This window comes from Dermacentor variabilis, chromosome 7, assembly GCF_050947875.1.
Source record: "Dermacentor variabilis isolate Ectoservices chromosome 7, ASM5094787v1, whole genome shotgun sequence".
Lineage (NCBI taxonomy): Eukaryota > Metazoa > Arthropoda > Arachnida > Ixodida > Ixodidae > Dermacentor > Dermacentor variabilis.
In genome coordinates this window covers 74,311,802-74,420,737 of record NC_134574.1, presented here as the reverse complement: position 1 = coordinate 74,420,737, position 108,936 = coordinate 74,311,802, and the positions used below count along the sequence as shown (strand labels likewise).

General features: G+C 47.1%; 3 protein-coding genes across 3 annotated transcripts; 2 read left to right on the top strand and 1 right to left on the bottom strand.

The window, feature by feature from the left end:
• Positions 1-7,012: 7,012 nt before the first annotated feature.
• Positions 7,013-48,876, bottom strand: CCT4 (chaperonin containing TCP1 subunit 4). The gene is made up of 9 exons (XM_075698621.1): positions 48,666-48,876; positions 44,957-45,009; positions 41,930-42,019; positions 40,826-40,934; positions 31,523-31,787; positions 18,460-18,595; positions 15,816-16,291; positions 12,577-12,811; positions 7,013-7,296 (listed from the first exon to the last, which is right to left on the bottom strand). The coding sequence occupies exons 1-9, from the start codon at positions 48,778-48,780 to the stop codon at positions 7,165-7,167; spliced, it is 1,611 nt and encodes a 536-aa protein (XP_075554736.1). The 5' UTR covers positions 48,781-48,876; the 3' UTR covers positions 7,013-7,164.
• Positions 48,877-49,059: 183 nt separating this feature from the next.
• On the top strand, positions 49,060-69,734 carry LOC142588698 (denticleless protein homolog). The gene is made up of 9 exons (XM_075700516.1): positions 49,060-49,261; positions 49,657-49,745; positions 50,328-50,367; positions 52,554-52,652; positions 59,034-59,216; positions 60,847-60,912; positions 67,976-68,055; positions 69,197-69,273; positions 69,587-69,734. Exons 1-9 carry the CDS (start codon positions 49,207-49,209, stop codon positions 69,732-69,734), a joined length of 837 nt encoding a protein of 278 aa, XP_075556631.1. The 5' UTR covers positions 49,060-49,206.
• A 2,742-nt stretch (positions 69,735-72,476) lies between these two features.
• LOC142587536 (uncharacterized) lies at positions 72,477-107,902 on the top strand. The gene is made up of 7 exons (XM_075698620.1): positions 72,477-72,579; positions 81,685-81,797; positions 87,773-87,862; positions 93,826-93,928; positions 100,229-100,404; positions 103,764-104,132; positions 106,480-107,902. Exons 1-7 carry the CDS (start codon positions 72,483-72,485, stop codon positions 106,546-106,548), a joined length of 1,017 nt encoding a protein of 338 aa, XP_075554735.1. The 5' UTR covers positions 72,477-72,482; the 3' UTR covers positions 106,549-107,902.
• Positions 107,903-108,936: the final 1,034 nt, after the last annotated feature.

The window sequence follows — 108,936 nt, the reverse complement described above, 5'->3', positions numbered from 1 at the left end:
TTTAAAAGAGTGGATGACATTTGCAGTGGGAGCAAATAGATTCCAAGGAAGCCCTCTTTCCCTTTTTTGTACTTTCTTATTATGTTCCTGTAGTCTCATGTTTAGGCACATTCCAGTTTGTCCCAGGCACGTAACGCTGCTCGCAGAAAAGAGGTACGCTATACACTACTCCTCGTGAGCATTCGACGAAACCCTTTCTGTGCGCAATGTTGCATGATTTTGATTGTCTGCTGACAGGGCTGGTTCTGGCACATAGCTTGCAGGACGCGGAAAAAACGACCGAGACTCCAGTCCATTGACCTATTTTCTGAAGTTTATGCGAGATAGCGTGAATGTATAGGATGACCGCTAGATTCCTGCGAACAGTATCACGTGGGCCGGGAGGGGTATCACAAGATAGCAACTTTTTGTGCAGCGCCTCTGAAACGGAAACAATACGGGAGCTGGGATAGCCAACAGCTTTCAAACGAACTTGTTTCAACGAACATATATACATACAGACACCAGTTGGAATCAAGGCATCAAGGCAGAAAGCTGGGCTAGCTGGTGTGTCATCATTAATCAAAAGACTAGCGCAAATAACAGGGACACAGACAGACAAGACGACAGGACGAGCGTTGGAAGTTTGCGCTTGTCCCTGTCGCCTTTTTAGTGTCCCATGCCCACTCTTGCGCTAGTCACTTCAGCATGGAATAGTAAATAGCCCGGTCACACACCCTGCTCTAGTGTCGAGTCATGCAAGTTCTTTTATTTTTTCTGTAAAGCAGAATAAACACAGGTCTGCTCAAATTCCAGTGGCTTGTTGTTTCTCGGACACGAATTTGTATGCATGCTGTGTACATGTCGTGTGCAGAACCAAAGTGCAACATGACAACACTGACATGGAAAATAAGCCGTGTAGAAGACAATGAAACTAGGAGGAAACGTGCAAACACAGCAGTTCGGTGTGGTGTATGTCCTGTGTGCTGTGATTTCTGCCCTGTTTCCAGCTATATCTTAAATGTTGCGAGTTATCCACGTCGTAAGGTACGACTTGGTTGGTTCATCGCCCAAAATAAATTATTCCAATGAACAAAACAATTTGGCTGGAGATATACACCAGCATTACAATTTACAAGATATGGAAATTTTGCAGACAGCATATTGCACCTGTCAGTACCAAGCAACATAAAGTTGAGCAAGTTCATATGGATTCATGGTATGGAAATGCAAGCATAGAAAACATGGACACAAGAAGAATAAAAAGAATCGCGTTTCCGTTTTTCGTTTCGTTCTTTTTGTCCCTTTCATGTGCGTATACCTTTCCTTACCATGGTCTGTCTGCTTATCAAGTCCCCGTTTTTTCACTACCAAAGTACGGGCATGAACTGTAATCACAAGTACGGGGCTCAATTTACAGCGTTTCCGTTTTCTGGAACTCACTGTTTTTTTTATTTGCAAAATACGGGCAATTCCGTGATCACCACTACGGACATCACCGTTTTCCATTAAACGGAAATTATATTTACGGGCTGTCCGTGTAACAGAAACCCCGTTTTTCATTTACGGAAAAGTGTGCCGCAGCGTTTCACTATCAACTTTGACCGTAAACTGAAGATATTTTTTTTTTTTTACAGTGTAGCCTATACACGGATGTTCTAGCATTTATGGCCTCAAACCCTCAAGCTAGCGTGTGGGGACGTTGCCGCCCAGGTATCAATTTATAAGTCATCCCTTTGGAGGATTCTAAATGACGGCCTATCATCCGTACCACCTTAACCACTGCAGCACCAATGCTTAGAAGATAGCGGCCTGTAGAATCTTCTAGATTTCTCCTATTGGGTCCTCAAGAAAGCCGATGAGTCACTAGACTTTTTGATCAACATCATGTGCACACATGGAGCCAATTTTTGCAGAAAGGCCTAGGTAAATTTGCCTAATGCACACTATTGGAGGGACTACAATCTACACTGGGTAAAGCGCAATTCAGCACCGGTGTCAGTGGTCACTCAATGTGTAGTTCGAAATTTACGGCGGTGCTATCATCGGTCCCATCTTCTTTGATCACACACCGACTGGACAGTGTTACATGGACGAAATCCATATAACGTTAAAGCCATGACGTTACGTGGACGTCTTCTACTTGTGTGGTATCTGCAAAATGGAGCACCAGCACAAAGCAGCAGCCGAACACGAAACTGGCTGGATGCGTCTTTTCATGCGCACTATACTGGAAGGCACGGGCCTGTAAATTGGCTGGCTAGATCACCTGACCCCTTTCGGTTAAATTTATTTCTTTGGGGTTATCTGAAAGATCGTGCTTACATGATCGAGATGGACGTCAGATTAGCTCAAGACAAAGATAACTGATGTCTGCCATAGAATTCGAGCGTCAGTCATCAAGAGAGCCACTGAAGATGTCATAAATAGGACTCAGTACTGCATATATATCTGCAGAAGGAGACCTATCCGAACACGTCCTCTAGGCAGCAGCTGGTGTTTAGCGGTGCTTATGAATTCGTAGATAATAAGGGCACACTGAAATGTGTGTGCGTGTGTATGTGTGTGTGTGTGTGTGTGTGTGTGTGTGTGTGTGTGTGTGTGTGTGTGTGTGTGTGTGTGTGTGTGTGTGTGTGTGTGTGTGTGTGTGCGCGTGTGTGTGTGTGTGCGTGTGTGCGCATGCGCGCGCGCGCGCGCGCAGGCCTCCCGATTGCCAGTTAGTTTCATTTAGAAGTGGTTATTTACTTTCTTGAGCGCATTGGTTTTGTCTTTTCTCTACACGTGGGTCTCTTACCGGTTTGTTTATTTCGCTTTTATTCTATGCCACCAACCTGTTTGCAGCACGTATACACTTTCATGAAAAATAAAACCGTCACTTTAATTTGGCTAATCCGAAGCAAGTTTCTGGCGCGAAATATAGCTGCGCGCGCACTCTGTCGATGCGGTGCGAGCAAAGCCGGGATTTTGAAACGTGCTATGCCCATTACATTGCTTTTCGCGTTTCGTGCATGGTCAGAGCGGCGCTTCGGCCGCGTTATCAAGGAGCGTTTGCTATCAATGTGGTCAGTCCGCCTTGATAGATGGATAATAAAAGTGTGACGTAGAGAGGAGGGAATAGCTGCAAAGCCGCGAAACCTGCTGTTGGTGCTCTTTCTATACCATTATCAAGGTGATGCGCGCCGGGTTTGCGACAGACAGTGGAGTTGCTTTCAATCAGCTTATCTAAGGCCGCTGCTTTATGATGCGGGTGGGAGCGCAGTCAGTTCGTATTTTTCGCATTTCGTGAGGTTTGTTTGCCAGTCACAAAAAAATTGCACGCAATTAATACGTCGCTGAAAACACAGCAGTTAGATGTCATTTGAGGGTGCCTACACATGCCTCATTGATAATTAGGACAGTACTTCCCGAATTAGATAATTAATTGCAATTGTATAATTAACTTTCAGGAACGAAATAGTTACTGGCGGCTACTCCACTGTACTGGAATACTATTTAATTATGGGGTTTTACGTGCCAAAACCACTTTCCGATTATGAGGCACGCCGTTGTGGAGGACTCCGAAAATTTCGACCACCTGGGGTTCCTTAACGTGCACCTAAATCGAAGTACACGGGTGTTTTCGCATTTCGCCCCCCTCAAAATGCGGCCGCCGTGGCCGGGATTCGATCCCGCGACTTCGTGCTCAGCAGCCTAACACCATAGCCACTGAGCAACCACGGCGGGTTGTACTGGAAACAATATGCACAAGGTTTTCTTCGATTAACGCAACTGCTCTTTTTTTTTTAAAAAAAAGTCTTGGTGCATAGTGGTTCGGACATCCTGTAAAATTCACTCAGTAACCCAAATGCGGCCAAGTTGGATTCACTCGAAATCAGAATTAACAGCACTCATGCGCAGGAGCGCTTATACTAGGACTCACAGAAAAATAAATGGCTGTGCCGTTAATCGTAATCTGGTAGCAGTGCATCGCCTTGCGATTAAATGCAAGAGCCGCACACTTCGCAGGTGCCAATTGTAGACCTCGCTGCTGCAAATACTTCGCAGTGACCGACACTGTATGTTGCAGTCTTGCACGAAGTTGTGGCTGCGAAACACCAGGAGCCCATATGCAGGTATCATCAACATATAGACTCGTGGTTGCAATCTCTGGCACTCTATTGGTGAGTCCAATAAGGGTTATATTGAACAGCGTAGGGCTGAGTACGCCTCCTTGAGGAACGCCATGGCCAATTTGATTACGACTGGTCTCCCCGTCTGTCGTCGTCATAAATATGGTCCGGCCTGTAAGGTAGTTCATTAACCAGTGAAACATCCTACCTCCAATTCCAAGCTCCTCAAGTGCGTCAAGAATGACACCATGCAACACATTGTCATACGCGCCTTTGACGTCCAAAAACAGTGCTCCTGACAAGCATCGACGCTTCTTATCCTGTTCGACGATTGACGCCAAGTCAATCACGCTGTCAATGGAGGGATCTTCCTTTGCGAAAACCCGTCATGTTTGGGTAAAGGTTGCACTTTTCAAGAAACCACTCTAACCTCGTCGGCACCATTCTCTCCATGATCTTGCCCAGGCAGCTTGCCAGGGTAATAGGTCTGTATATATATATATATATATATATATATATATATATATATATATATATATATATATATATATATATATATATATATATATATATAGGCAGATATCGCATGAGGCGTCTTGCCAAGCTTCAGAAGCGCTACGACTGGTTTTCCATTTCTCTGGTGCAGTGCCCGAGCTCCACGGTGCATTGAAGTGGGAGAGAACAGTGCGTGCGTCTTCACCCAGAGAACGCTGATCTTCGAGATGGAGCCAGTGCAGCATCTAGTTCTTGCATTGTGAACATGACGCCAAGACGGTCGTATGTGGCTGGTGGGGCTTCCACACTTCTTTTGCATCAGACGAGTGCTGTGGCCGATGTGAATATTCTTACCCAGTCAGCTTTCCACCTTCTACCACGTCCGTGAGGCTCGGTGACCAGGAAACATATGAACAAATATTTATAAAGACCAATACAAAGCGCCGCATGCCTTGAATAAGCAAGATGCGCGCAAATCTTTTATTGAGAACGCTTTGTTGAATTAAGCACACAGTTCAGACACACTAAGTCCTGAGGGCCCATTTACAATTTAACATATATTCTGTTCAGTGGCTTCGAATAAACTCTTGTAGACACCATTCTTGTCGGCGACTGTACTAGAATAGTTCACAAGCACTAATTTGATAAATTTGGGTTCTGCAGGTAGAATAAACGTCTACGCTCCATTTAATAATCAGGTGCAACGCTGTGGAGGCTAGAGACACTTCTTGCAGTGGCTGCATTCGCACTTAGACATAGCTCAGTGTTTCTCAATTCGATTTTTGTGAAAATTATTTGTATAAGCTCAGTTCTGAATGAAAAAAGAATGTACCCTTACAAAGTAAACAAACGATGTACTCATACGGCGGCTAACAAGTTGCCTTAAATCAATTTGCTTTTTGTTGTTTCTTTCATTGCAGCCCGTTGCGGGAGCCTCATGTGCATGCTCGCACGAGAAAACGCCTCCTGGCGCGCAGCGCAGCACCTCATGTATGAAACGGAGATGTTACATCTTGCCAACACCGGCTGCCATAAATTATTGGTACCTACCAATAAAGATTTGCACTCAATGTTCGATGAATTAAAGAAAAGCTAGTGCAAGCTGCTACAGGCTATGTTTAACTAAAATCAACCCTCAGGGAATAGCATTTACCGTGTGCTAGCTACCTATACAAAATGACTGAACTAGGGCACGTGTGCTGCGGTTCGCATTCAACACCAAGTGATAGACGAAGAAATTAAAGCCAGGTCAAGCAAAGTCCAGTCATAAATGACCAAGATCAGTTTGTCATTATATGCTTTGCTCGAAGTTACATGCATATACGTGAACAAGATCACGCACTAAACCCGTTCCCAGACACAATGTCTGGGAACCGGCCTCGCCTCTTTAGTATTTTTTTTACTTAACTGCTTGCTGGAAGATGCATGTAGAAAGCATCACGCAATCACGGTCGCTCGACCTTAAGCTCATGTAGGCAATCGCAGCACCAGAGGTTTAAAATACGTTCATTGTGATACATGACAAAAGACAACAAAAGCAATGCAGGCCAATGCTCCACTGCGATCCCAGTGGAGGCAACGAAGATACGGGCACACGCGGCTTTAGCTAGTCTACGTCAGTGTCGCCATCCCTCGGTGGAAACGACCAACAGAGAGAAGGAAAAGCGACGACCGTCCGCAACAACCAGCACATCAAAATTGGATTTAATAGATTTTTCTGCGCATTAGTTGGCTACTGGCCCAGATAGTAGTGGCTGCGATACTGATTTTTCTAGCTTGTGCTACCTATGCACTATATTTATCATTTTCAGTTACAAACTTGCAAGTATTTTAAAATCCTCGAATGAGTCCACCCTAAAGTTTTGTGATCATTTGAGAAAAAAACTATCGGCCTAGATTCCAATAAGTACGATATTGTCTTAATCAGTGGTCATCATGACGAAAGGTATACACACATTTACATATGGAAGGACGCTTAAGCTTTACCTTTGAGTGGAATGCAAAATCAGTCAAAGATACCCAACTGTTTTGATGCTTCCTCGCAAATGCAGCTTATGCAACTGTAAGGTTTTCCTGGAAACGCTGGTGGCAGGCGCTATGCATGAAGGCGAGCTTCGTTTTTTTTTATTTTTTTTTTATGGTGTTTCAAGGAACCGAGCAGGCCACACCACTCCTGCTTTTAGACAGACCTCAAACTGCAGCCGGAAAATGGGTGTGTGTTTGAGTTTTCCTGTAGCAGAACCACGTTTTCTCGTGTATTAAAATTACAATCCGACGCTATCATGTCTGTAGGTTTTGTGTAAGTCGTACTTAGCAAATTTTTCCACGCATTCTACAGTCCGAAATTTAATTAGTAGTTAACTAATGTCTGTGTGCCACACAGAGGGCAATAAACGAGTGGCTTCATAGGCACACAAAACACGCAGGAAAATAGTTCAGAAAGCACTTTTATTTAGCGAAGCCCGGCCCTTGTTGATGGGCTCGCCACAAAATGTCTTGCTTTCTTTTTGGCTTCGGGTGAAAGACGAAGAGGCAGAGCCCAGCTGCTGCCTGGCCGATGTGTTGATGGTGTTTTCGCAAGTCAGCGCACGGTCTGGACAATGTCGTCTATCTTGAGGATGCTGCGCACGGTCTCGGCCGCCAGAGTGATGGCGCTCACAGATACCAGTAGGGGCTGCACCACATTCTCCTCCAGGATGTTGGTCACAGAGCCCTGCATATTAGTAAATTTGTGAACACAGCAGTCTGCAATGCAGGTTCCAACTGCGACCTCGTTTATATGGCACCAAATTTGAGGCTAGGGCAGTACGCTATGCAGCCAGCGCACACACATCAGAAAGCTTGCATCACAGATCACCGTGGAGACTCATAGGGGTCCTAAGGCGAAATGGCAAAAGTCATCACATACATGTGCTTGGCTGGCATTGCGGCTGCCCTTGACAAATGCCAACGTAGCAACGAGGCGTTTGTGCAAGGTCTTCTCTTAATTACTAGAAAGATATCTGGTGCCAACGTTGCAGCAGAAAAGTACGGCAGCGATCGAAACTTTATACCACGGCCTTAAACATGTTGTAGCTTGCTATGCATTCTTGAACCCAGCCTCACAACTTCCAATGATTGTAAATGCTGCCATGCGACTACATTTTATAGCCGCTTGCTGCTGGTGCAAAGTACCAGCCATGTTAATGACAGAAAACAATAAAGAACTACCACTGAAACAAATTACATTTTGCACGAGGAGCCGCAGTATTGCCACTACGGCAGTCTAACCAGGATCTGAACTATACACAGTGCATTTGACTTTCTTGTAAAGGTTTATGATCATAGTGACTTCCTTGTATATTTACCTTCTATAACCTAATCATTTCACATTTGTAATATGAAAATTGGCATTTTAAACTACTTTGCATTTAACTACACTTGAACCTCATTGCACAAGCGTGCCTACGCACATTGCAGTGCTGTGACATTGCTCACATTGGCATGTGACCTCGAGAATTATTCAAGGCAACATCTATTTGTGTAATCTGTGTCTTCAGTAGATGAACTAAAGTTTAGAGAAATAAAAGCTAGACAAACCGAATGTCTCCACGTTTTTGCTTTACTTCGCACTACAGCAAGAAAGACGTACTTCCGTTTCGTCTGCTTGTTCCCATGTTGTGCAGTCGCACACGCAGACAACGAAACTTTCATTTTCTAGAGCGCTATAGCGCACGATCATGCTCTGTGATCCGCTTGTGTCTGCCTTGGCATTCGTGTTAGCACTGACTTATACCGCTAGTCAGATGTTCTCGCGCACAGTGTGCAAAAGCATGCGCTGCGCAAAATGTGACAATCACAACAGCTTGCATGTGACACAGTCAGCAGAAGTGCGTTGCCCAGCAAAAAAGCGAGGGAAAAAAAAATGAAGACGGGGCCCGTGACGTATGTATCAAGCGATCCTCGAGCTTCGGTGTGGGAGAACACAGGGAAGGAATTTCGCTTGCAGACGCTAGGTGGGTCAAGTAGAGAGAGTGCGTCTTGGTAGTGGCGTTCGCCTCCCGATATCATGGGTTCGCGGCACTGAAGTATTTCTATCTCCGCTATTAATGAATTAATTTGAAAAATTCTTGCGGCAGAACACTTCCTAGAGGACATGTAACAACTTCCAGCATATAATCTCAATTTGCTATGCGACCTAGTGAGGTGGCCTTTAAAAAACAAAACTATGGGCATTTCAAGGGATATTCATATAATTCGTTATACCTATTATTTAATTAGAATGTGGATCGAGTGTACTACCTCACATTTTCTCCTAACACAATTAACAAAAAAATTTTCTACAACCCACCTTACGTGAAATGTCAGCTCAAACCGAGCCTGTGGTATAGCTGCAATAGCATTTAAGGGAAGACGCGGGTCTTAAAATGAAAACAAAAAAAAAAAAAAAATCACAAGTCGATTTTCGGAAAAGTGCGTTTTCGCTACGTTTATACATTCAACAATCCCTCCGCGAAATCTAGAACCTAAATTTAATCGGAAAATAATAAAAAAACACTTATACGGGCCAGGGTGGCCGCGGAATTAGCAAAAAATTGCCAAAAATGTTTGAAAATCGCGCCATCGTCATTTGCGAACGCATTGGCTGGCGGATGCCATATTGAGCTTGTTTGGAAGAAGCTGCTTTCTTTGTGCGTATTTTGCGCCGGTTCAAAATGGCGTAGGTGAGGAGGAACCGACGCTATCGCGTCATTTCTGAAGGATGCACCCATGCCGCTGACTGGCCAAAGCACGCACGCTCCCCGCGTGCCTCGTTCCTATTGGTCTGGCGCTGTTTGAGTGCCGATTCCCGCTTGCCCGACAGGCTGGTCGCTCTTGTGCGCGCTGCGTGTTTGTCTCTGTGGTTTTATCGCGCCGCTGTTCAGCCGCTCGCTTCTGGATAACATTCGATAAAGTGTCTTTTTCGCTGCCCGAATTGCTGGAGGAGATAGTCGTCTGAAGACTACTACGCGTCAAGCATTCGGCAAGGCGCGAAGGCGCCCGTGGAATGTGCGACAGAAGACGGATAAGCCTGTCATGCACCCGGAGTTGCCGGCTGCTGGTCTGCCTGAAGATGCTGCCGGATCGAGTTCCGAGCTGCAACCCGGTATGTCTAGCATCTACACTTCGTCCACCCACGCCTCGCGTGTTGGCGCAGACCGTGTAGGTACCGTTTTCTTTACGACCGAAGAAAGAAGCAAGCGCGCAGCGATCGCCGATAAGGCGAAAACGCGCCTGGCGTCGCAGTCTGCAACGGAGCGAAAGTTTGAGCTGCTGGGTGTTGACACGAAAGAGGACGTCAGCAGCAGCGGAACGGAACTTGTGATCGTGGATTTATCCGTGGTACAAGACTTTTTTGGACTTATGCCGTGTCTCGTGTGCAGCAAGAAAATGCTGATGCTTTCAAAGGACCCCGCCAAAGAGGGGTCCTTCGCCAAGCTTGTGCTGGAGTGCTCCATGTGTGACATGCGCAAAATGATTGTCGGAGGATGAAAAGGATCGTTGGAGGCTTCACATGTCCAACAAGGACCACACAAACAGAAATGCTTTGACAAACAAGCTTGCAAAGAGGCACAAGCCAGCAACAGACTCTGCCTGCAGACCTGGGCTTTTATAGGTATAGGTGTCAATTGTGCTGAATGCACAATTGTGAGAGTGTGCAAGAGACATAATTTTTTTTTTTAATTTGAATTCTGGGATTTTACGTTCCAAAACCATGATATGATTCTGGATCAATTTTGACCACTTGGGAAGCGCTACAACAGACGCACATGAACTTTCTTGCATTACGGCCCCATTGAAATGTGGCGACCACCAGTGGGATTTGACACGTTTTTTGTTGTAGCCATAAACTTTGTGAAAAGGACATTTTATTGTGGCCATGAACTCTATGCAACTTTATTTGCATAGGGATGCCATTTGTGTGCCTTCTGTTCAATAAGGAACTAAAATAGGAACGTGAAGCTCGTGGTGCTAGCTTTCTGGCACTGCTTTCAATGACTATGCCTGATGTTGCAACAAATATCTCAGTGATATTTTTTGCACAATGGCCATATATATGTAATGAACTTGTTGCTGAAAGACAGGGCTACATGGTGATGCGATTTACATTGCCATATTGTTAGACCATTCAAAGTTACAGTGAACTGAAAGCTCAAAGTCGTTTTTCTCAGCTTCATTTTTTTTTTTTTTTTTGATACCGCACACTGCCTTACGGGGATCTTCATATGTTCTTTCTAAGTACCAGCAAAATGTTTGATATCAATATATTTGTGTCGAATGGATCTAGCCGGTGATGCTATTTATTTTATTTCTAAAGTTGCCAGCTAAATTTTAATTGCCACTAAATACAAACGAAAATTAGAATATTGAAATTATGTTTACATCTGTCTTTTTTGCATTATAAGTGCACTGAAAACAATAAAAATAGCATCACCGGCTAGAGCTGCTCTCAGGCGTTCTGGCCGTATACTTCGTTTTTGCTTTTGACAAAGTTAAGTTTTTGAAAAGTGCTGTAAGAAATTGATTGAATTTCTGTATTAAAAACTTTGCATGATTTGTTCTGATGAAGATATACAAAATCTAATTAGGTACAGTCGCCGACCAATTTTCCAGACTCCAAAAACTGGACTCCAAAAATTCGGACATGCCCGATTATTCGGTCACCTTCACGGCACCGCCATACCCCGCCATAGACCATAATGTATAACAACTGCTGAAAGTTCAGACACGTTGCAACCTCTCGTCTGATTTTTCGGACACTCCTTGAGCCAACTCGATCGAGAGCACCATGGACCGACTATGACCGGCGCATAGTTCGACTTGCTGAACGCCATTTTTGTTTTGAACAGAGCCTCCTTGCTGCTCCCCGAAGTGGCGCTGCTGGAAATCCTCGCTCATCATCATCGTTTCTGCCTGGTTCGATAGAGTGGCTCTACAGCAGTTCGTTTCAGCTTGGTAAGCCATGTCAAGACAATCCAGCAGCTGATTTGTTTCTTCGCGCACGACGCTGCGAGCAGGCTCCGTTTTTCGTTTGTGCGACTGGTGTCGGCACGGTGGTGTTTGCTTTGTGTGCTGTGTCGAGGTTTCGGTGATCCAACGTGGCGTACGGAAACATCGCGTCAAGTGTCTAATGGCGCCGACAGTGCCCGCGCAGACTTCGCTGGGGAATGCCGGCAAGCGGGTGCCGGGAGGCCAAAGATTTGTTGCCTTCCGATGTGCTCCCTACTGACGCGGAAAATGTTCTGCCGAGACCTGCGCAGTGGTTGCATTGCGATTCCGGACACCGTCTCATTTGACAGTTTCACAGGTGCTGACACTGCAGTACTGACATGCGCAGAACTAGACAACGGCGAGATCATTCGTCAGGTTTCTGCTGCACCGCCGGACGATGACTCCGAGTCGGAAGATGACGCACAATGTGCTACGCTGTCGTCGCATGCGGAGCGTGCACAAACATTGACTGTGGTTTCAGCCACCTATAGTGACCGTACGACCCTCTCCAAGATTCAGGCTTATCTGACTGCGCGTAAACGGAACAGCGTGCAACGGCGCATTCAAGATTTCTTCAAGCCTACTGCCGAGCCCGAATAAGCGCGTGGAAATAAAGGATTTCATTTTTTTTCTTAATCTGCTTTTTCGGGCACCTGTTTATTCGGACATTTTCGCAGTCCCCGTGAGGTCCGAATAAACGGTCGGCGACTGTATTTGCAATCAGCAGAACACACTGAACAATACTGTTAAATATCATCCAGTTCACACTAAAATTACCAAAACTGGTTTTGCAACCCATGTCTCCCCTTAAGCAACACTTGGTATTTCCCATTCAACTGGCTAAAGGCTATAAGCAGCATACTTTGCAGGAGCAGCTGCACAGTGAAACTTTAATGAGACAATGGTCCATTACACCTCCACACTAGCCTGTGTGAAGACAGTACAAACACAGCAACCCGAAAGAACTTTTCTCGAGACATACCTTGCGCACGTTGATGCCAGCATCACGTTCTCCCTGTGCGTGCCTGTTGCGGAGCTCTGTGACGGTGGCGATCGGGTGCAGGCCGGCATTCTCGGCCAGCGTGTAGGGCACCACCTCCAGGGCCTCGGCAAAGGCCCGCACGCAGTGGGCCTCCAGGCCCCGCAGGGTGCGCGCCCGCTCGCCGAGCCGCAGTGACATTTCCATCTCAGGTGCTCCACCGCCCGCTATCAGGGCCCTGCACAAGTGAAACAGATGGCGCCACATGAGCTCCGACTACTACGCAGTTTGAAAATGGATGGTGTCTAAAACGTGGCGGCTGTAACGCGTTTCCAGCTCCCAGGGGCGGGACTGCCCGAAGTCATTTTGCAGCATGTTTGGAGCAAACTAAATTTCACGTTGGAAATATTTTGAGCAGATGAAATAACATTTTGAAGCAATTCACAGCGGGCCAATCTGAATTTTGGCGAAATAATGGAATATGGCGGTGCGCACTTCGAAACCACAATGAAACACAGAATAAGCCGACACAAAGTGTGCTTTGTAGCTGTAGCATACTAGAAAATGGAAGAGTAGGTCTAGCAGCAGCATGGTGCATGCTTTCCTGCAAAGCCGAAAACATCGGTGGCACGACGACCGAACTGCACCGACGCTCATGATTACAGCTGAAAGTAATCTCAAATTATGCGGTCTAATTGACGCAGTAACACAATTTCGGGGTCACTGTATGTCACCACAGACCCAGAGAGCTGCAATAACTGGTGGTATAACGTAAAACTATCCCAATCTATTTTTATTGTGGTAGCAATTATAGGGACACTCCAGTGCATTTCTGCCATCGCCATCATTCTGCAGAACGCCCAGTGTCGATAACATCATTGCCGCATGATGTATGTGCAAGTAAAAGCTTGTGAAGGTGAGCCAACAATGGCAGCTCTATCTCACATGCGCAAGGCACTGGAGGGAAGGGCTTCTACTTCAGCGGCTGCTGGGTATGGCACGGCTGCACAGGCGCCATCTTAAGGGAGGACGCGGCCCTCGAAAACCGAAAAATCGAGAAAAACTAGATTTGTGAAAAACAATATTTTCGGGTTGTATGTCTCATAAACAACCCGTTCTGTAATTATCAGCGCCTAATTCAAGCGCAAAGTAACAAAAAAACACTACTGTTGAGGCCACCGCGGCCCACAAAACACACGCAAATGCTGAAATGAAGCCAAAGTTCGAGTGCGCCATTCCCGGCTCGTGCGGCTTGCCGGTGCCATCTCGGTGTCATTTTGACCATGAATTCTTTGTCTCGGGTATGCCACCTTGCAAAATGGCATCGTCAGCGTGGTTGTGGCGCTATTGGCGGTTTCCTGCGATGTGATGCGGAGCACTGATTGGCCGGAGCAGCCAGTTCAAATACCGTGGGCTAAAGCGTGCCTGCCACTAGCTGCTGCTCCCTTCGATGCCGTGCCCGCCGCACTCGCGTCATTGTTGCCCCTTGCTCCGTCCGCCTCAGCAGAGCCTACCTGCTTGCGAGCTGCTCATTGCCTTGCAATATTTTAAAATTATTTTCTCAGCTTTTTTTTTTTTTTCACTAGTTCTTTGCTGCCCGTGATGCTGGCAACGAAGCCCAAGACGGTGCAGATGTTCGGGGCGCGGAAGCGCGATATGCGACTTGTACGAGCATCGAACTTCCTATCTTCCGCAGCGAGTGCCGACTGCATATACGCTTTCAGCAGTGGAACTGTGCTGTCGGCTGTCATCAGTCGAAAATCCCGACACGTTGAGCGTGCCTGGAGCCGAAAGAGCTAATTAGAAGCTCCGTAGGAGCTTTTTAGTAAAAAACAAGTGTTCAACATTAAGGCCCGTTTTCTCGAAATGGATTCTTTCACTAGTAGCGGTGCTGGGGAGGGCAATATCTCAAGAACCACTCTTCAGATTTGTGTGCCGTTTGTTCTTTTTTTTTGTTCCTGAATGACTTTGCCAGAGGGTAACAAGCTTCTTTTTTTGAAAGCTGGTGCAATTAAATTATAATATGCAATTAATATTTGATGAATGTGGTCATTACGGGCTACATCAAATTTAAAGTTCTGTTAAAATTTCTTGGAGAGGAAATTAAAGAAAGGGGCTTTGCAGCCCCCAGGATATCGATCAAGGGATCATCACAGTGAATTTCAGCTTCCTACAATGTCCTGGCATTTCTCCAGGCTCTTCCTCAGGCATATGCATGAACCACCTAGTTAGACTTCAATAACTCTGGAACTAATAAACACATCATGAAACCTTGCAGTTCCTCATAGTTCGGTGGTGTGAACGTACCCTGCAAGTTTCATCCGGATATCTTTAAAAATAAAGACGTTCGGTCTACAGGGTAGCCTCCGCGGCGATTAGAGCTATCCTTACCTATTTTTGAACAAAACTTAAAAGTTGGCATGCTTGTTTAGTTTATCCTTCCGATTATAAAAATCCAACTATTTTTCTGATTCGAGTAAATATGGTATGTCTGCAAAAAGCCCTCTGCTCAAAAGTGCCTCGCACCCTCGCCACACATCAGAACCTTGACAATGCAATTCATCGAAGCCCTCAGAGGTGTCCTAAGGCATTAGTGGAATGGTTTCATCACTTGCGTGGCAAAATGGTGGCGACATGCACCAGCGAGACTATAATTACAGTGTAACTCTGCTGGAGGCAAGCTCTATTAAATTGTATCCTTCCAACGTGCTAAACTTTTCAGGCACCTCTGCAGTCAGTTTGTCACAAACACAGCGCAAGACAACTCGGACTAACATGAAGTAGTTCCCCCTGCGTACAGTGGATGACACGCAGTCTGGCCAACAACTTTGTTCTGAAACTGCTTCAATCCTTGGGCATATCTAAACGCTGAACTGTGGGTGTCCACTGATGACTGCATCACCAGTGAGTGACAAAAATAAGTCTATTAGTTTTGGCACAACAGACTAGCAAAAAATGTACAGAGAACACGCAATTAGCATTAAAGACAATGAACTGCTACCGCAGCAATAAAATAGACGAAGTACACTTAACTGTAAAAAAAAAAGTAAGTAAAGGTGAGCCAGCCATTGCTGGCTTAATTTTACTTTTCTGCAACTGGGTGCACACAGAGTTGCACATTCTCTGTTCCTTCGTACTTCTCGACCTACCTCGCTACCAATTAGGCCATCCACTCTACACAGTTGCCCCCCGCATGAACGCAATATCCTGCCTGTAGGTCAGGAGAGCACCGGACAACTTACCTGCGCTTCACGAGGCAGCGCACCACGCAGAGGGCGTCATGCAGCGACCGCTCTGCCTCCTCGAGCACCAGCTTGTTGGAACCGCGCACCAGGATGCTGACGGTGCGACCCGGGTTGGCCACGCCCGTCACGCGCACAAATTTGGCGCTGCCCGTGGTCACCTCCTCGACGAGCTCGGCCGAGCCCAGCGCCTCTGCGGTAAAGTGGTCAAGCGAGGCGATGGGGCGGCAGCCCAGGCTGCGGCACACGAACTCGATGTCCTCCCGCTCAATGTCCTTGACAACGAGGATCTTTGTCTTTGCGAGGAAGTGTAGCGCCAGGTCGCTCAGGGCATCGCGGAGGATGGACTTCTGCACCAGGAGGACATTGCAGCCGGCCTTCTTGATCTGCTTGATGATGTTGAGGATATAGGTGCGCTCCTCCCGCAGCACCCGGTCCATGGCTGCATAGTCGCTCACTATCACCTGGTGGTCCATCTGCAATGCAAAGTCGCAAGTGGCACCAGAGGGCATGAAGTGCCGTCCCTTAGACGAAAATGCGACCCTGATTCTGGTGGTCACAAACTATGGCGTTGCACTTCTGAGCAGTGCAACGGCGAAGCCATTAAGCTACCACAGAAGACGCTAACTCTCAACTATGGTTCACTCTTCTAATGCCATATTTGCTGACTACACACACACACACACACACACACACACACACACACACACACACACACACACACACACACACACACACACTAGTATGCAATCTATACAACTGTAACTTTTGAAATTGAAATTTTCGCAGGTGTGGGCTATGCATGACTGCGTCCTGATGTTGGAGGTAGCGGTAAACAAGGCCAGACTGTTTCTGCAAACTTTTCCTGCACTCACTGACACAGCAAAATCAGTTTTGCAATGACAGTTGCTGCAGCACATGAGCAATATTTTCAGCTCATATTGGCAGCTCGTGATATGCAAGTGAGTACTGATCGTGGTACAGTGATACCTCGATACAACAGACTTCAATAAAATGAAATTCTCAATACGAAGAAGAACACCATGTATTTAGAACCTCGGTATAACAAGTGCATTTGTATGCGGTTTGAATATAACGAAATTTCGCTTTTGCCACAAAGGAATGCCAAGACAAACGGAAACTTTCGTGGACGCAGATAAACGACCCAAGCTTTGACTTCGATTTAGTTGCCGGAACGTTAAGGGGGGACGTGGGTTGTGGAGATTATTTCCTGCATCTTACGGCCAAATCTGAAGAAAATACACAAGCTTACTTAGTTTTTCGAGCTGATTTCAAATATGCAATAATTCTCCTTGTAGGTTCATTAGTTCAGGAGATTGACAGTGCTGCCACTCTATTGCTTCCGGAGACAATGGAAAAAAAAACTGCTCAGCAGAAAGTGAATATTATTGCATAGCTAGATACGATAATTTGCAATAACTGCAATGCTGCAAAAAGTTTTCAAATGAAATTTTAATTAGCCATTCTGCAGGAGATCAAAATTCTTTCCTTGACCTAAGACTACCACACCGAAAGAAAATTCATAAAATGGAAATATACATACGCACAAATTTGAAATTCTGCTCTCAGCACTTTGTAATATGTAGATTAGGCTTTGTGCTAAAGAAAGAATTAGTGCTCTAGCTGTTCTAGATCATGAGATATCACTTCGACAGTCAAGTGAAGTGACCCAAAAACATGTTTTGAGAAAAGTGAGAAAACGTGCAAAACCCTGCTTTACAGAAATGCAACTTTCTCTCATTAAGAAAAACAATGATTTACTCCCAACACACTAAAGGTGCAATGAATAGAAGTCAGTTTTGCCCGAAAGCAAAATCATTGATCGCAATAGCAAATTAGTGTACAGCTATATGAAAAGTAAATATTGCAGTTTTATTGAGCGTAAAAACTTTTAAACATTCCCTTACTAACTAAATTAACAAGTATGGCGCCACGCGCGCCCAAGCAAATATGAACACTTCTTGTGCAATGACCGCGGAAACACCTTATCAGTGGTGGCAGGAGCGAGCGAATTGAGCTTTGTGCAGCCTCTCGCTTTAACGCGACGAAAATGCAGCGCGGTGCGCCTAGATACCTACACTCTCGTCTCGGTAGCAGATCGCTCAAAATAGGGATGGCGTGGCCGCGCCACACGCAGCAGCTAACGGAGTAGAATGGCTCTTCTGTTTGCACCAGTCCTGCACACAAGTTTCGGAAACTCCGAATGCCCATGATGCGGCCCCATTTCAGTCCGTCTCCTCACACGTGATCATTTCCTTTTAATTGCAGCACTGCGTGTCTTTGCAGTCAGTGCTTCCATGCTGACAGAGCAAATGCAGAAAACGGGAAGACTGACGGCGTACTAACCCAAGCAAATGTACTACAGCACATGGAGGAGGCTACGGCAGCTAGGCTCGAAGCGTGTACGAGGCGGCCATCTTGAAATGCCAATGGCGATGTAGCAACGCAGATTTAGGGTCACTCGATTATAACGCGCGTGTGGCCCCGTTTTATCCGAAAAGAAGTGTGCGTTAGATTCAATAAATACGATACTCTCCGCAGCCAGACACAAAGGCGAGCAAGTTCTAATTTTCCTTCATGTGGAGTGGTGTTAGGGCGTTGTAAAGCCACCCGGTGAACTCACATCAGTTTTCGGGGGAGAGATGCAGAACTGGATGAGGCCAATCTTGGCCTTCTCCACACGGTGAGGGCCCCCACTGCCAGCCAACTTCTGAGTGAAGACCAGACCATCAACCAGCTCCATGTCCTCCACCGTGCCACTGGAAAACAGCAACACAAGACCAAGCAGGTTTTACAGCATGTATTGATGCGACGTTTAATGCCCACATTCGCTGGCTCTGGAAGGCTTTCCATCGTAGCTGCAAACTGGACCAAAGGCTGTGAGCCAAACATCTTCAAGGTTTCAGGAAAAAAGGCATGGCATAATAAAAACATTTACGTGCCATCCACAGTAGGAAAAAAAAGAAAAAAAAAGGGGGAGGGGGGCACACAAGCTGTCCTTCGCTTGTTTCATTTCACTGTTATGCACCATGTCGCGGGCAGCACCACTTGCTCACCATACAACCACCAGCAGTGCGTGCTGCTAATATTTTTATGTTAGTTCATACTGGACACTCTTGAAAATGCTAAATAACAAAGTTCGGCAAAAGCAAGAACTGAATAAAGTAATGTGCTTGAAATGCCAGCAGCTGACAGCACGTACGTCTTGCCTGTTGTCAGTGCTTTTTGGTGCAACAAGTCAAACTTGCTACATCTGAACCCATTTATAATGAACTCAATAGTTGCGCAAAAAGTGGTTGTTACATCAGTGGATTGTTATGTATGGATTCACCCTTAAGGATGCTCAAGAATTAACCGCACCGAACCTGGTGTCAGCAGTTACACTTTGGCAGCACTTTGCCCTGAAAACCCAATTTTCAGGGACATTTTCGTTCCCATACCCACCGCAAATTTCCACTACAAATGTGCGTGTAAAGAACGAAATGTGGCGTCGTATGGCTCTTTCAAAATGGCGCCCATTTCCCATCACCTGTCATTTTGAAAGTGCTAGCACAGGCACCATCTTTTATTCGACAGCTTGTGATATATTTTACTACCAGCGGGGCACGACTATATTCTGCGCGAGAGTGAAGCGTTCCAGTGTGCCAGAAGCATAAACTCCGGTAACTACTATGGCATGCCGCCCCTCCACGAAGGTATGGGACATCAAGATTCCGGCATTACGACTGCACGTCGGCCACACACGAACCATAAAATTACGTTATCTATCCCGCTTGGAGCGAAACAAATGCCATGTTCGAAATGAAAAACGTCACTGCGAACCATTATTGGCAATCGGCAACGCGTAAACGAAGCACCGCCAAACCGTGATCTGATAAGGGCGTAGTAACCGCTGACGCCCTGCAGTATTACGTGGCTGCAGCACGCGGTGCAGCGTTCTCGCTGACTCTAGCAGCGTCAACAGGAATGCTCGAGCAACCATTGTAACGCACATGATGCTGCACTGACAACTGCACAGAAACGACAGTGACGCCACCACGGCAACCAATATCGCACCAGTGCATGGCCCGCGCCATGCTGTTTATGCTGTATGCCTCCTAGCTGGATGCGTGCCTCGAAAGTGTGCAACCTTCTCCGTGGCTTCCGTGGGAGTGGTTGCGCACTTTCGAAATCGAAGCTTACTGAACCCACACGCATTGGTTCGCTCGCTCATCTCGAAAGCCGTATCATCGTTTCCAGTTGGACTGGGGCGGGGTGCGCGCTGCCGTGCGCTCAGTTTGGTCGCGCTTGCGTACTTCAGTACGTCGCATACCCTTTCTTTACCGTGACAGGTTTGAAGCATCGTCAGTAACCGCACGGCACTTTTGAAAAAAAAAGTCCATACTGTGTGTAAGGAGTTTCAATAGGCAAGGTCAAATAACCGTAAATGCAATGAAATGTAGTTGTTATAACCGACAGATCATTATATTTAGGGTCGGTATAAGAGGGTTTGACTGTATCCCACAATGGAAAAAGCTAGGATCATCTGCTGAGAGTCTCAGCTTTAGTTATTTGGCAAATGAGATTACCCTCGCAATAAAAAATAAGGGGGGGGGGGGGGTTGCAACATGCAAACGGTGAACTGTCTATTTGAATTCAGATATGTTCATCTTCCACTCCTGTGGCACATCAGCAAGGCTCCCTGAGATATAGCAATACGGTACCTTCAGACATTGCTTGTTGCTAGAAGTCAACTTGACTCTTCATCTGCTTGCATCTAGCTTGTGAATGCATGCCCAATTTAGCACTGCTTGGTACAATCGTGCCATGGCAGGTGAACATGATGAAAACTCTCCACAGGCCAATACGTGACAAGTGCTTTCGTGGGCAAAACGTCATGTGAAGCAAAGTCCACATTCCATGGCAGGGTGCACTGTTTGAGTTTGAGTAGTTGACACAGCAGGCATAAGGCGACAGCCCTCAGCCCCACTGCCCTAAACGGAGCCTACAAAAATAAAGTTCTCTCTCTCCCACAAGGCAGGCCTGAGACTGAGAAATTGTGCCGTTGAAATTATTTTTCTTAGTGACCAATGCCTTTTCCAGGCACACGCAATGTCAGAACACTTACTATCAATTGTTGTCCTGCCAGGTGTCATGGGAACAAATTTTTTCCATGTACAGACCCTCCCATAAACCACTGGCTAAGAATAGCTCTCCAAAACCCATCTGTCCACACATCAGAATGTTTGCAAAGAAAGATCACCGTGGAGACTCAGAAGTGTCCTAAGGCGTGTGGGCAATTCATCATGTGTGTGGCAGACAGCAGCAACAGGACAGCAAAACACAGCTAAACATCTTATCCTGCATGATTGCCAGGACACCTCCACAGGTAGAAACTTTAATGCAACAATAAAGAAAAAAATTATTTGAGCTGCATTCGTAAGCTGGCCTTTGACAATACTAAAACAGCCTGTCTTACCACAAGAAGACCAGCTTGGTAAGGGGAAAGAAAAAATGGTTGCAATATAAGGCACCATCTTGAAGTTCCTGCAATAACATGCCGCAAGGTCTTGCACTGCGCCGGCTTGAGCATAGTTAATTTCTTATGCGCTCAGACAGACTTCCCTGTTTTCTAAAAGAGGCAAAGGCTAAAGAAATGTCAAAAAAGCTTACTGAGACACGACGATGTACCGGCCCTGGGGTTTCACGGCAAAATTCTAAAATTGGAACTCTGACCTTCATTTTCTCTTCTAATAATGAATGCATCAATGCGAAACAAACAAGAATAAAGTTCAACAAGAACACTTTATTAATATAAACTGATTCAGCGCGTCTTCTTTAGTGCCACTTTAAAACTTATTGCTGCCACTCGACCTCAATTGCCATTGTTGCAAAGTCAACGTCACATGCAACATCTGAGCAAGTGTAATATGCATGGCAGCATGTCAGGTAGACATTACTACACTGAAACGGGGGTTGAAAGAAAATCTATTAAGCTTTTCACACTGACATCATTGCAAGCAGCAACAACACTTCTTTGTCCCCCCTCCCCCCCCAAAAATAAATTTTGCATTTCATACACTAGTGGCTTTGGGTCACAAAAATGTGAACGCAACTCTTCTCAGCTTAGCCCCATTAAAACCTTGCTACAACAAAGCTCAAGAGGGAGCCGTAATAATTTGATCGAATTATTACTTCCCTATAACACTCACGGCCAACATTATCTGCCCCTCTTAATCTGACGTCAATGCAACACCCCAGTGTGGACTTTGTTGCAACACCCCAGTGTGTAACGATTGTTGCAAGAAATGAAAGTGTTTGGCACTCTGCTGGCATGCTCAAGAAATGTCTGCAAGCTGAGAGACCACGAGGAATGCAAGTCCTGAAAACAAAGCCCTAACTTGGCTCGGCATATGCAGCAGCTGCAGTTAATGCTGCAAAGCACGTACCGTATTTACACGACTGTAGGTCGACTCGAATGTAAGTCGACCCCCCCATATCGCTTGACCAAAAAAAAAAAAAAAAAAAAAATACCCGAGGGCGCATTCGATAAAGAAAATTTATTAGTAGCTGACATGGTCACTGGACTACTCGTCTTCACTAGTGCTGCCATCGTCATCGTTGCTGCGGTTCCACAGCGCGTCATGGTCCAGCGAAATTTCAAATTTGGCAAACGACCGGACCAGGACATCTTGCAGAACAGCAGCCCACGCCAAATGCACCCAACCACACGCAGCCGTCAGGGAGGCTCTTTTGACAGGTCCGGTTGGCGTAATTTCACAGTCTTCTGCCGCCAGCCACTCGTACTCACGGCGGAGCAGAACCTTAAAATTAAGGCGAAGGTCCGGGCTGTTTCATGACCACGTCACACTGGCAGGGACCGATCACATATTTCAGCGACGCTGCCGCAAGCTTAGCCTACAGCTCCGGAAAGCGTCCAGACTTCGGCACGTGGGAAATTTCTCACTTGCCGCCACAGGGTGAAAATTTCGCTTCGCTGCAGTCGCCACTCTCGCACCACCCGTTTAGAAACATCGAAATTGCGGCCCGCAGCGCAGTGATTTGTTTCTTCGGCGTAAAGGATGGCAGCCCTCTTGAACGCTGCTGTGAACGAGTGCCGAAAGATTAGTGGGCCTGCAGCACTCATGACGACTGGGGAAGCATAGAAGTAGCACGTAGCCGGCAGTCAACTGGAGCGCGTCAAAAAGTTGGTCAAACCAGTGCCTTTAAACAGAGAAAGAGAAATCCGCGAACGGTGTCTACTCTTCCATGAACTACCGATACTCCCCGCAAGCGCTGCCTTTCTAAGGGTGCCGCCGCAAATGGGAGCAGCGGCGCTTCCATCAACTATCGACACCCCCCATGAGTATTGCATGCACTGTAAGACTCTCAAAAATGTTGAAAAACCCTTCCGAAAACCAAACAAACACGCGGGATAGCGAAAAGATACGGGTATCACCACAGAGCAAACATAAAATTGTAACTACGTTGTAGCTCCCGTTGGTATCGCTTTTTTTTGGCGGGGCCATGTTTTGGTTTCGATTGTAAGTCGACCCCCCAACTTCAGACTTTCAAATTTTAAAAAAGGGGTCGACTTACAATCGTGTAAATACGGTGCCTTCAGTTCGTTTGTTAGATCGTTTACGAGGCCAGATGGGCACGCAGCAGACATTTGCACGGAGAGGCCAAGTGGATGGGCATTGCCTTGGTGGATTGGCTGGTTGGACCTAGACTCTAGATTCCCTATGGATGCATTCTTATTGGGGATGGACTCCTTGTGCAATTGCTCATACCGTTTGTAAACCAATGTGCATTACCAGTGAGAGGTTAGCTTTTCTGCAATGCTTGGTTGTTTGGTGGCTGAGCTTACCTTACACGCTAATTTCCACTATGACATGCGCATGCAAAGCAACACGAGAGAGCATGCCTGCGCAGTTGAGACAGAAATGAATGCAGTGAAATGTGCCTGCTCTTGCAATGGCGGCAATACATATCCAATTTGTTTTGAATATTAGAGCAACTTCGGATGCTCGTTCTCAAGTAGGATATTCGCGCACCCATAATGCTTTTATAGAGACCTTTCCATTAAAGACAGGCTAAAAAGAGCTGCTCAAGGCCATCAGTCCACACATCAGAATGTTTGCAAAGAAAGATCACCGTGGAGACTCACAAGTGTCCTAAGGCGTTTGGGCAATTCATCACGTGTGTGGCAGACAGCCGTAACAGGACAGAAAAACACAGACAAAGGCTTTTCATTCATACAGAACCACGAGTACTCAACTCTGAATACAGAATAATGATACGAGATGCATTTACCAAGTTTCTTTAATATGTTGTAACATCACACTTATGTAAGCCTTTAAAGCACAAGCCTGTTTATTTGACCCTTGTTTAATTTGGAGAATTAAGTGATTCTCATTGTCTTGTCTCATCAGCTTGTGCACCATTTACAGTACAACTGCTTGCACCATTTGTCGTCAAGCAGTCAACCGACGAGCACGAATAGCACTGCAGAATGATAAAGTATCGGGGCAAAAGATGTGCTAGTACCTAACCAACAGGAATTGGCGATGTATTGTTCGCACAACCGCTGTTGGGTAAAAGAGGTGAACGAACACAGCCCATTTTCATGCTCTTGTGTTAAAGGGACACTAAAGGCAAATATTAAGTCAAGCTAAAGTGATTGATTAGTGCTGGAGAATCTCTAAGGCGACAACATTAACGCGAGAAATTGAGGTAAATGCAGGCCATGGTTAGAGACTCCCCTGGGACATTCATGTACTTGCCCGATGACGAAAGCATTCCTCAGTTAAATTGTGTCACTAGTACTCAAACACTTGTTGCAAAAAACATAATTGTATTCTACTACAAGACGAAATAAAATACTTGTCCAGTTCGATTTCATCGTTAGACAGAAGAACTCATTGAAATTACCCTTGACAATGACGTGGGCAGAATAAAGGTTTCTTTTTCGCTCGACTCTGCGCCACCCATGCTTTCGCGTTTCAATAGTTTCTTTTATCACATAGTGCTGTGCTGGTATTGCTGGCACGCGAAACTCGCATAAAATGCATGTAGCAGAGAACTCGACTTCCCTGTGACATCACGGGATGCTCGAACGGTCTACGCCACTTGACCAATAAGCAGCTGCAGCGGCGAATCCACCGCTCAGTTATGGTGGCTAGAACCACCATAGCTGTCTTGGCTAGGTACTGCCGTCTGTCGTTTTACTCAACAACGGCAGCATAGGGTGATGATGGTGTATGAAATGTCGCCACTCCCTCGGTTGGGCGGCGGGAGATTTGAATTCGGAAAAAGGTATTCGAACCCTTCAGATGCAATTTTCTCGTAAACTAAGTCTTTTCTTGGCACTAAACAAGCGTTTCGAGGTTTCTGTAATGGTATTTAAACAGTACACATCGACTTAGTATCAGCCTTTCGTGTCCCTTTAAGGGTGCCATGCATGCAGGACTCCTGTAGCCCAGTGCATACGGCAAGCTCTTTTACAGCTGAACCCACTTATAACAATATTCAAATGCCACTAAAATCCCATTTTTATAACTATTAATTGTTATAACTGGGTTCCATGAAAAAAAAAAATCAAAACTGGGGATGGCAGAACTGTTGTTAGAAAACTATATAGGAGGGTACGCCAGCACCCTTCCAGCCCACCATCCTCCATCCAGCTGCCGACTGTGCTGATTCGTTTAACTGTTTAACTCAGCTTCCTGCACACTCTGATTGCATGTAACAAGGTGCGGCTGTCGGCATTAAAGAATGGCACCGTTACAACTGCAAAACGGGGTCACGGTCGGCAAGTGACAGGCGAACTCTGCCGAGGAACCACTTTGGTGCCCTCAAAAGGGGACTTAAAAAAAGATGCGGGAAGGTTGCCATGGCAGCCTCTCAGCTTGAGAAATAAAGAAGAAACACTGGGGCAAGATCGCCACAAGCATCTCGCCACGTAATTCTGACTGGCTTGCACAAGAAAACCCCATGTTCGTCAGCTTTGCTTGCTTTACGCGAAGCTTGCTAACATGCTTCTCCAAGGCATCCAGGCGCTCCACATAGTGCAGCAAAAAGTACTTCACGAAAATGAAGCCTCGGAGGGGGGGGGGGGGGGGGCTGAATAAATCAACACGGCCTCCTGCGAGATCAACGTTGAGGCAGTCTGCCCTACCATGTCAACGCTGCCCGTCCCTGCTACCGTCGCTATCTGATGTAAGCACCTTCACAATGATCGCCTTATAGGTTAGAAGCACATTGTTTCCTTATCTATAGAAGCGCTTCTCATTGTTATAACCGATATATTGCTAAAACCGGTATCGTTATAAACGAGTTCGACCGTATGTTGTTTTTCCTTGCAGTACGAGACATTTGAGTGACTCACTGTCAGTGAGATAACGCAACCATGAATATAATTCAGGATAAGAAGGTGGGAGAGGGCACATTTTATTACATTGTTTATAACTGTGACTGAGGATGTGCTATGAACCCGTGTTCGTATGGTTAGGATAGTACTCTTTAGCATAACGAAAAGTGTCGAGGCATTGTGGTAGCAGCCACCGCAGATTGCCCATCGCCTGTGGAATCTGCACTAGATTCACGGAATGGGATGTCAACTTAGGCCTAATACAAGCAGTTTCGTTCGTATCGTCTCCAATCTGCATTACGTCAGTGCAGTTTCGACTTGTGTTTGATCTTAGGTCAGAGTTCATGTTGCCTTTAGCGACCAGATGCGGAGCGGTGAAACATCAAACTCTCAAGTTATTGTGCTTATTAGGTATTCCACTATAAGATTTGCCTGTCACGTCTCCTTCAGTAAATATACTACCAGTCCTGGGTCTTGGTCAAGCGCAGATCGCGCTAACGATTTACTCATCGCCTAAAATATCACGAAAGGGACGCACTCAGGAAGATCCACAGGGCGAGACCACATATTTTTCCCCTCCCAGAAAAAGACCCGTCCATTAGAAACTGGTTCAGGCTAGTTGTCCCAAGGCTATCTGTCCACACATCAGAATGTTTGCAAAGAAAGGTCACCGTGGAGACTCAGAAGTGTCCTAAGGCGTTGGGCAAATATTCATCACATGCGTGGCAAAGAAATCCTAACGGGACAGTAACGCAATAAAAGGCTTTTACACATTCTGCCAGGATGGCTGACTGCTATGATGGCTAGCATTGAAGAGGAAGCTTAACACTTTCATGCCCGCAGGAAAACCAGCAGTTTTTGGGTAGTCTAGTGAATACTTTCTTCCCTATTACAGAGCATGCTTGATACTAAAATTCATAGTATCAAATTGAAGAGGAAAAAATTCTCTTTCTAATAGTATTATTCGCAAGCATGTTTAATACCAAAATTTCTAATAAATATCTAAACAATGATTTCGTAGAAAAAAGAAAGTTACATAAAAACGTCATCGATCGATGCTTTGTGCAATTTTTATTTTGATTTCCAAATTACACTTACAATGCAAAGAACCTGTGCAATATTCTAGCAAATATAAAAAAAAAAATTTCCCGAGATACGTAGAAAACGTACTGCAATGCCAAGATTGATTCACGGCTGTCCTGTGCGAAACTCACCGTGCTGCGCGACCGCCTGTAAATTATCTTGCTTGAAGGTTCTTAATACCCTGCAGATAAGAACTGTGACCTTTGGAACATGCAGGATATCTTTATATCGGACTTACCAATGCCATGTCTACCACAAGAGAGTGGAATTCTGTACACTCACATTTTTACAAGTAGCACAGGCATCTTTGTGCTTGATGGAACAGTCTGGCTTACGCATTGATTCTCTTAAGGCAGCTCAAATTGCACAAACGCAAAAGCTTAGTAGGTGCCCTAACAAGCACTTTGATGCCTGAATGTTGCCCTACCTTTCTTAGATCTTGCGAAATTTTATGCGGGTAGGGAATCATTGTTACCTTATCTGTGTATCTTCCCTTTTTCTTTCTCAAGTCTTTCGCTATGTTTTTGCCATTCATGCATCATTCGGCCTTCCTGAATTGCTTCAGAGATATGAGGAGGCAGAAGCACTTTGCGGCATGCCAATCTCACGGGACACAACTGGAATTTATGTATTACTGGGATAGATGTGTGTGGGCATTCCATATGATCTGGTATATTCATCATTGCATATTACAGGACCGCACAAATTCTACAAAGCTATCTGTCCACACATCAGAATGTTGGCAAAGAAAGATCACCGCGGAGACTCAGATGTGTCCTAAGGCGTGTGGGCAACAATTCATCACATGTGCGACAGACAGCTGCAGCACAACAGCTAAATGCAGTCATCCTATCCAGACTATGGCTTGCCAGCAGGCAGAAAGTTTGAAACCTATACACTACAGTACGAGGTAAACTGCCAGTGTTTCAGAGTCAATCTGACATGTCAAATCTGCGCAACTGTGAATCACATGAACTATCAAATGTTAGGTATAGATACAGTAGAACCTAATTGATACGACCCCGTTACAAACTATTTCCAGGCACAAACATTCGTGATTGATAACACAGAAATTCGCCTACGATTATGATACTCCATGATCCGAAATTTGAGTGCAGCCTTCTAGGCGTTTTGATTTTGTGGCGTGGGCGCGTTTCACAGAGGCCGCCGCAGACCAACCTACAGTCATGCACTGCTTTGTTTTCAATTATAGTACCAGCAGACACGCTCATCACGCACCTTACCAATGAAGTCTTTGGCGAATGAACTCTGGTGCCACCTCTCAGTCGCCGCAGACAGCCCTCCACTGATACAGCGCTGTTTCCTCGGTCACTACACTTCCTTCCGCTTTCCTCCTCCCACTCTCATCATTATAACTGTCCATCCTCCGCGTTCGCTCGATTATGCCGATGGAAATGCCACTGAACATCTCAGTACAGTGAAACCTCGTTAAACCGCAGTTGGCGGGAGCTCAGAAAAAGTACGTACTAAACATTAGTAAAGTCAAGCCCACTTTTAACAGCCCCACCTAAGACGAACGCTCGCTTATCACGAACAAGTCCGGCGTGACCGTCAAAATATACATTAGGGCTATGGCGCTCGGTCTCAGCTAGAACGCCCGTGAGCCTAGCCGATGGGCTACAGCGAACGCATTGGTGTCGTGGACCACTTTCCACGTGGTAAGAGCCGCCGACCCTGTGCTGTGCACAGGGCCGGCAGCTCCTCCGTGTGTTTTGCCGGACACACGGAGGAGCAGCAATGTGGCGAGGGGATCGCCGCGAAAACGAAAAAGAAAAAACAAATGCTGGCCCAGCACGCATGAGCCACATGAACACGCAAGTCGAAGGGAAGCCCAAAAGTGACAGTTCATTCGCCACGGGACCCCACTCGCCATCGTCGACGTCAGGGCAGTGACAAAGTTTTTCACCAATTGACAATGTAGCATGTGATTACGTTCTTTCGTACCCCCTCTTCTGTACCCCCTCCCCTTAACGCCACGCCGCCGCGCCTCACATGACTGCGTGACTGTCTTTTTCTTGCTTGTGGTTGTGCTAGCGTGGTGCGCGCCGTTTCCTACTGCTGTGCTCCCGTGCCTATTCGAGATGGCAGATTCGCCAGTGTCTACTTCGACAGTGAAGCAAAAAGCTTTGGACTTGGCCACAGAACTTCATTTTGAAAGACCTTTCCCAAGTGCGGGCATCAAGCGACGCCTAAGCATCAGACAATGACAGCGATCCATCGGAGCCAGTACCTGTAAGAGCGACCACAGCAGTGAGCCTAATGAGACACTTAGAAATCTTGTTTAAGGCCTTGGGTGACGAACACATTGCAGCTTTGAACAAGCTTTAAACCGCCGTCATTGGATGTGCTCTGAAGAGGCAGACAACGATCACAGATTTTTTTTTCTCAAATTTTTGTTTTGAATGATGTCAACTTTTATGCCCACATATCACGAACTTCTGGATAAATGTACGAATTCCGTGTGACGATCAGGTTTGTTATAAGCAGGCTCGACTGTACTGCTTAACCGAAATACCACGAGATCTCACACTTACCTGTCAAAAACAAAACTCAGAAAGAGTGTGATGAAAGGAGAAAAAGACGTGCAGTATTCACTTCGCGCTATAAAAAAGTGTTATTTTTGTTTGATGCCGCGGCGGCCTAGCAGCGATGACAGTGGCCTCAAACTTACTGAAACTGTGAGCCAGCCTTTTAGCCAGCCCTCTCTGCTCGGCAAACACCCACGTGGCAGATTCCTCATTGGCATAACGTATTCTCCGTGCACGCGCGCGGTAACGCTGCAGAAGTCGCGGGGGTGCCTTTTTCATTGAGGAGTGGTGTTCTCGTCACGATGATTTCAAATGCCACACACCGTAGTCAACAGCAGATCCCTGTCGTGTGCCAGTGCCGACTGCTTCGTGTCACGTTTGAAAGCACGAATGATGTCTAATTTTTCTTCTATGATGAGCACCCGGCGTCTTTTTTATTCAAGCTTCAGCCTGACGCGAGTCCTTGGCTGCACGACGCCACAACGCACTCTCATAGAATAAAGAACGCTCTCTGGCATGGTGCTGAAATGATGTTGATATGGCTTCACGCGCAAACGCGCAGGGCGCTTGGAGGCCGTTGTTCCAATCTGAGGCTTGTTGTTCTGCGGGGCCACCCAATGGAGACGACGCACCGCCATGTTTGCGCGACGAAAAGTGGAAACACTACGTGTTAACCGATATGTGCGCAATAAGCTGGTACGGTTTATGCGGATACAAAACACAGTATGTTAAATGACCGCTGAGCCGGGGATTTGACTTTACTACTACGAAACTACTGTTTAAGCGGGTACGATTTAATGAGGTTTTACTGTACTTTGAACTAATATTCTGTAATATGGGGATTCTTAAACTTCCCCGTTTTCTTTACGGGTGCTAGAAGAGTAGGTTAGCAGACAAGGCGCAGAAGGCAGATGCTACGGCTTATGGGTTAGGAAAACCAGAGACTGCACCGGAGAAAAAAAAAGCACCGGGAATAGATTTTTTTATTTCCTGTTGCGGAGGCGATCATGCATCAGGTTTTGCGAGCGCATGCTCCACCCAGACAAGTGTTGCCTAGCAACAAGGGCGTGTCTCTTTCTTCTTTTGCTCTTGCTTCTGCGGCTGTGCCAGCTACGAACGCAGAGAAATGTAACCTCCGTGCTCGCGGGGATGCTACACGATCGTGCACGGTGTCATTTGCACAAGCTTGCACTTTGGAATAGTTAGGCGTCTGCCTCAAGTGAGGCAGCTGCAGTGTCCACGGCAAAGAACAAAAAGTGAGAGAAATGAGAAAAAAAAAAGCTTTACACTGTGTAGGGAACAAAGCGCTTCTTTTTGTCGGTGATTTGCTCGGTGTCAGCTTCTTTTGAGCACGCACACCACTCTACATACGTTTCTGCGGTGGTAGCCGGTGGCAGAGGCTATGAAAGATACCAACAGCGCAGGCTGAGAGCCAACAGCAACGTTTTGGTGGATAGCTCATGCAGTGACTACTGATGGGTTGATTGGCGATAATGGTTAATTTTGGGAGTTCCACTACAACGTCCTTCCAATATAACAAACAATTTGCTGCAGTCCCATGAAGTTGGTTATATCGAGATTTCACAGTATCCAGCTGTGGCACCAGAAGGGTGACCCAAGAAGAAACCAAGATCCAAGCCTTGTGCAGAAGAGCCCTTATCTACCGGCCCGACAGGACACCCAGAAATAAAGACGGAACTGACCCAAGCATGCGGGTGACCTTGATGTCCCGCAGGTCCACGTTCGTGTCCTTCGCCGGGTTCACCACCTTAAGCACCGCATCCACAGCTATGGGCGCCAGCTGCGAAGCGTGCTGCGACACAACCTTGGAGTTGAGAGCCGTGGTGGCACTCTTGAGCAGCGACTCCCGGTCTGCCAGGTCCAGGGGGTGCGCCATACCCGTGAGAACTTCTACAGCCATGACCGCTGCGGACTGGAACGAGTCCGAGATGGTCGTGGGGTGGATGCCTATAAGAAGGGTGGGGTGGGGTACAATCCACTGAGTCACCGTTCTCAGCTTATTTCTCTCCATCCACTGCAGGCATCTCTTAGCGAGTTCCAATTATCCCAATCCTACCTACACCACTCCATCCCAAGATCACTATTGTTAGAATCTCGACTCATACTAATCCCCTCTGCTGCTGGAAATACTTTGATACTCCCCAACGCACTGCATGCATTATGGTTACTATATATAAATAAGAACAGTGGCTACCAATCATTGGCCTAGAATCTTTCGTGGTCTTTGAGAATGATTCCGTTTTAGATGATGGCGAAGCATAGGTTGGCACAATACACCTACACTCACTCACCAATAGCCTTCTTGGATGCTATGTACTCACTCACCCCCCTATTGGTGCCAAGTCACCCTGCCCGGCACTCATTAGTGTTCCGAGTCACTTCGATTTGCACTCACTGATACTTACTTGCATATATTATTGTGACAGTGCCTATTCCCATTGATAGCATGTTATGAATGGTTACCAATTCAAATCATGGCGCTGTCCGAGCGCGCTTCTGGACAGCTAGCACCTTTTAATGTGTAGTTTCATAGCACTCGTAGTTTCGAAAATGGCGTCAACGTCGCGCGCCACTGCTCCATGGAAACTGTTAATTTCGATGGATTTTCATGTGTCTGGGCTAGAATTTCTGGGTGACAGTCACAGCCCAGACTCTGAAAAACTACTTTAATTTGTCTGACTTTAGCATGAACAGCAAAAGTGGATCAAACCGCCCCGGAACGTCCACAGGCATCTGCCGGTGAGTTTCGCTTGGTTCTCAGACCGTTTCATTGCTGCCGTGCAATTTTTCTGAGGTCATCTGGCACATTACAAAGGTACAGTAAAACCTCTCCAAACCGTAAATGCTTAAACAGTAGTTTTGTTTTAAAAGTAACAGTCAAATCCCCGACTTGGCGGCTATTCAACATAATGCGTTTTGCATCCGTATAAACCATACCAGCTATTGCGTATGTATCGGTTAACACGTAGTGTTTCCACATTTTGTCGCGAAACCACGGCAGTACGTTGGCCCAGAACACCAACGAGCCTCAGAGATCGGAACGGCCACCAAGTACAAACGCAGAGGGCGCTTGGATGGGTGAAGCCACAGCATTTCGGCACCGAGCCAGTGTCGGAGAGCGTTGCAGCCCGTGTTACGGCATCGTGCAAGCTGGGACATAAACCGGGTGCTCAGCATAGAAGAAAAATTGAACATCGTTCGTGCTGTCGAACATGACACGAGGAACTTTATGCTGGCATGCAAGAGGGATCTACCGCTGACTATGGTGTGTTGCATATGGAATGCGAAGGAGAAGTTGCTTGTCAGTGTTGCTGTCACAGCGAAAATACGTCGGCTACGAGGTTCAACTTTTTACCATCATTCTCTCTGTTATTGCCGAAGTGTGCAGAGTGGCCGAGTAGAAAGCGGAGATTTCTGCACGAAGACGGTCAAGAGTGGACATAGGATCACGCTCCAGAGTGCCACATGGCAGTTTACTAAGGCTAATGTTTTCCTGTGTAGCTAAAGAAATTTTGTACATAGAGAGCTTATACAGTAAAACCTCGTTAATCTGGCTTCCGTTAATTAGGAAATTTAGACGTCAGACCGTCTGGTCCCGTCAAACATGTACATAACCTTATGGCACGAAACTCCCGTTAATTCGGACATATTTGGTCGTACTTCGGTTAATTCGGACAGTTCGCGAAGCTCAGAGGCACGTGAGGCGTATAGGATCAGGAGGCACTAGGATGTGTTCAAGTCGCACCGCCAGCAATGGCGACTCCGATTAGCGTGCGCCGATCTCAAGGCTATGCTTGCATGTGCTGGGAGTGCTGAAAGGCTGGAAATACGTCAAGGCCACCATGTTTATTTTATTGCTACATAATAGACAAACCTACGTTTCAAAAAACATGGCAGCAATGACGTACTTCTGACTTCGCAGTCCCTTTTGGCGCTTGGCACTACCTCTGCATCGCTATGATTATTGGCACGGTAGTTATCGGTCTATGCAAGCAACCCTAATCTATACATACATGTTTTTTCTTTGTATTGCTGCCCACCATTCCCGATGTTTTTTGCTTGTGCAGTTTTTGTGGTTGCGGAGTTGTGCAGTTTTTCTTTTTGTTGCCGTTCTTATCATGTATCGGTTTGCATCAGGTGCGTGTGCGAGGACAGTGTAATTTTTTTGGTTAAATTTTGTTTTTGCTTTTCTTTTTTCCGTTTATACTTTTTTTCTTGACATCGTGTGTGTACCCGTTACTTTGTTGCCGTGCCTAGCCGCGCCACCATGTGCTCTAGTGCCCCACCGAAGCGGGCGAAGTATGAGGCGAACGATTTGGCAGCGAAAGTAGAAATATTGAAAGACGTGAAGGCAGGGGTGCCTCGACAGGTCATAATGAATAAATTCAACGTGAAGAGAAGCACCTCAGCACATACGTGAAAAATGAAGTAGAGATTCTTCAGGCGTATGACACGCCCCGTAGCTCGCAGGACCTTTCTATAAAGTTACTCCATCCATCCATCCATGACAGTGACAAGTTCACTGACAACAGGAAGAGACTGCAAACGGCAGCGCACCCGAAACTTGAAGCGTTGTGAAGCTAGATTGCCGATTCGCGCGACGCACAGGTGCCTTTGAGTGGCCCCCTTACCTGTGCGCAGGCCGAAAAGTGCTCGCTGAAGCTCAGCATCGAAGACTTCAAGGCATCGAAAGGCTGGATCGACCAATTAAAGAAAAGACATGGCCTGGTCTTCCGAAGCGTGTGCGGCGAGAAAGGGGCTGTGAATGAAGGCGTTGTTGAAGATTGGACGGCCGGATTACCCGCATGCCTAGCCGATTATGATGCCTGCAACATTTTTAACGCAGCTCCTCTTCCACAAAGCCCTGCCGGATAAAACCATCACATTTAAGGGGGGACGCGGGGATCAGATCGCGAAAATCGCAAAAAGATCGATTTTTGGCAACGGCGCGTTTCGATATCTGCAATGCCTAATCTACATTGTATCAAAATGGTTTGACTGAAAACGCACTAAAAGTGCCCCAAAAAATTTATCAGTGCGTAGGGCGAGAAAACAGCTTTAAATCGCATAAAATAACCGCAGTTCGTGGAGCCCTAACTCGTCTTTCCCGCCACCGAACGCCGCCATCTTGGTATCGTTCGAAAGCTCGAAGTTTCACCATTCCGTTTCTGAATTCTTCAGTCGTCGACATCTTGTAACAAACACAAACACAAAAGAAGTGCGGGTCTGCTAGAGGCGGTCACACGGGCCCTGAGATGAAAGCGGGCCTCCGATTGGTTGCCATACCAAAAGGCGTCTCGCCATTGGTTGCTGCTCCAGCAGCAGGCAAGATGGCAACCACAGTGGACCGCAGTTGTCTGCTTTAAAAACCACGCCGGCATCTTTCTTCGCTTGACACTCGCAGAATTCGAATTTATGAAAGTTCCCAGGTGTGATGGATCGTCGCTCATTCAAAAAGAACTTTTAAATGAAGCGTGCCTTCGAAAACGGAAGCGCAAGCCTCCTACGGCGAGAAAAAGACGGCGGCCAGTGAGAGAAGCGGAGAACCCAACTGAACACGCGGATAATGTGTCACGTTATCTTTCACGGTGCGATTCCAGCAGCGAAGCCGACAATCGCCCTGTGACATCGGCACTGATAACCAAGCCACCGGAAGACGTGCCAACGGAAGCTCTCGCACCTGTGCGTACGGCCGTGCGAGTCGGCAATCGAGATCGAATTGTTGGAGGTGACGCGGGTCGAAGGTCACCATCGCCAGCAGAGACGGTGTACGTTTCCGATGCATAGTGCGACAGGGACACGCAGCCTGCGAGTGAGCCCCAACCGTCGACGAGCTACATACTGCATGGTGACTCAAGGCTCACCAGACGAATCGTTGCACGATTCAGACGCGCCTCGAGCCACGTTTTGTGTCAGCGGTGACTGCAGAAGCACAGGCATGCAGCGTTCGCGACTCCCTTAGCGCAGTGTCCGCAATTGAGCGGAAGTTCAGTTTGGTGGACCAGCAAGGCCAAGAACAAATTTCGGCCCCTTGGGACTGAGTTCATTATTATGCCTGTTTCCGCAATGAACTCTGATCGCTAAAACTCTGTGCCCACAATGCCAACAGCATTCTGTGGGTGTACACTGCGATACCAGGCTCAGTCTGGCAGTGAAAATGGTGGTCACGCACTACTCCAGACAGCTCAAGAAAAGGATAAAGAGTGCCTGAAGAAGGCATCCAAAGACCACCAAACAAAGAGGCAAAGGTGTAAGATGCCTGATAGCAATGATTCAAAATATTACAGCCCTGGTACTTTTTAATAAATTTGAAGTGCTTTTAAAACCTTGCAGCCAGTTCTCTCAATTGCATTTTTTTTTGTCAATCACCTCGCTCGTGGAAAGCGTAGCACAACAATGGACGCGCGAATGTGATGGCTGGACCGATTTTGGTCCAGTTTGTTTTGCTGTGATCCACAAGCTGTGCTGTACGTAAAGACAGTCTTGGAATGTTTCTTTATCTTTCCATTATTTAATTATTTCACAATTACTACATGGCTCCATGCAGTGAAGCACAGTCACGTGCATGTTATGTTGAGCAAAAAATTATTAGCCCACTAAAAAAAAATTGAACACTGTCTTGATGTAGATTAGACATTTGGGCAAATATCCAAAGTATTCCCAGCTCCCTATCGTGTTTCGTTACTGTACCAGGCTTTCCACAAGCAAGGAATTTGTAAATTCTTATAAAACAAAAACTAATGAAGATATCCTAATGAAATTTTAGATTTGTCTCTTGATTGCAATGTGCAGTGTGTGTGCCAAATTTCAGCACTTTCTGTCAAGAAACAAAAAAGTTAATTCTGATCCCCTCCTCCTCCCTTAAGACGGACCCTTGCGTTGGCAGTAAACGAAGCAAGGACAGAATAAGTTTTGCTAGCTGCCAACATGACTGGCACGGAGCGGCTACCGCTATTGGTAATCGGCAAAGCAGAAAAGCAGAGATGCTTCAAAAGCATAAAGAAACTTCCCGTAGACTATCGCTTCAATCGAAAGGCGTGGATGACCTCGCGATATTTCAGGCCTGGCTGCGTGAACTCAACCGCCGCTTTTGTGCAAAATCGTAAGATAGCTGCAGTGCGCACAATAAAGTGTTGAGGCTGACAAACATACAGCTATGTTTTTTTTTTTGCCGCCTAACACAACGGCTTCCCGCCAGGCTCTGGATCAGGGAATTATTCAGTATGTGAAAGGCCGATACAGAAAACAAGTGCTTGAGCGCATGTTGCCCTGTATGGAGGCAAACAAAAAATGTGATGTAACTCTGCTCAGTGCCGTGCACATGGTGGTGCGCTTGTGTGGAGCAACACGCCGCCCGCAGTACTTGCAAACTGTTTCCCACACAGCGGCTTTGTCCGTAACGGTGATGCTTTGCAAGCCGGGGATGTGGATGTTAACCAAAACACCGAGGAAGATGACAGTCGTTTTGACAGACTTCTGCCTCCGGACGTCCCGCTGGATGAATGCATCCACATCGATAGTGACGTTGCAGTTGCTGGTCGCCTCAAAGACGACGAAATACTGCATGTACTTGGCGACGAAGAGCCCGACTCTGATGGCAAAAATGCGCCCGTCACGGATGCGTGTGAAGTGCCGCGCCGCACTGCTAGAGAGGCCGATGACGCCCTTAAAAGTTTTGGAGAACATCTGTGTCGTTTCTCCCGACAGTCTGCGCGGACTGCACCACCTACAAGGACGACGAAAAATTTTGCATGCCGTGCAAATTTCTTGTGTGCAACAAGCAACAATAACCAGTTATTTCATGAAGTAAAGGTATGTTGATGTTTTAGGCATTTTTTGAGTTATTGTCACAACCGCGATAATTCGACATTCGGTTAATTTTCGACGTTTGGTTAAAAGCTCCCGCGGAGCTTCTAATTAGCTCTTGATGCTCCAGGCACACTCAATGTGTCAGGATTTTCGACTGGCGACAGCCGATAGCACAGTTCCACCGCTGAAAGCGTCTACGCAGTCGGCACTCACTGCAGAAGATCGGAAGTTCGATCCTCGTACAAGTCGCATATCGCGCTCCTGTGCACCGAACATCTGCACTGTTTTGGGCTTCGTTGCCGGCATCGCGTGCAGCAAAGAACTAGAAAAAAAAAGAAACGCTGCGAAGATAATCTAAAAGATAGTGCAAGGCGATGAGCAGCTTGCAAGCAGGCGTCTGTTGAGGCGGACGGAGCAAGGGGCAACGACGACCTGAGTGCAGCGGGCGCGGCATCAAAGGGAGCAGCAGCCGCCGCCCGTGCAGCAGCCAATGGCAGGCGCGCTTTAGCCTGCGGGATTTGAACGCGCTGCTCTGGCCAATCAGCGCTCTGCATCGCATCGCGGGAGAACGCCAATAGTGCCTCAACCGCGCCGATGATGCCATTTTGCAAGGCAGCAAAACAGACAAAGAATTCACGGTCAAAACAGCACCAACATGGCGCGGGCAGGCCGCATGGGCCGGGACTGGCGCGGGCGTGAAGTTTGCCTTCATTTCGACATTTGTGCATGTTTTGTGGGCCGCGGTGGCTTCAAAATTAGCGTTGTTTCTGGGTACTTTGCGGTTCAATTAGGGGCTGATAATTACAGAACAGGTAGTTTATGAGACATACAACCCAAAAATATTGTTTTTGAAAAATTGAACTTTTCGCGATTTTTCGGTTTTCAAGGGCCGCATCCCCCCTTAACATGTGGGAAAAATGTTAAAAAAGGAAAGTGTTGTAGAAGCCGAGAAAATCACACTTTTTTAGTGTGCTGTCGACAAAAAAGCAGAAATTTGGCCATCAGCACGTGACTTTCCTTGACGCTTCGCTGCCATTTTGGAACAGCCGTAAAGAGGAGAGATGCGACTCAAACAGCAACAGTGCCGTATTTCACCGTGCAACAAATAAAGCAAAAGAAGCCAGTGAGAAATGAAAAAAAATGGTGTTGCAATTTGTTACTGCTGCCACAAGGACGCAACAATGTGCTCCTATTGGCCGACGCCGATATTAATTTGCTGGCATGCATTTTGACAGCAACTGTACGACTAATCCATGTTAAGTTTCATTACTGTGTCCAAAATGCAACATTAGTGAATTTACAATTCAAAATGATGGAATGGTTGTATATTTGACGCTTCGCTGCCATTTTGGAACAGCCGTAAAGAGGAGAGATGCGACTCAAACAGCAACAGTGCCGTATTTCACCGTGCAACAAATAAAGCAAAAGAAGCCAGTGAGAAATGAAAAAAAATGGTGTTGCAATTTGTTACTGCTGCCACAAGGACGCAACAATGTGCTCCTATTGGCCGACGCCGATATTAATTTGCTGGCATGCATTTTGACAGCAACTGTACGACTAATCCATGTTAAGTTTCATTACTGTGTCCAAAATGCAACATTAGTGAATTTACAATTCAAAATGATGGAATGGTTGTATATTTGACGCTTCGCTGCCATTTTGGAACAGCCGTAAAGAGGAGAGATGCGACTCAAACAGCAACAGTGCCGTATTTCACCGTGCAACAAATAAAGCAAAAGAAGCCAGTGAGAAATGAAAAAAAATGGTGTTGCAATTTGTTACTGCTGCCACAAGGACGCAACAATGTGCTCCTATTGGCCGACGCCGATATTAATTTGCTGGCATGCATTTTGACAGCAACTGTACGACTAATCCATGTTAAGTTTCATTACTGTGTCCAAAATGCAACATTAGTGAATTTACAATTCAAAATGATGGAATGGTTGTATATTGTACCATTTGACCAGAAATGGGGGGAGAGGAGAACCCTGCCGCTGGCATGCTTCTTGCGCTAAAGGGCTTATGCAAAGCAATTGTCACACAAGTGACGCGAGTTCGGTGCATGCATGCTCTTGCACGTGCACTCCACGAGTGTCACTCAACCTTTCCGAATGACACAGCCTGCAAATGACATTAAACATGAGGCTAAACATCTTACAGTGGTTATTAGCTGCCAGCTTGTGCTGCGCCTGCAATGAGCCCTCTGCTCGTAGGTGCTTCTCGTCCTTGCCACACATCAGAACCATTGCAGTGCAGATCATTGAGCCCTCAGATGTGTCCTAAGGCTTGAATGAAAGGATTCATCACGTGCATGGCAGAACGGCCGAGAGATGCACTGGCGAGACTTACAAACTACAGCACACTGTTTCAGACAAGCTATGTTAAGCTGCTTTTGCAATGCGATTAGCTGTTCACGGACACCTCCTCAAAGTTTTCATAAGGCATGGTGCCCACAAGCAAGCAAGGACACAAATGTTAACATGAAGCACTTTCCCGGCACATAGTGGCTAGGACACAAGTCCTGCCACCAAATCAGTTCCAAACTGCTTCAATGTTCCTCTGTCATGGTGCTCGATGTGGCAAATGTTTGTGAGCACTGCAATTTGTAGTTAACTTACTCACAGGTGATGCACCAGTTGACAAACACCCAGAATTTTTTGCCACTATGCACATTCACATTCTGAAACATGAGGCCAATGGAGAGCCTCGCAACTGGCACAGCTGAGAACATCTGATCATAATCCCAGCACGTAGTACAGAGAACTTAGTTTGTTCTGTAGCACTGCTCACAGCTGTGCACACATAACTTAGATTCAATACCACATATCATAAGGGGTTGGTTTGCACTCACTGTAAACCAAGGAGCAAATGATATGCAGCCCAGGCTATCAGTCAAGAACAGCATGTGAGGTGAATGGGAAATGCTACACTTTGGCCAGCTAATTTCTAAGACAACCACCACGAAGACAACATTGGGAGTGTAAAGGAATAAGCTTTGCGCAACGAGCAGCAGTGCATGCCGAGACTTCCACACACCAAACGAACTTATCTGTCACGATTCAAGTTATGTCTAAACAACCGAGCATGTACGATTCACGGCCTGTGAACAATTGGCTGGCAATTCAACATGACATGGCCCATGGAAAAAAAAAATGGGCAAGCTAAAGTGAACTGACCCTTGAGGAGCAGCTTGGCTGCAGCGTCCAGCAGACTGCCTGCGATGACCACGACCGTGGTGGTGCCATCGCCGGCCTCCACATCCTGTGCTTTGGAGAGCTCCACCAGCTGCGTGCACAGGCACGACACAAAAGTGAAGGTCACCCGTGTGGGGGCTAACAGGTAAAGGCACTTTTGCACTTGCATAAGTCCTATGCAACCACATAGTAAAAAAAACCAAATTTTGGTCATTCATTGCCACGAGAACCACACCACTGATTCTGGCCTCATCAGCACCATCCCACTGCACATCAACTTCCAGAGGTCCCAGTGTGGTGTCAAGTTCAGCATTGGGAATGGCTTCAGCTCTGTTAAGCACTGGCCCTTTTATCGCTGGGCAACGTAAAGCTGCAGGTGTAGCACAGTCCAGTGTTAAAGAAAACACCGAAATGTACTTTGCAAAATGCTTATAGCTCCGTTTTGAGATGAACGTCTTGGCAATAGTACTTTTTGACTGTTACAGTGGAGTCGGTTGGTGCAGCACAGGGATAATTGGAGAACGGAAGGAGTGGCGTTCGTCCTGCAGTGGACTTAAAATGGGTTGATGATGAGGCCTAACTAAATCGGAACATCAAGCACTTATTTTCTCTGAAATTGCTACCTTCAAGTTATGTTTCTTGAAGAGACCCTGTAGCTATACTGACCGCTGCCTACAAATGACCTAAGTACTCTGTAGGGAAGGTCCTTGTGAAAATCGTTTCACTGAACCTGTAACAGTGGAGTGTACTGTATTGTACAGTTGGCATCAACAGTTTACAGACTAGAAGATCTGGGAACACGCTGAACATATTTCTGCAGCCTGGTATTTGGCTTTCAACCTGCAGTGGTTTATGCAACAAGGTGTTGTATGGCTTTGGCGCCTTCAGTCGCAAACTGCTCGGAAATTGAACACTGTCTCAGATCCCAATGGCATAAACTTTTCGCAAAAGCTGTACACTTGCATCAAGATGGCCAAGAGCCAAAGATCACCACTGCACACACTAGACCAGCAAGGGCCTCCATTTCATTAGTGCAAACCATAGACGCAGCACGCATGAAAATACGAAAGAACAGTGAAGCCATACCATCTTAGCAGCTGGGTGGAGCACCTGCATCTGCTTCAGGATGGTGGCACCATCATTCGTGATGGTGACGTCCCCGTTGGCTGCCTGGATCTGGAAAAAAGATGCAACACAAAGCATCACTACAGTCCCCTGTCTAGTAAGCAGTGCAGGACGCATGCCCCTCCCACAGCTCTCAGGACCCATGAAGCACCATTGACAGAACATCGCCACATCAGCCTTAAAGGACCCCTCACCAGACCACATAGTAAATTCTGGTTATACGTTGGACCTTGTTCTATGTGCCCTCCAAGGAGCATTCCACAACAATTTTTCAAATTAGTTTATTAATAGCAAGAGATCGAAATATTTGAAGTGGCACGAACCCACGATTTCAGGAGGCGAGCGTCACCACCTACGCACTCTCTCCACTTGCCCCATCCACTCCGCAAGTGAAACTCCTTCTTTGTGTTCTCTCATACCAGAGCCGCATGATCGCACGATGAATGCGCCACGAGCCCCGCAATCTTTTTCCTCCTCTCTCGCGTTTTTGCCGATTGGTGCACTTCTGGTGACGGTAACGCGCACGAGCTGTTGCGTTTCTCTCATTTCACACAGCAGACAACTTTGCACGCTCTGCACGAGAACATCTGATCAATGCCACAATAGCGAGCAATGAGGCTGGCACAGGAGGATGAATAAGCATGAGCATGGTGCTGGAACACAGTAGAAAATGATACTTTCATTCTCTGCATGCGTGACTGCATGACGTGGGAACAAGCACATGAAATGGAAGTAAATCTCTCTTGCTAATGTAAGAGTTAAAACACAAACACACAGACATATGGTTTGTATGTCTATTATTTGTCTAAACATTAACTCAAGTATTGAAGCACCAGATTAAACAAGTAACCAATGTTGCCTTGAATAATTCTTAATGTTGTGTGTCACTATGGGCAATGTCACAGCACTGTGTAGGCACACTTGTGCATTACGTGTCGACTCTCCGGCTGGGAGCACAGCGCCTGCGACTAGGGCGAATGAAGTTTGGTTTGAAATTGAAGCTCTTTCCATGGCGCATATGGATGTAATACTTAGTAGACATCATTGTTAGCACGCACTGTGTGCCTTGCGCTTGTCAGCTCAGAATGGCCAGACCTGATGAGGGGCCCTTGAAAGTGGCTCTGCAACCTTTTTGAAATGCGCCTCCTTTCTTTCAAGCTTCCTGAAGTCCCATCACTTTCCATGCATAATGATACCCACTTAAAGAAGAAAAAAAATCATTACTGATATTGATTCCCTCGAAAAATTACCGGCTCCACTGCAGACAAGTGTTTCTACAGGCCTAACAGTTACCTTTGTATTAAGTAGAACAAGATTCAGCAAAATTTCAAAGGAAAGCTGTTAGAGGGGCCCTGAACCACCCCTCAGGCTTGGTGAAATAACATAGCCGGTGGGTAGAACACCCTGCTATGAGCATCTCAGTCAAGTTTTGTTGTCGTACGCGGTGTGTGAAGCTCGCAAGTGGATCGCGAAGTCACCTTTTTCTCAAATGCGCTCTTTTCAACAGAAAGCCCTGTCCTCACTCTCTTCTAGATGCACTATTTCGTCATTCCCTTAGGCGGCTGCTACAAGCCGATAGCCGACATCAAGCCGTGGTTGGCTACATGGCGTAGATAGCGTGGCCGCCGCGGGGGTGCCGCCACGAGCCCACTGGCTAAGCGAACTGCGGCTCGCTGAGGGAAACCACGTATGGCTTATGTTTAGCGCGTCATAGGCGGAAGTAAGGGCATTTACGTTAACATCGAAAATTAAATTTGAACTGCTCGCCACTGTGACATTTACAAGGCGGAGCGTGGTGGGTATGCCCCACTGCGCCATAGCGTTTGCAGTCCAAGGCAGTGAAAAAGGAACGGGAGCACAACAGAGGCCGTGTATGATTGCCAATAACTCCACTTCTGCTGAACGCATTGAAGTACTTTTTATGGCGAAGTATTTCTGAAACAGCCTATTTTCACTTCAACCGCTTTCTTCCACTTCGATAAAAAGTGGTTCAGGGCCCCTTCAAGAGCGACTGCAGAATGGTTTCCATGTGGTGGCTATGAAAGCCAATGACTGCGAAGTCGACAAAATGTCAATCAAAGAGCAGCCAGCAAACCGCCTTGTGTTAAAACCCTGAGACAGCCCATATCATTGATGAGCCATCCCCAAGAACCGTCAGGACTGCAACCCTACCAGGCCATAGCAATGCAGTGAGGTGCCAGCAAGGCATGCAGGAACATGCACAAGATATACTGAATAGACTTGTGTAAGGGCCACACCTGTGTAAGGGCTGCAGCTCGAACTTGGCAGCCCAAAACTTGGGGGAAGAAGAAAAAGCTCCAACAGAGAAGCAAACACATTCGGTGCCCCGATGCCGCACATGCGCATTGGCGAATTTTCGCATGCTGCTTGCCTCTGCACACAGCTACCAGATGGCGAGAGCTGTGCCTCTGATGACCTCTGATGCTATGGTACATCCGGGGTTGCCGGTTGTGCCAGAACCCTGACCAAAAGGTTGTGCAAACACATCCTGACCAAAAGGTTCGGTCCCGTGCAAGGGCCGCACTTAGTCAAAATTGTGAAAAAAAGAAAAAGTGTGGCCCTTAGACGAGTCTATACAGTAATGGATAGTATAGAAGTACTAAGCTTGTGAAGCATTTGCTAACTCTGGGTATATTTCAGGCAGTCGCAAACGAGACTCATAGGACTTCTAAAGGGCCTGAGGTCTTCCCGACAAAATGTCGCTGTCTTTGGTGTACCAGTTACTCAGATTGACAGATTCGTGCAAAGCATTTTTTGCTCTCTCCACAATTTTAATTTTTCGCAAGGACATAGCATAGGCCTGTGTTATTGCTGTCACTGAGAAATGTCTAACATGGCCAATAGATGATCCATGATACACTAAAGATGCTAACAATCTACTGTTCTCACACACATACAAAACAATGCATATTAGTGACTTCCACCATTATTAGCTCTAAATCTGTTGAAAATAAGACCAGTACCAACCATTTTGTCCATGCCCCGTGGTCCCAAACTTGTGCGTATAGCATCAGCAACAGCTGGAAATGTAAAGCAGTGTTTGCCAGAATTAGGGGAAATGACCCAAATTATGCTCAGAGGTTTCATCATCTCACAACTCCACTGCACCCGTTAGAGAATGAAACATTACTACCAACTAAAACCAGCAACAAATATTGCTTGCCAAGAACATTGCACTTTGCGGCTCGTAACTTGATGGATAATATGCTGAGCAAGACCTACATTCAACTGCCTTCTCAACACTTAATTCTAGCCCACTCTACCAACTACCACAACACTGGAAATGTTACTGCTATAGTAATTGCACAGACACTCCAGCCGCACACACCACAGAGAGTTCCAATCTGTTGAACAGGACAAGCTATGCTGGAGCACTGGTACGCAAACACAGGATTATAAAATAATTAAAGAAAGGAAGGCCTTTTGCACCATGGGCAATGCCTCATCAGGTGCTAACCACACTGTACAGTGTCCTTTACAGAAGTGGCAGTATGACTAAGGTTGCCAACATGGGAGAAGTCAGGGTGGTGAGAGGAGGGGGAGGGGCCACCAGTCTATATGTGCAACTAATTTGAATTTTTTGTTTATGTCTGTTGTGTTGCAACTTACAAAAAGAAATGTGCAATGCAGTTGCCTGGCTAACATAGCTACCAATATATACAGAGGTACTGTGAATGGCTAGGGCCCACACAGAACTACAGCCATCACAAAAAACAAAACTGCCTTTATGACAATGCAACAGAACACACACACAAAAAAAGGTGCAAACGAGCTGTCAGGCACTACAGAAAGTAGTATCTGGTTTACTGTCATCCAGTAGGAAAAAGAAAAGCAAAGTTGGGACATTTGGCCATGCCGATTAGGTAAGGTTGGGGAATGGGACATTTACTTCAAATTGCGATGTTCGGCCAAACTAGGCATATCCAAATTGTCGATGCCACCGGCCTGTCGAATGCACGGGACTGCTGAACAGGCCCGGTCCACTTCAGTGCTCTGGCAGATAGGCTCATGTGTTAAAACACGGCCTTCTGATGGTGATTATGAGTGAACTTCCCTTTGAATCGGGGTGTCGGCATGCACCACCAGACTCCAGCATACTATTTAGAGGAACACCAACTAGAAATGCTAAATTAGGACTGATGAAATATCCCATCAGGACTCCATTTTCATTAATTTAATGGTAGGAAGTTGATTACTAGAAGATAATATGAAAGCCAAGGAATTAGAATTTTTTTTTGTTAAATTTGACATTAAAATCCCAGTGCCAGTATGCCTGTGGTGTCACAGATATTAAGCTTCCTTTCATTGTCGAAACTTGCCAAGTTGGTTCTTTGGCTCTTCTGCAATGAGACGGCAGTTATTTTACTGATAAAAGATTATATTGAGCAAAGCAGAAGCCTCAAAATCCATGCAGCCATCAAAGGAGGCGTTACAACCAGTGTTTTGTTTCTCGTGTCTTTTTCTGGCCTACCAAGCGTTTTCTCCCTGAAGCACAGGCTCTCTTACATATTACAAGGGCTTAGTTCACCGATACAGCGCAGCTCGTTAAAAGCAAATAGCCTTCTTTGGCTCTTTCACCCGTTTTCGTGGTCGACTTCCACCGCTGATGCAAAATGCGTGTGCTCCCATGCAACCGAAATACGAGGTGTGTTCATCGCCAAGCACTAAGTATTGCAGCTCTTGCAGGCACAAGTTCTGTCCACCTATACTACTGCTGAAAATGTGCTGGCTAATGACCCTGTTCTCTACGGAATCACGCAACGAATTTAAGCTTAGATATCCTTACTTAAATATGTGTTGCCAAGCGCACCATTCCTTTTATAGAACAAGTACCTTTCTAGAATCATTCAGCGATTAGTTTACATTGACAACTGTCAGTTTCTGTACAATTTTTCCCCCCTCACCAGTATCCTTTTAAGTTCGTATGCAACTATATGCATCTATAATGTCCCTATACTTGTTATTTTCCATATTTTCACAACATATACACTCGATTATGCCATCCTGTGAACTTCATTATTTTTATCCTTCACTCAGTCTCTTTCTTCTCTACTTGTGCATCACAAATATTCCATAAGCCTCTGGCTCTTTAAACACTACAGCTTCGTGGAGACCAACATTTGTGCTTCGCGTTGTCCATTCATTCGCCTTCACGCTGCAATCTGCTAGCCTCCTGGTTAGCCCAGCCTTGAAACGAGTTGATCCCAGATTAAAATCCTACACCAGGACAAATTTTTTCAACTGCGAAACTTTCTTTTTCTTTTAGGGGGGGGGGAGGGGGGGGCGGTGTGTGCTTCCTCTTGCAGCTTTGCGCTTCAGTCAAGCTGATCAGAATTTTTCCTTTTGTGAAAATGCCTTCACCTGACCTTGCAGGCTGCCGCAGAATTGATTTGCCATATGCAGACTGACATTTTTATCTCCTTCTGTCATACGTGTACCCCAAAATATCAACACCATGTGCGTCATTGTCTCTGCACAATTTCTTGCATGCCACGCGCAGCCTCATCTTGAGTATGCCTCCTCTTATAATTACGCAAACTTAGGCAGCCTGCCCTAGCCTCAGAAAGAAGTGCAGCGCCCCTAGAGTTATCGCACACTTCCCTCCTGATCTCTCTCTTCCCAACTTGGTAGCTCTACAATGGCTCGTATTTCATCCCGCTAGATCAAGTGCAGCATCGCCCAGCAAGTGCCAACATGCACGTCAGAACACTTGCAGCTCAAGTCATCGCCGAGACTCAGACGTGTCCTAAGGCGTTGGGCAAAGTGTCATCACACGGGCGTGGTGGCTGCCGAGCTGTGCACCTGAAGAATGCACCTTTCGAGCCAGTGCTCCTAAATTTGACATTTGCATACTAATTGCTAAGCCAACAAACAGCACTGAAAACTATTTTGTCGGAGAGCGGCGTTGCTCCGCCTCACGTTGTTCAGTAGCTGTAGCTTGCTATGACAACGGCCGAAAATGTTAAAACCTGCTTAGGTCGGCCCGTGCGGAGCTTCACACGTGCGCTCAGTACACTTATCATCGGCGATCTCAATACGCCTGATTTTTGTCATTCATTCGATATAGATCATGTTTGCTACATAAAGCTCACAGATGGCAGTCTTTTCACTTTCGAGATTACATTAGCCACTGCTGCTAACTTTATTCTTAAAAAAACCTCCGATACCGCTGAGTTACTCAAAAGGGCACCTTTGTATGTAGTATCCCGCTGACAGGACACTTGATTGCGACAGAAAGTGCCTGTGTGACCTCAGTGAATATTGGTGCACCACAAGAGAGGCGACTCGCTGTGGGAGCTCGCTCACTAGAAACCAAAACAGTTCACGGGCAAATGAATTCACGGTGCATAAAATTTCTCCTGCGACACGCAGTTCACGGATAACTGTCAAAATAACATGAAAACCGATGACCTGCTTCCTTTGTCTTTTTACCTTATATGGGCAACGCCGGAGAGCCTGTCCAGTTCGATGCCAATGCAAAGCGAAGGACCAAAGCAAAACTAAATCGTACAAGTTCCAAAGCTTGTTTTATTTCGCTTCACTGCCAAGGGTGCTCGCCTGGACTGGCCGGAGCACTAGCTCGCCTTAAAGAAACTCGAAACTGCACACCGAGTTCGCATGTGTCAGCGATGAGGCACCGAGTGTAGGCCTAAGGCACGTGTGCCTACACAAATACCTTTGGCAGCGGTGATGTTGCTGTGGCGTACTTGCGACGGCTTATCCTTGTCCTTATAGCTCGCCCTGTCACCAGTACCGCCCGTCGAGGATGCAACCGGCGTCGGCGCTTTCATCGTGCTTTAATTAAATTAAATCGTATCAATGGAAGCTACTAGAACTGGTCACCGGTCACACGCCCGCAACTTCCACAAAGCTTCGGCAAACTAGCCCGCATTATAACCGCCCGGCAGAACAAATAATGCGTTTAATTACAAAAAATAATTATTAAACGTAAACGTATAAAAATATTATATTATTGTAAGCAATATCGTTGTGCAGTACATATTTCATCATTTATTTATAATGCAATAAATCTGCCACAGGTGTGTACGTATGTGTACACGTGACCGTCAACTGCCAAAAGCCCGCCTGAATTGTTTTTTGCGCGAAAAGTCGGTCGGTACCCGAACGGCCGTTTAACAAGTGTTGAAGTTCGATGCGAGTTAAAATTTGTTCCTTAAAAGTTTCACTCTGAGTCGTAACTGTCAGGAGGGACGACGATGGGTCCCAGCATGCTAAACCTGCTTCGGGTGAACGAGCACTTTCGTATGTCTGGTAAGTTGAAGCCGCGCTTGTTATCAAAACGCTTGGGCGCAATCCGACATGTCTGGCCATTTAATAGCGGCCGTTTACGGCACCTTACGTAACCGTCGGATGCGTAATGCGAAAACTTCAAATCAAAGCTTACGCTCTTCTATTGGGGTTGTGTTAAATTTGTAAAGGTCTCGACGTCGCTGTATTTATGCGATTTCTTTGTTTCTTAATGGGCGCGAACTGCGTCTATTTGCATCACCACCGCCGCTCCAAACTAAACAACCGCCTCGCGTCTTCTGCAACATTTGATCCGTTGCGGAGCTTTAGCTGTAGTGTATGCAATGCGCAGAGCCAACGAATAATGTTGCTGGTTTGAGTCTGTGTTGTTTCTCTATCGTGTTCAACCCTAATTGCAGTGAACGACGGGCGGGCGTGCGCGCTGACCTATTCCGTCCTCAAGAATCTCCACAGCCGGGCTGCAAACGAATACGTCATCCGAAGCGACGTAAGTGACTTTCGTTCGTTTTGGGAGGTATTCTCAAGCTCTTCCCTCCTGTTCGTTGTTTTGCAATTGCCGACAATGCCTTTTAAGTAAATGCGCGCCCAAACTGTAGGCCTTGATCGATGTTCGCGCTCCACGCCTTTTCTCGTCGTCATTGCAAGAGGCTCGGGCACCTCGCAAAATTTGTTGAATTAGGTACTTTCGTACTAAGCATATCGAACACGCAAGCAGACGCAACTGTAGCTGTTTTACGCAGCTTGGTTATGTTCGTAATTTCGCGCCTGATCTACCGTATGCCCGCAATTTTATTTGCATCGTCTATGCGGTGGTCACTCCGAACCTGCGTTACCGCCGCCCATTACCCATTACCTTATGAGCTTCCGACGATTACATTTTTTTTTCTTTTTTGCGAGAAGAATATTGTTTGCCGTGTTTAAGACTGCGAACAGTCAGGTTGTATAAGCTCAACAATTTGCTCCTTTGCATTTTGAGAAAAAGAAACTTTACGTAAAGCCTCTGTAATGGAATATGCTTTGTGTGTACTGTCGAAGTGCTTGTGTGAGACCTTGCATCGGTTCTTCGCAGGGTGAAGAAGTTCCCCCACTTGTCTGCACCTACTTTTCAGGTATGACCCTACTTTGTGCTTGTTATTTGCTTCTATAATGATTGGACTGCTGAATTCCAGAACGGAAGAGCAATTAAGAAGTGTTTGGTGACACAGAGGCTTGGAAATTACTTCGTAGAGGGAGATACAGAACAGAAAGTAAGCGAAACATGCAAGCAGTGGATAAAGTGGATTTCGGTGTGCTAGTCACGGCAGCACATACTACATTGCGTGCACAAGCAATATTTGTTGCAGTCCAGCGAAATGCTTTTCACCACTGCCTCATCAACGGCTCGGGCGAAGGAGTGCTTCTTCCAACAGCGGACGCTAAGAAAGCTTTTTGCATGAATAAAGCGTGTTAATTGACTGCATGCGGTGGAAGCCTGCCACGCTTTCGAAATTGCTGAACCCTTGTGGTGCCACCATGGTGTTCGTGGCAATGGTGAGACAGGGTGATCGTCGTCTGCCGATTTGAAACGTCCCATCTATGTCAACTGTAAAAAAACTGTAATGTAACTGTAAATCAGTGTAGAAATTGTTTCAAAAATTTATTGCTATTCATTTGGAAGAGTCAAGTAGTCGTTGAGAAAACACAGACCAAATTACCCACTTTTAAATTTTTGCTCTAAAACACTTACAAGGAAACATAAAAGGCATAGCTGTTTGTATAGCAATATACTTGCATGTGACTTTCAGTGGCAGTGAAAGCTATGGAGGCCAAGCGTCCGCAAGTAAGGGTCCACCCGAAAAATGGCCCACGTTTTCCTCGGTGCTAGTTTGAAGCAAAACATTCCAGAACAGCAATAATACGACAAGGTACAGGCGACTCCCATTAATTCAGCCTTGGGTCATTTGACTTATAAGTTATTGCTTAAAGGGGTACTGACATGATATTTTCGACTGTTCATTTGTTGGGTTAAATGAAAGTCCTAGACCTCTAAACCCTCGAAGAAATAGTGACAATCCTCAGAGCACCATTAATAATTTAATAGCATTTTTTTGCTTTCAGCTTGTTTTTTTTTTTTTTTTTGTTTATTTTTTACGGCTAGTTTCGGTTCTGTTTTTAGGCGGCTACTGTGCTGTGGTGACACAACATGGTACCCCCATCAGACGCGCAGGACCCCAAACGCGCAGCAGTTACTGTAAGCTTGAAAACCTAAATTCAGCAGGCGATGCCCCTGCTTCCCTTGGCATGAAGTTGTTGTGTATCAATTTGTTTTTATTTTAGCAACCTTCGCTCTTTCTGTCCATGAGGCAGTCTGTTGCCGATTGTCTTGTGGCATGTCACACTGAGCCAGTGTTTAAACATGTCCGCACTGTTCCCCTCATGCTGGTTGAGTTGTGCCAAGAAGGCAAGAAATGAAGAAAACTAGTTCAAGTAATAAAACGATTGGTATTTATTCATTTTGCTGGAGTTTGTAAGTCAACCTTTCGGTTATTTCGACCAAGCCTTGTGATCCTGCAAGGGTAGAATGAACGGGAATCCACTGTTGTACTGAGTTGCAAGTTTGACTCGCTTTACTGTCTTTCTCTTATGCTTTTGGGGAAATGCGGAAGTTGTCTGCTGCTATAAACACTTGCTAAATTTAGTGACTTTCTCAGTAAGTCGCAACACTGCCTCACGAATGGAGTGTTCCGTGTGCCTCTTGTTCTCTTGATCGAACTCATGTCGCCTGTTTCTCCCTAACGAGGAGGGGAATCAATGGTGTCCGAGTTTTTGGGGGTGGGGGTCACACCCATGTGAAGCCAACAATTGATGAAGTCAAGGAAAGCAGACGTGAACTAATTATTTGTACTTTTTAATCGAAGCAAATCCTCAACCTGAAACAGCGATTCCTGGTGTTAGCAGAAGACGGGAAAGTGAAATCAAAAAGACTCGAGAGCACGTGACAAGCTAATAGGAAATGAAAGTGGATGAAAAAACAATGTTTGAGGGGGGGGGGCTGAAAACATAATCTCCGCATAACGCGTGTGTGTTGCACTAGCAATTGTCCTATGGCGGAATCTGTTCCCTCACCTGCATTCTTGGCCATTTTATGCATGTGTGCGAGATCTAGCTCTGGGGGTGCTAAGCAGCGCCGATCGCGGCCGTTGCGGCACATCTCGCATCTCTCCTGTACCGTAGCTTTTGTTTAGCATTCACTTCTTTTATTTTCCGCGGCACTATTGCTGCAGTCCTGATGCTTGTCTGGTCGTACCTCCCGCAGAGCCAGACCTCCGCGACCTCCTGGCAGTGGCCGACGAGGATGGCACGGTGCACATGTTACGGACCCATCAGCCCGGCAACCGCCTTGCCTTGGAGACCTGTGAGTGCCGTCTGTTTCACAGTGGCGGAACAGCTGTGCCAATTTCGAAGTGCCCTTCGAATACCCTTTGAAGTACTGAGGACACCGCAAACATGCACAATCGCTACTAATTGCAACGATTGAGCTTGTCGAGGTGGCCAAATTGAAACACGCCAAACGTCTCAAGGCGCTGGCATGTCCGCGATAAATTCATAAGGGTGTTTCACATCTCGCTTGTCGATACGTGCGTCCGTGGCTTAGTCCTTTGAATATCCGGCTTCTGTGCTAAAGGTCCTTTGTACAAATCCTGGCGTTGGACAATTTTAATAATGTTTATTTAATTACTCATTACAAAGTACATTGTTGAAACTGACATTTACAAAGTCGCAAAGCCGCTTGAAGCCAGAAGGATGAAGTTTAGGCAAAACCGTGTACTCCCCATAATTCCCATGCTGGTACCACCGCTCCCATTGCAGCTCCCGTAGACACTTGCGCCAGAGTTCCCTCGAGTAATTATTGTATGAAACTCTATGGGTGGCATGAGTACCAACTTTTTATTTTATTGTGCAATGCCTGGGTGCCTTGTTTGTGATTGTCGTATAGGCAGTATTCGTTTTGTGATTTTATTTGCGTGCAGCTATTAGGGCATGATTAATTTAAAAAAAGAAAGGCAACTACAGTTGGGGGGGGCCAACCGATTTTTAGAGCCAAATGTTACAGACTTACTCGATTATTCTGACCGCAAAACCTTGGCAACACCACTCGCTCCGCTGAACCCATGTCTAACGGCAACACATTCTAGCTGGGAGTATAGAGGAGTGCCCCTGTTTATGGCGTTCTTGCAAAACAAGAGCTGTGAATTATTTTAACAAACGGTCTGCACCTTAAGTACTAAGGCAATGTTTAGTCACTGACTGTTTTTCAAACCTTAAAGGGACACTAAAGCGAAACAATAAATCAGTTTAGTCTAATAAAGCATTGCTTGAGAACCCTGCAGGCAGTCATTTAAAGAAAATAGTTTGATTATTAGATGAAAAAATGAAGGTCCAAGTATCAGTATTTGAATTTCGCGCCGGAACCCCAGCGCCAGTACGTCAGCGTGACGTCAGGGATTCCAAAGTATGTTTCCGCATTTGGGCCGCGTTGGCAGAATAAAGGTTCCCGAAACTTGCCATGTTGAATATTTTGTTCCTTTAGAACACAATGCAGTCCATCTGTACCGCTATATATTTAGTAGGCCCTAGAAGATGCCATCAAAATCCCAAGACGTCACAGCCCCCAGGTGCAAGAACTTAGGTAGGCGTCGCCACCCGTATTTCGTTCTTGCGCTTTTTCTGGCTTACCAAACGTCTTATCGTTGTGAGAGTGGTGTTTTTGGTGTTGTAGAACGGTAATTTAGTGATGCAGAAGAAATCATTTTTTACTTTAGTGTCCCTTTAAGGTTGGCAGCTCTGGGAGTGCGATCAACAGCTACTGGTAAACAGAGCAGCATGTTTGAATTACTGTTTTGAGTTTAGTCCCGCTTCATCCAGAAATTGCACCACGGCCCGCACTCGTAGTGTAGTTACACGTCGGGAGAGGCCAAGGACCCAAAACAAGGTCTTCCAAGAATGTGTTCTGCATGCATATGAATGTGTCGCTTGGGTGCAACTGTGGATGGTCAGAATCAGTCCGGGTTTCTCGACATCATGATCTCTTGCATCCTAGGCGTTGCTTCGGGAGGTTAAAGAGACCTAAATGAGGCACTGGATCAGTTTAGATTGGTAAAGTGCTCATGAAGAACTCTAGATGCGTTCGTTTCGGGATATTAGCTTGTTTATTGGAAAGGAAAATGACAGTCAAAGTTTCATTTTTAAATTTCATGCCGAAACCTTGGGTCAGGTATGTCAGCCTGATGTCACGGATTTTTTCACTTTTCAGGCCCTTGTGGTTTAGTAACAGTTCTTTGAAACTTTCCACGTCTGGTCTTTGGCTCTCTTAGAATACAGTGTAATTCGTTTTTGACGATAAAAATTCTAACCAGGCCTGAGCAGACGCCATAGAAATTCATGACGTCAAGGTCAGCTGGTGTGGAAACTGCAAATTTGTGTTGCCACCCCTCGTTTCTGGCTTTCCAAACGTCTCCTCGTGGTAAGAGTGGTTGTTTTGGTGTTGTGGAAAGGCAATTTACTAACACAGCTTAAACAATTTTTCTCTTTAGTGTCCCCTCGAACCCTAATAATGAATCAATCATTCCCCTTCATTGACTCATTGCCTGTACCATTCTGTTGCGGAGTATCAAGTGAAGTTTTTTGGAAGGGAGAAAGTGTCGTCCACCTGAGGGTACATAGCACGAAATTCCTATCTAATTCCTTGGCAGCTAGGTGCATCTCTTAAAGGGCCCCTCACCAGGTCTGGTCATTTTGAGCTGACAAGTGCAGTGTGCGCCAACGATGGTGCTTGAAAAGAATTACATTGCTACATGCTGTGGAAAGGTCTGAAATTTCAAACCGAACGGCGTTTTCCCTTCTCCTTGTGGCCGCTGTGCTCCAAGCCAGACGGTGACGTACTCGCGTCCCTGCGCCCACATACTCAGGTCCGCAGTGTGGTGTCGCTCGTGGTGACGTGCGACTGAGAATTATTCAAGGTACCATCTGTTATTTGTGTGATCTGTTGCTTCAGTTGACGAATTGAAGTTTATCGAAATAATAAAACGCACAAAACTGAAGGTCTGCATGTTTTTTGTTTTACTTCGCACCGAAGCAAGAGAGATGTTCTTCCGTTTCGTCTGCTTGTTCCCACAGTCGTGCAGTCACATGCGCAGGTACCGAAACTATGCCATTTTCTACCGTGTTCCAGCGCGTGATCATGCTCTGCGACCTGCTTGTTCTGCCTCATATTCGTGTAGCACTGAATTGTACCGCTAGTCATGTGTGCTTCTGCACAGCTCGTGCGCAGCGCTGCAAAAAGAAAAAAAAAAGGCAAGGAGAAAAAAAATTAGGGTGGGGCCCGTGACGTATGCGTCCCGCGATCTTCGAGGTCCGGTATGGGAGAACGCAGGGAAGGAATTCCGCTTGCGGAGGCCAGGCGGGGCGAGTGGAGAGAGTCTCGCTATGCAGTGGAGCTCGCCTCCTGAAATCATGGGTTCGTGGCACTGAAATATTTCTATCTCGGCTATTAATGAGCCGACCTGAAACAATTTTTCGGCAGAATGCTCCTTAGTGGGCATGTAACAACTTTCAGCGTGTAACCAAAATTTGCTATGGGGCCTGGTGAGCAGCCCTTTAAATGGATTACCCTAGCTACTCTAATCTAAAGCCCACTTTTTTCCGATAAAACTGGCCCAAAAATTTCACGTTAGAATAGTGTGCGGCCATAACTCTGCATTACCATATCGCCATCGGCATTTCAAGATGGCCGCCTCGCACGCACTTCGAGCCTAGCTGCTGTAGCTTCCCCCATTTGCTGCAGTACCGTATTTATTCGCGTATAACCCGCACCAAAATGTGAAAAAACGCGTTTAAAAAGTGGGGGTGCGGGTTATCTGCGAATTTTTTCCTTGGGAGGGGGGGGGGGGTCGGCTTCACCGCAATGTGCGGCGGCCTCCCCGTGTAGTCCGCCATCCCCATCGTCATCGACGCTTGTCAAGCCGATGAAGGGCCAACGAAAGGCCAGCATTGTTGAGCCTCGCGTTAGGCGCTGTTTAGTGTACTTACCCCAGTTTGCACTGTTTGCCTGCTTTGTTTTGGCATCATGAGTGCGACTCGACGGCAGTGTTTCACAGCGAAAGAGAAGCTAAAGATTATAGCCGCTGCCGAAGAAATCGGCAACAGAGCTGCTGCAAGACAGCATGACGTCGACGAGTCGTGCATTCGCGACTGGAGGAAGAAAAAAGAGAGTCTCGAAGCAACGAACCGGAACAGGCGAGCGTTTCGGGGTCCGAAGACTGGCGCGTACCCCCACCTCGAGACGCAGCTTGCGAAGTTCATTGAGGAGCAGAGAAGTCGTGGCCACGCTGTTTCGACTGAGATGGCGCAAATGGAAGCCCTGAAGTTGGCCCGGGAATTGAACATTCCACGTGAGTTTCGTGCAAGCCGTGGATGGCTTCAGCGCTTCATGCGAAGACATGGATTTTCTATGCGGCGGCGAACAACCATGTGCCAGCGGCTTCCTGAAGCCTACGAGGAAAAGTTGTTGAACTTTCAACGATATGTGATCGCACTTCGGAAGGAGCACAGCTATTTGCTGTCTCAGGTGGGAAATGCTGATCAAACACCTGTGTACTTTGAGATGCCGATGGACACGACCATGGAAAAAAAGGGCTCCAAATCAGTCAGCGTGCTGACCGGCGGAAATGCCAAGCTGCGCTGCACAGTCATGCTATGCGCTTTGGCTGACGGCACGAAACTGCGCCCGTATGTGATTTTCAAACGCAAGACGCTACCTAGCATTCCACTGCCCCCAGGAATCGTTGTGCGTGCGGAAGAAAATTCGTGGATGAACAGTGGCCTAGTCGGTGACTGGCTTCGAGTAATCTGGGAGCGAAGACCAGGTGCCTTGCTGGCACGCCGGTCGATGCTCGTACTAGATTCCTTCAGAGGCCACTGCACTGATGCGGTGAAGGCTCGCCTTGCCGAGACCAGCACCGACCTCGTCATAATACCTGGCGGCATGACGTCCATGCTACAGCCACTCGACGTGTGCCTGAACAAGCCGTTCAAGGCACACGTGAAGCGGCTGTATGCCCAGTGGATGGCCGACGGCATGTACGCCCTCACACCGACGGGACGCGTGCGAAGGCCTGACATTCCATTGCTGTGCCAGTGGATCGTGGATGCGTGGAAAGCGATACCGGCCGATTTGGTGCGCAAAAGCTTTAAAAAATGTGCGATCAGTAATAGTCTGGATGGTTCCGAGGACGACTACGTCTTTGAGAGTGGCGATGAAGCCTCGGATGGCAGTAGTGAGAGCGGCGACGATTAAGAATCGGATAACCAGTGACGTGGTGGCGGTCGTTTGAATAAATGTTCTGAAAACGAAATGATCACTGAGTGTGAGTTGCATCTTTCTAGCGCTCATTTTTTTTTTTTTTCAGGTAAACGTGCGGGTTATACGCGAGTTTTTTTTTTTTTTTTTTCCGCCGAGTTCGAAGTTAGGGGTGCGGGTTATACGCAGGGGCGGGTTATACGCGGGTAAATACGGTACGTGTGTTTAGGCAAGGCTTCCTTTGGCTTACGTTAGTGCACCGTCCGTCTTCCCGTTTTCTGGGTTTGTTCCATCAGCATAGAAGTGCCAACTGCAATGACATGCCTAGTTCATCATGATGCCACTATTAAAAGCAAAGCGATCATGTGTGCGGAGACGGGCAAAAATCGGGCCGCATCACGTGCGTTAGTAGTTCCCGAAATTTGCGTGCGGGACTGGTGCAAACAGGAGGGGCATGCTACACCAGCGGCTGCTGCTACGTACGGTGCAGCCCCTATCTTGAAAGTGATCTGAGACGGAGACAAGAGTCTGCGCATCTAGGCGCACCGCGCTGTGGTCTCGTCGCTTATTTCCTGTTGAAGTGAGAGGCCGCTCAAAGGTCAATTCCGTCGCTCCTGCTACCGCTCTTCCTCTCTCCAGCGTTTTAAAGAGTTTCCGCAGTCATTGAGTGCATGTTTGCTTGTGCGTGCGTGACACCATGCTTGTTAATTTAGTTAGTAAGCGAATGTTTAAACGTTTACATGGCTGATGAAACTACTATCCTTACTTTTCCTACCTATAGCTGCCTAATAATTTGCTATCATAATCGACGTTTCTTCTGTCGGGTAAAACTGCAACTTTTTTTAATTTATTGCAACTTTAGTGCATTGGGAGTAAATCTTTTGTTTTTTCCAAATGAGAGAAAATTGTATTCCTGTATGAAAGAATGAAGTGTGCGCTACTGTAAAGGACTTTTCTTTTTTTAAGTCACGGCAAACGGGTGCGCATTACAATCGAGGGCAATTTTGTTCTTTTTTTTTTTTTTTTTTTTTTTTTGTTACGGAAAACTGGTGCGTGTTACAAGTGAGGGCATGTTAGAATAGAGTAAAAATGGTAGTTCTTCCGTTTTGCAAAACTTTTTCCACCTTGCTGGCTTGTGCATGACTGATTTACAGGAGGACAAAGACGAATTTTTCTTCAGCTTCAGAGCTTTCTGAAAAAGCTCTTATTGGTTTCCTTTGTAGCTTTGTGCTACAGTTCAGTTTCTTTTCTTCATTACCCTTTCTCCATCTTTCCAATTTATGCAGAACTCATTTGCCATAAAAAAAAAGGGGGGTGAAAGGTTTGGCCTCTTACTCTGGGGCTGGCCACATTCTGGTAGGACTGAGACACTGCTATGCTGAGGTTTTGGGTCATTAAACCACTCGATAATTGTAAGCCTCTTTTTCGCTCTTGCAGCGTTTCAGGCACATGAGAACGCAATCTTTGACGTGTGCACGAGGCCTGGGCGGAGGCATCTTGCCACAGCAGGTGGAGACCTGGCCATTACTCTCTGGGACCTCGACCAGCAGACGACAGTGTCGAGGTTCAAAGCACACACGGGCAGTGTCAAATGTGTGCGCTTTCTTCCGGGGCAGTCTGGTGAGCTACCCTGTGACTTAACAATTTTTTCATGCCTGCCAACTTTTACAATTTCGCCATAAAATTGCCCGATTTCTGGAGATTGCTTACGATTGTCGTATTGATGCCGATAATTTTACGGTTCTCTATTCGTGCTATTTAGGGCAACACTAGTCGCAACAGCATGCAAATATAGCCATTGAGTGATTTTTCAGAGCCTGCCTTTTCAGGCTTGCTTGCTTATTTGGGCCTGCTAGCAGCACCGGCCAGTGAAACTTGGAGTGCCATTCATGAATATTTAACAAATGAATGTTGGGAATAGTGCTCAGCGTGGCTGCCAACCGGGAAAACTGGAAATTCTCAGGGAATTTGAAGTCTGGAAATACTCAGGGAATCAGTGCTTATATCGGGGAAAATTGGGTGTAATTTTTTTTAAAGAGAACGAAAGTCACGGTATTGCTGGCTCGAGTAACAGAGAGGAATCGTGAAGAATCTGCTTTGACGCTGTGTCGTCAGCTGGAGGAGTTGCCAGTGTACAGTCAACGACCGGCTTTCTGGAGGCCCGATAATTCGGACAGCTTCGCAGTACCATCACCTACACCATAGAGTCAGTGTATAAGAACATCTTAAATTCCTGACGCAAGAACCCTTCACTGTCCGATTTTCCGGACTTTCTGCCGTGACCGCAAGTCCTAGATCGCATTAATCAAAGTCACAGCCGCCGCCATTTTGATTACCTTGCCGCCTCGAACTGGCGCTCTTGCATCAGTGCTTGCATCGGATAGCGACGGCAGCGATGACGCAGTAGGGCACGGGAGGGGGTAATGGGGAGGGGCGCTTGCCTCCCCGCCTATATAGTTTTCTCACAACAGCTCTGCCATCCCCCTATTTTGATTTTTTTTCATGCAACCCAGTTATAACAATGGAATTTTCATGGCTCCTGAATATTGTTATAAGTAGGTTCGACTGTATTGCAATGGCTAGAGGAAGTGTAAACCGAAAATAGTGCTGTGCCAGTGCTTTTTATTATGGTTAGACGTCTTGGTTACACTCATCAGACATCTTTGTGTTCATACTGGGACCGGAGATGCACATGTATAAGGAGCACATACAGTGTCCTTTTCCACTCTTGGTAGGCTTCACCACTGCACGGCAGATATGCTGCACCGCATAGCACGAGTGCATTGCATTAAAGCTTAGCATGTTGAACCTCTCATTGCTTGTCTAAACGTATATTACATTTTCTCTCTCTTTGTTTTTTTTTTTTTTTTAACGAATGGCACAGTATTTAAAACCGCTGTTGGGAAATTCGAATATTCGCATGACTGTACAACTAATGCATAATTTTATGTAACTGTACCTCCACAAGTCGTAGTTGTAATATATGAAGTTCTCTGATATGCAGTTTTAAAGATCAAAAGCAGCTGCACTGTGCTACAGCGAGACTTCTATGGGTGCAACTACTTGCGTAGCTTTGGCGACATTGCCTGCTAAGTATGAAATGAAGTATGAGCCATTTGTTTTAATTAGTCCATGAGCTGCCCGATGACATTGCTTCCTGGTAATTTTAAATGATGTACCGCAGTGCTGCGTGATGTTCCAAATGATTTCCAGGTGGCTAATCTGTTTGTCCTTGCCTGTCTACCTGCAGATGTGTTTGCATCGGGATCCCGAGATGGTGCCGTGATGGTCTGGGACACTCGCTGCTCCGAACCTCGTGAGTCTCTCCCATGCAAAAATGGTTTGCGGCATTGCAGAGTTTGATGGGCCAGTTGTACTTACTGCAGTTTAGGTGGCTGTGTGTGCCTGCTGTTATGTATTAACTGCTTTCTGCTGATAATTTTTGTTTTTCTGTATTCCGTTCCTGGTCATTGGTTTCTGATGCAGCGCTCGCTTTTTAATGGCACCTTCAGACAGTCGTCTTCGAGTGCTCTCAGGCGCTCCTGAAAGTCCATCTTGTTCGGATGGCCAACAGGGGGCATCTAGCTATATTCACATACAGTCGCTAACCAATAATTAGGACTCAACGGGTACCACCAAAACATCTGAATAAATGGGAGTCCAAAATACTGGTTTCGGCCAAAAATAAGTGACTTTATTCTACAAGTGGAAAGGTGTGCCGTATTCTTGTATCTTCACTTTCGGAGACAGCTTCATTTTTGCATGACTACAGCCAATGAGCGATTTTTCGGACATGTCCACTAGCTCGGACGCCTTCTAGGCACCACCTCGAGGGCCACAAAATGACCCAATAGAGTTAGGCTTATTTTTTACCGGTTCATACTTTCCCAGAAAACACTATCTTTCGGCACCATTGTTCAGTGCATTGCCAAACTGTGATTGTGTGATATGTTTTCTGGCTGCTAGATCCCACGTAAACAAGAGAGCGTGCGAAATCTGTGCAATCGAGAACTAGCCACCCGCTGCGGCAGCTTCACTGCAATACTCGCCCACCCATCTCGCATGTAAATGCCTCGCAATACTCTCTCGCAGATCTCATGTGAAAACATTGGCATGCACTTAGTTTCATATTCCAGTACCAGAAAATTTCCTCCCAGCTTGTTGCACACTATCCACAGCTCTTGCGGCCAACCCTATTGCGATAAGCATCTTCACCCATCTGTCTTATAGGGCGTAGTGCCATTGGATGCACACTGCATGCTTTTAATGGGCCATTCCCTGCTCCGTTCTCTGCTGAAGGTCACACGATGTGAGCGTCATTGTTTGCTTTGACAGCAGCTGGCATCGCCCATCAGCTCATTTTGTTTCGGATCCCCGTCACCATCTTAATATACTATGCAATAGGAAAATAACAAAATGTGTCTCGAGCTGCCAAAGCCCCACTGGCTTGGTGCATGTTGATGTCTTGTGCTTTGTGCTGCAATGATTCACATTACGTAGTTGTCTGCTACAGTTGAGTGTATCAAATTCTTCAGTTAAAGGGTGACACGGGTCTTCGGGACCAATGATCGGCCCAAAATTCGAGTTAATTCTTATTTTCCACGTTCCTGATGCGTTTCTGCGCCTATCTCCGAAATTCGGTTACAAAATGCCACACAGTTCTTCCATTATTGAGATCTAAAGATATCAATCCGCAAGCGTAGCCCTTTAAATCGGGGACAAATCGCGCCCGATTTTCGTCGTGCATAACTCTATAACTACGCGCTCTGCCAGCAGCATTTTGGTATCACTTGAAAGCTCACGTTTCTGGCTTCCTTTATTCCTCGGTTGGCAAGATCGATAGCGCTGCGGTCACGAAAAAGCAACTGAAAAAGAAATTCGCAGCGCCCGCTATTATTGGCCACTTTGAGCATGTGACCAAGGTGGCGAGTCATGATTGGCTCCAAGGACCACGAGCGCTCAAATGACGAAAACAACCACCATTTTGTCTTAGTCTTGCGACTGCGATGCTGAATATGCTGGAAGTCTGACAAAGTTTCGTTTCATGAATTGTGGCGGGTGCAACGGTACGAGATGCAGTGAACTTCCGAAAGCAATCCAGTCGTCGCATTCGGCCCAGGGTACCCGGCAGCTTGCTGCCGAACGTTGACGCCTCAACTGCTTTGCCGGATCATGCATGTCCACACACCGGTTACGCTCACGTAAGAATTAACATGGCTGTCGTAAATGAAAAGAAAGTGGACAAGATATGAGGACATGCGAAAGCTATGCTCGACAAAATTGCATTTATGACGGCCACAGAGCGAAAGATTCGGCGTTTTGTCGAGAATCCGACCGCCGATAGTGCAACAGCCTAGGTCTCAAAACCCGCTACTCCATACATTGTCGTCAGACAAGCTGCAGTGAACAATCTCCTTGGCGTTTTCTCGTGCAATACTTGCAGTGGTTCTGCTTAGCTGGTGCAGAGTGATCTGGATTACCGTCTTGCTACTAAACTGACTGTGGTTTGTAAGATCTGCGGCGAAGTTGTGTTGGGATGGAGCTCACAGGGAATTAAGGGCCCAAAAACGTGTTATCCTTTTGACGTGAGCGCACTCGCAGTGCATGCTATGTCGTCGACCGGCAACGGCCAAATGGCCATGAATTATACCTAGTGCCTACTGATGGCCTTTGGTGCCATTTTTTCAAACTTTCTTTCAATATATCAGTTGTGTAATGTTTTTTGTTGCTTTCTCAAAACCACAGTTTTGATGGTGAGGCCGTATTGGAGGTGCATTATTTCTGCTTCGACTTGTGCTATCACTGTAATTCTTTTTTGTTCTGGAAAGGCAAAGCTATGTAGAGTGCAAATATATGAAGTAACATTCTTGTATTTATTAGAAAAGATTTAAGAAATGTTTCTTTTTTATGCAGTTAGATGGATTTCTGTCACTGAAGTTTGAAATGTTCTCATTTGATATAAAATTCAGTTACACCACACTTGCTTATTTCCACTCTTTGTTAGTTCCACATCATTTTCGTATGTCGATATTTATTATGCCATGTATAGTTTGGTAGATAGCTCACCTCTAGCAAATTATACAATAGCACCGAATTTCTTCAATTTCTGTAAAGTTATTACTGTGCAAGAAAACTGGATGTATGTTTAAAACTAGCACAATGAAATACATAAACTCGGCAAGTTTCATCAAAATCAACAAAGAATTTAAAAAAAAAGTTTTCATCCTTCCTTAATTTGGATCATACGTTTTCTCGGTAAGCACTATATTTTTTTTGTTTTTTTGTTTTTTTTGAGAACATGAAAAAGGTTTTATTGTACATAATGTTCCGTGAACGATAAGTTGCGGAAAGTTGTATACCTTGTTATATAGAGAATTTCATTGTATTGAAGTTCATTGTATTGAGGTCTAACTGGGGCGCTATCACTTTCACAAGATTTCACGAGACTCTGCATCAGACTCGTTGAAGTACCGTATTTACCCGCGTATAACCCGCGCCTGCGTATAACCCGCACCCCTAACTTTGAACTCGGCGGAAAAAAAAAAAAAAAACTCGCGTATAACCCGCACGTTTACCTGAAAAAAAAAAAAAAGTGAGCGCTAGAAAGATGCAACTCACACTCAGTGATCATTTCGTTTTCAGAACATTTATTCAAACGACCGCCACCACGTCACTGGTTATCCGATTCTTAATCGACACCGCTCTCACTACTGCCATCCGAGGCTTCATCGCCACTCTCAAAGACGTAGTCGTCCTCGGAACCATCCAGACTATTACTGATCGCACATTTTTTAAAGCTTTTGCGCACCAAATCGGCCGGTATCGCTTTCCACGCATCCACGATCCACTGGCACAGCAATGGAATCTCAGGCCTTCGCACGCGTCCCGTCGGTGTGAGGGCGTACATGCCGTCGGCCATCCACTGGGCATACAGCCGCTTCACGTGTGCCTTGAACGGCTTGTTCAGGCACACGTCGAGTGGCTGTAGCATGGACGTCATGCCGCCAGGTATTATGACGAGGTCGGTGCTGGTCTCGGCAAGGCGAGCCTTCACCGCATCAGTGCAGTGGCCTCTGAAGGAATCTAGTACGAGCATCGACCGGCGTGCCAGCAAGGCACCTGGTCTTCGCTCCCAGATTACTCGAAGCCAGTCACCGACTAGGCCACTGTTCATCCACGAATTTTCTTCCGCACGCACAACGATTCCTGGGGGCAGTGGAATGCTAGGTAGCGTCTTGCGTTTGAAAATCACATACGGGCGCAGTTTCGTGCCGTCAGCCAAAGCGCATAGCATGACTGTGCAGCGCAGCTTGGCATTTCCGCCGGTCAGCACGCTGACTGATTTGGAGCCCTTTTTTTCCATGGTCGTGTCCATCGGCATCTCAAAGTACACAGGTGTTTGATCAGCATTTCCCACCTGAGACAGCAAATAGCTGTGCTCCTTCCGAAGTGCGATCACATATCGTTGAAAGTTCAACAACTTTTCCTCGTAGGCTTCAGGAAGCCGCTGGCACATGGTTGTTCGCCGCCGCATAGAAAATCCATGTCTTCGCATGAAGCGCTGAAGCCATCCACGGCTTGCACGAAACTCACGTGGAATGTTCAATTCCCGGGCCAACTTCAGGGCTTCCATTTGCGCCATCTCAGTCGAAACAGCGTGGCCACGACTTCTCTGCTCCTCAATGAACTTCGCAAGCTGCGTCTCGAGGTGGGGGTACGCGCCAGTCTTCGGACCCCGAAACGCTCGCCTGTTCCGGTTCGTTGCTTCGAGACTCTCTTTTTTCTTCCTCCAGTCGCGAATGCACGACTCGTCGACGTCATGCTGTCTTGCAGCAGCTCTGTTGCCGATTTCTTCGGCAGCGGCTATAATCTTTAGCTTCTCTTTCGCTGTGAAACACTGCCGTCGAGTCGCACTCATGATGCCAAAACAAAGCAGGCAAACAGTGCAAACTGGGGTAAGTACACTAAACAGCGCCTAACGCGAGGCTCAACAATGCTGGCCTTTCGTTGGCCCTTCATCGGCTTGACAAGCGTCGATGACGATGGGGATGGCGGACTACACGGGGAGGCCGCCGCACATTGCGGTGAAGCCGACCCCCCCCCCTCCCAAGGAAAAAATTCGCAGATAACCCGCACCCCCACTTTTTAAACGCGTTTTTTCACATTTTGGTGCGGGTTATACGCGAATAAATACGGTATGCACCTGTGAGTCTTGGCACAGAACCGGAAAATGCTGGCGAATGTATTTGCTGACATATTCGGTGCCATGTCTTACAAAATGTTGCGAGAATGATACTACAGTAGAATCCCGCTGTTACGTTCCTCACTGCTGCGTTTTCCCGGCTGCTACGTCGTTTTCATCCGGTCCCGGCATAGCTTCCATAGGATCCAATGTATAAGGAACCCCGCTGTTACGTAGTAGCTTTGAAAACGTTCCTGCACGATACGTCGCAACTTAGCACCCCGAACCCGCCTGGGCTAAAGTAGGCAACGCGCTCCAACCGCCATTTTGGCTTTTGACGAGTTTTGGCCAGGCTTGGTCGGGCTTGGCTATAGAATTGGCTGCAAGAAGCCGCACACCAGTTCGAGAGGCCGCCACTAAGTGGCCATTCGTGAAAAATGCTCTCACTATCATCACTGTGATTACGGTCACCGCGTGGTTTTTGGATGGGTCGACTCACAGAGGAAGGAAACTCGGGCGACGCAGAGAGGCCCACACGTCACTCTTTGTAAAGCTAAAGAGAAGCCGGAAGTTGGCGTTGCTCCGCCTATCGGGCCAGCTCTCCTCTCTTGTTTACCTTTCTCGCGAAACCGCGCCGCGCGCAACCGGACTGCTCGGACGCGCGCGCTCTGCAGCAATACTAAACAATTGTTAGCACGTTAGCATGACTGCGCCAAATAGGGCAAAAATTTCCCGCGGATGTTCCTTCATCCGTTGCCATTGCTGTGGCGCGGTGACGACGAGGAGCACGAGCCGCATGATGCCGGGGAGTTGCCAAATCCTAGCTTTGGAAAAGCCGTCGCGGCTCTGGACCTCCTCCGCAGGTACGTTGCACCTCACAGCGACGCTGACAGCAATGCGGCCTTCCAGGCTATTGAGAAACGTGTGGTAGTTTCTAGCGAGCGAAAGAAACGGCAAGCCACCATTCTGGAATTTTTTAACTCCTAAGCGCACTCTGTGGAAATAAATTGTCTATAGTTGAAGCTGCACTTTTTTCATTCATTTTCGGAGCTTTCCTCACTGTTGTGTTTTCCCGGCTGTTACGTTTTTTTTCCCCGGTCCGGTGAAAAACGTATGAATGGGGTTCCACTGTATCTTCGAAGCTGATCGTAGTCTAGTGCAGAATGATTTCACAGCATCCTTCAAGAAAACATTCTCTTCGTTGTGCTACTAAGCGTGAGGGCACAGGATCGAATGCACGCCGCGGCAGCCGCATTTCGATGGGTGTGAAATGCAAGAACGCCTTTGTACCGTGCACTGGGTGTACGTTTAGGAACCCCAGGTGGTCAGAATTAATCCAGAGTCCCTCACTACGGCATGCCTCATAATAAAAGTGTGTTTTGGCATGTAAAACTCCAGAAATTAATTTTAATTAATAAATTTTTTAACACATGCTCTTCCACCATATCGTGATAACAGTGTTGCTGCATCTGACAGCTCTGGCGGTAGGCTGTTGCGAACAGTTCCGTATCCGATTGAAACATGCATGCACATTTTTTTAACCCATTTCTAAAATTTTTTTTTAATAACTGTTGCGTGCTAGATTCCTGTAAATCTAGTACTTTAAGAATCTTTCGAATTGATTTGCTATTAGATAAGACGTCGAAAAATTAACGGTTGATTTGCCATGCTGCTAGCAGGCCAGCTTTATTTCCAAGATAAGCACTGTCTCCCTTTGCCTCGACTATAGTGTCTGCAAGTGACATTCATTGCTGTCCTACTCTCATATTGGATCAGAAAGCACGCATTGTTCTGCATTGTTTTTTTTTTTTGTTTTTTTTTTTTTCGTGGAGCCACTTGATACCTTGCACACATGATTGTGAGAGAGGGATCCATGCACCACGCTTGTCTGTTTGCGATGCCTGAACCTGGTGAGCGCCCCTTCAAAGTTAATACAACGAACGCCTGCACTGCAGCTTCCCTAGTAATAATAATAATAATAATAATAATAATAATAATAATACTTTATTGATGACTTGAGAATCATACAGTGGAAGAATCGGGCCTTCCAAAGCCTCAGTGGGCTTGAACGGCATTCTTTATTTGGGATGTTGAACCCAGTCAGTAAAATTGAACAATCTATTGGCATTTATCACATTTTTTTTCTGCCGGCTTCGTTGGAAGGAGGGGTAACGGTATGCACGCTTGTTCCTTACAGAGGTGACCATTCCCAGGGCACACTGCACGGCTGCCGGACCCTTGCCCAGCGGGAATAGAAACATCATTGGCCGGAAGGTGGTGAGTGCTCGGCAACTTGGCGTACAATGTGTATGAGCAGGATGGCATTGGGCCATTCATTTATTAGCACTGAAGAGGATAAAGATTGTGGACTTCCCAGTGGTATCTCTTGCTTTAACTAAACCGCCAAGTGTCGCCAGCCTTTCACGTGCGCCGCCGTTCCCCGCTGCATCGTTCACACCAGTTTCGCTTCGAGGGTTTGTGCTTCGTGGTATCCCACGTCTTAATTTTTTGCTTTCACTGCTGTTGCATACTTGCACCTGTACGCATCAGTAGCAGACGGCAGACAATGTCCCTTCCACTTGGAACCAGACGCTGGGATGACGCGAGTTCCACTAGATGCCAGAAACTGATGGGATGAGTGAGAGAGGGGTGTGAAAAAGGAGGGTAGGTTGGGCGGAGCTTAACCTGGTTAGTAGAGATACAGTATGAAGAACTATCCAGCAATTGGCATTAGTGGCTCGAACTGTGTGTGTGGTAAGTTCATGCGCAATAACTGCTGTGGTGCATCAGTGGCAGCCATAGTGTTTGGCTGCAGAGCAAGGGGCAGCGGGTTTCTAATCCCTGCTGCCGTGGCCACATTCTGATAGGTGTGGAATGCAAAAATGCTTCTGTTCTTAGATGGAGCTGATGGACATGATGGATATCCATCTGTTCTTAGGCGGATGTGGAGCTGGGCAGGCCATTTAATGCATAGGGCAAATAACTGGGGGACCGTTAGAGTTACAGTATAGGTGCCAAGGCAATGGAAGCGCAGTCGAGGGTGGCAGGAAATGAGGTGGGTGGATGAAATTAGGAAATTTCCAGGTGCAAGTTGGAATTGGCTAGCATAAGATGGGGATAATTGGAGATCGCTAGGAGAGGCCTTCGTTCTGCAGGGGACATAAATACAGGCTGCTGCTGATGATGATTAAGGGACTCGAGTGCCCAAAATTAATCTAGAGCCTCACTATGGTGTCCATGTGCGCTGCTTTGTGATGTTGAAAACCCCACAATTTAATTTTGATAGCAATTCACGTGCTAGCATTGGGGTTCCTCGGCACTCTGTTGACGGCTGACAGGGTTCTCCCGAGCCAGAGAGTTTGGGAACCCCTTGCAATTTGCTCACTGCGTGTCTGCCTCCTGTTTCTGGTTGTTGCAGCTCAGAACACCCTGTAGCGTGACTGCCTGTGCGTTCCGTGACGAGCACTACTTGGTTACGTGCGCTGCCAACAATGGGTAGGTGTACCTTGAGTAATTCTTACGCGACTAGCCTTTTCTAAAACTGACATTGCAGGAATGACTGCGGATATGTGCCGTTTGATGAGCCTTGCTTGTTGAACGAACAAACGAGATGCATGGCTTTATAGCGTGGCCCACTGTCTGTAAAACCTCCCCACGGCCTCTCGCGTCCTCTGGTGTAAGAGTTCGTTTTCAGCTTTAGTGCTGCGCTGTGGAGATGTCAAAAATGATTGGTCGTTTCTCACCGGTACCCGTTTGTGTGTCCGAGTGCAGTGAACGAGCGTTGCGCTTGCGCTCGACTTTTTTGCAGGGAAGTGAAGGTGTGGGACTTGCGGAAGAACTACCAGCTCTTCAAGAATGACCCCCGGCCAGTCTCAGCGTTTCCCTATGCAGGGAGTAGCAAAGCTATTCACGGCAAGTGCTTCTTCAGTGTGGTTACCGTCAGCTTGCACTTGTAGGTTGATTTCCATATAAGGACAGTCGTACAAAGGGCAGCAATACAGCAGACCCCACGAGAAGCTAACATGAAGGTCCTTACGGTCCTTTACGGAAGTGCAGCTTGAAAGTTGATGCACTGAACAAATGGGAAAGACATCAAGGTTTCAGAATGTTCCACACTTATCCATAGTCTTAAACACACCATGGTACTTTAATGGCTATGGCATTGTGCTACTGAGCTTGAGGTCACGGGTTAGATGCTGGCCGTGGTGGCTCCATTTCAGTTGGGGGAAAAAGCACTTGTGTGCCTAGATGTAGGTGTGCATCGAAAACCAGAGCTCAAAATTAATTTGCGATCCCCTAATACAGCATGCCTCATAATCAGGTCTTGTCGTTGGCATGTAAGAATCCCAGAGTTTCAATTCAGAAAGTTTTTAGAGCTATCTTTTTTATTTATCATATTTTGTTTCGACAACCTCAGAGGCTTCTAAAGAATTGGGGTGGGCTTCAGGTTCCTGGATGATACCACTTGAAAATAGATGGGTTGGAGAGGCCCACTTTTTCAGGGGCAAGTCATTGCGGTTCCATGATGTCTTAGCAAGGAATGATGCTGCGTGTGGGGATGTTTGAGCGGGAGGAGGATATACTGCACATTGACGGCTGGTGGGGCTTGACGTACGGTGAACTGGTGAAATCGCAGAATGGCCTAGATGGGAGTAGTCAAACATCTCAAAGATGCAAAGTCTAGCTGTTTTACAGCAAGGTGATGGCGTAATGACATTGGCATCAGATTTTAGCTCAGTTACACCGCAGTTACAGGAGTAGTTAACTATGTCTCATGGCACAGTTATGAACAGATTCCAGCGCTTAGGTTGATAAAATGAGGGTTGGTCCCAAACTGGAAATCTGCTTAACGATAAAGCAAAGGTTTTGTAATTCCAGTAATTACAGCATTATTCTAGTTTCTATAGACGGCTGGTGGCTGCGGCTGGTGGCTTAAAAAAAATTGTGCAGGTCCCACACACTGTGGGAATCGATGTAAGTGGAGCTTTCTGTGCTGTTTGCTTTGACAATAATTAGCAGTGATGTTGATGGCGAATGTTTAATTTTTTCAATGTTTTGTCTAACACGAGAGTGGTGAGTTAATGTTAAACGTTACCTTGCGTGCACCACTGCTGTTTGTCTGTGTAGTACACAGAACACAAAGGGAGTGGTGTTTGCTTGAGACGTTGTTGTGCGCCATGTTTCATAACGTCGGAGAGGGTTGAGCATTGTCATTGCGTCACATTGGCACATCGCATTGTGGCAGAAGCATTTAACTTTAATTGGATTGTGGGGCTGTACGTGCCAAAACCACATCATATTATGAGGCAGGCCGTAGTGGCATACTCCGGATTAATTTTGGCACCGTGGTGTTCTTTAGCCTGTCCCTAAAAATCAAAGTGTGCGAGCATTCTTTATTGCCCCCATCGAAATGCGGCTGCGTTGGTCGGGATCAAATTCGCAACCTCGAACAATGCCATAGCCACAAAGCTACCGCAGCGGGCACAGAAGTGTTGCTTTGACGTGTGACCGCTTCCGTTGTGTCGCCTAGACCCTGCGGTGTGCTTTACTGCGAGCAAAGAGTGGCAAGGATGTTATTCACTCGTTTCGCGACTGCTTTAGTTCTACCCATTCTCTGCCTCCTCTCTTCCATTCGATCTAGCTTCCCTCTGAATTCGCACTTAGAAAGGTAAGCGCTTGCAGGGGGTCACGGATAATGACAGCTGTCGAGAGGCTAATGTGGCGACGACTCGGGAGCTCCAGAGGGCATTGTGCACATTTGACGCGGTGCGGTCCCAGTGAGTTCCTCGCATCTCTTTTCTTTTCTGCCACGCTGCTTCCATGTTGTATACATGTTCTGAACCAGCCCCCAACACTGCATGCCAGACAGCAGCAATGAGAAAGTCGAAGGAAAAGGCAAAGAAAGCTTCGCTTTAAAAAGATCCATGGTGTGTCACAGGTGTTGTATCTTAGTTGAACTTACATGCTACAGTGAATATATGTTTCATGCTACAGTTATAAAAAAAATCCATCTCTTTTTTTTTTTTTTTACATGTTAGAAAACTGCATACACTGTCTACGGCAGCCGCATTTCAATGGGGACGAAATGCGAAAACACCCGTGTACTTACTTTAGGTGCACTTTAAAGAACCCCGGGTGGTCGAAATTTCTGGAATCCCCCACTTCGGCATGACTCATAATCAGATTGCGGTTTTGGCATGCAAACCCCGTAATTGAACTTAAAACGCAAACAAAATGAAGGCACTGTTTCTATCAGCACCCTACCACGTGTCAGCTTTAGTTTCATTGCTTTGCCTTGATTGCCAGAAAGCTTGCTTATGAATAGTATGCAACGGTTCACATTACTCGTGATTGCAGACAGCCCACGAGTGGAATAATCTACCCAGCTACATTGCCTTGATAACTGATCACTCCTTTGGTAGAACTGCCGTCAAAACATACTTTTCTTTGTGAACGGTTTGTATTGCCACCACCCTTCATGTAATGTGCTGCCATTGCCCTTGAATTTATTATAAATAAATAAACAAGGGGTACTTCAAAGAAAAATCAATCAGCTATTTGGTATTCAGCTTTAATGCAAAGCTGCAGCACTTCTTTGCTTCCAATTTAGCATTTTTTTCGGCCGGTGTGAGAAGGTGCATTGCAGCACTCTCGGTTTGGAAAACCGTGTCTGACTCGTCCGCACATTTGCAGGCTACACCAGCATGGTGCTGGACCAGTCCAGAAGGCGTGCCTTTGTCAACTGCACGGACCACAACATCTACGAGTTTGACCTGCTGGCCAGCAACACGTCCGAACCCTGTACGTTGCATGCGGTCTTCGTTTTGCTGACCAAACCTTGTCCTGCGAGTCGGCGATCCATGTGCGGAAACCAGCATTGGTCCACTTGTCTTATTTTTACAGCCCCGTTTTCCAAGTGGTGTCGACCTCCCTGTCACCAGGTCAATTTTTGAGGCTGTGTAGCACGTAAGAACTATGCTCGTGCGAATATCAACTTTTTTTAGTTCAAAGCAAATACAGTGCACTCCGCTTAAACTAGACCTGAAGGGACAGAAAATAGACTTCTGTTTATTGTCACTTTGTTTATGCGAAGAATGCAGAATATTTTTAAAGATGATTCATTTCAAGAACATCAAGCGTTTTAATTTCTCTAAGGGTAAAAAAACAAGAAAGACGTCATTGTACAGTGCTTGGAGTATCACAGGTTCGTCTGCACAATGTATTTGTTCCTGCGCTCACAGTTTTTTACTGTCCCCAACACGAAGCACAAAGGAACTCAAGAACTAGTCACCGTGAATGCTGCAGAGCAACCGCTGATGCCATGACAGTGCAAATTACAGATACATTGAATTTTGTTGTTTTTCGCATCACCATTTGAAATTGTCGTTAACCTTATCATGCTCCATATGAGCAGGATGTTTGTCGCGTCCCCCAAGGCATTTCTCTAAGGAATGTCTTGAATAAATAAAGAAAGAAATATGACAGTCAACGAGGTAGGTGCAATATTGTCCAGGCCTGCTTAATTGGAGTTCACAAAAAGGAGTGTTTCATTTAAACGAAGTTTGTCAAAATTGTCCCTGTGGCTGGACAACCAAAGTCAGTGCATTCGTCCCATTTATTTGGCAGTTCCATGTAAGCGAGTTTCATTAATCCCTAATCCACTGTATAGTAAATTTCTGTTGATCTGACTTTACCTAGCTAGCCACGCTAGCTACACTAGTGCTAGCCACTAGCCACTAGTGCTACACTAGCCAGGACCAAAGGTCGTGGCTAGTGCCCTTTCGTTATTTAGACCCTAAAATTAGCCTTTGCCGGATAATTCAAACTTGACAGGTCAGAATGCACGCATCTGACGCCTATGGTGACCCCAAATAGCGACCCCATTAGAGGCAGTGTCTGTCTCTGCAGAGCTTAGGAGACAGTGAATGTATTGAAAATACATCATGTTTCGTTGAAAACACCTATTTTCAGCCCACCCTAGGAAGATGGTCAAGCAATAACTGTAGCTCACAATGTCTGATTAGAGTATTTACCCGATTCTAATGCATGCTTTTTCTTTTCTTCCAAGAAAATTGGGCCAACAATTGGACCTTCACGGTGCAATCTGAAAACAAGACGCCTATTAGAATAGGGTGAATACAGTAAAACTGCATTCTGTAAACTGTTAATTCGAAGTCATTAGGACCGCAAAAATGCTTCGAATTATGCGGGTTTTCGAATTAACCAAACACACGCAAAAAAAAATTCAACCCAGGCAAAAAATTTTGCTGCAGGAATGCGCTACCTTTATTCGGCGATCTTTGGATTACTTAATGTAATCAGAGATGCTGGTTTGCCGCGTCTTATAGTTCGAGGCTCCAAGGGTCATGTTTTATAGTTGGCCAACTACGTGCAGTATTTGAGAATTTCCACCGTGGCACTCAACAAAACTGCGGATAACATTCAGCAATCCGATAACTTCCCCGAGAGCGTGTGCTCAAGAGGGTTCGTTAGCGTCGTCGTCACTGCATCGTAGCTTCACTCTCCAAGTCTGAGTAGCACGTTTGTTGATCATTTTCAAAGTTCAGATAGTCGGCAAAGCCGACTGCACCAGATACGCTATCCTCTGCGCAGAGTGCATTGATGCGGTCTCAATACTCGGCTCCTTCTTCATCAAGCGTACATGAATAGTCAGCATCAGCATCGACGGTGCTTTCCTTCGAGAAGCCAGCGTGTTCAAAACACCGCATGATCAAAGTGGGTTCCACTTGCCTCCATGCATACACAATAAGACATACAGCGAAAGCTCGTTAATTCGAACTTCAATAATTCGAATTTATGGATAATTCGAACTGTACGATTTGGTCCGGCCAAGCTCTACAGAAGTCTATGCATAAAAAAGCCTGTTACCGTCTTTACTCGCATAATGATCGCACTCGCGTAATGATCGCACCCCTAAATTTTGTCGTCAAAGTCCAATTTTTTAATTTTCCCTTGTAATGATCGCACCCCGAACTTGCCGCAGCCATATGTCGTGTGCCAAGTCTAGCTAATAATGATCGCGCTTACCATCTGTCGAATGCTACGCGAACGACTCTTCCAAGACAAAGCAAGCGGTCTGCACGCACCTAACATCCTTAAGTACATGCCTCATTTCATTACTTTCATCAGTTTCCACTCTTCCATGACTAAAAAAAAGCTGCAACCAAACTTGCCTTTATTATGTGTAGGCTTTATAATGGTTGTGGTCAACAACAAAAAAGGCGCCTTTCAATTCTCATCTGCACTTGTGTGCACGCAACAAATCGCGAGTGGCAACGATAGCTGCCACATTTACACTGATACGTTAAAAGCGTACCCTATTCATACGCCGACGCTTGTAACGCAGCTAAGATATTCGCCCACCCTTAGCGGAAACGTGCCATACAGTTAAACCTGGATATAACTAAGTTGACAAAAGCTCGCAATTTTTCGTTACATGCAGGTTTCGCGTGAAGGCTCGTACGAATGATGCAGAAACGAAACCAAATAGCTCAATATATCCGTGAAGGTGAACTCACCCTTCAAGCATTTATGTTACTCCTAAAAACTGCGTAATTTCCGCTTGCTTCTTCGGCACGAGTGAAGGCACAACACGCCGCTCCAAAGAAGCTAAATCGTGTAGAGCTCCTTCATCGTCGAGCGAGCCGACGAAACGGCGCATAACGTCCATTGCGTTCATCACCTCCTTTGCAGTAGGCACATCACACGGATCTGCCTCACAAGCACCATCATCGCCGCCATCGGGATTTTGCACGCTTTCAGCTACTGCTGCATCAGACATTTCTTCTGTAGCCACGGCGGCGTTGTCGGCAAACAAAAAGTCAGTCAGTTCAACGTCGTCGGGTGCACCACCGTTAGTACATAGCTCGTTCCACGCTTCGGCCACATCGGACGGAGTTGAAAGGTCTTCCTCCTCCTCCTCGTCGGCACCAGCCCGTGCGTTTTTGGCTATTCCGGCCTTTAAAAAGCAATTCGCGATAACTTCTGCCCTGACCTCTTGCCAGGAGGCAGCAAGCATCTCGACTGCTTGATAAATGTCGTTCTTCATCTCCCTTTCCAGACGGATGTCGAGGAGTATCTTCAGGATTAGTCGGCGCCTGTAACAGCATTTAAAACTGTTACAGACCCCTTTGTCCAGGGGCTGTATTAGAGACGTGCAGTCGGCCGGGAAGTAATGCAGTTCGATGTTCGACAGCTGCAGGCCTTCGACGTGGTGCGCCGAGCAATTGTCCAGCAGTAGGCAAACTTGACGGCCTTGCCGCTTGACGTCCTGGTTAAATTCCTTCAACCACTCAGAAAATATTGGCTGAGTCATCCACGCTTTGGAATTCGCCACATACTTCACGGGCATACGCTTCGTTCCCTTAAAACACCTGGGACGGGCACTTTTGCCGACAACTAGCGGGACTCGCTTGTCTGTGCCGTCGAGGTTGGCACACAGAAGAATCGTTATGCGGAGCTTGCTCTGCTTTCCGCCGCGGCAGTCATTGCCTTTTAACGCTAGCGTGCGGCCCGGAAGCATCTGATAAAATAGAGCTGTCTCGTCGGCATTGTAGACATCAGCCGCCTCGAAGCGACTCAGGATTCCAGGCAGCTTGTCAGCCACCCACGAAGCAGCAGCATCGCTGTCTGCGGAGGCAGATTCGCCGCTGATTACTCTTCCGACGACACCATGCCGGCTCTTAAATCCCTGCAGCCACCCGTTGCTTGCCTTGAAATCATCATGGCCCAAGATACACGCAAAATCCTTTGCCTTCTGTTGTAAGATCGCGCCACTTATGGGCATATTTCTGGCTCTCGTGTCCAAAAACCACGTGAACACTGCCTTGTCCACATCAGTGTATGTGGACAGCTTCAGTCTCTTTTTCTTCGAGCTTTTCCCAGACTCCACTGCGTTTCTGATGCTGTGTTCCGCACTCAAAATCGTTGATAGTGTGCTCGCTGGAATGCTGAAACGGGTGGCAACGTCCTTCTTCTCGCCCGCGGAGACTGCATTTAAAATTGCGAGTTTGTCTTCAAAAGACAGAACTTTTCGTTTTCTGGCAGTAGAACTCATCACGACCAACCGACGACGTAGTTAGAAGCGGAGACGCACGACTACACGCCGACAGGCAGGCCTAGCACCTCCAAAACAAGTCGGACAAACCAGTACCAGAGCACAGTTGATACACGCACACGTGCAGAACGCAGGACAACACTCAAAATGGCGAATGCAATGCATCCATAGAGAAAGAAAAAAAAGTGGCGCATGTCGTTCGTAATCGTCCCTCTCCCTTGCCGCGCCCTGGCAATGAAAGAACCGGCTATCAGCGTTGCTTTTCAAGTGAATTGTTACACATAAGTGTGTCTAAGCCGTTGAAACTAATGAAAATCACAAAATAAGAATGCTTGTCCTCAAATCCATACGAAACAAAATAAATCTGAAAGAGAAATCGGCTGCCGATACCAATGCCACCTGGTGTCACGCTAGACAAGCGAAGCCTGAAAAGACTGCTACGTTAGGCATGGAGCGGCGCTAGTTGCCGCCATCATCATCATCATCGCTAACTCTGCTCGGTCGCGGCAATCCCTGGCGTTCGCGTCGCTGCTGGCTCCTTACAATATTAATATTCAATAATCTAGAGCATTTCTTTGGCCGAATTTTCCTTAAAAGTGCAAAAAGTAATGACTGATCAGCTTTGGGAGTTCGTTACATCAAGGCTAACCGCCGCAACGCGTTCGTTACATCAAGGTCGAAAATACATGGGCTTCAATGGGGGCAGCGTTGGGGAATTCAAAATCTTCGTTAAATCCAGGAATTCGTTACATATAGGTTCGTTAGATCCAGGTTTAACTGCATTAGGATAGTAGTGAAGACAGATGCCGCAGTTCCCGCAGCATGCCAGCTATGTGTTTCTATGTCACCGGCAGCTAAGTGTGCCCATCTGTTTCTGTCCCCTCAAAGTGGACATGGCTACGTTATTGCCACAAACTTGTCGATATTAACGATATGACTCATTACTGATACGAAAGCAACTTTCAATGCACGTAATGTACTCACGAGAAGAAAAAAAATCACGTTCGGTGCGTTCGGCTTGCTCCGCCGGCCGCCATTATTGTTTTGGTGTCCCGCAGCAAACGCAGGACGAAAAAAATTTTTTTTCTTTTCGCGGGAAATTAAACCCGCGTAATGATGGCACCCCTGATTTTGTGTCAATTTTTCTGACAAAAAAAGCGATCATTACGCGAGTGAATTCGGTAATTCGAACGCGAGAAGGTTCCGCCATGGATAATTCGAACTACGCGCCATAGTGCCAGCGGTTTGGCGCCTGGCACACGGCCAGGGAAACGCGCCTACTGCCTACACACTAGGCTGCGTCGCCTCCGGAATGGAGAGAACGGCGAGAGAACGCAAAATCGGGAAAAATATAACCGGCGCGGTGTCCTCCAGAAGGCAGCGGCAGCTGCCTTCTCTCCATTTTACGTTGACCTCCGAGACTTCTTGCCCCTCGCGAATCTCGGGGGCTTTGCAAATCTCCTTTGCTGACTATGTCGACGTGAACGAGGGTGCAGTGGTGTGTGTGGTGCGCTGAAAGATGAGGACATTATTTCTCAGGTCAGAAGCGCTGAACCTGTCGTTGCCAGTGGCGAGGAGGAGGAGGAGGAAGACGAAGCGCCAGTGCGGCCCTCCGCTGTGGAGGTCATGGCTGGATTGAATGGTGCCCGTCTCTTCTTCAGTTTTGAAGAAGGCGAAGAGGAGGCCTTCCGCCACAGTTGCTCGTTAGAGCAAAAAGTGGTAGCTGCCGCCTTCAAGGAAACAAGGCGGACTACGATCACGGATGTTTTCAAGCATTAAATTTCTGACATGCCCTACTGCTTCCAAATGGCAATGTACTGTTGTTCTCTTTCACTTTCGTTCGTTCGAACTTTCGTTAATTCGAACTGAAGCGGCTTCCCCTTCCGGTTCGAATTAACGAGCTTTTACTGTATGGCCCTGAGGAGGTCAATGGAGAACTCCTTGCCGTTATCGTAACAAAGCAGCATGCACTTGAGCAGGGGGTGGCGGTAAATCTTCCTCGTGTGGGGAATGACGCCTTGGTCCATTGGCTGCGAGATCGACTTGGCGTTCGGAGGAAGAAATACCATCCTGATAGCTTTCAGGTGTGTGATGTCACCATGCGCCAGGCAATTATCAACAACGAAGAGTACATTCCTGCCTGTGGCCGCGAACATGCTGTCAAGCTGCCGAACGTAATCTTCAAATATTGTGCCTGTGACCCAGGCTTTCTTGTTGTGCCAGTAGATAAGCTCATCCCTTGGCGGCAGCCGTGCATTTTTAAAGCAGTGAGCCTTCCCACTCTTTCCAACTGCGAGTAGCGGCAGCTTCTGTTTACCGCACATGTTTGCACCAAACAGAATAGTAATTCTTTCCTTGCTCTGCTTTCGACCCTTGACCACGGTGTCTTTCGCTTGAAACGTTTTTGTGGGCAGTGTCTTGTAAAAAAGGGCTGCCTCGTCAAGGTTGTACACATCGTCTGCACCGTACTCGCTAAGCAACGGAGCCAACGTGTGTTTCTTCCAGTCGTCGACGACGCTCTCGTTTGCGCTGCCGCTCACGCCACAGACGGCTACAAAGGTCAAATCATTGCCCTCTTTAAAACGGCTGAACCATCCATTGCTACACTTGAACTCTTCGTGCCCAAGTTATAGAGCCGTTGGCCTTCTCCCGCAGTATCGTTCCAATGACGGGAAGGTGGGCTGCATTTGCTCTCTGCAGCCAGCGAAGTAAAGCAGATTCCACATCTTGGTACGTGGGAGCCTTTACTCGCGACTGCTTCGAAGAATATGTCTTACTGTATGCTTCCTACTTGTTCTTCAATGTTGTGGACAACGTCAAGAGGGGCACGCTGTGCCTTTCAGCCAACTCGGTCTTGGAACATGTGTTCTTACCCGCTTCTTGGATCAAGCAAAACTTCTGCTGCAGCGTTAAAGTCTTATACTTTGGCGTCTTCGCTCACTGGCACTTCTGCACAGTTCAGGGGAAAAGAAAAGGACACCACCCTAGCTGCAACACCCCTAACCACCCCACACAAAGACATGGCTCAGACCGGCATTGCATGCACACACGTCGCTGCAGGTGCGAAGAGAGAATGGGCGAATGGCAACCAGTGGCAGCGGCACGGAATGTGCGCTGACGCTGCAACCGCTGCGACTGCGAGGAGCGTGCGGAGTGGGGGACGAGAGCACGTGACAAAAACCGGTGTGCCCACTACATTGCAGTGAAGCACGCCTTCTCCTCTGCAGGCACGCGTTTCAGCGGTGCGCGGGGCGTGGACTGATTTTTGTGCTAGCAGTACTACAGGTCAGGCGCTTCGCCTATAAACAATCGTGATTGCTATGTGGCGTCGCCTCGTGGCTCCGAATGGCCGTAGTTTCGTCTGGTTTGCAGTGAAATGAGGATTGGGAATTGCCGCATAGCACCTCAATTCTTTGAATCAACCGGGTTAGCCTAGGCCGTTGTTTCGAATTATCTGGTTAAATTGACATTGGAAAATACGGGGCCGCAGAAAGCGTTCTAATTATCTGGGATTTCGAATTAACCAAATTCGAATTGACGAGGTTTTACTATATACTGTAAACAAGCATTGTGAACTACTTTTATTGCTTGAATATCTTATTAGGGTGGGCTGAAAATAGGCGTTCGCAAGGGGAGATAACATATGCTCAACACATTCGCGATGTTCTAAGCTCTGCAGAGACAGACACTGCCATAAAGGGGTCACTATTTGGGGTCACCATAGGGGTCAGATGCGTGCATGCTGGCTGGTCACGTTTGAATCATTTGGCAAATGGCAATTTTAGGATCGAAATAACAAAACTCCGAACATGCCTGCCGGGAATTTCGGTTGGGATTGGATTAACTGTACTTGAATTACTTGAATTAAAGATAGTCTACTGTATACGCACAAGCCTAGTAAAAACAAAGAAGACGGACAATCCAAACGTGTTATTGGTTGGCACATGTGTACAGTGTGATTTATTGTTAAAAGGACACTGTAGAAAAAAACTATTTCAGTGGTATTGGTAAATTAACCTTGTGCAAATGTTCTGTAGAATAAAGTTCTATTCAATATCCATTTCCGTTGGAGCTTTAGTACTTGAAGTTCTCTAAGTCTTCGAAACAAACGAATATATGTTTAAAACCAAGTAATCTGCAGTTTTGGTTTCAGTGAGCAAGTCGCATCGCTAGGTCATAGCCAAGATAAGCCAAAGACTGATTCATGTATAGCCGCCAGCATATTTTTCAGACATGGTCAATTCTTCAAACATAAATCCTGTGGTACCACCACCTTCCCTTTTGTAACGGTGCTAGGAAGTTATGGACGGCCTAATGGTCTGGCTTAAGTTTTCTGACATAATCCTCGAGCACGGTGTTACAAAATACGGCAGTTTTGAAGAGCGTGCCATTCAAGTTGTTTCCCATGCTCACTTTCGCCGGGAATATGGTTTCTCAGCTTTACAGGCACCGATACATGGCCAAGCGGCACTGACTAGGCCTAAACGCCGAGGCAGTATACGACATGCCATGTTTAGGTTGCAAAGGCAAGCAGTGCAGGGTGGTTGCTGGTTGCAGACACATCGCTCTGCTTGTTTGGTGGTAAATAAGTGTCAGATCTGCGATGCCTTCTTGTAAAAAAGGGTGTCCACATATTGCGACATGAACGCACGAGACTCAACATTGAGTCGCATGATGCATACCTGCTTCTTTCTTACGCGCGTAACTATCTTGTGGTTGCTGATGCTAGCAGGGACAAATGTCTCCCTCTAGCCTTTGTAATGTTGCCTACTGTTTATAAAATGGAGTACAGTAAGTGAGTGTTTGCCGGCTTTTTGCCATCTCCACAGTGAGGACTTATTGTGGACACAGCATAAAGAGCTTCTATGTCAAGCTGGCCCTGAGCTGCGATGGCCGCTACCTGGCCAGTGGCTCTTCGGACTCGTCAGCATACATTTGGCAGGTGAGCTTTTAAGAGGGAATGTGGCTTTCGCATCTCAAGAAATGGCCAAAGAAATTTATTTTTTTAAAATCGCATTATGAGTTTATATAACTCTTTTTCTGTAAAAATATCATCCCTGAAAAACCACATAAAAGTGCTCTAAAAAAATGTCTCGTCAGCCAGGGTGGTGAAAAATTACGCAGAAATCACGAAAGAACAGCGTTTTTCAAGCCCCGATATCTGTGGAACGGTGCAACCGGGCACTGCCATCTCTGTCTCATTGGAAAGCGCATTTCTCTGTCTTCAAATTTGACAGTTCAGCTGTGTCCTCTGTAGAGAAACAACCACACAAAAAAACAAATGATTGGAGGTCATGCGGGAGTCTGCGATTGGCCATGCCTGCCATGTGACTCCAGCGGGGTTCGCCATTGGGGCGCTCTCACATTGTCTGCTCGGCTCCTTGCACATCGCAAGCTCTGAACAGTCTCCACTCTCCGTGATCTCGAGGAGTGTCAAAACGGACACTACGCAGGCATTACGGTAGCGGGCTGATCCCTCCGTTTGTGGGCGTGCCGTAGCTAAGCATTCAGAGCATTGGCGACGCAGACTTCGCGACCAAGCTTCGCGCGCGGAATCGTCAAATGCACAGTTAAGCCTTTCGTCACTTGGCATTTCGGAATTCGCAACCAAGCACATCACGCACGCAATTATTGGACCCGTGGCTAAGCATTTCGCTCGCAGGCATCTCTGACTCGGCGATCAAGCACATCGCACGCAGACTTCTTGGACCCTCGCCTAAGAGTTTTGTGCATTGGGGCCTCCGACTGCACAACTAAGCACACTGAGCGTAGAGTACTTGAGCCTGCGGCTAGGCAGAAAGAAGCATGAAAAAAGAGGCATGCACAGAAAGAAGGGCGAAAGAAGGAAGAGACGCGCCTCCATTGCCAGGCGACACTTGCCTGGGCGGAGCATGCGCTCGCAAAACCCGATGCATGGTCGCCACCGCGTTAGATAAAAAAAACTATCTCCCGTGTTTTCTTTGATTGAGTGCCATCTCAGGCTTTCCGAACCCATGCGCCACAGTGTCCGCTTTGTGTGCCTTGTTGTCTGCCAGCCTATTATTTTGGCTGGTATGAAGGATACATGGAAACATGAGAATGCCCAGATTTCTGAATATTAGTTCCTAGTACTGAGGCGGTGTTAGCATGACATGGAAACTCAATAACGATCGTTATTCTGAAAACTTCGGTACAGTAAAACCTCGTTAAGCCATGCCCGCTTAAACAGTAGTTTCATTTTAAAAGTAGTGAAGTCAAATCCCCGACTGAGTGGCCATTGAACATAATGCTTTTTGTATCGCATAAGCCGTACCAGCTTATTGTGTACGTATCAGTTAATACATAGTATTTCCACTTTTTGTCGCGCAATCATGGCGGTGCGTCGTCCCCATTGGGGGGCTGCCCATCAGAACGAGCCTCAGAGATCGGAGCAACAGCCTCCAAGCGCCCTGTGCGTTTGCGCGTGAAGCCACGTCAACATCAACATCAATTTGGTGTCATACAAACGAGGACTCGCGTCATGCCAAAGCTCGAATAAAAAACGGCAGGCGCTCAGCATAGAAGAAAATTTTGACAGCGTTCATGCGATCGCACGTGGCATGAAGTCGGCGATGGCACGCGACAGGGATCTACTGTTGACTATGGTGTGTGGCATTTGGAATGCGAAGAAGTTGTTCAGCAGTGCTGGTGCGACCGCATGTTGTCTGCTGTGAGGTTCAACTTTTCGTCATTGTTGCCTCTGTTGCCGAAGTGTCGCCTATCGACGATGATGAGGACAACACGGGCGATTCGGGCCCAACAGTGTCAGAAACTGCGCATTACACCAGTCTCATAAATGCACTCATCGCAACGAGAACAACACCCTGCTATGAAAAAGGCTCCCCGCGATTTCTGCATGGCTACCGTGCCTGTGCACGGAGAATATGCAGCGCCAACGAAGAATTTGCCGTGCGAGCGTTTGCCGAGAAGAAGGGACTGGCTGAAAAGCTAGCTCGCAGCTTCAGTAAGTTTGAGGCCGCTGTTATCGCTGCTAGGCCGCCGTGGCATCAAACGAAAATGACAGGCTTTTGTTGCGCGAAGAGAATAAATACTGCATGTTTTTGCCCTTTCATTGCACTCTCACCAAGTTCCGTTTTTGACAGGTAAGTGGGCAATCTCGTGCTATTTTGGTTGAGCAGTACAGTCGCCGACCGTTTATTCGGACCTCACGGGGACTGCGGAAATGTCCGAATAAACAGGTGTCCGAAAAAGCAGGTTAAGGAAAAAAAATTAAATCCTTTATTTCCACGCACTTACAGTCGCCGACCGATTTTCCGGACTCCGAAAATTCGGACATGCCCGATTATTCGGTCAGCTTCGCGGCACCGCCATTCTCCCCATTGACCATAATGTATAACAACTGCCGAAAGTTCGGACACCTTGCAACCTCTCGTCTGATTTTTCGGACACTCCTTGAGCCAACTCGGTCGAGAGCACCATGCACCGACTCTGACCGGTGCATGGTTATGGTAGCATGGTTCGACTTGCTGAACGCCATTTTTGTTTTGAACGGAGCTTCCTTGCTGCCCCATGAAGTGGCGCTACTGGAAATCCCCGCTCATCATCATCGTTTCTGCCTGGTTTGATAGAGTGGCTCTGCAGCAGTTCTGGTTTCAGCTTAGTAATCCATGTCAAGACAATCCAGCAGCTGATTTGCTTTTTCGCGCACGACACTGCGAGCAGGCCACGTTTTTTTCGTTTGTGCGACTGGTGTCGACACGGTGGTGTTTGCTTTGTGTGCTGTGTCGAGGTTTCGGTGATCCAACGCGGCACACGGAAACATCGCGTCAAGTCTCTAATGGCGCCGACAGTGCCCGCGCAGACTGCGCTGGGGAATGCCGGCAAGCGGGTGCCGGGAGGCCTATGCTTTATCGCCTTCCGATGTGCTCCCTACTGACGCGGAAAATATTCTGCCGAGACCTGCGCAGTGGTTGCATTGCGACTCCGGACACCGTCTCATTTAACAGTTTCACAGGTGCTGACACTGCTGCACTGACGTGCGCAGTACTAGACGACGGCGAGATCATTCGTCAGGTTTCTGCTGCACCGCCGGACGATGACTCTTGAGTCGGAAGATGACGCACCATGTGCTACGCTGCCGTCGCATGTGGAGTGTGCACAAGCAGTGACTGTACCTCTCCGAGAGTCAGGCTTATCTGATGTGCGTAAACGAAACAGCGTGCAATGACGCTTTTACGATTTCTTCAAGCCTACTGCTAAGCCCGAATACAGTCGCCAACCGTTTATTTGGACCTCACGGGGACTGCGGAAATGTCCGAATAAACAGGTGTCCGAAAAAGCAGATTAAGAAAAAAAAATGAAATACTTTATTTCCACGCACTTATTCGGGCTCGGCAGTAGGCTTGAAGAAATCGTGAATGCGCTGTTGCACACTGTTCCGTTTACGCGCAATCAGATAAGCCTGAATCTTGGAGAGGGTCGTACTACGGTCACTACAGGCGGCTGAAAGCACAGTCACTGCTTGTACACGCTCCGCATGCGACGGCAGCATAGCACATGGTGCGTCATCTTCCGACTCAAGAGTCATCGTCCGGCGGTGCAGCAGAAACCTGACGAATGATCTCGCCGTCGTCTAGTTCTGCGCATGTCAGTGCAGCAGTGTCAGCACCTGTGAAACTGTCAAATGAGATGGTGTCCGGAGTCGCAATGCAACCACTGCGCAGGTCTCGGCAGAATATTTTCCGCGTCAGTAGGGAGCACATTGGAAGGCGACAAATCTTAGGCCTACCGGCACCCCAGCGCAGTCTGCGGGGGCACTGTCGGCGCCATTAGACATTTGATGCGATGTTTCCGTGTGTCGCGTTGGATCACCGAAACCCTGACACAACACACAAAGCAAACACCACCGTGCTGACACCAGTCGCACAAACGAAAAACGTGGCCTACTCGCAGCGTCATGCGCGAAGAAACGAATCACCTGCTGGACTGTCTTGACATGGCTTATTAAGCTGAAACCGGAACTGCCGTACAGCCACTCTATCGAACCAGGCAGAAACGATGATGATGAGCGGGGATTTCCAGTAGCGCCACTTTGTGGGGCAGCAAGGAGGCTCCGTTCAAAACAAAAATGGCGTTCAGCAAGTCAAACCATGCACCGGTCAGAGTCGGTGCATGGTGCTCTCGATCGAGTTGGCTCAAGGAGTGTCCGAAAAATCAGACGAGAGGCTGCAAGGTGTCCGAACTTTCGGCAGTTTTTATACATTAGGGTCTATGGGGAGAATGGCGGTGCTGCGAAGCTGACCGAATAATCGGGCATGTCTGAATTTTTGGAGTCGGGAAAATCAGTCGGCGACTGTACTACCGTTTAGTACATACTTTTTCTGAGCTCCGGCCAACTACGGTTTAACGAGGTTTCACTGTATTTGGAAGTTTCTAGTACTGAAATATTTTTACATTGAAAGCGTTAAGAACTCAGCAGGGAATTTCTGAAAAGTTTGTTAATCTGAAAAGCTCATTAATGTGGTGTTCCTAGTAACGAGGTTTCGCTGTATGCACTTGCCCACCTGTGAGATAAAACATGTTTCGCAAGAAAACCAGGAAACTTTTTTGTTTTGTGGAAATAGGGCACGGCCTTGCCAATAACGAGGAGCGACAGCTTTCCCGTCCCTGCCATGTTGGCCGCAAATGCGACCGATATTCTATCCTTCGCTTGTTTTCCACCTGTGCATAATTCCCCTTTATAAGTTACCGTTCAGTTCGGCAAAATGTGCCGATTCGTCCATGTTGGATATGCCTTCCGGGGAGTACTCTGGCGAGATATGTTGCAACTTGCCGCTGGCCCAGTCCTCTGCGCCGCTTTTGCTTGCCGCTGCACCTTCGCCGAAAACTTTTGTGGTTAAGTAGCACCGCGTCTTCAGCCTAGCGAGCCAGCCACTGCTGCAAACAAAACTGTCGTAGCCAATTTGCGTGGCAAAGCGCTGTGCCTTTTCGGTGAGAAGGGGTCCGGTTAGAGGCAAGTTCTATTGCCCTCGCATTTTTTAGCCAACTCACAAAAGCCTCCTAGACATCTGGGTAACTTGCGCCCTTTAAAGGACAACGCTTGAGGTTGGACAACGTACCGTTCAGCACCTTCTGTCCCGCTGCCCAAATGCCACAAACAGTAATCAGTGGCAGGCCTTTCTCCCGTGCCAACAAGGGCTTCTTTGCTCCACGTTGGATGGCATTGAAAATCTCAAGTTATTATTTAGTGCTCATCTCGCAATGCTTGCCTGTTCGACATCATGCAGTCCTGTCACGATCACGAAGCGTCTGCATATCACTGTTGCGAAGTTGAGCACACTCCACGGCTTCCGCGATGCTCTCGCGGGTAACACGTCAAGAAGGATCTCGCGAGAGCACTCTTGCAGGCAACTGTATCTGGCTAGGTCGCTCAGCCTTGGCCTCCGAGATTACCAGTCCGAAGTTGTGCACAGTTCGGCTCGGAGGCTAGGCTCTGAGATCCGTGCGTACACATGCAATGCGTAGCTCGCCCTTGGCATGCTCCGTGCAGAATCGGTTGGCTGTAGGAGCGCGAGACTGCAACTGAGGAATATGGTGGACATTCGAAAATGGTTCAATGACTGGCAGGTGCACAATGTACCGCTACGGCTTAAGCGGGTACTAAAGGGTAACCGAGTAGGGGATTTGTCTCAACTACATTTAGTGAGAAAGTACGGCTTGAGCGGGTATGATTTAACAAGGTTCTACTGTATATATGTATATATGGACAGATATATCTGCCGGGGGAACTACAAAAAATGCCACTCAGAGGAAGAGGCAAAGAAAGCTTTGCTCTGTGATTCTTTAACACTTATTGTTAAGTATCTATATTTTCGCTAGTGATTATTCTCAACTATGCGGATTACGCAATAACTATTGTGGCACCTATACTGTGTTCAGGTGGGCTCTCCAGGGTTTCCCAAGCTGCGGCTTCCTGGCCACCAAGGTGAAGTGGCCGTACTTGCCTGGGACGCCTCTCACCCAGCCAGGGTGAGTGGCCTCTCTTTCACCCCCACCCCCTCCCAGTGTGCCCAGCTCCATTCCTGGTGCGACAATTTTCGAAGGCGATGCCACCGCCTGTCCTTTGTTCAATGTGGTTAGACAAACCTGATTTATATTGAAGGACAGAACATGTTGAAAAGAAGAGGTGGACAAAAATGTGCTCATGCCTGCTGGTTTTCTGTAATTTGGGCTGCTTCTTTCACTTCTTTAATTACACTCTTGGACTTGCAATAGGCCAGCCTTAAAGGCACAGTAAGCCAGGTAGTGCACAAAGGCGATATTGCTAGCAACACTACTTGAAGATCCTTGCCCAAGCTCTGCTTGGCATCATAGGTTTTTCTAGCATTTCTACGGCGTTAGGGAATTTTTTTTACCAGCAAAAACAATGAAAAAAGCCTGTTACTGTATATTGGCACGCACTAGTTACGCTAGAGGTCGAGGAAGAAGAAGTGTGCGTGGTAGCTGCTGCAAACACGAACTGTAAACGGCTGTTCGCTTAGAACTGACTGGCTGGCTTTTCCTCTCGTGACAAACTGGTGGAGGTGCTGGGTACGCATCCATCGTATGCCTACGGGTCCTGAACCAGAAGCTACCGACGCCAGTACCTCGGGGACGGCAGAAATCTATCAAAGCAGCCGTCGCCTCCAAGGTCTTCCACCGCAATACAGTCCCCTGGCAAGCTCCGTGAGGAAGATGTCAACAACTACCGCAAGCCAAACCGAGGTGATCCCAAATGCTCCCGTACCATGCATTCTCAACGCGCCTCGCACGCCTAACCCGTTCCATGGCGACGCCTTTGAGGACGTTGAAGACTGGTTGGACCATTTCGACCGGGTCGCCGCCTTTAACGACTGGGACGATCGCCGTAAGTTGAAGAACGTCTACTTTTCCCTTTTAGACGCGGCGAGAGTATGGTACGAGAACCACGAAGCCTCATTTACCAGCTGGCAGGAGTTTTACCGACTGCTATGCGAAGCCTTCTGCACTCCCGAAAGGAAAGAAAGAGCCGAACAGGCACTGTCTTCGAGGTTCCAAATGCCAAACGAAACCGTCGCCATGTTCGTCGAAGACATGACGCGATTGTTCCGTCGGGCGGACCCACTAATGCCAGAAGACAAGAAGGTGCGTCTGTTAATGCGAGGCGTAAAGGAACAGCTTTTCGCGGGCCTCGTGCGTAATCCTCCTGCAACAGTCTCTCAGTTCGTTCGTGAGGCAACAGTCATGGAACGTATGCTTCGGCAGCGGCTCTCGCAGTATGAACGCCAGACCACCATGACTGCTGCATGCTCTCTCGTACCTGCAAATGATGACAGGGAGTCACTTACCGAGCTAATACGACAAATTGTTCGAGAAGAACTGCAAAAGTCCTATGCATCGGCTTCGACACCTCCTAGTGCCGCGGTTCTTACGGATGTCATTCGAGAAGAAATCGGCAAAGTGGTTCATCCCTCGCCACCAACACGACCCGAACCTCCCACTTTCTCGTACGCGGATGCTCTTCGGGCTTGCGCGCCGTCGACGGGCCGTTTTTCGCAGCCGCCTGCTGGGATTTCTCGACGCTCCCAAAGTCCAATCCACCGCACGAATCCGCCAGCACCCTTTCATCCTGGTCCGCGCAAATCTACAGTATGGCGCGCCCCCGACAACAGTCCGTTGTGCTATCACTGCGGGGAGGCTGGTCACATGTATCGCGATTGCCAGTACCGACGGATTGGTCTGCGGGGATACCATCCGGACGCCCGTTGCCCGCGCTATGGCGAACGCCCGCACGAAATCGAGAAATACTTAGAAAGTAACCGGCTTCCTCCTGCCCAACAGCGAAGACAGTCACGGTCGCCTTCACCTCGTCGGTACGCGTCACCGAACCGTGCTCGACCCGCCTTTGATTCCGCTGGAGTCAACGGTGGAAGCCCGCGCCGGGGAAACTGAAAACGGCGACCTCCGGGGGTGAGGCCGCTGTCATGCGAACCGTCAAATATCCTCCGCCGACGCCATCCCCTCGTGACGTACCACTGACGCCTTCATTCGCAACTGCAAAAAAAACTTCTGCTGCTATTACTGCTTCAATCGACGGTTATCCAGTAACTGCACTTGTAGATACGGGAGCTGACTACTCGGTTATGAGTGCCTCACTGGCGACTCGGCTACGCAAGGTGCTGACAGCGTGGGACGGCCCACATCTGATTACGGCCGGAGGACACCTCGTGTCACCCATTGGACGATGCACCGCCAGACTTGCAATTTCTACTTCGACTTTCGTAGCGTCTTTCCTTGTGCTGCCCAAGTGTTCTCGGCTAGTTATACTGGGCATGGATTTTCTCCAGGAATATGGGGCGATCATTAACCTTCGTGACTTGTTCGTGACTTTTTCTAACTATGTTTCTTCGGATTCGAATGTGGCGGATGAACATCACCGCGCGGCTTTACGCGTGGTCGATGACTGCGTGACGTTACCGCCTCGAAGTAGCATCTTCGTCCTCGTTGAATGCCCTCAAGAACAACTAGGAATAGGCATCGCCGAAGGTAACCTCACCATATTGCTGGATCGCGAAGTCGGCGTCGCACGAGGTCTCGTAGAGCTCCAACATAGGCAAACCACGATTCTAGTTACGAACTTCAGTGGCGAATACAAACACTTTGCGAGGCATACCACCATGGCCTACTTTGAAACGGTGGCCGAGTCCAACGCCTGTGCTTCGGTAACGACAATCTCGATTCCGGAACCCAGCGATGTGGACTTGACCAGTCACATCAACGTCAACCCACAGCTCGACCAAGACGAGAAGGAGAGGCTCCTTACTCTGCTATCGTCATTTAGCGACTGTTTCGCCACCACGTCGAAGGTCAAACAGACTTCTTTAATCAAACACCGAATCATCACTGAACCGACCGTCCAACCTGTTCACCAACACGCTTATCGCGTGTCGCAAAGAGAACAGGATGCTATTCATCATCAAGTGAAACAAATGCTCGACGATGATGTCATTCAACCATCGACAAGTCCTTGGGCTTCGCCTGTTGTATTAGTTAAAAAGAAAGACGGTTCACTAAGATTCTGTGTCGATTATCGCAAACTGAACAAGGTCACGAAAAAAGACGTTTACCCACTTCCTCGAATTGACGACTCCTTGGATCGCCTGCGACATGCCCGTTACTTTTCTTCAATGGATCTACGTAGTGGGTACTGGCAAATTGAAGTTGACGAACGGGACCAGGAAAAAACGGCGTTTATAACACCCGACGGTCTATCAATTTAAGGTCCTCCCTTTTGGATTGTGTTCCGCTCCGGCCACATTTCAACGCATGATGGACACAGTTTTATCTGACCTCAAGTGGAACTCGTGTTTAGTCTACTTAGACAATGTAGTTGTTTTTTCCACCACGTTTGAACAACACATCCAGCGGCTTGAGGCGGTTCTTCAAGCTATCCGCACCGCCGGCCTCTCCCTGAAGCCCGAAAAATGTCACTTTGGCTACGAGGAGCTCAAATTTCTAGGTCATATTGTCAGCAGCACCGGTGTGCGCCCTGACCCTGACAAAGCCCTGGCAGTTGCTCTGTTCCCGATACCGAAGACAAAACACGATGTCCGCCGATTTTTAGGGCTTTGCGCGTATTACCGCCGTTTTGTACCCAATTTTTGTGACATTGCCGAACCTTTGCAACGACTCCTCAAGAACGACGTCACATTTGTTTGGGGCCCAGCACAATCTGACGCCTTCCACGACCTTCAGCGACGTCTACAGACACCACCGATCCTTGGTCACTTTGACACCGAGGCTGACACAGAAGTGCATACTGATGCTAGTAACGTTGGTATCGGAGCGACACTCGTTCAGTTTCAAGCTGGTGTTGGGCGCGTTATTGCGTATGCCAGCCGAACCTTGTCCGCTGCTGAAAAAAACTACTCAGCAACTGAAAAAGAATGTCTGGCGGTCACATGGGCTATCCAGAAGTTCCGCCCATACCTGTACGGACGCCCCTTCCGTGTCGTCAGCGACCACCACTCTCTCTGCTGGCTGGCGAATCTCAAAGATCCTTCAGGCCGTCTCGCAAGATGGAGCCTTCGGTTACAGGAATTTGATGTGACCATCGTCTATAAGTCTGGCCAGAAACACACTGACGCCGACTGTCTCTCCCGCGCCCCCGTCGAACCCGCACCACTAGATACTGACGACGATTCTGGTTTTCTTTGCACTCTTCCGTCTTTAAACCTTGCTCAACAGCAATGCCAAGATTCCGAGCTCCAGCACTTGATTGAATACCTTGAAGGACGCCGCCCACAACCCCCACAGCTGTTCGCGCGCCACATGTCCTCTTTCTGCCTACGTGGCGACATCCTATACAAGCGGAACTTTCACCCTACGGCAGCCGTTTTCCTGCTCGTTGTTCCCGCTACTCTCCGCGACGACGTTCTACGTGCATGCCATGACGAACCAACGTCCGGGCATCTTGGTTTCACGCGTACTCTCGCGAGGATCAAGCAGAAGTACTATTGGTGAAAACTCACAAAAACCGTGAAGCAGTACGTCAGAAGTTGTCGAGATTGCCAGCGCCGCAAAGTTCCACCACTAAAACCAGCCGGTCTGCTTCAGCCTGTCCGACCTCCTTGCTCACCTTTTGAACAAGTCGGGATGGATTTACTTGGCCCATTTCCCAAGTCTTCGGCTGATAACCGCTGGATCGTCGTCGCCACCGATTACCTCACTCGATACTGCGAAACGCGAGCTACTGCTTCAGATGTTGCTAACTTCTTTATCAAAAATATCGTCCTTCGACATGGTGCTCCCGCTGTCGTCATCACAGACCGTGGTACGGCCTTCACTGCCCAGTTGGTCCGAGACATTCTGCAGCTGAGCGGAACAACGCACCGTACGGCAACTGCGTATCACCCGCAGACTAACGGTTTAACAGAGCGTCTCAACAAAACGATTGCGGATATGCTTTCCATGTATGTTGCCACGGATCATAAAAATTGGGACGAACTGCTCCCGTATGTGACATTCGCGTACAACACTGCCTTACAAGAAACCACCGGGTTTCCTCCTTTTCGTCTGGTCTACGGACGCGACGTCACCACTATGCTCGACGTGATGCTCCTACCAACTTCGTCTCAACCTACCACAACCTATACAGACGCCTTTGTTCAGCGTGCCGAAGCGGCGCGGCACCTTGCGCGGCAACGAATTCTATCCCGACAAAGTCAAGATGCTCGTCGATACAACATATGCCATCGAGACGTCACATACAACCCGGGAGATCTTGTATGGGTTTGGACCCCTATACGTCAACGAGGCCGGTCAGAAAAATTATTGCGCCAATACTTTGGACCCTACCTAGTTTTGCGTCGTCTAAGTCCTGTCGACTACGAAGTTATTCCAGCCGACACTTCGCACCACTCCCGTAGACCACGTTCCTCTGACATTGTTCATGTTACCAGGATGAAGCCTTACCTTTCGCGCTGACTCTCATCCACAAACTTTGTGATGCGGCCCCTGTCGTCTCGTCCGTTGTCTTTCTCATTTCTTTTATTTTTCCTTGTGGCATTTAACATCTCCCCAACTTTATTTATTTATTTCTTCTTTTTTTTGGAGGGAGGGGTAATGGCACGCACTAGTTACGCTAGAGGTCGAGGAAGAAGTGTGCGTGGTAGCTGCTGCAAACACGAACTGTAAACGGCTGTTCGCTTAGAACTGACTGGCTGGCTTTTCCTCTCGTGACAATATTAGCGCTTGTAACCTGTGCCAGAAATTTGAAAAATCGAATAGTAAATTTAGGGTGCCAGTTGTATGCAAATTTCGCTTGTAGGTGTGGCTTTACAGCAGTGCCTGCCGCACTGCCATTTCGTTTTAACATGATCTGAGCTTATTACTAGCACTACAACAACTTCGCCGTGACTGTCTGCCATTGTCGTTGACCTTGCTCGTTTTATGCACGCGCGTTCTGTTTACAGCTGGCCACTTGCGGGGATGACTTTCGGGTGCTGCTCTGGGATGCAGCAGGCGCGGAAGACACAGCAATGGACTGTACGCGTGCCGAGGTGTTCACACTTAAAGGTATGTTGCAGTTGTTGCATCCTGTGGCTTGTGCGCGTAGGCAGGCTCTTGCCGCACTGTCTTTCGAAACTGTCCTGCTGTTGACCGTTGACGTCCTGCTGTTGACGTGTTGACACTCGGGAGACCATTGGTCAGCGTACTCACTCACAAGTACACAGATGCATGCTCACTCCACGTTCATTTCACAGGCATCTGATAGAACACTTCAATGTACAGTGGTAACCCGGTTATACGTCCCCCGGTTTCGCGACCACCCGGGTTTTACGATGAAGTAGCGCAGTCCCGGCTAAGTTCCCATAAAAGCAATGCATTAAGTACCTTGGTTATCAGACACGATGTTACGCCTAAGCCACATTATACGGTGACCCACGCAAAGTGTGGGATCAAGCGGCGAGCGAGAGTGCCGTGGGCCACTTTTCTCGTACCGTATCTTCTCCTTTGGTAGGGGCGCATGTAGAGCGCTTGACCCCGCTCAAATGGTTTGCTCCTGCCTCGTCTGAGTGTTTTTCTCTTCCCTCTGCAGCAGCCGCCTGTGCCGAAATAGTCTACACTCGTTACAACGGACCATATTTCAACCTTAGTTTGCTCTGCCTAAACCGCAAAAATTGAAAAGTAAGGCAGTAATGGACTTGAAACATGCATTAGATAACTCCTCTTTGCAGTAAAAATACATGTGTACCATTTTCAAACCAAAAGTTAACTCTGCATTGGAACCGCCAGACCTGCCGTTCAGGTCGCTGGTCGCTTCATCCACATCATGGTTCCACCATAGAATAAACAACCAACGGGGCAGCCGCGATAAGTCGGCGCAGCGAAACTGAATGTGCGCTCCGAACAGCGATCTCTGATCGTGCCCCCGCTCGTCCTCTCCGCTTCCAGCTGTCTGTCGTTATCGCAAGCATCACGTTGAAGTGCGCACCCGTTTCAACAAGCATGCTGTGTGCGTCTCTTTCCTCAAGCGGCCTGCTCGTTGGCACGTCGAAGTTTATTGGTGTCTGGTAAGTGTTTACGTTTTGTGAGCCGATAAACTCTACGTCCTGCAGCAGGCGTATGACTGGACTTAAGGCCCATCATACACATCGAAACCCAAGGCTGGCAGAAAAGCGGGCCACAGACACGCGAATTCGACAGTATGCCAACCAAGTGCCGGCCACCCCTTCGTCAACTCTCCCCTGCGCCACACCCGGCCACGCATTCCGCACGCTCTCTCCTATTACGTCAGCATAAAGGAAGTAAACTGCGTATGTTACAGAGAGCCAGTTGCGTTTTTTTCCACTCTCACATCTACGAGGTGCCTTTGCGCCGGCGCTGGCGGAAAGGATGCGTTAAGCATTAAGTGCGCTTGCTTTAAACACATGTGCGATAGTCGAAAGATTGTAATCTCTCCGAAAAATGACAGCACAGCTGTTCGATTGTGGGACTGCACAGTAGCAAAGTTGGGGTGCGTTCATTATGCCGCCTTTTTTGAGACTAATCTGGGGGTGCGTTCATTACGCAAATGTGTTCATTACACCAGTAAATAGGGTAGTTTGTAGTTTACATTGAAGTTCCTCGTAGATCTGTCGCACTAATAGCGTTTTTTGTAGGCATAAGTTTTGTTGTTCGGATATTACGATAATTTTTCGCGGCGAGCACCAGCGACCGCACTGGAATATACAATGAGTCGTGTTTAAATAGTTCGCACATTTGACCCGTAGATCAGAATTCGACAATCGTGCTCGCTGCTACCGTTATGCCCCGAGTGTTGCTTGTCTTTCTTGGCACTAGTAAAGAAAGATTCGTGACTTGCTGTTTTGGCACTGATTGCTTCTTTACCGTAACTACAACGTGACAGTGCTTCCCAGCCTTGTCAATTTTGGTGGTGGGTCTGGATTCGAGGTGAATACGTTGGGTTTCTTGTTGCTACTGTGCTATCTGTCTGTGCATTTGGGCCCTCCAAATCCCTGCCTGCCTGTCAACTGCAACTGACTTACCCTTTTGCAGTACACAGCTGACCTCGAGTTTCTCGGCCTCTCGATACCGTCGGCTTTCGGTCCCTGCTTGCTGCTTTTTCGCCAATGCTGTGTTACCCATGCAGTCTTTCTTTTTTTTTTTTAATCTGTGCAACCTTTGACACTTGTTGCAACCTCTTGCATGCCCCTGCACACCCCCGACAAGGTCACTGTTACCGACGGTTTCTGCACACCTTTGCCTCATGACTGCAGCGCGACACCCAGCGGTGCTCTTGCGCAATGCCATGTCTGCTGCTTGCGAAGCTGTGAAGGAATGGATATAGCGGTATGCATCACTTTGCGGTCTTCTGTCTAGACAGCAACTTGCATGTTTTGAGTATTGCTTTCTGTACGCTTTCATTCCCTGGCACAATCTGCCATCAGTGTCTGGGTGACCACCTATGCTTGGCATAAGAAATGAGGAGTTCTCTTTTTTTTTTTTTTTGCAGAGTCACTTGTCACGTTTCTCAATAGTGTCCCCTTTTTCATCTGTAGCGTTCTGATCCACAGAGTGTTGCTTTGATTTTACGTTCTTTCCTTTGAGCATTTATTTGCATGTGCGCTAATTTAGGTGTGTGACTCTCAGCAGTAACAAATATGTGGGCAAATATGTAGCGCATTGTCTCCTGAATTGGCAACACTGTGGTGGCAGGTACTCCCACTTATACATTGAGTGTACGAAGAAATGCCGCAGATTTCTTGTGGGCCACCTGTGTCAGTTTTATACAGTAACGTGATCGAGCATGCCCTAGGGGGTGGGTGGGAGGGCCAGGCGAATGCACGTCTTCTCTAGCTCTGTTTGCACTGTCTTTTCCCGCGCCAGTGCCTTGAAGCGCGCAGCATTCCTATGGTGCACGGTCTCTGTTGGTGCAAGGTTCAACCAGGTTGACGGGACCAATCCAAACAGCTAACGAAATGCAGACAGATGGAACAACAAAAGCACCGCGTATGGAATGCATGAATGCACGTATGAAGATAGGGCCGATTGGCCACCGAAAGGCACACAGATCGTAGCGCACACACGGGTTCAGCGTTCACGCACGCGGATTTGAGCATTTCGGAGCTTTCTGCCAGCACGTGGGCTTAAGCACACGGGCGAATTGACACGCGTATGCATGGTAGTTGCCGACTGGTCGCGTGCAGACACAAACGTCACTTCAACAGCCACCAGTGTAGCCCCGTATGTGTGATCTTTCAACGGGTCACTAATGAGCCACACCCAAGAAACCTGTTAGCGACAAGCTTTCCACTTTGGCCGAATATTCCATTGGCCTGCGGCGAATTTTCATCACGGCCACCCTGTCCAGTTCATTTGGCTTCGACACAAATCTATACCAGTCACACAACACCCAGAAAGTTGACAAAGCAATGAAAGTGAGTGTATAGGATGATTGTTCATAGCCACCATCTTTGCAAAACAGCGCACAGTGGCCCCTCGTCTCAACACCATTCGTAAGCACTCACATCTGTTCTCGTTGCTTCGATCAAACTGTCACAACACTAGCTTTGCATTTACATAGCGAGCTCGAAAATGTTGTGTTCCTAGTGTGCTGACCACCCAACTGCAGATGCCATTTACATGGACGGCAGATGTACATAGAGGGAGGGCATAGTGCAGGCGGTCTTGCCGTGGGCCTGCTGGTTTGAGAACCTGCAACAGGCAGCAAATGATGCCAAACCCAACAGTGAAAAGGCGCTTTACTGTCTGCGCCGATCATGGCCAACAAGTGCTACACCGATGGCCGCGTGGAGCGGTGTAGAGTCACTCGATGCGCGATCTGCGCTTTCACCCATCTCACAGATTGGCCTCTAGGAAGTCACAATAACCCACAGAAGCCACCTGCTGTAAAGATTGAAAACCCTTCTGTATTCTGGAAGAAAAGTGGAAAGCAACACTTGCTACGCACTACAAGATTGCCATTAAAAAAATTGTGCTGGAGAATGGCCGCCACAGCAGCATAATTGGTAAAAGCATCACGTGCGTGATGTGGATTCGGTTTTTACCTGCAGCAAGTTACCTTTTTGCCCACTTTTATTGCACTCAAATCGCACAGGATGATCAGCACTATGGGGCAGCAGGCATTGCATTTCAGTGAAGCAGTGCCATTTTATATTCGGTAGGAAAAACCGGACAAGTTGTTTGCTCTGCCACTCAGTTACCTACGAAACTTTCGAAATGCTGCTAGGTGTCGCCAGGGTCCTTGAATACTTTTCATCTGGTCACGAAACTTCTGTGCAACGCTAGGGGAGAGCTTCATGTAGCGCCCGCTTTGGACACACCGCAGCGCTGGCACAAACAGAAGGCAAACTGGAGCAGACGGCGAACAGGTGCCACAGGCGTTCTGTGGGTACGCTTGCTATTGCGCAAGGGTCGACTGCCTGTACCTGCGTGAATGAATGAATGAATGAATGAATGAGTGCGACTACTGTCGACACAACTTGCACATCACTGCCCTGTTTCTGTACAGTGTTCAGAAACTTAGATGCAAGCAGTTTCAAAGCAACTACAGTGCCTTGTTTCATTTCCAACTGCAACTGCGTTTGCAACGACGACTTAATTCACAATTCAAATTGTACGGTTTGACTACTCTATCGTTAGGAACTGACTATACAGCAGGTTCACATTGCACTTTTATGTAATTGCGTGTAAAAAATCTTGCATTTCAAACTAGCAAAGTAACGAACTGATTAACTAACCAAACAAACAGGTAATTACTAAACTAATTATCAAACCAATAACTAACCTAACTTACTAATCTGCACTAACTAGCTAAACTCAATAACAATGTAACAAACTACAATAACAAAACTAAATAATGTAACTAACAAATCTAATTAACTAATCAAACAAACTTAACCGACTGATTAACTAAGGTATCTAACTGAAATAACAAAATTACTTAGCTAACTATAATAACTAAGCAAATATAGTGAACGTATTAAGTAATCAACTAATAAGTAACACTGAACTAGCTAACCAAATATAACTGACTTATCCCAATAACTAGACAAAGTTGAAATAAGAACAGCCGACCGATACAGTTTGCGCAAGGAAGGCTACTACTAGGCAGGAGGAAGGCGACGTCAATCATAAAATGGTGCTGTGTATAATTTAAACGGAAACGCATCACACATAAAATTATTTAACCAAAAGTTCCCGTCACATGTTCACTCTACAAGCATGCTGAAATAAATGTGGGAGAGGTGCCTTTCCTCATGAAAGATTTGCAGGATTGCACAGCCCAGCCATCTGGCATGGCAGATTGTTTACTTTCTATTTACGCCGCCGCCTCTGGTGCTACCTTCCGTCCCTGTATGAAATTTTCGGGGAAGTTTCATGACCACATGAAAAGTATCGAACGACCCTGGTATCGCCTTTGCACGCTGCCATGCGAAAGTTGGAATTTTTTTTCACCACTTGTGAAACAAGAAAGAACCTTGTAGTGCATATTTTAGGTAACATTTACTGCGGCGTTGCACGTTTTCAACAGCAGTGCTCATCAAGAGATGCAAATTTGCAATTGGCAGTGAGTGCGTACTACTACTGGTCAGCTTATTGTTAGTGTTGCTACAAGCTACCCACGGACAGCTGATACATCCTGAGTCACACATTTAATCTCAGCAGTCTCCTATGATTTTGTATGTCCACTGTTTGCAATTATTTCCAATCAACTTGGAATCTTTGATTCACGGCATACATTCATATTGCTTACTGTGCAAGGCAGAAACAAAACCTCTGCCCCCCACTCACTTCTCTTTTGTGCTCGCTTCGAACTCATTCACACCGACAAATCCGGAAGGTTGTGTGACCAAGTTGGTTCCGAATGGTTGCTTTTGTTGAGAAGGGGCGGTTTTGTGTCAGTCGCTCACTTCTCAATGGTTAAGTAATCCAATTCAAATGACTAAGCTGCTGTACCAATCAGTGGCGCAGCAGCAGGATGTCTGTGTGCCCCGACGCTTAACGTCGCAGTGGCGGTTCGAGCAGACGTGAACGGCACCATTTACGGGATATCTTGGTGTGACGACGGACAGGTCACGTTAGCCAGCGTGAACGTCTGGCTCCATGAGTGGAACTTTGGTTGCCGGCTGCAGTTCGCTGCGCGACCTTTGTCATTCGCCAGTCAGAATGTGCCTTTGGTTTTCAGTTCAAGCTTGGTATTCATCTCTGTTGTCCTGTCTACTTCTGTCTTCCTGTATTAGTGCGATTTACCATTCCATTTGGGCTTGATAATTTTTTTTAAGAAGTAACTGTTCACGCACTCCTAGATTAATGCAGCTTGAAGCTCTACGAGCCAAATCTGTCTTGCAGAGGGCACAGAGCCACCCGTCAGCGCATCACCCAGTTCGTCCCGGCTTGTACCTCCACACCCTTCCACGCGCAGTCTTCGGACACCGACAAGGAGGAAGTCGTCGATGGCTGACTGGCTCACACCGCCCACCAAGCGCAGGCTAACTGGTGCTGCCAGCACGACACCGAGAGCTTGGGTAAGTACCGTTCGAGAAAGTTCAGTGGTCGTTGGCTCAAAACATCTTATTTGTGTGTAAATTTACTGGCCATCTGCAGAGGTGAAAGCTAAAGGTGTGCATAGTTGAATTGAATGGTGAATTTTCGAATACTTTGGTCGCGAATCAATTACCCACTATTTGGTTTTTCAAATACAGTACACTTCCGTTAATTGGATTTTACGGTTTATACGATCCCGACCTAAAGTCTCGGCCAGCGCCTATAGACCGTTTCATCGGGCAGGGAGGATAGGGCTCGCAGAGAGCCTTTCCTCCTCTCTGGCTTGGGCGATCCGGCGCGGCGCTACTTGAAAATATTTTTGCCGCATGCTGCGGAACGATTTCAAGATGTTTTAGATCTTACTTTGTGAAAGTTACGCCATGTTCGTTCATATAAGGTCGTCAGGGAAGCCTTTCGGTGCATCGGTAACTACTGTAGGCAGAAATATGTCTTGGGGGCGCAAAAATGTGACTCGCATAATCAGCCGTGGTGTACGCGCATGATCAGTCGCGGTGCGTGTATGTGTTGTTTACTATTTTGCTTGTATCGATTTTAATTCAACAATCAAAACCGTCGTCTCTGTATTACCAGCATTAAATAGTAAATCAGCTCACTGTCTGATCGATTGGCGTAGGGAGTAAAACATAAAACATAAGAGCGCATGCTCGTGCACGGCCAACCTGCAACCACGAAACATCTGAGCGGCAGGCGCTATCAAATATTTGTGATACACTGGCATCGTTCTCGCGCATTTCAAGTCTAGTATGCTTGAAATTACCATATGTCTATGCTAGCCTTGCTTCATGAGGCCCATGGCGCTGCTCAACAAAGCAATCACTGCGGTTGGTGAGCCAGCACGATACATATATAAGCTGTGTGCTTTTCGGCATTGCCTTTTCGGCCTGTATATAGCCATAATATATGAGAGGGTTCGCATAAACAGAATGCGATGGCTATTTTTGAGCGCCAAATTTCCGTAATACGTGTGAGTGCGTCGTAGAGAACTGAACGAACACAACCGAAAAGAAAATTCGGTTATCATCCTCTTTCTCTAAAAAGCAAGAGAAAACTGGCTAAAGCCGCACAACGTTTATAAATATATAACCACTGATGCCGTATGGTTGGACCATGCGCTATATAAAACAAAGATATCTGTAATCCAGCACCTACTACTGCTTAGGACGCCCGCGCAGTTCGTAAACGGTCGCTTTGCTGGACAAGCTTAATTCAGACTGTAAGGTATGCTGCTATTACTAGGCAAAACTATTTTATTCATGGGTGGAAACTTCGTCCATCCAACCAAGTAGTCACGCAATGTAACCTGCAGCGAACAGTTTGAACGCTTGTCAAAGTATAACGGCACAGTTCCTATCGTAGCAGAACGGTACCCACGCTGTTACGATCGTCGCGTATGTTTCATGGCTCCTAAACCGCAGCTTAGAAATAGAAAATAATACTGCAGTAGGTCACATTAGTGATTGGAATATTCAGAAATACATAATTGATCTCCGAGGCTGATTGCAGGCTCAAATATGCGCGCACACATCGCGCTGCGTGTTCCGTCCTCCTCAACGCAAGCAGAAATTCCGGCCGTGACGCCTTAAACCACTTCAACACGTCACACAGAACCGTTTACCACGTAGAAGACGCACGTCATACTAAACAGACCGCACGACCGTGAAAACAAATGCCAGAACCTACCGCCGAGCGTATACCTGCCATGCCAAAGACCGCTTTCACCCAAGCCAGTATGGCGCTGCTCATAGGCGGCACCACTGCGTTCACAATATGGCGGCGCCTACGAAAAAACGGTCTATACATCTCTGTCGGCCTAAACTCATTGTTTCAACCTTAATATTTACCTTTGCCAAGTGATTGAAACTTCATTCGTCAACACGCATGCACCTGATCCCAAAGGTAACCCCTTTAGCGACAACATTTGTCTTGTCATAGCTCAGGGCACAGAGAACATGTCGAACACATGCCAAACGTGCTCATCGCATGTTTGGCCTGCCAGGGGCAGATTTTCAAGCAAGAATGGTAGCTCGCAATGAAGTACGGTGGACTTCCGTTAATTCGACCCTGACAAGATCGGTGAAATTGATTTAATTATTTGGCTGGCGAATTAAACAAGTTAATCGTTTTTAGCGCAAAGAAATGCATAACACGAAAGAAGGCACACAGGACACAGCCTTCTTTCATGTTGTTCATTTCTTTGCTCTGAAAACTAATATAGCATGCGATACCAACTAGCCCACCAGTCTGTTTTGTTGAATTAAACAAGATGGGGAAAAAAAAAATGCCAGGACACGCTGCTAATTCATTTGGCTGTATTTGCCCAAGTCTAACATGCCCCCGAATCAAGCACACACCCGCTTTCAATGTATCCAAAGCAGAAAAACTATTTTACTGTTGAATCTTCTAAACAAAGAAGTCTAACGTGCTCCCGATTTTTTTTAGAATGGCACCCGGATTCCTAAAGTCAGCTTTGCCGCACTTTTCTACATCAGCTACGCTGCAATACAGCCGTGTTGTGTGGTAAATTGTGTGAGCACCGTGAGGGTGGTTTTGGTTCCGTATACGATTGCACCACGTGGGCAATTTTTGGTCAAATTTTCTTATAGAATGAAAGGGTGACGTTAGAATCTGGTAAACACCACAATCAGACATTGTGAGGTACTGCTGTTGCTTGAAAATCTTCCTGGGTGGGCCGAAAATAGGCATTTCCAACTGGAGATGACATCTGTTCAAGGCATTCACTCTCCCCTTAGCTCTGGTAAAGAGGCTGTTATTGGTGTCACAATAGGGGTCAGGTGCGGGATTGCTGACTGGTCAAGCTTAAATTATCTGGTGAATGCCAATCTTAGGATCGAAGTAAGAAATGTTTAGGCCCATAGAAATGCGGGGGCGCTGGCTGAGACCTTTGGTCAAGATCGAAATAACTGAAAAATCTAATTAACGAAAGCCTCCTGTATCGCAGCACTTACTCAATTCTAACATGTCTTTTTTTTTTTTTTTTTTTTCGGTGCATGGTCTCTGTCAGCACAAAATTCATCGATCCAGGTCAACAGAACCATCGAACCACGACTTTAATAAATATTCAGTTGAAGACTGTGCTCGCGTTTTCCCTACCTTTTCTTTGTTTCCCTCTTTTCGTGCTGTGTGCTACGTGTTATTCCCATGTTGGTGCTGTCATTGCACCTGATACATCTCTACAAACCGTACCATGCTATAAGAGCGAATGATACACACTTAATCTGTCTTGCAGGGCTCTTTTTTAATTTCTGCTCTGCAAATAGATAACCGTGATCACCAACTCTTATGCACACAATTTTTGCAGGGGCACGGTCCACGCGTGGAGTGCGATGCAGTGTCGTCGGATGTTGACTCGCTGCCACGCCGGTCTCCTCCTTCTGCCGATGTCGTGCTCTCCCCGAGGAAGAAGGTCGACAACACCTTTAACCTACCTCAGCGGCGCTTGCTTCCCCACCTCAACGCCCTCGATAATGGCGCAGAGAAAGACGCCGGCGCGCCGGACTCGACAGCGTGCGACCTGGAAAACTGGCCACATCAGGCGCTAGAAACGCCGCCACGGCCCGCAGCGTCCTCAGAGATGAAGTTGTCTGCCCCGAGCGCATCGCGCAGCCGCAAGCAGCACAAGGTCATGACAAGGCTCTTCAAGAGACAGACGCTCTCCGCTGTTGACAAGGTATGTGTTGAGATAGTGGTACAGGAAGGTTAAACTGCGGTCAAATATTCAGTGTTGTTTATTATTTCTTTTCTGATGAATTACCTGTTGCTGACAAAGCGCGCCACTATTTGGCCTTGTCTCCCCTTGCAGCAGAAATTTCGTTGGGGGTAGTTCGTCCTTGGAAAGTCATACCTGCGCAGGTACAGTCGACTCTGGGTAATACAAACTTGCCTACTCATTCGAAATTCCAGTTAACTCGCGCAAACCCCAAAGTTGTTGATGGCGCATTACATTTCCTGTACATTTTTAAATGGTTCATGTTCTACAAGATCTTTGGTTATTTCAAACTTTTTGCACCCTGTTCGGGTGCTACATTGCTGATTGAGGCAAGTATAAGGTATGCATAGTAAGAGCTCACGGATGTTTTATATTCACTGTTATGTGCATCAGTGGGCTCCAGTACAAGCAGGTGTGGGCAAACCAAACAGGCTATGCATTCATAGCTATGATATCTAACAAGTGTGATCACGTAAACCCTGGCAGTATTCACTCAGGTACCTGCGTAAATTGTTTTCCGCGTAATACCTTCGTTGTATTCAATATTCATTATAAGCATATGCGTTGAGAAAAAGTTGGAAGGTGGTTCAGCCTCTAGTTGATGTTGATCAAAGACAATGTCTTCCTGAGAATATGATGGAGTATCGCACCCCACCCCTTGTGTGAGGGAAGTTGGAGGAGCACCAGACTGCTTAAACTGTCTTACACCGCACTACTTTCATGATCGACCCACATTTTTAGACAGCACCATCTTCAGGATTGCCCATGATAAAAGCTACAAACCCAGATTCCTGATGTGAAAAAGTGGAGGTAATTTGCTAAGGAAGACATTGTCTTAAAAAGAAATGCCATTGGGTGTATGCAAAAGAAACACTATAGTTTGGTGCCTTCAGTGGTCCAGCAATAGCCTTCCTGTCAATTTTCATTGGCAGTCGGTGGCATGCCATGCTGATATGCAACTGTTCAGTCTGTATTATCGCAGTCTTACAAATGTTTGCAACCTTTGGGGCTCACGTTCTCCCTAAAAAATAGTCATCTATCTTTTGTGCATTTCTATTTTTTTTCTAACGCTGCACGCCCAGCACAAAGAGAAGGTAGTCTGCAGGGAAGGGTTGTTCTTTATGGGGACGTGGTTCCGTAGCGAAAATGAAGCCAAACCACGCTTAAGTACCCTTTGGACAAAGTTGACCTTGCTTTCGAAGTACTCAGCGAGGCTTCATAGCTCCAGGTCTGCTCACTACTGTTCACCAAAGTTGTCGGCGCTTATTGTCCTCAGAAAGGCGTCCTTGTCTTAGTCGTCTTGTCGTAGCGGGTCGATGGGGACGCGAGACAGGCAGCGGGCATCAGAGTCCTTGTGTCTGAACTTGCAGACCAGGGTGACATCAAATTCTTGCAATCTAAGGTTCCACTGTGTCAGGCGCCCTGAAGGGTCCTTCAAATTTGCCAGCCAACGCAATGTGCGTTGGCCGCTGATGATTTTGAAGGGCTTACTATATGGGTAAGGTCAAAACAATGCAGTAGCTGAAATGATGGCATGTCATTCTTTTTCAGTCATAGCATAACTAGCTTCCGCTTTCAATAGTGAGCTGCTAGCATAAGCTATGACCCTTTCAAGCCTGTCGTTCCTCTGGACTAGCATGGCACAAAGGCCAACACTGCTTGCGTCGGTATGGATTTCAGTGTCAGCATTTTTTTTTCAAAGTGGGCAAGTACTGGTGGTGACTGCAGGCGTCATTTAAGCTCTTGGAATGCTTTGTCTTGGGGCATTTGCCACTTGAATTCTATGTATGATTTTGTGAGATGGGTCAATGCCTCGCCGATCCGAGAAAAGTCCTTAGCTCCTTCGCTCCACCTATAGCACCTTAGCTCCACCTATAATAGGCACAGAGGCCAAGAAATCTGCACACTGCTTTCTTGTGGACGGACTGCAGAAATTTCTCTATCGCAGCCGTTTTCTGTGGGTCAGGACGAACTCCGAACTTGTTGGTGTTGTGGCCCAGGAACATGAGCTCTTTGTACGCAAAGTTTTCTACTTCAGGGTGAGCCAGACACTCGGGTTCTACTGTATACTGCAGCCTATATTGCCTCAGATCTAGCATCTTCAGTTTCATTATGGCAGTAGAATATCTCCAGAAATAAAATGTGGCCATCTATAGTTTATATTTATGTATGTCATTGTGTACAATAATTAGTTATATTCATGTTTCTGTATCAATTGTTAAACAGTACAAAAGTGTGTGCATGTTCCCAGATGTGAAAAAAAATATTAAGCTAGCTTGTGCAATCTTCCGTTCTTGTTAATGTGCAGGGAAAGAGCAAGGCAAAGAGGGTGCTGCTGAACACACAACAGCAAATAACATCTTTCTTCAAGCGTTGACGACGGAGCAACGTCTCGCTCACATCATCGCTGCTCATGCCGGTTTTCCCTGCTGGCTAGCCATTCACTGCCGCTGTTGCAAACAGGTCAACAGAAGTAACCTCCTCACTACTGGAGTAGACCGACAACTGTATGCTCGACAAGCCTCCCTGCATTTTTAGTGTCGGGCCAAATGGAGTGCCAACTTTACCTAGTGAACAAAATGAAAAGTGTAGTACTTTGTTGCATTGTTTTTACTCCTTGTGTTTTTATAATGAACTTTTATGTGACATGTGTATGGCAGCACCAGCCAACGACAACGAATTCTTTGAGCTAAAGACTTTGTTTTTGACGATACGAAAAAGAAAAGCAAAGAGGCTTCGTGTCCTAATGTTTTTATTGCGATTTTAAGATCTCACGTTGCGATATATAACGTGGGTGCTCTGGTATGGCATTTAGAGTATTGTTTTCTTGACCTTCCCTTTCTAATAGTGCTATAGGTACAATTGCTGTGTATTCTTGTATAAGAGTTGCTTTTCTTTTTTTTTAATATGCTGGCTCGGATGTGCCACATGTAAGGTTGCACGATGAAAAATCTGCTGGGCTTTTCAAACATGTGAACAGTGTGTTTCAGTTGATAGTAGCTGCGTACATATTGGGTGGCATCGATGTTTAGGGGCGCCGCCCTTGCACATGAGTACATAGACTCTGGCATTGGGTGTTCATTGTGCAATGTTGGTAACTGTACAGTCAACGACCGATTTTTCGGACCCTCTACGGAATGTAAAAACGTCCGAAAATTCAGGCAGTCCGAAAAAATGAATGCATGCAAAAAAACGCACCCTTTTTATTTTTTTCTCAGATCTAGAGGTAAAGGGCCAAGTAACAGGCTTCCGAAACCCTGCCACAGCATCAGTGAAGTGGCTATAAAAAGAGGCGTTCAAAAACTCTGTATGCAGCCGACTGCCGGTTTATTATGTACATGTGCATCGTTGGGCAGCCGGTGTTATTGCTGCAGTGGCTTGAAGAACTTGTTGATTGTTGTTTTGACGGCGTTCCGGTTGCATGCGATCATATTCGCCTCGATCTGAGCAAGGGTCATGTCAGCACAGTACACCAATGAAAGAGTCAACAGTGCTCGCGTCAACTCGGCGCCTGTAGGTGGCGCAGGCATTGGCTCCTCATTTTCAACATCGGAGTCTTCTGAATCCCCCACAACCCGACGGACTATTTCCTCGTCAGTCAGTTCTGCGCGGAAGTCGAGCTCGATGTCAGCGTCAACAAACTGGGGACGTATTCTGAAACGTTCGCCGCCGCGAAAGTTTCGCCCTGGCCACGCCTCCGCCGTTGCGGCGCGCGCTGAATGGCTGCTTTGACAAAACCGGAAATTCACTTGCGCCACCTGAATTTCCGGTTTTGTCAAAGCAGCCATTCAGAACGCGCCGCAACGGCGGAGGCGTGGCCAAGGCGAAACTTTCGCGGTGGCGAACGTTTCAGAATACGTCCCCTGTTCAAAAGTTATTTCCGTGGGTATGGAAACCCCAGCAGAGTGGAGGTCGTTGATCACGTCGTCCGACTGTACTGCTTTCCGCGCTTCGATGCCATCGGCGAGGACGACGAAGACGGAGTGGGCGCCATCAAAGGCAAGCGAAATCCTGATGTTGCGAACAGTGGAGTTCGCTGACGAGCGTCGAAGTACCTAGGCCTAGCGTCGCAGAGCACACTTGACACAATAGACAACCACACACCACGCTAGCCAAAACATGGCCTGCGCAAACAAACAAACAAAATGGCGCCGCTCCGGAAACTCCGCCGGAGGCGGAAGTGCGGCGATGAACATAGCCAGCGTGGCCAGACCAAATCGGTGTGTGACGACTAGATTCGGCTAGTTGTGGTTCAAAGCGGTGATATGCTTCGGCTGCAAGTGGATTTCCTTCTCAAGGGCGCTGCGCGAGGAGCCAAAAGACCTTCTGTCCGTCAAAAAGTCCGGAAAATTGGACGGCGGGGGGTTCGAGCGTCCGAAACTTCAGATGTCCTATACATTGATTCTATGGGGCTCGTGGCGGTGCCGCGAAGACGTCCGAAATATCAGGCATGTCCGAAATTTTGGGCGTCCGAAAATTCAGTCGTTGGCTGTATTATGTTGGACTGGATCAAAGAGCTCGTTCACAGGGTCATGACCCATGTTTTGACATATCAAGGTTTGTCTTAAAATGCTTAAATGTTCTAAAATGGATACCACTGTATTTTTTTGCCTTAAACTTTGTTAAAACCACAGCTGGTTAAGCAAGTGACCTTACAACGTACTAATGCCTAAGTACTGGTAATGTAGTTTTTCAGCAATAGTTTTCACATCTCCCATTTATTTCCACGGCACCTGCGTTATGTGGAGTTCGATTTATCAGTTAT

Coding starts and splice junctions, on each gene's coding strand:
- CCT4 (XM_075698621.1), bottom strand. CDS start 48,780: ATGAAAGCGCCGACGCCGGTTGCATCCTCGACGGGCGGTACTGGTGAC. Junction 45,010..48,665: donor CAACATCACCGCTGCCAAAG/GTATTTGTGTAG, acceptor TTACATTTCCAG/CTGTTGCTGATGCTATACGC. Junction 31,788..40,825: donor AGCCAAGCTGCTCCTCAAGG/GTCAGTTCACTT, acceptor CCCTTCTTATAG/GCATCCACCCCACGACCATC.
- LOC142588698 (XM_075700516.1), top strand. CDS start 49,207: ATGGGTCCCAGCATGCTAAACCTGCTTCGGGTGAACGAGCACTTTCGT. Junction 49,746..50,327: donor AATACGTCATCCGAAGCGAC/GTAAGTGACTTT, acceptor GGTTCTTCGCAG/GGTGAAGAAGTTCCCCCACT. Junction 69,274..69,586: donor ACGTGCGCTGCCAACAATGG/GTAGGTGTACCT, acceptor ACTTTTTTGCAG/GGAAGTGAAGGTGTGGGACT.
- LOC142587536 (XM_075698620.1), top strand. CDS start 72,483: ATGGTGCTGGACCAGTCCAGAAGGCGTGCCTTTGTCAACTGCACGGAC. Junction 72,580..81,684: donor CAGCAACACGTCCGAACCCT/GTACGTTGCATG, acceptor CCATCTCCACAG/TGAGGACTTATTGTGGACAC. Junction 87,863..93,825: donor ACGCCTCTCACCCAGCCAGG/GTGAGTGGCCTC, acceptor TTCTGTTTACAG/CTGGCCACTTGCGGGGATGA.